At 42.1% G+C, this 144,179-nt stretch overlaps 1 long non-coding RNA gene and 1 other non-coding gene across 2 annotated transcripts; one reads left to right on the forward strand and one right to left on the reverse strand.

Moving 5' to 3' along the window:
* Nucleotides 1-35,992: 35,992 nt before the first annotated feature.
* Nucleotides 35,993-118,579, reverse strand: LOC134758382 (uncharacterized). The gene is made up of 7 exons (XR_010133565.1): nucleotides 116,752-118,579; nucleotides 51,971-52,064; nucleotides 51,444-51,594; nucleotides 45,954-46,804; nucleotides 43,799-43,945; nucleotides 43,442-43,545; nucleotides 35,993-36,281 (listed from the first exon to the last, which is right to left on the reverse strand). It is a non-coding gene; the product is annotated as an uncharacterized lncRNA (long non-coding RNA).
* On the forward strand, nucleotides 117,015-117,121 carry LOC115934409 (U6 spliceosomal RNA). The gene has a single exon (XR_004070216.1). It is a non-coding gene; the product is annotated as a U6 spliceosomal RNA (small nuclear RNA).
* Nucleotides 118,580-144,179: the final 25,600 nt, after the last annotated feature.

Genomic DNA, 144,179 nt, shown 5'->3' on the forward strand with positions numbered 1-144,179 from the left:
ATCTGCCAGCCTCAGCCCCCGAAAGTGCTGGGATTACACGCATGAGCCACCACGCCAAGTCCAATGTTAGCCGTGTCTTAACCAATCATACCAGGAGACACATTGGATCCCGATTGGAACAAATTATTTTTTAAATGACATTTATAAGATGACAGAAAATGTTAATATGGACATGATATTTTATAAGTTAAGGAATTGCTAAATTTTTATATGAGATAGTCATTTGGTGGTTGTTCTATTTAGAGTTCTTAGCTTCTCGAGATATCCTAAAAATTTTCAGGATAAAACTACATAATGTCCACGGCTTGCTTACTATGGGGGCCGGGAACTGGCGGGGTGTAGATGAAGCAGGATCATCTTCAACTGATGATTTTGGAACCTGGGTGATGGAAACACAGGTATTGGTACACTATGAAGTCAAATTTACACATATTCGAAATGATTATTCAATATGAAAATTGAAAATACTATTTTTCATAATAAAAAGCTTATAAGTTCACAATAATAGCAGCAATCTGGAAATCCTCAGGTGATATTTGTCACAGAATAATTGATTCAAGGTAGAACTTGTCGGACCCCATGCTGTGCTGTGTATGAACAAAAGCAGAGTTCATTTTGTAGTTGTCAGATTCTTTTTATAACCTCAGGAAAAAAAAGTGGATAACAGGACTGAAATATAGTGGTGTTACACTGAGAACCATTGAATTTTAAAGGTAGTAAAGAAAATATTAACGACAGTTTTAAGAAATTCTATATACCATATGCTAATAAGTTGTTTTTATGCGTTTTCTAGGGTGGTAATTCAAGCAAAATTTGTTAACATGAATGAAGACTATAATTTTTGCCATGTACGCACAAACATCTTACATATCAAGGAGAAATATAGCAATAAGAAGACATTAAAACAGCAAAATTTGAAAAGCTTTCAAATTTATTGTTTATTGGGTACAAAGAGGTATAATTTAAAATATATTTCCAGATTCCCGAAATACATCACCATAACTGAGTTAACTAATACACTCTCCTTTGGCCAATGATACGTATTACCCGAAAAGATCATAGAAAGGAGACTTTTAGACTGATCATCATGGCGGACGGGAGGCAGGACTAGATTGCAGCTCCTGACGGGGCAGCGTGCGGGGCTCGCACTGTGAATTTTAGCTCCAGATGGACTGCAGGAAGAAACCAGCAGTCCTGAGAGGACCCGCAGACCCTCTGAAGGAAGCGGACTGCTCCTGCGGGACCCGGGAGACCCCCGCAAAAGTGTGAGTGCCCCAACTGCAGAAGTGGGAGAGGGAGACCCTCCTCTCCCAAACACACACCCCCACTGGGGAAGCTGGAGGTCTGTTTGCGGGAGAATTTCCAACTTTACCTGGAGCTGAGTCCGTCTGGAGAGCCCAGTGAAGTACAGGGGTAGAGGAAGCGGCGGAAAGGCCCGCGGAGCTCGCTGGGTCCCCGAGCAGCCCATTCCTGCCTGCTCCATCGGGATCCATCGGGAGAGGAGGCGGGTAAAACTCCACAGGGAGAAGGAAATCTCTAGCTGAGCTTTGTAACAATTTGAACTGGGTGAGAATCCTCCTGGCCAGAACTAGGGCAGGGCACGAATCTGGGGTGCTGACTCCACAGGCGGGGGAAGAACCAAGCCTTTTTCTCTCGCAGCTGGGAGGCGGGTAGCCTGGGGCAGGTTTTCAAGCCCGTATCCCTCTCCGCCTGGAAACGGACTGGGGCTGTTGCGGGGTGCACGGTGGGAGTGAGACCGGCCCTTAGGTTTGGGTGGGAGCTGGGTGAGCCCTGTGACTGCCGGCTTTCCCCTACTTCCCTGACAACCTGCATGACTCAGCAGAGGCAGACATAATCCTCCTAGGTACACAACTCCAGCGACCTGGGAATCTCACCTCCAGCCCCCACAGCAGCCGCAGCAAGGACCGCCCAAGGAGAGCCTGAGCTCAGACGTGCCTACCCCACCCTCACCTGAGGGTCCTTCCCTACCCACCCTGGTAGCAGAAGACAAAGGGCATATCATCTTGGAGTTCTAGGGCCCCGCCCACCGCCGGTTCCTCTTCACACTACCACAGCTGATGCTCTCTGGAAAGCGCCACTTCCCGGCAGGAGGCCAAACAGCACAAAAATAGAGCACTAAACCCTCACAGAGTCCATTGCACTCTCCCTGCCTCCCATCGCCACCTCCACCAGAACAGGTGCTGGCATCCATGGCTGAGAGACCCATAGACGGTTCACATCACAGGACTCTGTGCAGACAACCCCCAGTACCAGCCTAGAGCCGGGTAGACTCGCTGGGCGGCTAGACCCAGAAGAGAGACAACAATCACTGCAGTTTGGCTCACAGGAAGCCAGATCCATAGGAAAAGGGGGAGAGTATTACATCAAAGGAAAACCTCGTGGGACAAAAGAATCTGAACAACAGCCAAATGAGAAGGAACCAGAAAACCAATTCTGGTAATTTGACAAAACATGGCTCTTCGACACTCCCAAAATCACACCAGTTCACCAGCAATAGATCCAAACCAAGAAGAAATCCCTGATTTACCTGAAAAAGCATTCAAAAGGTTAGTTATTAACCGAATCAGGGAGGGACCAGAGACAGGCAAAGCCCAACGCAAGGAAATCGAAAATATGACACAAGAAGTGAAGGGAGAAATATTCAAGGAAATAGATGGCTTAAAGAAAAAACTAAATCAAAAATTCAAGAAACTTTGGACACACTTTTAGAAATGTGAAATGCTCTGGAAAGCCTCAGCAATAGAATTGAACAAGTAGAAGAAAGAAATTCAGAGTTCAAAGACAAGGTCTTCGAATTAGCCCAATCCAACAAAGACAAAGAAAAAAAGAATAAGAAAATATAAACAAAGCCTCCAAGAAGTCTGGGATTATGTTAAACGACCAAACCTAAGAATAATCTGTGTTCCTGAGGAAGAAAATTCTAAAAGCTTGCAAAACATATTTGGAGGAAGAGTCGAGGAAAACTTCCCCAGCCTTGCTATACACCTAGACATCCAAATCCAAGAAGCACAAAGAACACCTGGGTAATTCATTGCAAAAAGATCTTTGCCGAGGCGCATTGTCATCAGGTTATCCAAAATTAAGATGAAGGAAAGATTCGTAGGAGCTGTGAGACAGAAGCACCAGGTAACCTATAAAGGAAAACCTATCAGATTTCTCAGCAGAGACCCTACAAGCTAGAAGGGTCTGGGGCCCTATCTTCGGCCTCCTCGAACAAAGCAATTAACAGCCAAGAATTTTGTATCCAGTGAAACTAAGCATCACATATGAAGGAAAGAAACAGTCTTTTTCAGACAAACAAATGCTGAGAAAATTCACCATTACCAAGCCACCACTACAAGAACTGCTAAAAGGAGCTCTAAGTCTTGAAACAAATCCTGGAAACACATCAAAATGAACCTCTTTAAAGCATACATCACACAGGACCTATAAAACAAAAATAAAAGTTAAAAAACAAAAACAAAAAAACCCTAAGTACACAGGCAACAAAGAGCATGATGAATGCAATGGTACTTCACATTTCAATACCAACATTGCATGTAAATGGCCTAAATGCTCCACTTAAAACATACAGAACTGCAGAATGGATAAGAACTAACCAACCAACTAGCTGCTGCTTTCAGGAGACTCACCTAACACATAAGGACTCACATAAACTTGAACTAAAGGGGTGAGAAAAGGCATTTTATGCAAATGGACACCAAAGACGAGCAGGGGTGGCTATTCTTATATCAGACAAAACAAACATTAAAGCAACAGCAGTTAAAAGAGACAAAGAGGGACATTATATAATGATAAAAGGTCTCGTCCAAAAGAAAAAGATCACAATCCTAAACATATATGCACCTAATGCTGGAGCTCCCAGATTTATAAAATAATTACTACTAGACCTAAAAATGAGATAGACAGCAACACAATAGTAGTGGGGAACTTCAGTACTCCACTGACAGCACTAGACAGGTCATCAAGACAGAATGTTAACAAAGAAACAAGGGATTTAAACTATACCTTGGAACAAATGGACTTGACATATATATACAGAACATTTCATCCAACAACCACAGAATACACATTCTATTTAACAGCACATGGAACTTTCTCCAAGATAGACCATATGATAGGCCACAAAACGAGCCTAAATAAATTTAAGAAAATTGAAATTATATCAAACACTCTCTCAGACCACAGTGGAATAAAACTGGAAATCAACTCTAATAGGAACCTTCAAAACCATGCAAATACATGAAAATTAAATAACCTGCTCCTGAATGAGCATTGGATTAAAAACGAAATTGACATGGAAATTAAAAAATCATTTGAACCAAACAATGACACAACTTATCAAAACCTTTGGGATACAGCAAAGGTGGTGCTAAGAGGAAAGTTCATAGCCCTAAACACCTACATCAAAAAGACTGAAAGAGTACAAACTGACACTCTAAGGTCACACCTCAAGGAACTAGAGAAACAAAAGCAAGCTAAACCCAAACACAGCAGAAGAAAGGAAGTAACCAAGATCAGAGCAGAACTAAATGAAATTGAAACAAACAACAAACAATACAAAAGATAAATGAAACAAGAAGCTGGTTCTTTGAAAAGATAAATAAAATTGATAGACCTTTAGAAAGATTAACCAAGAAAAGAAGAGAGAAAATCTAAATAACTTCACTAAGAAATGAAACAGGAGATATTACAACTGACACCACTGAAATACAAAAGATCATTCAAGGCTACTATGAACACCTTTACATACATAAACTGGAAAACCTAGAAGAGATGGATAAATTCCTGGAAAAGAATACAACCCTCCTAGCTTAAAATCAGGAATATTAGATACCTAAACAGATCAATAACAAACAGTGAGATTGAAATGGTAATTTACAAATTACCAACGAAGAAGGTCCAGGACCAGACAGAGTCACAGCAGAATTCTACCAGACATTCAAAGAAGAATTGATACCAATCCTTTTGACACTATTCCACAAGATAGAGAAAGAAGGAACCCTCCCTAATTCATTCTATGAAACCAGCATCACCCTAATAGCAAAACCAGGAAAGGACATAACCAAAAATGAAAACTACAGACCAATATCTTTGATGAACATAGATGCTAAAATCCTTAACAAAATACTAGCTAACCAAATCCAACAACGTATCAAAAAAAATAATCCACCATGGTCAGGTAGGTTTCATATCAGGGATGCAGGGATGGTTTAACATATACAAGTCAATAAATGTGATACACTACATAAACAGAATTAAAAATAAAAATCACATAATCATCTCAACAGAGGCAGAAAAAAGCATTTGACAAAATCCAACATACATTTATGATAAAAACTCTCAGTAAAATCAGCATACAAGGAACATACCTTAATGTAATAGAAGCCATCTATAACAAACCCACAGCCAACATAATACTGAATGGGGAGAAGTTGAAAGCATTCCCTCTGAGAACTGGAACAAGACAAGGATGCCCACTCTCACCACTTCTCTTCCTCACAGTATTGGAAGTCCTATCTAGAGCAGTCAGACAAGAGAAAGAAATAAAGGGCATCTAAATCGGTAAAGAGGAAGTCAAACTGTCACTGTTTGCTGACGACTTTATCATTGACCTCAAGAACCCTCAAGGCTCCTCCAGAAAGCTCCTAGAACTGATAAAAGAATTCAGCAAAGTTTCCAGATAGGAGATTAATGTACACAAATCAGTAGCTCTTCTATACACCAACAGCGACCAAGTGGAGAATCAAATCAGGAACTCAACCCCTTTTACAATAGCTGCAAAAAAGTTAAAATACTTAGGAATATACCTAACCAAGGAGTTGAAAGACATCTACAAGGAAAACTACAAAACACTGCTGAAAAAAATCATAGATGACACAAACAAATGGAAACACATCCCATGTTCATGGATGGGTAGAATCAATATTGTGAAAATGACCATACTGCCAAAAGCAATCTACAAATTCAATGCAACCCCCATCAAATACCCCCATCATTCTTCACAGAATTAGAAAAAACAATTCCAAAATTCATATGGAACCATAAAAGAGCCCACATAGCCAAAGCAAGACTAAGCAAAAAGAATAAATCTGGAGGCATCACACTACCTGATTTCAAACTATACTATAAGGCCATAGTCAACAAAACAGCATGGTAGTGGTATAAAAATAGGCATATACACTAATGGAACAGAATAGAGAACCCAGAAATAAACTCAAATACTTACAGCCAACTGATCTTTGACAAAGCAAACAAAAACGTAAAGTGGGAAAGGACACCCTTTTCAAAAAATGGTGCTGGCATAATTGGCTAGCCACATGTAGGAGAAAGAAACTGGATCCTCATCTCTCACTTTACACTAAAATCAACTCAAGATGGATTATGGATTAAGGACTTAAACTTAAGACCTGAAACTATAAAAATTCTAGAAGATAACATTGGAAAAACCCTTCTAGACGTTGGCCTAGGCAAGGATTTCATGACCAAGAACCCAAAAGCAAATGCAATAAAAACAAAGATAAATAGCTGGAACCTAATTAAACTAAGGTGCTTTTGTATGGCAAAAGGAACAGTCAGCAGAGTAAACAGACAACCCACAGAGTGGGAGAAAATCTTCACAGTCTATACATCTGACAAAGAACTAATATGCAGAATCTACAATGAACTCAAACAAATCAGTAAGAAACAAACAAACAATCTCATCAAAAAGTGGGCTAAGGACATGAATAGACAATTCTCAAAAGAAGATATACAAATGGCCAACGAACATAGGAAAAAATGCTCAACAACTAATAATCAGGGAAATGTGAATCAAAACCACAATGTGATACCACCTTACTCCTGCAAGAATGGCCATAATCAAAAAATAAAAAAACAGTAGATGTTGATGTGGATGCAGTTAACAGGGAACACTTCTACGCTGCTGGTGGGAATGCAAACAGCCACTATGGAAAACAGTGTGGAGATTCCTTAAAGAACTAAAAGTAGAACTACCATTGGATCCAGCAATCCCACTACTGGGTATCTACCCAAAGGAAAAGAAGTCATTATATGAAAAAGATACTTGCACATGCATGTTTATAGTGGCACAATTCACAATTGCAAAATCGTGAAACCAACCCAAATGCCCATTGATCAATGACTGGATAAAGAAACTGTGAGATAGATATATATATGTATATATATATATGATGGAATACTATGCAGCCATAAAAAGGAATGAATTAACAGCATTTTCAGTGACCTGGATGAGATTGGAGACTATTATTCTAAGTGATGTAACTCAGGAATGGAAAACCAAACATTGTGTGTTCTCACTGATATGTGGGAGCTAAGATATGAGGATGCAAAGGCATAAAAATGATACAGTGGACTTTGGGGACTTGGGGGGAAGAGAGGGAGGGGGGTAAGGGATAAAAGCCTACAAATATGGTGCAGTGTATACTGCTGAGGTGATGGGTGCACCAGGATCTCACAAATCATCACTAAAGAACTTACTCATGTAACCAAATACCACCTGTACCCCAATAACTTATGGAAAAATATAAAAAAAGAAAGGAGATCTTTATATTTAAGTATGTGTAGTGTATATATCTATATCTGCATATATATATATCTGCCTCTTTATCCATATATATTTAGCCATATATATATATAAATAAATAGATCATAAAAGTAAAGGGTATATTTACTTGCACTTTCTATGATTTTAGCAAAATATATAACATTGATATATGATTAGGCTGATGCTATTATTTTAAAAGAATCATGGAGGAAGTAAAAGTAAAACCAAAAACTATATAATCATCTCAATAGATGCAGAAAAAGCTTTTGATAAAATCCAACATCCCTTCATGATAAAAACCCTCAACAGACTAGGCATTGAAGGAATGTACCTCAAAATAATAAGCACCATTTGTGACAAAACCACAGCCAACATCATACTGAGTGGGCAAAAGCTGGAAGCATTTCCCTTGAGAACCAGAACAAGACAAGGATGCCTGCTCTCACCAGTCCTATTCAGCACAGTACTGGAAGTCCTAGCAAGAGCAATCAGGCAAGAGAAAGAAATGAAGGGCATAGGAAAGGAAGAAAGCAAACTATTTCTCTTTGCTGATGATATGATTCTATACCTGGAAAATCCTAAATACTCTGCCAAAAGCCTCCTGGAACAATCAGCAACTTCAGTAAAGTTTCAGGATACAAAATCAGTGTGCAAAAATCAGTAGTATTTCTATTCACCAATAACATTCAAGCTGGGAGCCAAATGAAAAACACAATCCAATTTACAATAGTAGCATAAAAAATTAAATACCTAGGGATACAGCTAACCAAGGAGGTGAAAGAGCTGTACAAGGAGAACTACAAAACACTGCTGAAAAATATCAGAGATGACACAAATAAATGAAAAAATATTCCATGCTCATAGATTGGAATAATTAATATCATTAAAATGGCCATCCTGCCCAAAGCAATGTACAGATTAAACACTATTCCTAACAAACTACCAACATCATTTTTTCACAGAATTAGAAAAAACTATTCTAAAATTCATATGGAACCAAAAAGAGCCCAAATAAACAAGCGATCCTAAGCAGAAAGAACAAAGCCAGAAACATCTTATTACCCGGCTTCAAAATAGACTACAAGCCTACAGCAACCAAAAAAGCGTGATACTAGTACAAAAAAGACATGTAGATCATTGGAACAGAGCAGAGAATCCAGAAATAAAGCCACACACCTACAACCGTCTGATCTTTGACAAACTTGACAAAAATAAGCAATGGGGAAAAGACTCTCTATTCAATAAATAGTGTTGGGGTAGCTGGCTAGCCATATGCAAAAGATTGAAACTGGAGCCCTACCTATCAGCACATAGAAACATTAACTCAAGATGGAATAGAGACTTAAATGTTAGACCTCAAGCTATAAAAATCCTAGAAAAAAATCTAGGAAACACCCTTCTTGAAATCAGCCTTGGCAAATAATTTATGGCTAAGCCTTGAAAACCTATCGCAACAAAAACAAAAATTGATAATCGGGACCTAATTACACTAAAGAGCTTCTGCATAGCAAGAGAAACTATCAAGTGATTAGACAACCTGTGGGAGAAAATATTCGCAAACTATGCATGTGACAAAGGTCAAATATCCCAAATCTATAAGGAACGTAAATCAACAACCAAAAAAACAAATAACCCCATTAAAAAGTGGGCAAAGGACATGAACAGACACTTCTCAAAAGAAGACATACAAGCACCCAACAAACATGAAAAAATGCTCAACATCACTGATCATCAGAAAAATGCAAATCAAAACCACAGTAAGACACCATCTCACACCAGTCAGAATGGCTTTTGTTAAAAAGTCAAAAAATAACAGACGTTGGCAAGGCTGCAGAAAAAAGGAGACATTTATACACTGTTGGCGGGAGTGTAAATTCGTCCAGCCACTGGTGGAGAGCAGTTTGGAGATTTCTCAAAGAACTAACAGTTGAACTACCATTTGACCCGGCCATCTCATTCCTGGGTATATGCAAAGAAAAATCAATCATTCTACCATAAGGACACATGTGTGTTCATCACGGTACTATTCACAATGGCAAAAACACGAAATCAACCTATGTGCCTATCGACAGTGGACTGGATAAGGAAAATGTGGAGCATATCCACCATAGAATGCTGTGCAGCCATAACAATGAGGAAATCATGTCCTTTGCAGCATCATGGATGCAGCTGGAGGCCATTATCCTAAGCAAACTAACTCAGGAACAGAAAGCAAATACTGCATGTTCCCACTTACAGGTGGGAGCTAAACACTGAATCCACACGGACACAAGGATGGTAACAATTGACACTGGAGGCTACTGGGGCTGGAGGCGAGTAAGGGCTAAACTACCTACTGGGGATGATGTCCACTACCTGGGTGATGGATTCAGTCATACCCCAAACCTCAGCATAATGCAAGATACCTTTGTAACAAACCTGCCCATGTTCCTCCTTTTTCTAAAATAAAAGTTTTCAAAAAATAAAATTATGAGGCCAGGCATGGTGGCACATGCCTGTAGTCCCAGCTACTCCAGAGGCTGAAGAAGGATTTGGAGTCCAGCCTGGGCAACATAGCAAAATCCTGTGTCTAAAAACATAATAACAATACTATAAAATAAATAATAAAAATAAAAATAATTTTGGGTAAATCTTCACTCAGATTTAACCCTTGTTTGTTTATGTGGCTAGGCATCTGGAAAGCAGGAAACACAGGCAAGCATTGATGCTGTGTCTGAGATCTGCAGGGTAGGCCAGACCAGCTGCAAACTCAGGCAGGATTTCTATGTTACTATCTTGAGGTAGAATTCCTCCTACTCCCAGAAATTTCAGTTTTTGCTCTTAGGGTCTTCGGCTTATTAGAGTAGGCCTACCCACATTATTGAGGGCAACCTGTTTCACTTTTTACCAAGTCAACTTATTGTAAATGTTAATCCCATTCACAAAATACCTTCACAGCAACATCTATAATGATGTTTGACCAAAGTGGGCACTTGAGCCTTGCCAAGTTATACATAAAATTAAACATCACAGGCATATTTTTTCAACCATAAGATTTTTGATTGACAGATACATTTGGGATCAAAGATTATTTGTGCTATATAATTGAAATAGGTTAATAAACATTTTTCATTTTTTAGCAATAAGGAACCATATTTCTACTATGCTATAGAAACTTTGATTACATGAAATGTAATCTTACATGAAATTACTTACTGAGCACCTACCACATGCCAGAGACTATGGTAAGTGCTGATCACATGGCAGTGATCAAGTTCAATGCTGCTCTGAGAAGCCTGTGAGGGGGGAATTTAACCTGGCTGCAGCTGCTGGCTTGCAGGTCGATGGGTGGCCTTTTGATGAGGTGACATTTCAGCTAAGACTAGAATAAGTAAGACTTTGTCAGGTGAAGATGGAGATGGATAAGAACATTCCAGGCAAAGGAAAGAGCATAAACCAAAAGCTAGGAGTTAAGGAAATCGTGGAGTGTTTAGAGAGCTGAATGGAGTCCTGTTTAGTACATACAGCAAAGAGAAAGAGGTAGAAAATCAAGCTGGAAAGATGAGCTGAGGCCAGACCCTTACAAGCTACACTAAGGACTTTTCATTTTTATCTTAAGGGCAGTAACAAATACATGCACTAATCTATCCTGTTATTTTCTATTATGTCAAAGAATGAAAGAGTGTAACTTATTAGAGAGGGAATGAATGCAGTGTAGAACATTACTTGCTGTCATCCTCATTGTTTCAAAACAGAGCATGTGATTAAACAAATCGATGAAGTATCAATTTATCTTTAAAAAGATGATTCCACTAAAATACAACTTCAGTCTAAAGAAACAGATCCATGTCTAATGTGGTCCCGGTTACGACATTTTTGTTTGTGATTCTGATCACTTCAAGAACCCTGCAGTACGTGCACTTTGTTTTGTGAATCAAAATTATGTGGTTGGCTATTCTAATCTAAAAAACAAAAACTCCTGGAGCACCATGAGCACCATGGGTGGGAGCTGGGGTTCAGCTATGTCTTCCTGCTAAAATGACCTGATCACTCCCATCCTGGTGCTCAAATCCATTTATTTTTATAAGGGTTCAGAAGCCTTCTGAGAAAAGAATTCGTGGTAGGTACAAGATTGGGGTTCAGATATACAAGCAAGTCTTATAAAGAAGGGCTGGGAGTGGAGAAACAAAAGGCCAATTATAAGGAATTCCTGTGTGGCCCAGAAGTGTCTTCAACCCAGTGGAAAAACAAGTGTGACAGTGACTCTGTGGGAGTCGCCAGACTTCAGACAGCAGCGATCGTGGCTGTTGAGGAACTGGACTCAACCCTGCCATGCTGGCATCATGCAAGCTTGGAAATGAGCCTAGCAGAAGTGTGGCCTTTGTGGCGGGATCAAAGCAATGGGCTCAGGGCCCGAACTCAGAAGAGGCTGCAGAAGAAAGGGGAGCCTCTGCAGCCCTGTCCCGCAGCAGCAGCAGCAGCAGCATCTTGGAAGTGACCCGGACAACACAGCTGCAGCTGCGGCATGGAGAGCAGGTCAGCAAGAGCAGGTACTGGCCTCCAAGGGCAATAGGAGGATCGTCCGGAATGTGCAGCGATGCTGTGATTTGCTCGAGAAGGGCCTGTGTGCTTGAAGCAGGCTAGTGGTGTGGGTTATTTGTCTACGCCTGCCTTGCCCTGAGGCTTTTAATCAAAGTGCGGAAAAGAGAGCAGCGAAGCTGTTCTGGGAGAAACGTCATGACTGGCAGTTTGAAACATCTCCTGGGGTGTCACTGTCCCAAGCACAAAGCTCAAGCGTTTGTGGCAAGGCCCTATACTTTATGAGAGCTGGAGCAAATGATAGCAACCCAAACCTTAAAGGAGGCTTCACTCCCCAATATTTTACTCACCTCGGATGCTCCACATCAAAGCAGGCCTGTGCTATCGCCGTGAAGACCTGCCTGCGGAGCCAGGATGGTGAGTTGAGGAGGGATCCAGCCTCGGCCGGCCACTGCGCCAGAAACAGCCTCTCCCCATAACCATCAGCCATGATCTAATCATTGGAACCCCAAAGGAAAACTGGAAGGGAAATCCCAGCGGGTTCCTGGGAGCTCCCCCTTCTCAGCAACTTCTAAACTCCATTTTGCTTACAATCCAGAAACCCAGAGGCTTACCAAGGCAAAAAAATTAAAAAAATAAAAAATAAATAAAAATAATTGTCTATCTATGCTGTTGCCTACAAGAGTGGATGGAACCTTCCTTATATTCACATCACTGCAGTGCCATTCTAGTAATTTGCCGAGGGAACTGGACTTCTATAAAGAATGGCTAAACTACTAATCTAAGAGGGAAACTCTCAGTAGCCCACAATGGTTGCATTCTTATTTAGCTGATAATTGGAATATATGTCCCTTTTCACCAGGCCCCTATGATAGACTATGTGAAGATCTGAATGTTATATACAGTTTCTTACTGTGAGTTTATCATTATGCTCAGCAGAAAAAGAAGAACCCCTAAGGGCTGAGCTGTGGGCACATGACATATTCACAATTGTGGGGAATAAAAAAATTAGTGGATTGAAAATATTAAAATACAGTGGTCAAGAAATTCAACACATTAAAAGAATCAGGAAGAAACTTCAGAAACTTCCCCATTACAATTGTCATATTTAATTTAAAATAAAAACTTCAAATTGACTGCCACTAATTCATCTTTTTGGATAAATTGTGAGGAATTTTTTGGTGGAAAAATTACTTAAACCTGGCCTGATGATTATGAAAAAAAATTAATAGAGAAATTTTCTCTTTCTTATGTTACCCTATTGTAATCATGTTCATTTCAATTGTACTTATTTCTGCTTAAGATCATATTTCATTTGCATAAATGAAAAACAAAATCCAATAACTTTACATGAATTTGCTAATCTTAAGGAAATAACCAGCTCCTTTAAACATGAATTAGACAACGGTTTCACACTATCATATTGCTAGACAGATAAGACTTAGAAAAAGAAAGAAAGCCGGTTGCAAAAGACTGTATTTTCTAAATATCTAATTCCTCATGGCATAGTGTGCTTCTGAAAGCAAGTTTTTAATTATTAAAAAAATCAAACAATATCAGACGTTGACTTTGTAAATTAGACTATTGATGAAGTGCCTTTCCACTTCACTACTGTGAAGAGAATGAGTGTGATAAGGCCCCAGAAGTGTTACTTCTCTTTTGTTAGATTTATTACTTCTAAATCAATTCCCTTGCCTTCTCATGTGTGTTTTCACCTCCCTGAGTGGCCAAAACAAACTTTTTTAAAGTTCTGTTCAGAAAAGCAATTATGAGTAATAAGTTACAGTCATAAGCATCAAGGTACAGATAGTTTAAATCTAGAGAGTATTACTAACAGGGCTATGAAAAGAAAATGTTGGGATGATTTTAAAAATTGAAGATCACAACCTGCTATGAATTTGTAGAAATGATTTCAGTGCCATCCATTATATCCTATAGGGAAGAAAATAGAGCACACACATGAAGCTTAATATTTAAAATGGTATTGTAGCATGCATGTAGAGAAGTACACGTATCTTAATTGAATGGGTCAATAAATTTTTACATATGCACTATACATATATACATTTCCATATTGCTAGCACCCAGGTCAAAATATTGAACACTGTATTAGATCCTAGAGCTGACATGAAGCACCACACGCTAGGGGTGTAAGCAACAGAAACTTATGCCTCACAGTTCTGGAGGCTGGAAGTCCAGGATCAAGATGTTGGCAGGGTTGGTTCCTTCTAAGGCTCAGAGGGAGAATCTGTTCCATGCCTCTCCCAGCTTCCGGTGGTTGTTGAGAGTCTTTGGCTTTCCACAGCTCAGAGATTTGTCACCCCAATCTCGCCCTTCATCATCACGTGGACTTCTCCTGTCTCTCTTCACACAGTCTTCTCTCTTTGCATGTCCGTCTGTGTCCAACTTTCTCATTTTTATCAAAACAGCAGTCACACTAGATCAGGGCCCACCCTAGTGATAACATTTTAACTTGATTAGTTCTGTAAATATAAGGTCCCATTCTGAGGCACTGGGGGTTAGGAATTGACATATCTTTTTAGCAGGACACAATTCAACCCATGACAAATGCCTACAACACCTCATGTGGATCCTTCCTACTTCTCAGCATAGACCAAACCCTCCCCACAGAGAAGACCAGCATTGTGACTTGTATCACATAGATTAATTTTGCCTGTTCTTTAACTTCATGGAATCATACACTGTGTACTCTTTTTTGGGGGCTTCTTTTGCTCAACTTGTCTATGACATTCATCCATGTTTCTGTAACAGCGATCACTTGTTATTTTACAGCTGTGTAGTATTTATTCTCTTGAAAATTTTGGTTGTTTCCAGTTCTTGGCTATTACAAATGATGCTGCCACTGGCTGTGGCACACATTGCCATTTCTCTTGAGCATATAACTGCAGAATAGACGTGCTTTAGTAGATACTGCCATACATTTTTAAAGGATGTTGTACCAAACTATGCTCCCATAGACATTTAAAGCTATACCTAACATTACACTTGTTTTTCTTTTATGGTTGATGTATTTCTTGGTCCTATTTTAAAAATTTTCTGCCTACACTATATCATGAAAAAATTTTATGTATTTTTTCCTAGGAGTGTTATCGTTCTTCTTTTCATATCATTCTTCTTTTCATGTCTTAAATTGTTTTTTGTGAACGGCAAGAGGTAGGGGATTAAAGATTAAGGTTCATTTTTTGCTTTACAAATATTCAATTGCTCCTGCACTATTTAGTGAAAATACCATTTTCCCTTATTAAATTGCATCGGCAACTTTGTTGTAAACTAAATGACTTTACTTATGGAGGGGTGTATTTCTAGACCCCCTGTTCTGTTTCAATTGTTTCTTTATTTTTGCACCAATACCATATTGTTTTAATTACTGAAACTTTATAATAAATCTTGAAATACAGTAATGTAATTCCATCAACTTTGATCTTATTTTTCAAGATTATCATGCCTATTCTAGGTCTTTTATATTTCCATGCAAATTTTAGAATCAGTACTCAATTTACATAAGAATTAGTACTCAATTTACACAACTTAGACAAAACCTTAATGGGATTTTTCTTTGTATTTCATGTAATGCATAGATTGACTTAGAAATAGTTGACATGTTAAAAATATTGAGTCTTCCTATCCATGAACATGGAATTTCTCTGTTTATTTAGGTTTCTGTAACTACTGTTAAAATATAAACCATTAATGCTGTAGCTGCTTTGGCTGAAATAAAACAAGGATTCTTTGTAATGAGGCAGAGAGGGTAAAACATGTGAAATCCATTGATTGCTTCATTCAAAGGCCAATGAATGCATTAAATAGGTTGAAGCCAGAAGATATTAAATTGTTATACTTTATGTAAGATATCATTAACGTGGTTAGCTTTATTAAACATGAATGTATTCAAAATACATGAGAATTATTATATGGAACCATAAAATACTTTAATACAAAAGGCTCCCTATTTATCTTGAGGCAAGTATATTTAAAAGAGAATTTTTCTTGTATAAAAAGACAAGTGTTCCAAATTTGCTGTCTTCTTCTATGAGGACAAGTAGCCAGTAGCATGCTGCCTAGCGTAACATTCTCAAACTCAAAATGTGCATCAGAAGCACCTGGACAGCTTGCAAGATACAGATTGCTGGGCCCTACCCCTGCAGTTTCTGATTGAGTAGGTCTGGAGTGTGGCCAAGGGTTTGCATTTATTACAGTTTCCTATGTGAGGTCTATGCTGCTGATCCACGTAGGGTACTTTGAGAGCCATTAACTTAGAACTTAGGGATATTTACACACACACACACTTAATCTGTACCTTTTAGACAAGTGTAACCCCTTAAGGATAAATGAAAATGTAACTATTTTTTTATTGTGGTGAAATATATGCAAAATTTACAATTGTTAAGCCTACAGTTCAGTGGCACTGAGTGCATTGACACTGCTGTGCCACCATCACTAGCATCCACTGAACACCTTGTATTATCCCATACTAAATTTCTACCCACTAAATAATAACTGTCCACTCCCGTTTCCTGCCTCCCCTGGTAATCACCATTCTTTCTGTCTCTATGTATTTGACTACTCTAGGGACTTCATATAAGCAGAATGATTCAACGTTTGTCATTTTGCCTGACTTATTTCACTTAGTGTAATGTTTTTAAGATTCTTCCATGTTGTAGCATGTATCAGAATTGTACTCCATTTTATGGCTGAATAACATAGAAGTCTTTTTTAAAGCCTGTGTTACATAGAGGATATTTTGAATGAATGTGTTTTTATAATGTAATTTGAGAGCGTTGGAAACAATGTGAGTCACCTATAGATACTCTTTCATCTTCTCCTTAAAAGTTGAAAACATAATTTAGAAACTTGTTTTAAAATCTGTCAAATGAAAGTCTCAAGTAGATTTTAAAATCATTTGTCAAAAATACATCAGCTGCCTTATAGTCTGCAAGGAGAATTATTAACATCAGGCAAAACTGAAAATTTCTAAAATCCTCTCCCAATTATTGAATGGAATTGCAAAATGAATGTCAGGGTTTTTAAAAGGAACCAGTTTTTTTTGTTTTGTTTTGTTTTCAAGTTAATTTTTTTTATTATACTTTAAGTTTTAGGGTACATGTGCACAACGTGCTGGTTTGTTAAATATATATACATGTGCCATGTTGGTGTACTGCACCCATTAACTCGTCATTTAACATTAGGTATATCTCCTAATGCTATCCCTCCCCCTTCCCCCCACCCCACAACAGGCCCCAGTGTGTGGTGTTCCCCACTCTGTGTCCAAGTGTTCTCATTGTTCAATTCCCACCTATGAGTGAGAACATGCAGTGTTTGGTTTTTTGTCTTTGTGATAGTTTGCTGAGAATGATGGTTTCCAGCTTCATCCATGTCCCTACAAAGGACATGAACTCATCATTTTTTATGGCTGCATAGTATTCCATGGGGTATATGTGCCACATTTTCTTAATCCAGTCTATCATTGTTGCACATTTGGGTTGGTTCCAAGTCTTTGCTATTGTGAATGGTGCCATAATAAACATACGTGTGCATGTGTCTTTATAGCAGCATGATTTATAATCCTTTTGGTATATACCCAGTAATGGGATGGCTGGGTCAAATGGTATTTCTAGTTCTAGATCCTTGAGGAATTGCCACACTGTCTTCCACAATGGTTGAACTAGTTTACAGTCCCACCAACAGTGTAAAAGTGTTCCTATTTCTCCACATCCTCTCCAGCACCTGTTGTTTCCTGACTTTTTAATGATCGCCATTCTAACTGCTGTGAGATGGTATCTCATTGTGGTTTTGATTTGCATTTCTCTGATGGCCAGTGATGATGAGCATTTTTTCATGTGTCTGTTGGCTGCATAAATGTCTTCTTTTGAGAAGTGTCTGTTCATATCCTTTGCCCACTTGTTGATGGGGTTGTTTGTTTTTTTCTTGTAAATTTGTTTGAGTTTATTGTAGACTCTGGATATTAGCCCTTTGTCAGATGAGTAGATTGCAAAAATTTTCTCCCATTCTGTAGGTTGCCTGTTCACTCTGATGGTAGTTTCTTTTGCTGTGCAGAAGCTCTTTAGTTTAATTAGATCCCATTTGTCAATTTTGGCTTTTGTTGCCATTGCTTTTGGTGTTTTAGACATGAAGTCCTTGTCCATGCCTATGTCCTGAATGGTATTCCCTAGGTTTTCTTCTAGGGTTTTTATGGTTTTAGGGCTAACATTTAAATCTTTAATCCATCTTGAATTAATTTTAGTATAAGGTGTAAGGAAGGGATCCAGTTTCAGCTTTCTACATATGGCTAGCCAGTTTTCCCAGCACCATTTATTAAATAGGGAATCCTTTCCCCATTTCTTGTTTTTCTCAGGTTTGTCAAAGATCAGATAGTTGTAGGTATGTGGCATTATTTCTGAGGGCTCTGTTCTGTTCCATTTGGTCTATATCTCTGTTTTGGTACCAGTACCATGTTGTTTTGGTTACTGTAGCCTTGTAGTATAGTTTGAAGTCAGGTAGCATGATGCCTCCAGCTTTGTTATTTTGGCTTAGGATTGACTTGGCAATGTGGGCTTTTTTTGGTTCCATATGAACTTTAAAGTAGCTTTTTCCAATTCTGTGAAGAAAGTCATTGGTAGCTTGATGGGGATGGCATTGAATCTGTAAATTACCTTGGGCAGTATGGCCATTTTCATGACATTGATTCTTCCTACCCATGAGCATGGAATGTTCTTCCATTTGTTTGTATCCTGTTATTTCCTTGAGCAGTGGTTTGTAGTTCTCCTTGAGGAGGTCCTTCACGTCCCTTGTAAGTTGGATTCCAAGGTATTTTATTCTCTTTGAAGCAATTGTGAATGGGAGTTCACTCATGATTTGGCTCTCTGTTTGTCTGTTATTGGTGTATAAGAATGCTTGTGATTTTTGCACATTGATTTTGTATCCTGAGACTTTGCTGAAGTTGCTTATCAGCTTAAGGAGATTTAGGGCTGAAACAATAGGGTTTTCTAGATATACAGTCATGTCATCCGCAAACAGGGACAATTTGACTTCCTCTTTTCCTAATTGAATACCCTTTATTTCTTTCTCCTGCCTGATTGCCCTGGTCAGAACTTCCAATACTATGTTGAATAGGAGTGGTGAGAGAGGGCATCCCTGTCTTGTGCCAGTTTTCAAAGGGATTGCTTCCAGTTTTTCCCATTCAGTATGTGGGTTTGTCATAGATAGCTCTTATTATTTTGAGATACATCCCATCAATACCTAATTTATTGAGAGTTTTTAGCAGGAAGGGTTGTTGAATTTTGTCAAAGGCCTTTTCTGCATCTATTGAGATAATCATGTGGTTTTTGTCGTTAAGAAATCAGTTTTGATTTCTTTTTGTTAAAGCTCTTCATAAATGATCTTTCTCAGGTACAAAAACTATTAAAATTGAGTAATGATTTTATCAAATAAAGTGAACGTAGGTCTAATTCTTTACATTGCTGTGTACAGAATATTAAGCCAAGATTTTTTTAAATAAGGTATTTTCTAACATACTGTTCTTTCTAAATTATTGATCATATTTTTGTGAAAGCAAAAAGCATTTGCTATTATTTGATAACATATTTTAAAAATATAATTTCACCTTCATTTCATACTTTTCAAATTTTTATTTTTGCATGTTTTAGATAATAAATAATACATTAATAGAGTAATATTGTAAAATCCCCACAAGTAAATAAATATGTATATATCAAAGATACAGACTCAAACATTCTTATTAATAAATGTGTACAATCAAAAATATATGGACAGAGATGTCTGTGTGTCCCTGCGTGTTTCCCTGCTCTAGTATTTAAGGTGTCAAAAATTGTCTTGGTTTCACTTAAGATGATAACTTTGAGGCACAGAAAATACTTTTCTCCTGAGGGTTAAGGGTAGAGTCTTGAGGCTGTGAGGTCACCTACCTTGAGAGTAGCTTGTATCTTTTGTTCTCTAAAGTGTTCAGAATTCAGATACCACCTCCCTCTCCCAGGAAGCAAGTCAAGGAGAACTGTCAGACTGGGTATGTGAAGTGCTGGAGACAGGAGCCATTTCTGCACCAATATTTGAGGTCACTTTCTCAATGGGAACAATTATCTAGTGACTCGAAAGTTTTCAAGTAACTACTTGAACATGTGAAGAGCTAGCTAACAGCATTTCAGCATGCTGATGCTTCCAGTAAACCCATAAAAATAAGTATACATATTTATTTTATCCTTCTGACCTTATGCAGAGACATTTTCACTAGCTACAATAGTTACAGTGGGACTGGAAATATGAGAACAGGTAATATCTATATGGTACCTGGAGAGGCCTGGCCTCCAGCCTCCTTTTAACGTGAAACCAGTGAGAGGAAGTGTCAGTGAGGAAGCTGGGCTCTGGGACCTGGGCCTGGGGTAAATGAGGAGCACACACAATGGGAGAAGGCCTAAGAGTAGCTTCACAGACTTTGGAAACAGAAGTTATGTACATTTTCACACAGGCTTCCTGAGAGTAGCCAGCCGAGATAAGGACATTCAGAAATCCGGTGGCAGAGGTGAGGCTCTGTGTGAACCAATTCTATGATGTTCTCTCATAGGCCTGGGACTTAGACTATTCTGTCCCCGCCCTCTGGATGTGACTGAATTCTGGCCAAGAAGATAGTGGCAGGAGTGATGGCCATGACTTAATAGCCTGCCACAAAACTTCTGCATCGCTGCCCACAATTTTTCTTCCTTGTCTGCGTGGAAGGCCATGGGATTAGAACAGCAGCTCCGGGAAATGAAAGCAGCCTGGAGTCATCGCTTTCTGGAAAGTTGCCAGGGAAAAACCTAAGGAGGACCTAAATGAGACCATCTTATGAGTTTATTTTGTTAAACTGTTGAGATCTGGAGGATTTTTGAAAATTATTATTACTGAAGTACAGCTTAGTTGTTCTGATTCAAACAACACTCCCCTTAATAAGTGATCAGTGTGGCAGCTCCACAGCACACAAAAGGGAGTGTAAGCAAAAAAAAAAAAAAAAAAAAAAAAAAGAGTTTGCCTTTCCTGTCTCAGAATTCAAAGTGCAGGTGAGAAACTTCAAAGGGACCCTGGACATGAGACATTCCCAGGACTTGCCAGAATAGACTCGACTCAAGCCACTCCACTACTTATCACATGCCAGGACTAACGTCACCCTAGGTGCTGACAATAAGGACACAAGAGGTTTGGAAATGGACAAGTAAAAAGAGTGGGCGGGAAGTTGCCCGAGTTTTGGCATCCTTCTATGACACATCTTAGCCATCGACCATTATGAGAATTGAATGAATAAGGTCTGTCGGATTCAAGTATCGGCATCCACCCCTACTTCTGTTACGTGATTACTGAACTTGAGGAGTAAAGGGAGGAGAGGGCCAGTGGTTGAGGCCTCCGTATGTAACCCGGTATTGCATGCCCCGTATGCATACAAAGTATCCATGTTCTGCCTGCAGAAAATCCTGGAAGATAGTAGCAAAATGGGGACAAATGGCATTACTCTATGGTTCTTTGCCTGGGATAGTTTTATCTGGAGATCCTTACCCAACTCCACCCTCATTTAAATCCTTAGAGCTTTATTTTTATTTTTTCTCATGCAAATTTATAGTATATATGAGAAAACTTGTGACATGTATATAATGCATAGTGATCAATTCAGGGTATTCAGGGTGTCCATCACCCAAAGACAATACATCTTTGTTAACTTATAGTCCCCCTACTCTGCTATCATACGTGGAATTTATTTTCTTCTATCTAATTATATGTTTGTGCCTCTAACCACTTCTCTTTATCCTCCCCCTTCCCCCTGCCCTACTCTCCCAGTCTGTTACCTATTTTTCCACTCTCCACTTTCACGTGTTCCAATTTTTTAGCTCTCACATGTAAGTGTGAACACATGATATTTGTCTTTCTGTGCCTGACTTATTTCACTTAATGACCTTAGGTTTCATGCACATTGCTGCAGAACACATGATTTCATTCTTTTTCTATGGCCAAATAGTATTTCATTGTGTGTATGTACATTTTCTTTCTTTCTTTCTTTCTTTCTTTCTTTTTTTGAGATGGAGTCTCGCCCTGTCACCCAGGCTGGAGTGCAGTGGCACAATCTCGGCTCACTGCAACCTCCACCTCCTGGGTTCAAGCGATTCTCCTGCCCCAGCCTCCCAAGTAGCTGGGATTACAGGCGTCTGCCACCATGCCCAGCTAATTTTGTGTTTTTAGGAGAGACGGGGTTTCTCCATGTTGGTCAGGCTGGTCTCGAACTCCCAGCCTCAGGTGATCTGCCCGCCTTGGCCTCCCAAAGTGCTGGGATTAAGGCGTGAGCCACTGTGCCTGGCCATACCACATTTTCTTAATCCAATCATCCACTGACGGCTACTTAGGTTGATTCCATATCTTTGCTATTGTGAATGGAGTTGCAATAAATATGCAATGCTGGTATCCCTTTGAAATACTGATTTTTTTTTGTATTGTTTTGTTTTGTTTTTTGAGATGGAGTCTCCCTCTGTCACCCAGGCTAGAGTGCAGTGGCGAGATCTCAGCTCACTGCAAGCTCCGCCTCCCGGGTTCACGCCATTCTCCTGCCTCAGCCTCCTGAGCAGCTGGGACTACAGGTGCCTGCCACCATGCCCGGCTAATTTTTTGTATTTTTAGTACAGACGGGGTTTCACTGTGTTAGCCAGGATGGTCTCAATCTCCTGACCTCATGGGCTGCCCACCTCGGCCTCCCAAAGTGCTGGGATTACAGGCGTAAGCCACCGTGCCCGGCCTGAAATACTGATTTCTTTTCCTTTGGGTGGATACCCAGTAGTGGAATTGCTTAATCAAATGGTAGTTCTGTTTTTAGTTTTTTGGGGAAATCTCCATATTGTTTTCCATAGCAGCTGTACTAGTTTACATTCCCACCAACAGTGTGTAAGAATTTCCTTTTCTCCACATCCTCACCAGCATCTGTTATTTTTGTCTTTTTTATCATAGCCATTCGGACTGAAGGAAGATGATATCTCACTGTAGTTTTGATTTGCATTTTTCTGATGATTAGTGTATTAGTCTGTTTTCATGCTACTAATAAAGACATATCTGAGACTGGGCAATTTACAAAAGAAAGAAATTTATTGGACTTATAGTTCCATGTGGCTGGGGAGGCCTCACAATCATGGCAGAAGGCAAGGAGGAACAAGTCACGTCTTACATGGATGGCAGCAGGCAAAGAGAGAGCTTGTGCAGGAAAACTCCCATTTTTTAAAACTATCGGATCTTGCAAGACTTATTCACTATCATGAGAACAGCACAGGAAAGACCCACCCCCATGATTCAATTACCTCCCACCAGGTTCCTCCCATGACACATGGGAATTGTGGGAGTTACAATTCAAGATGAGATTTGGGTGGGGACACAGACAAACCATATCATTCCGCCCTGGCCCCTCCCAAATCTCATGTCCTCACATTTCAAAACCAATCATGCCTTCCCAATAGTCCCTCAAAGTCTTAACTGATTTCAGCATTAACTCAATAGTCCACAGTCCAAGATCTCATCTGATTCAAGGCAAGCCACTTCCACTTATGAGTCTGTAAAATCAAAAGCAAGTCAGTTACTTCCTAGATACAATGGGGGTACATACATTGGGTAAATACAGCCATTCCAAATGGGAGAAATTGGCCAAAACAAAGGGGCTACAGGCCCCATGCAAGTCAGAAATCCAGTGGGGCAGTCAGATCTTAAAGCTCCAAAATGATCTCCTTTGACTCCATGTCTCACATCCAGGTCACGCTGATGCAAGAGGTGGGTTCCCATGGTGTTGGGCAGCTACGCCCCTGTGGCTCTGCAGGGTACAGCCTCTCCCCTGGCTGCCTTCATGGGCTGGCGTTGAGCATCTGCGGCTTTTCCAGGCCCACAGTACAAGTTGTCGGTGGATCTACCATTCTGGGGTCTGGAGGACAGTGGCCCTCTTCTCACAGCTCCACTAGGCAGTGACCCAGTAGGGACTCTTTGTGTCAGCTCCAACCCCACATTTCCTCTCTGCACTGCCCTAGCAGAGGTTCTCCATGAGACATGCTAGCCCAGCCCCTGCAACCAACTTCTGCCTGGATATCCAGGCATTTCCATACAACTCATGACGTAACATTGCTTCCCAATATTTTTGAAAGTTCTTCCAGTAGTAGAGGAGATGAAGCATGTAGTTCTGACAGGGTTAGGGTTAGAGCCAAAGGCAGCCCAATACTTCAAAGATAAAATGTCTAACTTAAGTAACATGATTCAGTTTAAAGATTAATGTGAATTTTTCAATCTATTCCATCTCTTTTTCCTGAGAAAAAAAAATCGCTGTTTTAAGTAATGCTTTAGCCATAAGTAAAATCATGCTCCGGGAGGATGCGTTGCATGTATATGTGGTTTCTTGTACCATTCTAAGTATGAGGAAAGACATGGTCCTGTTAGAGAGGCATGGGCCTAAATGATGAAGCCCAAATGTCTTTGTGTGATGTGTGTGACTTCGTGACTCTGCAGTATGTCTCCAGTCTCTCTGACCAGTCCTAACTTGTGCTGTGTCCTGTGCTCCAGCCTTTGACACTTTGACCCTGTTCTGAATGCCAAGTTCTTTCATTCCTGCATGCCTCTGTACACATTGCTTCCTCGGCCTGGGTTTTCTTTTCTTTGCTTATCCAATTATTCACTTGGTATTTGGTCTTCAAGATTCATTCACATTTCACCTTCTCAACAAAGCCCTTTCCCACCCTAGACACTCCCTCCTTTTCGCATTCTCTCCATTCCTCTCTGTTCTCATGTTACGCACCGTATTTCTTTCTATTTCCCCTCATCATACTGGACTTCTTGAGGACAGGGCAGTATCTCATTCATCTTGTACCCTCAGTGCAGAGGAAGATGCCTGGCATATATTGCCTGATCAATAACCAGCTGAATGAGTGACATTTGTTTCTTTTATGCATATAGTCCCCATGCAGGTGTTTTTATCTTTCACTTTATTCTAGTATTATTTTTCCAATGTTTTTTTACATCATATTTCTCACAAGCCTACTAAGATATTCATTAACTATATGAAAAGTTTGTTCTTGTGGCAGTTATGTAATGATTCAATGCTGCACACGTATAAACAGCCCACGCTGAGACATACGATCTTCTTAAGAATTGTTTTCTGCTGCTGATTTGATCTGTATCTCTCAAGACTGTGTTTTCACTTACTTAAATTGAGTGGTTATCCCAGACAGATGGCCCTTACCAATCACAGAAACCAAGTTATTATAAACAAAATCTAATTGCGAAGACAATTTTTGCTCTTTTATTGCGTTTTTTAATATCTTTGTGTTATCCATCTTTCAAAACGCTGGTGGAAAATCATATGGTTCAACTATTTCAACTATCTCATTGTCTGTGCCCAAGAGATTTAAGGTAGGAAAGAAAACATTTTGTGATTTCCATTTGGAGAAAACTGTTCTGTTTTCATTATGTACTAGTATTGAAAACATAGCTTCAGAATATTTAGTTATAAATTTCCTATTTAATAAGCTCATTTTGCTATCAATTTTTTTTCTAGTTACATAGCATAATATTTCTCACATTTAGATCTAACTGTGTTATCCCCCTGCTGAAATCCTTCCTTGGATGGCCTTGAGAATGACAGTCAAACTCCTGAGCACGGTCTCAAGGTCTTTTCAGCCAGGCCTCATCTGTCCCCCAGCTCTGGGTGCACACAGCACTATCACCACTCAGACCAGACCACTCATGCATCCCCACATATTCTCACGTCTCTCTACCTTTACACGTGTCACTTCCTCCACCTATGTTACACACACACACGTGCACAGTCTCACACACCCATGCTCATTCACACCCACACACACTCATGCCCACACGCACACTCACACCCACACACGCACATACACATGCATTTACACCCACACGTGCACACACACACCCATACTCACACCCACTCACACCCACAGGCACACAGTCATGCCCACATACACACTCACACCCACATGCACACACTCATGCCCACATGCACACACCTACACGCACACACTCATGCTCACACACACTCACACCCACATGCACACACTCACACCCATGTGCACACACGCCCACACACGCTCACACCCAAACTCACGCACACACACTGAAGGGAAGGACACACACGCCCACACTCACACACACACTCATGCCCACAGTCACACACTCACACCCACACTCACACACACACTCTGTTACCCTTGCCCCGTTTATGGCCTATTCCTTCTCAGCTCACCCTAAGGGTGGCCTCTTTCTGGAAGCCTTGTCTTTTTTTGGATTGTCAGTGTAACATACAGAGAAATAGATGTATATGGTCAATCCTGAAATTGGTTATTACTGTCTGTTAGTTAAGTCAGCAAATGAAAATACACATTTAGAAATATGCTTATTTGGCCGGGCACGGTGGCTCGTGCCTGTAATTCCAGCACTTTGGGAGGCCAAGGTGGGCGGATTACCTGAGGTCAGGAGTTCAAGACCAGACTGGCCAACATGGTGAAACCCCGTTTCTACTAAAAATACAGAAATTAGCTGGGCGTGGTGGCAGACGCCTGTAGTTCCAGCTACTCTGAAGGCTGAGGCAGGAGAATTGTTTGAACCCGGGAGGCCGAGGTTGCAGTGAGCCAAGATCACACCACTGCACTCCAGCCTGGGCAACAGAGTGAGATTTCGTCTCTCAAAAAAAAAAAAAAAAAAAAAAAGAAATATGCTTATTTGAATGATTTCCCTTGGCTACACACAAAGCCTAAAGTCATCAGAATCCCATGTGCTCCATTCCTCTCGTTATTCTGTTAGCTAGGGCCTTACACTCACCATCTGTCAGACACCAGGTAAAACTAACCCTAGATCATTTTTTCAATATGAAAGAATTAAAAATAGTGTCGTTTTCACCCACAGCTTAGTTGTTACTATTCCTTCCTGAATAGGGTCATTTGCAAACAGGACTGCTCTCCTGAAGACACTTATGACTTGGTGAGAAAGTAAGTCTCAAACACGTGTAAGGAAAGGCGAGCTATGCACACGTGTGTGCACACATGTAATCACGGCATCAGTGAAGGTGCACCCGCAGCGGGGCTGAGGGATCGTCTGTGCAGCTGTGAGTAGCCATCAATACTAGTGTGAAGGAAGGAACGAGGTGGAGTGGATGAGGCAGTTAGAAACTTTTCAGTGGCATGTCTTGAAAGCCCAGTTAAAGAAGAAAAATACCCAAAGAGATGGGACATCTGTGAAAGGCTTGTTAATTTCCAGATAATAAATCTGCTGTAGTAGATGAAATATGCTGGATAAGGGGAAGGTGGAAAGGGGAATATAAGGTCGGGCCCAGGTGGTCTGTGTGTGGGGGAAAGGGAAGGACACAGGGCTGCCCCCCACAGAGGAAGTGGTGTCAGGCTCTGCACATTCTTTGACCAGCCTGATAAATATGGCAGGGAGAGTAGGCCACGCTTGTGCTCAAAGCCAGCCATTCAGTGACATCCCTTCAAGCACACAATGAGATCAAAATCCATGGTGTGGCATGTAAGGCCCTACAGGCTCTGGCCTTTACCTACCATGTAGCCTACTGCTAAGTCTGCTTCAGCTACAGGGACCTCCGGTTTTTCCTGGATCATGTCGAGCTCTGTCCTGCCACAGGGATTTTGCACTTGCTTTTACCTCCGCCTGGCACTCTTTCTCAGCTACTCATGGCTGGCCCTCTCCACCCTTCATGTGGCCACCCAGTATCACCTTGTCAGCAAGCCCTTCTTGACCATTCTAATTCATCCAGCACTTGCCCATCTCCATCCATTTCTAGCCACGGAGATACATTTATTTTCCTATATAGCACTTGTTGCTACCTGACATTATAACAAACGTGTGTTGGCTTACTTGTTTACTGTCTTTCTCTCTACCTATAATGCAAGCCTTCTGAGGGCAAAGACTCCCTTCTGTTGACTGATGTATGACCAGAACCTAGACAAATGCCAGCCTCTGAGTGGGTGCTCAGCAGATCCATTCTGGAAAATGGCCAGGGCAGCGAATGAGCAGAATGAGCATGGGAGGGGAAGTTGTAAGAATTAAGAAAAGTTAAACCCAGAGGACTGTAAACAAGGCACAGAAATAAGCTTTGGGGGACAGAGGCATCTGGTCTAAGATTAAGACTGAAGAAGTCACCTCTGTAAGTCAAGATGAGACTGAAATCTGTCTGCTTTTATTCTCAGCTTCTAGCTTCTTCACTCAACAGCAATTTATTCATTTTTTTCAACACTGTGTGAAGACAGGACTGTCTCCGCCTTACTTCCATTGAATTGTCCATGTGATAGATATCAGATACCAAAGTGGGTTTGAGGCAGACCTCCATGTGCCAATTCCAAAACGAAATTGTGAAAAACAGGGACCTCTCAGCCAGATTCGAGATATAAAAATGACCAGGATACAGGAGTTCGACACCAGCCTGGCCAACATGGTGAAACCGCATCTCTACTAAAAATACAAAAATTAGCCAGGCGTGGTGGCAGGTGCCTATAATCTCAGCTACTTGGGAGGCCGAGGCAGAATCACTTGAACCAGGGAGGCAGAGGTTGCAGTGAGCCAAGATCGCACCACTGCACTCCAGCCTGGGCGACAAGAGCGAAATTTCATCTCAAAAAAACACAAAAACAAACAAACAAAAAACCCAGGATATGGAGAGAACAGAAATGTTTGGAAATATATTTCTTTGCCAGGAGTCGCCTTCTTCATCTCAAGGCTAGTGAAGAGAATCTTCCATGGGAACACCAGAGAGCTCTGAAATGTGTTCTCCACAGTCGGGAGGTGCAAAAGATTAGTGTCTGACTCCCATATTGGGTACACAGATGGTGAAAAATGTGCCCACTCCACACAGCTCCGTGGACATTTTCCTCTCCCAGGACTTACTGATCCAAGACATATGTCTGGGGATCAAATATGAATGACAACAAAACTAGAGAGATGGAGCATTCTGGGTTTTTCCCAAGGGAATTTCTGCAAAGAGCGAGAAGACCCCAACACTGAGATTCTGTTAAGGGTAGGATGCTGCAGGAGTTGAACTGAGGGTGCTGGAGGTAATGAAAAGAAAGGACTGTCGGCAGTGTCAGAGGAATTGCCATTGGAGGGAACACGTGAGGAATCTTCTAAACATCCCCCAACACATCCATGGGAGAGAAGATTTAACCATCTACCAGCTGCAGGGATGATGAAGACACAGACAGATAAAGAAATGTCTTATCATCTTATCTCTGCCCCACCACCTTGCCTTCCCCACTTCGATGTAGGCAGCCATAAAACCACTAGATAGTGGTGGGGAGGAAATGAGGGAGGAGGGATGGTGTAAGCCAACAGGCTTCCTTTCTCTTCCCTCTCTCTCTTAACCAGAGGCCGGTGACCACCCATTTCCAGCCTGAGCATAGACGAAAGGGAAGTTCTACTTTAAATGGAGATGCAAGGATGTAGAATTCCTCTTTCTCTTCTCATCACTTTCCTTCCTGAACAATTCAGTGCAGGAGGTGAGAGATTGATTATATACAGGAGAATTGATCAAATAAGCAAACCTATTTTTAATGATTCTTAATAAAAGGATTATTGTATTACAATAGAGGGAGTTACAAATATGGAAAAGAAGATGACTCGAATAAACTGATGATGTTGGGTTGGAACTGGAGATATCTGTGTGAACTCAAGCCTCAGATGGACAGATACACATAGATTTAACTGTCTGTATACTTATAGATATTTTCTAGATCCCTGCATTGAGAGCATCTGGAAGCAGTGTCACCCCAACATCAGTGAGCACGCCTAACACCCAGGTCTTGCTTCTAAGTAATATTCTCAACTAACTGAAACCAGACCTTCTTGGAGAAATGACTGATTCCAAGAATGGAGCAAGGAAGTCCAAGATGAGGCTGGAATTCTTTGTGTCAGAAGATAAAGAAGTTCTCAAAAAATGTCAGAGACATGTTAAAAAAAAAAAGACAGAGAAGCCAGCTTTAATGCACTCCTACCTGGCAAATTGGAGATAATTTGATCATTAAAATAAATAATAGTAGTAATAAACTATAATCCATTGAATAAAATAGGAAACTAAGAGTTATTTAAATAAAAAATTATTTTAAATAAAAATAAATTAATATATTGAAAATTTGGTGAGGAATGGGGTATTTATACAATCTTGATGTACTGTACTACAGAATACATATTAATTACAAAGGGCAGTTAATCAAGTGATGAAATGACTCTCGTTAGTTCTGTGCCAACCGACAGGATGCGCACGTGAGAACACAGCATCCAGGCAGAGACCAGAGCCAGAACCTAATCACGCAGAAACATCAGAGAAGACAAACGGAGGGATAGAGTGAAATAACTGTAATCTTCAAACATGAAAGTCAAGAAACAAGACGGGGGAATTACTCCAAACTTAAAGGCTAAAGAGACATGAAGCATGCTGCTGATCTGGATTACTTTGCTAAAGCAGAAACTAAAAGTTCCAGTGTTAATTTCCTGATTTTGATGGTTGTATTGGCATTTTTAGGTACAGAGGAGAATATATGCTTGTTTTTAGGAAATACAGACTGAAGTGTTGAGCGCTGATGGGTCATGAGGTCAGCAATTTGCTCCCAAATGGTTCAGGAAAAATTTTCTCTGTGCTGTATTTGCAATAATTCTGTAAATTTGTTATTGTTCTTTAAGAATGAGAACATCATATAACTTTCCTCAAGTATCAAAGTTTTCTTTAACCCATCCTAACCCCAAATAAAAGATCTAGAACCTCTGGACAGCCAAGTTACTAAACCGAGCCAGTCTATTACATTAAAATAGAGAATTCATGGGGCCTGCCATGAGATTTCATCCAGCAGCAAAGGAGTTGTGTCTCTTTTTAGATAAAGCTTATCAAAGTAAAAGAACAAATGTATAATAAAGCTGAAATTTGATTACAATTCTTGCATTTTCTGCACACCAGTTGCAAAACCATTTATCCCTTCATTTAATATAAATTCTGGTGGATGTTCCATGCCCCAAGTTTGCCAGTTACTGAAGTTAAATAGGCAAATAATAACCTTGAGTTGATCATAGCATGGTGGAGAAGACTCACATGTAAAAAAAGCAACATGGCATATGCGTTGTTGTAGAAATATAAAAATATATGCATTGTATATGGCAGTTGAAAGCCAAGGGAAGGAATAATGAACTCTAAATGGGTAATCAGGAAAGGTTTCACCAAAGAGATGAGATTTTGATCTGGGTCTCCTAATTTGAAAAGAAGTAGGCCAGCAAGGCAAGACAACGGCAGAGGGACGTTGGCGGTGGGAGGGATTCTCAGCAACGTGTGGCCTCTTGAAAGGGCTTTGGATGTCTGGGAAACAGAGAAGAGTTCAGCATGAGCGGAAGGCAGTTTACGACAAATGGAATAGGGTGAGAAAGAGATTAGGGTGGGGAGGTCTGATTTGTAAGGATACCCCATCCCTGATTCCACTTCTTTCCAAGATACGTATTTTCACATCAGAAAAACACACCAGTGAAGAATCCATCTCACAGCCGTGTTTTCCCTAAGGGTTTGGCGGGCTGATAAAGGAAGGTGGTGAGTTGGGGGTGGAGCTTGTCCTCCCTGACTTCAAATGGGACTTCTGGGACTGCGGTTGGAGGTCTTGATGAATTGCCATTTACTCTGCCAAATCACCGCTTGGGTAAAAATTCAGATTGTTTTCCAGAAATTATTAAATGCTGTCTTAAACTCGTAATGCAAATTGTCATAGAGAAAAAAAGAATTATATTCTCCAAACTGGGAATTTATTCAAAAAATTCCATTTTCTCATGTTGTTTGGTTACATATCTCCGAAAGCAGATTTAGCTTTCTCTTTGCTTTTCCTGAACTGTAGCTAGGATTATATTTTATGTAGAAATTTAAAATTTCTATATGATCTGAACCAAACAGCTTCCAACTTTGGGGGTTTTGGGTTTTGTTTTTGTTTTGGTCTGAGAGGGTTGAATCATCTAAGTGTTTCCTTTGTCAAACATGCACATGTAGACAAAGAATAAGAGAAAATGAAAAGTAGAAAGATTTATTACAACCTAGATTTCTTCCATTCTACTTCCTCTAGTTAGCATCACCCACATAGTAACTTACTTATCTACGAGTCCTGAAGATAAGCTGAACATTATAAGCATTATTTAAAATATTAAACATTGTGAAAACATAGATATAGAAGCTTATTGAAGATAATGTTTTCAAACAGTTACATAATAATTTGAATATAGGAATCCTAGGAATTTAATTTTTTCTGACATCAAATACTTTAACAACACCAGGGTTTTGGGGTAATCATAGTCCCTCAGGGCTTTCAAATATGCACATTTAGTGAAGTATAGATTGGAAAAACTACAGTGAACACATTGACATTAATCAGTGTATTTAAATATGTTTCCTATTATTGCTGTAATTTGTGGTGCTTTGCTTTTGAGGTGACATGCTGCTCTTGGATTGGAGCACCTTTAAGTTCTAGAAATAGATCTAATGATTGATACAGCCAACTGAATTGAAATATGATGTCCGTGCTTGCCGGAGCCTCATAAAAGGTGGCTGAGGATTTCCGGAGTGGTTACCCGTTCCGCTTGTGAAGCACCTGCCATGTGACTCTCTAAGATGCTTCTTTATTTGACACAACTGAACGTCAGGCTAAAGTGCTAAAACAAGCTACTCATTTCTCCTTCTTTTCTCTTGTGCATTTCATTCTCCCTTTGAAGGTGACTGTGCACTCACAAATTCTTTTTTTTTTTTTTGACAGAGTCTTGCTCTGTCTCCCAGGCTGGAGCGCAGTGGCGCGATCTCGGCTCACTGCAGCCTCCACCGTCCAGGTTCATGCCATTCTCCTGCCTCAGCCTCCCGAGTAGCTGGTATTACAGGTGCCCGCCACCATGCCTGGCTAATTTTTTTTTTTTTTTTTGTATTTTTTAGTAGAGACGGGGTTTCACCATGTTAGCCACACAAATTTTTAAATAGTAGAAGGGGCACTACTTGAATAGGCAGAAGGGAGTGTCCTGTAAGTGTCTCTCTCCCTGGGCAACTGGTGTGATTGAGGGAAGAAGTCCAGCATCTGATTAACTTCGCAGGGAGGTTTGCTCAGCACAGAAACTCTAAAGGAAACTGGGGAAGAGACGGCAAACGGCTTCATCATTTCCCACATAAAATATCCTGTCATAGTAATAGTGTAATAATGGGGGATTTATGAAAGAATATTGTCATGATTTTCTTCTTTTGGGATCAAAAGGAAAGAAAAAAATTGTGTTATACAACATCGTTCTCAGGAGACGTGAATTGGTTTTTAAACGTTTCAGATTTAGTGCTTTCTTGAGCGCTACGTCAGGATCAACCAGATCTCCAATGGTAAAGCTATGGAGCGAAGAAATCCACTGGGAATGATCACACTTTGTATCGAGGAGCTCTGGGCTCTAGGAAGCCATCTGAAGAGAAACGTGGGAGGATGGGACTGGAAAACAGGGACCCCTGCGGCACCTGGGAGCCACGGCCCTTTGCAGTCTGCATGTTTCTGTCTGGGCACCCAGCGCCATCTCTCCCAACCTACCTGTCTCCCTAATCAGAATATGATGATTAACCCAGGGCCCTAACCAGGGAAGCTGTGTTCAAGGAGAAGCCAGTGCCTCCGCATCCATCCTGGAAGACACACCACTGGGTATAGACAGGGACATGGCTTCCTTCCATTCCAGGACCTTCAGAGCCGGGATGTGTGTTCAGCTGGTTTGTCCCCCGAGGGGAGAGGGAGAAGGGAGAACAAATGAGCGGTTGTAAACACACATACAGTGTGGTCTTTCTGTGAACCTGATAAGTAACATCTAACTTTGTGCATAGGACGTGTTAGGATGGACAAGGCCACAGTCCCTTGAGCCTGACCTGTAGAAAGTAACCATGGAAGGGCATGGTTGACCAGTGCTGATGAGTATGGCTTGTGGGGGAGGGCAGTGGTGTAGATCTTGGTGAGACAAGCATGGAGAGACTCAAAGGTGAGTAAAATTACATATTCGAAAGAAGGATTGCTTTCTCTCATCTCAAGTTAGGAAATTAAAGCTATTGCATCTGCACCCAGCGTTAAGCCTAAATTCACAAGAAGTGACTTTAAATATACAATTTTACAGCAGGCATATAGAATGGGTCTCGATGGTCATTAATGAACCAAAATATAAGTAACTTAATTTAAATGCTTGAAAAGTGACCTGGAGGAAATCTGCTGCCTGCTACAGCTCAGAGCAAGTGCTAATCATCTGAGATACTAAGGTACACACCTTTGTAAAAGGAAGCAGGTGCAATCTGGTGTGCGCTTAACTTAAAATTCCCACTTTGAAGAGGGCAAAGTACAGATCATTCTGGATTTATATAAAGTAGTAAGAGTTTGGTTGGGATGGGGGGGGCAATGACTGAGAAATAAAGTTAGAAAGAGTCCTTGTATAATCTGCTGCTGCTGCTATGCCATAGACCTAGTGCTGTGATTGATTAACTGAGCCCTTTGACCCTAAGGAAAGGAAGGGAGGGAGGTGGGAGGCAGGGAAGGGAGAAGACATGCTTCACCCAATACTAAATTCTGAACCAGCTGAGGGATTCACAAAAGATTCCAGCCAGTGGAGATAAGGTCAGCTTTTATCACTGACAGGGCTGTTGAGACTGTGGCTTGATTCTAGGGCACAGTAACTCCCTATCCCTGAATTCTGGGGTAAGACAGGCTTGCCCACCATTCAGAGGCAATGCTGACCAACCACAGGTCTGCGACCCTAAGTTAGAGAGCTGGGAGAGCAAAGCAGAAAACCAGGGTGCTCTCAGCAGGAAAGAAGGGGCTTTCCCCCGTGACAGGGTTTGGGTTTTTGTCCCCACCCAAATCTCGTCTCTGTAAAATAGAAAACTCTCATGTCTCAGTGTTGGAGGAGGGGCCTGGTGGGGGGTGACTGGTTCATGGGGGTGGATTTTCCCCTCACTGTTGTTGTGACAGTGAGTTCGTTCTCACAAGATCTGGTTGTTTAAAAGTGTAGCACTTCTTCCATCTCTCTTCCCCCTCCTCTCTTCCAGCCATGTGAAGATGTGCTTGCTTCCCCTTCATCTTCCACCACGATCATAAGTTTCCTGAGGCCTCCCCAGCCATGCTTCCTGTACAGCCTGCAGAGCTGTAATCCAGTTAAACCTCCTTTCTTTAAACATTACTCAGTCTCAGGCATTTCTTTATAGCAGTGTGAGAACAGACTAATACATTCCCCAAATCACATATCAAATAAGTTACGCCCTTAACCTGGGCAAAATAAACAGGATGCTTTAGGGGAAAACCCTCCTCCTATAAACTAAAAGATCAGGGAATAAAGGCGCTTCTTCTCCCTTTCCCCAGTACTTCTGTTGGGTTCCTTCAATTAATATTTCTTGATTTAGGCTGGGTGCGGTGGCTCACACCTATAATCCCAGCATTTTGGGAGGCCAAGGCTGGCCAATCTCTTGAGGCCAGGAGTTGGAGACCAGCCTGGCCAACACAGTGAAACCCCCTCTATTAAAAATACAAAAATTAGCTGGTCATGGTGGCATGCCTGTAATCCCAGCTACTTGGGAGTCTGAGGCAGGAGAAACACTTGAAACTGGGAGGCAGAGGTTGCAGCGAGCTGTGGTGGCACCACTGCACTCCAGCCTGGGCAACAGAGTGAGAATCTGTCTAAAAAATAACAATATTTCTAGATTTAGTATTTAGCGGTTTGAGAACCCAAGCAGCCTATAATAATAATATTACAATCACCTGTAGAGGAGAAGTGAGACTTTACCTCTGCCTTCTTAGGTCCTGGCTGGATCTGAGAGTGAAGTTGATATAGGTAGATTATCAGGAGAAAATCATACAAATTTAATAGAGGTTTTACATGGCACAGGAGCCTGAATAAGAAAATGAAGACCCAAAGAAACAGCAATACCTAAATGCTTTGATATTAGGTTGAGCAAAAAGAAGCAGCTGTGGAAAAGTAACTAAATTACGTGGGGATGCTGCAGGAAGATAGGCATTATTTTACCACGGTCTGTTTCTATAGAATTATCTTCGCTATGGCTCCTCGTCGCAGAAGGCTTCTTTTCTCCCGGTGCAGGGAAGGGCATCTTTCACAGGAATGTTTTTATCTCCTGTTTTTTGAGGAGAAAAGGGGAGAATGACATGCACTTCTTCTATCTGCTGTTTTTCAAGTGTTTCTAACTCAAAATAATCCTTATGCCAAAGTGACATATTTTGGGGTGCACATTCTGGCACCCTTTGCCCGTAAATGGATTATTTATTCCAGTGGTTTTCAAATTCTTACAGAACCTTGGCATCAGTGTGAAGTGACTGTAATAGCACTCAGGTGTTGAGTTTCACTCAGTATTACTAAATCAAAATCTGCCAGCAGGAAACCCAGGCACTGAGGGCCAGCCCATAATGCCAAAGGCTTTGCAGAGCCCTTGCTGTGCCCTCGGGATGCAGAATTAAGCTGGAAACAGGCCCTGTCCACAGTCTTGAAGAGGAAACACACAAGTAGGCAAATAAATTCTAGCACAGTGGGAGGCTGTGACAGCAGGAGGATGGGAAATGGGCAGAAGAAGCCAATCGCCACAGTTTCACAGGGGCTGGTTCTGACAGTCATGTCTCAGACCCGGAGGATCCTGGAGGGACTGCATTGATTAATGGGCTCCTTCACTTTCTGGCTTTGAGTTCTGTTCAGCCAGCAGGGCACCCCCACAGGAGACAGAGAAGGAAGCTGGGTGTTCTCCCCCTGGCTCCTGCCACAGGGTGGCGTGCATCAAGGGGGGCCGGGTAGGGAAGCTCCTGACGATGGGACTCTTTCCTGGTGGTGGCACCACCAGGACAGGGGGAGGCCCCAGCTTCCCTGTGGACCCTTCAGGCTAGCAGTGGTAGGGGCTTCCCACCACCTGAGCTAGTGAACTCTATACCCTGTCCATACCTATGCAAATAGCTCCCTTATGAAACTCTCCTAACATTACCCCATCCACATGTGCCAACGATTCGCTGATTTGCACAGGAATCAATGGCTTGGAAGGAGAATCTGAAATCAATCATGGAGGGCTTAGGAAATGCTGCCCTGCCCATGCTCCTGATGGCACAGAGGCCGACATCATGCTGCCCGTGCTCCTGATGGCACAGAGGCTGACATCATGCTGCCCGTGCTCCTGGTGGCACAGAGGCTGACATCATGCTGCCCGTGCTCCTGGTGGCACAGAGGCTGACATCATGCTGCCCGTGCTCCTGATGGCACAGAGGCTGACATCATGCAGAAAATTATGGACATTAATGAATTTGAGTTAACAATAGATTCAAATGAACTGTCACTGGAGAATTTCTGGAAGCCATAAACCAACGTGTTTTACTGATATATTCCTCTTCATGAATGTACAATAGTGATACATCATTTTTAAAAATCTTTGTCTTAATAAGTCTACCTATCTCAGTAAGTATAAAGTAAAAATCCTGGGTGATAAGAAAGCACTTTATCACAATTTAGTTGACCACCTACATTGTTTTAATGAAACAAAGTAATGATAAATCACACAATCAATGAATTTAAATTTAATAAAATTTAATAAAATTTAATAAAAAATGACAATGGCTTTTGGCATGAGTTCTGCCTAGCCTGGTGTTAATACTGTGTTCCCTGCTTTCCTTCTGCAGAGCCTTGCATAGCCTTAGCTATCCTTTCATTTTCAACATTTCTGAATTACTTTATTTTAGACGTCTCTCTTTTACATAGCTCAGGGTTTTGCTTTATGAGTAACATTTGTTTGTCTTATTTCTACCAAGAATATATTTAATGATTTTCACAAATCCTTTTGTCATAGTTCCCTTTGTCGTCTCTTGATTGGCTGAAATTTATTCTCCAATAGTTTCCTAAAGGAAGAGCCCATGAGAACTGTATTTTGTATCTTAATGCATGTTTAATGGTTTACTGGTGTTTTACTGACTTTTTTTTTTTTTTTTTTTGAGACGGAGTTTCACTCTTATTGCCCAGGCTGGAATGCAATGGCGTGATCTCAGCTCACTGCAACCTCCATCTCCCGGGTCAGCGATTCTCCTGCCTCAGCCTTCCTAGTAGCTGGGATTACAGGCACCTGCCACCACGCCCAACTAATTTTTTTTTGTATTTTTAGTAGAGACGGGGTTTCACCATGTTGGTCAGGCTGGTCTTAAACTCCTGACCTCAGGTGATCTAGCCGCCTCAACCTTCCAAAGTGCTGGGATTACAGGTGTGAGCCACCACACCCAGTGTTTTACTGACATTTTTACACAAAAGGACAGTTTGCCTTCAACTTTCCTCTTTTCAGTATTTTGCTGGTGTTGCTTTGCTACCTTTTAGTTAAATTTTGCCAAGAGGAAACTAGAGGCTAATCTTTTACCTGTCTTGCAAGTAATTTTCTTTTCTTTTTTTTTCATTTTTTTATGTTGTTGTTGTTTTGGCAGTGCTGACTTCGAAATTCTTTATCTTCAAAGCACAATGATTTTACTAGAATCCATTTCAGCGTTTACGATTCTAGTTCTGTTTTCCTAGCGCATAGTGTGCCTTTCAGTATGTTGCTTGTTTTTAATTTCAGGAACATTTTTTGAATTAACATGTAAATAATCATTGTTATTTTTTTCTGTAGGATTTTAATTTTTTGTGTATCACAACTCTCATCTGATTTCTGATCTATCTTTTCTCCCTAGTCCTTTTAATTTTTCCTTTGTTCCCATTTCATTGGATTTACTTTTCTCATCTGGCGTCTCTATCCATTTGTGCGTCTTCAATTTCTGTTCTTCCTAGTGCTCCTTTCGATTTCATTTTCTTTTCCTTTTTTCTTAAATAATAATTCTGAGTTCTCTAAGCTCGTGTTTTCTCTACTGTTATTTAGTCATCATTTCCTTAAGTTCTCAAATATCTGATTTGTGATTCTCCTGCATAGAGGTTATTTATTAAGATTTTTTTTTAATCATAGAAAAACAGTCACTTTAAAAATCTGTGCTGTGGCAAGGTGTTTCTGGTGAGTGTTATTCCTCTATTGAAATTTTGTTGCTTTTCTTCAAAATTTTTCATGTAGTGTCTCATATCAGTGATGCCCCAGCTCCTTCCTACCTGCTATTGTTTTTTTTCCCCATCATTGAATGACTTAGAATTTGTGGAAATTTCGTATATAAAGGAGGGGTCAAGGGAACCCTCAGATTTTTACTGTAAAAGATTCTGCCCTCTGCTGCCATAGAAACAGTTAGATTCCTGCAACTGTGGCCAGTTATTGTATTTCCCTCTCTCTCCTTCTTTTTTGATATCTCATTTCCTCTAACTCTTTGAGCTAAGCCAAGTTCAAGAAGCCTTCTCCCTTATACTCTGTTTCTCCATCCATTGTTACTAACAAGGAATTTAGCTGTATGTTTCAGTTCAGCTGTATGTTTCCATCATTTTCGGGAAATGTGTTTTTCCGAACTTTTCCAAAGATCTGCTACAATTTAGCTCACCTTCAGCTCTTCATTATTTTACTCTTCAGTCTTGCTTGCATGCTTCTGCAGGATCTTAGCTGTTTCTAGTATCCTGTGCATGCATTTTGTACTAGAGGCAATACATCTATCTCCTAGTTTTGCTCAAAATGGAGGTTTTCCTTTTACGATTTCCAAGAGGAGGAAGGGAGAGATGATGATTTATGCAGCAATGCTCATAGTGTAAATCCACTTTGAAATGTTTTGATTTATTGGAAATATTTTCTGTGGGAATCAGCTTTTGGTTAATATACTATACAGAGATGCTCCTCGACTTACAACGGGGTTACATCCCAAGAAATCCATTGTAGGTTGAAAATACGATAAGTTGAAAATGCCTTTAAAGGATAAGATGGTCAAGATGGTGAAATGCAGACGTCCTGACTCATGTGCAATGGCCATTACTGTTTGCAGCTTCATGCCGGGAAGTTATCTTGAGTTTCATCTCAAGAATAATTGTCTTCTTCTCATCAGAAGCAGGAAACACAGAGGAGTGTCTGTAGAAATGAAGAGATGGGAAAACACGATATCCAAAAAACTGCAGGCAATACAGTCCACTGTGCAGTATTGGCTGTTACCCCGATGGTCATGGGGCTGCCTGGAAGCTGCGGCTCGCTGCCCCTGCCCAGCAGCAGGAGGGAGTATTGGACAGCACGTCCCCAGCCCTGGAAAAGATCAAAAGTCAAAAGTGGAAGTATGGTTTCTACTGAATGTGTATCACTTTGGCAGCACCCTAAAGTCAAAAAATTAAGTCAAACCACTGTAAGTCAGGGAACATCTGTCTAGCTGTAGGACAATTCTTGAAGAACTAATTGCAGTGCTCCCAGCATGGTGCAAATATTAGGGTAACGTTCAGTTTAATTAAATGTCAATCATAGGATGGAAAATGACAGTATCTGTGTCCAAAAAGCAGATGCAGAAGCAGCATAATCCACAGAAATTTTCTATTTCATTTGCTACCCAGCGGCTCAAATCCATTACATGTTAAGTATTGTTCCAGGGCTTCAGCCTCCCCGGCAGATTTCTCCTATTTTTGCTGTTGCTGCAGGGACTGGCCCCGTCTTTTGAGGACCAGGCCTCCACGGTGGCTGCACACCTCTGCTTTAAATACTTTTACAGTTGCAGAAAAGGACCTTCTTGAAGCAAAAAAGACACTGTCCTCTTCTGCATGGGCCAATGCTCAACATACACATGCATGGAAAAAAATTTCCAGGAAGTGATAAGCTAAGCATGGGGCAAATAAAACAACACATGACCTGATTTCATCTCCAAGTTTGCTCTTGTGTAGGAAAAGATAAGCATTTCTTTCAATGTTAAGTTGGGGTGGTATATAATAAATCAGAATGAAAACTCAGGTTTCGTAAAAGCAGTGATTTCTCTTCCAGAAAGGGCTCTGAATACATTGTTACTTACTTGAACATGCTGTCCTTCAAGGTAGGAGCTGAGGCAGGGCCTACATCTGTAATCCCAGCACTTTGGGAGGCCAAGGTGGGAGGATTGCTTGAGCCCAGGAGTTTGAGGCCAGCCTGGGCAACATAGTGAGACCCAGCCTCTACCAGAAAAAAAAAAAAAAAAAAAGAAAAAGAAAAATTAGCCAGACATGGTGATGCTTGCCTGTAGTCCCAGCTACCCGAGAAGCTGAGGTGGGAGGATCACTGGAGTCCAGAAGGCAGAGGTTGCAGTGAGCCGAGATCACGCCACTGCACTCTAGCCTGGGCAACAGAGCGAGACCCTGTCTCAAACAAATAAAACAAAGTAGAAGATGATATCCAAGCCATTTGTGATTTGTTCTGACCTTCCAATCTATGATTTAGGTATTGATTTAGAATGCATTTTATTCATCCTATAAAAATCTCTGCCAATTATTCTTTTTTTTTTTTTTTTTTGAGATGGAGTCTGGCTTTGTCGTCCAGGCTGGAGGGCAGTGATGTGATCTCGGCTCACTGCAACCTCCGCCTCCTGGGTTCAAGTGATTCTCCTGCCTCAGCCTCCCATGTAGCTAGCTGGGATTACAGGTGCCCACCACTACGCCTGGCTATTTTGTGTATTTTAGTAGAGACACAGTTTCGCCATGTTGGCTAGGCTGGTCTTGAACTCCTGACCTCAAGTGATCCTCCTGCCTTGGCCTCCCAAAGTGCTGGGATTACAGGTGTGAGCTACCACGCCCTCACAGAACAATGTATTCCTTAACTTTTTGTATGCTTTTTTTAGATTGAAAAATTTCAAAATTATAAGCACATTAAATGGTTGAAATTGGACATCAGCATTGAGCTGGAGAAAAATCAATGGTTCCTTCTGATGTGAAAGGAAGCAACAATATATAAATACAGGTCTATGTCTTCATTTCTCCTTGTAACAAAAATGGGGTATTCAGTGTTGAAAATTTCCTTAGGCAATTCCCCAAACAACTACTTAAAAATACCCAGAGTTGGCCACTTGTTCTGTGCCTACATCAGACTCCAAAAAAGGAACAAACACTTTCAGCAATGGTGACTGACCCTCCTATAAGTTTCTCTCATTTTAAAACATGGGAAAATCATCACTTCTCACTCAATAGAAGAGGTTAGGTTTAGGGCCGTGCTATGTTTATTTTATTGCTACTACGTAAGCCAACTTTGATTCTGGCCAGAACGATCAGCTTATGTTTATATCAGCTTTAACAAGATCCATAACTGTTTTCCCTCTTCACTAGCCTGGCTATATGTGGGATACAAACTTCTGTGCTTCTCACAAGGAAAAAAAATCCAATTTCAAAGACTCAGGTCTAACCACTCAGGTGACTTTAAAATCAAATTATTCTATAGAATTTTACAGGGTGACAGCAAATTTGTTGAATGATATGATATTGATGTGTACATGAATTTTTAGTTGGAGGCTAAAATCTGTTTTAGAAATAGATCCAGTGTTTTTTAGAAAATACTTAAATTTTTCCCATTGATCATATAGTTCCCTAAAGTTTTAGCTTTTTAAAAAATCTAAATGGCATTATGCTTTTAAAGAAAGCAAAGTGGAATGTTTGATTATGAAATGTAGGGAATGGTAATGTTTTATAGTTTATGTCTTCAAGAATCAGTTTTTAAGTTTTTTTTTTTTTTTTTTTAAGACACAGTCTCGTTCTGTCGCCCAGGCTGGAGTGCAGTGGCGCAATCTCGGTTCACTGCAAGCTCCGCCTCCCGGGTTCAAGCGATTCTCCTGCCTCAGCCTCCTGAGTAGCTGGGACTACAGGTGTCCACCACTACGTCCAGCTAATTTTTGTATTTTTAGTAGAGACGGGGTTTCACCATATGGACCAGGATGGTCTTGAACTCCTGACCTCGTGATCTGCCCACCTCGGCCTCCCAAAGTGTTGAGATTACAGGCGTGAGCCACCGTGCCTGCCCCAGTTTCTAACATTTTTTTATAACCATCATACAACTGAAACAAGGTGCAACTGGACTCACGAGGTCATGGGTCAGTTTCCTGTGAGTGTGGGCTTAGACCGTCCAGCTTGTTCTCCTGCCACCCACTCTTAGCATGGAAGGACGAAGTGGGTGACAATCAGCCAACATGTGCTCAAATAGCTAGATGTTTGATACTGAGTAGAAAAATCCTTACACATCAGCTGAGTTTTTCCATGTTTACCCATATATTTTGGCATAGAATAAACTAAATCTGTGATTTTTCAGCATGTTATGGTTGTAGAGTTCATGAACTATTATTCCATCTTGGGAATACTTTGAGAAGTAAAAGTAAATTTTATTATTGCAAAAGATGCAGTAATATGTAGTATTTTGTTTTAAAAGTCAAAACTTACTCAGCAAATGCACGGCATACAGATGGTGAAGAGGTGATTCAGTAAAGTTTTGGTTTCAAGAAATCCTGGCCCACCTAAGTAACCTCCAGGATAGCAAGGTTTATCTTAAAGATAAAAAAGGATCAAAAGGCCCTTGAGAATTAGGCAGCTACCCCCTCTGTCTCCCTCTCCCTCGTGCAAGATTATCTGCTCCCCACCTATGACCTCTCTCCCTTTCCTCAGAGTGGATTCTTCCCCACAGCCACTTGTGCTGGCCTCACATGGTCACTTGTGCCCTACTTTATCATGGCTCACTGGCCCCTCATCATTTTCTCAGTCCCAGATTATTGACAGATGAATGGGATTTTCACAGTTTACCTTTTCAATGTGGCTCTGTATCCTTAGCAAACCTATGGATTCGCTGCCAGTGGCAGAATAGGGACAGTTGCAAACTCTTTTCTTCTACCACCGAAAGATGAAGTCTGATTTCCCTCTCCTTAACACTGGCTTTGCCTTTGAGATTTGCTTGATGCATAGAATACAAGAGAAGTAACTCAGAAGAAGAACTTCCAAGGTTAGGTCAGAAGGAGCCTCGCAACTTCTATCTGGGTCTCTGGTAGAACCACACTCTTGCCCTTGGAACCATGAGCTGCCACTTTGCTAGAAAGACCTTGTGAAAAGGCTCTTGGACAACACAGACAGGAGAGGAGTCCAGCCGAGTCTTGCCTTCCGATGCCCCCGCCCAGGTGCCAGCTACAGGAGTGAAGCTATCCTGGACTCTTCAGACCAGATCAGCTATCAGCTGAATACCATCCACCGTCCTGAGTCAATGCCACGTGCAACAGCATCACCCACAGGAGCACTACCCAAATCTCTGACCCACAGAATGATGAAATTTAATACAGTGGTTGTTTTAAGCCACTAAGTTTTAGGGTAGTTGGCGATGCAGCAGCAGATGCAATGCCTCTGTTCACAGCGGCTGAGACTCAAAGGGCTGCAAACCAAGCAACCTACGTCTACCCCAGCAAGGACAGAGGGTGGAAATTTCCTTACAGAAAAGACTGCATGTCATCAGGAATCATAATTGAAATCTCTCAGTTAATTCCTATCCTAAATTTCCCTCGAGGATATAACAAGGAGAAACAGTATTAAGTTACAGCTAGACTCTGGTGGGATTTAGATTAAAAATATAAAAGTACATCTAGATGCTAGATGAGACAAGTGACGTCACAAACCAGACTGAAACTTAATCACATTAAGAAGCAGGTAATCATATTCAAACGAGATTTGTACTTGGTAACTTAAGGATAATTACATCTCAAAGCCAAGGACTATCTTTGTCAATCTCATGTTTTTATGATCAGCTGATGCAGAGAAATTAATACATTTTAATGATGAAACTTAGCCTACTCGTATTTTGTAGATATTCACTTAGAAGTGAAAAATATTATGCAAAATCAGTTATGTGTAGATATTTTTGGAGAAAAAACCTTAAAACTTAGAAACCAGTTACATAGTCATTATTAACTTAAAACAGATCATACTGATATATTTCTCATATTTCATGCCCTTCCTTAAAGACAATGATTTTTTTCTCAAACATCAAACATTTCAGCCTTTACATATTTCTCCAGAAACCACCACAAGCATCCACATAGTGTGTTTACTGTCAGGTTTATTCTGACTTGCCTTCACAACAGTTGACTCTCAGTTTAGCTTGTTGATTCACAGAAAAAAAAACCTGAATACCACCAAGAAATTTCCAAGAATTGTTAAAAAAAATTAAATGTGAAAAGAAGAACCTCTGATCCTTACTCAATGTGTTCTCTATTTTTCCCTCGGACTAATTAAGAAAAGCATGTTAATTATAATGGATTCCAAATGTGCTAACCTCCAGTTAGTATTTTTTAAAGTATTGACTATTTTGGCCAGTCCAAGATTGCCTATTAGATTATAAGCTCCTCTGAGACCCAGAGGCTATGCCTTTGTTGTCATTGACCAGAAAGGGAGAAACAGTAAATCTCTGTTCATTTTGGGGGGTGTGATAACTCACATTTCAGGTGTGCTGAAGGTGACAGTGATGGACATTTGCTATTTCTACCATCTAGCATCTGTTTATTGCTTTTTTCTTTCTTTTTTTTTTTTTTTTTTTTTTTTTTTGAGACAGAGTCTCACTCTGTCGCTCAGGCTGGAGTGCAGTGACCCGATCTCGGCTCACTGCAAGCTCTGCTTCCTGGGTTCACGCCATTCTCCTGCCTCAGCCTCCCGAGAGGCTGGGACTATAGGCACCTGCCACCAAGCCTGGCTAATTTTTTTGTATTTTTTTAGTAGAGATGGGGTTTCACCGTGTTAGCCAGGATGGTCTCGACCTCCTGACCTCGTGATCTGCCTGCCTCGGCCCCACAAAGTGCTGGGATTATAGGCGTGAGCCACTGTGCCTGGCCTGTTTATTGCTTTTTTCAAACTAGCTTCTCCTTGAGGAGAGCAGCCTTCCCTGTTTCATCCATCTGATTTGGGTGGACAGAAGACCCACCTCCACCTGCAAGGATGAGACGTCACGGGCTTCAGTCGATCAACACATCTCAACACCTTTGCAGACAGATTTGCTTAGAAATGTCCAAATAGTCTATAGCCAAGGTGGTATGTTTTAGGGCTTCTGAATAAATAAGAGCTTTTATTCTCCGGCTTGCAGGAGCTCCTGAAAAGCAATCTCCTTCTTCTCCTGAGTGTGATGTTGAAGAGCTGTGACTACAGTCACCAGTTTGCCGCCAGGTGGGAACACCAGGTGGGAACATCACGGGCCTGCAAGGGATGCCGCTGAAAGCAGGAAAGATTAGTGACACAGACAGAAGCTGGACGAAGCCTCACCTCAGGTGCACATCTGGGCTTTGCAATTTTATGAACCTGATTCCAAAGGTGAGTTGTATTTTGGTTTATGTTTTGCAGCTGAAAGATTTCTAACTTCTTTTCCACCACAGAATCTTTGAATGATTTAGATATAAACTTCAAGCTCCATTTAGGTCAGTGATTTTTGTCTGTATTGTTCACTGATGAATCCCACTGCCTTGGACACTGCCTGGCAATATTAGGTGCTCAGTAAATATCTGTTGATAAAATGTGCAAAGTTGGTTCAGCCTTTAAGAAGATGAATATTGTTAATAACACATGCCTAATGAAAGAATCTGAGTACATGTTCCTAGAATACACACATAAAATTTAAAACACCTAAAAATGCTTACATACATTTAAAAAAACAAAAAACAAAACTATAACGATTGGTGAGATTCAGCCAGTAGTGTCTTGGAGCTGGCTTGTCCTGGCTTTGGAGACTGAGCTGTATACATCTCCTCCTGATTCCACATCCAGTGTCTTCATGTTGGCAGCCTGAAATTGACCATAGGGGGCATTTATACCATGGTAATTGGCAAACACTGCAAATGAGGGGTTTATTTCCTCTCCTCTGCCCCACCCTCCCAGAGAGCCAGTTCAGCATTATTTTTCCTAGAAAAACCTTTTAGTGCAGTGAACACTTTCTTTTAAAAAAATAAAATCTTCCCATTTCAGAGCTGGAAGGAAACTTTGAAGTTTTTGACTTCAGTATCCTAAGTTGACAGGCGAGGAATCTCTCCATGAGCTAAGTTACGGAGGTGACAGCACACCCCAGACCCCCAATTTGCAAGATCCAAATCACACAGCCACTCCGCAAGAAAAAGCGTGGGAAATAATCCGAACACATGCGTCTCTAGCGAGATGCCAGGCATTTGTTGGGGAAAATATGTCCCTCCAATTATGTGATGTCAGGGGTCACTCTAGATGGGGTTTGTGTGTGTCAAATGTGGTACCAGGACCCCTAGATCTGGCCAGGCCTATCCCAGGCTCACTGTCCTGCAGGGACTAAATACCCAGCCGCAGCCTAGTGTGCTATCTCTGTAGGTTGTGTGAAATGACTCAACATTTCCTGCTCTTTCTCAAACGTAAACTCACACCAGCCCTTGTGCGGCAGGCCAATTCTCCCTGACGATCACACAGACAGGCCTCCTGACGGTCACACAGACAGGCCTGCATGACGGTCACACAGACAGGCCTCCTGACGGTCACACAGACAGGCCTCCTGACGGTCACACAGACAGACCTCCTGACGATCACACAGACAGGCCTGCATGACAGTCGCACAGACAGGCCTCCTGACAGTCACACAGACAGGCCTCCTGACGATCACACAGACAAGCCTCCTGACGATCACACAGACAAGCCTGCACGACGGTCACACAGACAGGCCTCCTGACGGTCGCACAGACAGGCCTCCTGACGGTCACACAGACAGGCCTCCTGACGGTCACACAGACAGGCCTCCTGACGGTCACACAGACAGGCCTGCACGACGGTCGCACAGACAGGCCTCCTGACGGTCACACAGACAGGCCTCCTGACGGTCGCACAGACAGGCCTCGTGACGATCACACAGACAGGCCTCCTGACGATCACACAGACAGGCCTGCATGACGGTCGCACAGACAGGCCTCCTGACGGTCTCACAGACAGGCCTCCTGATGGTCACACAGACAGGCCTGCATGACGGTCATGCAGACAGGCCTCCTGACGGTCACACAGACAGGCCTGCATGACGGTCACACAGACAGGCCTCCTGATGGTCACACAGACAGGCCTCCTGACGGTCACACAGACAGGCCTCCTGACGATCACACAGACAGGCCTGCATGATGGTCACACAGACAGGCCTCCTGACAGTCGCACAGACAGGCCTCCTGACGGTCACACAGACAGGCCTGCATGACGGTCACACAGACAGGCCTCCTGACGGTCACACAGATAGGCCTCCTGATGGTCACACAGACAGGCCTGCATGATGGTCACACAGACAGGCCTCCTGACGATCACACAGACAGGCCTGCATGACGGTCACACAGACAGGCCTCCTGACGGTCACACAGACAGGCCTGTAGAGCGCTCCAGTTACACAGATAGATTTCCACAGCACGGCCGTCACATGGAGCGAATAGTTAAACCTAGGGAAATCAGTGCCCAGACATCAAAGCTAGAAATGAAACATAAGACGGTCAGTAGGAGCCTTACATGGCCTTCTCCCTAACCTGGAGCAAGCTGAAATAATAGACAGTTTTACATTCCTAGTGCCAGGACCCGTCTCGGGTCGACAAAATCTGAGACGAGTCAAGGTAACAGAGGCAGCTGTTTGAATAGATTCATTGGAGGGTCTAAGGTAGCTCTCTGGGCCAAGCTGTAAAGGAGATGAAGTAGAAATGATCACTCCGGTGCCACAGTAGATGGGCCTTGAAGGTACTGGGGCCTCACAGCTCAATCGGACTTAGCAAGCATTTCTTTGCCTCTGACCTTCTAGTTGAAACAAAATTCGTTACCAATAGACTTAGGCGATGCTATACTGCACGCAGGCACATAACCCCAACCTATATTAGCACTAAGAAAATTGTAACACTTCGAGTTGGTCTGGTGGAATTATCTCTGGCCTTCTCCCTGCATCCGTTACAGCAATAAATTCCCTTCTTTCCTAGTTTGTCTGCTTCTTATTATTCGGCCCTGAGAAAACGCAGCGAGACCCGGCTTGGTTCTGCGAACACTTGTGCACCAGAATCGAAGGTAAGGCAATAAAAGACCTTGATCTTTATTATATCCTGTGAGCCAAGAATAATGACTGTTCTTTTTCTGGGAAATAAAATAAATAAATAAACACACATAAGAAGAGATGGAGAAAATTATCTCAAATTTACAAAAAAAAAAAAAAAAATCTCGTTTTCCCTCACCTGAAGATGATAAAACAAGGCATTAACGTAAGCACAGACTGATGATCCTGGTGTAATGCAGGCTGCGTATCTTGATTTTCCCTGTAAGGTGCCCTGCCAGCTCCTAGCTAGGACTCTAGGCATCCTCCACCCTCCTCCCTGCCCCAGGCACGGTTTCCTTGATGCTGCGAGGAGCACGTGGAAGGCATAAGGGCATTGTGGTTCACTGCCGTCCCAGAAAAGCTGCTGTCCCTGTCGCTGATGTCTAAGAGTAGTCTGGCACTGGCTGGGAGTGGTGGCTCACTCCTGTAATCCTAGCACTTTGGGAGGCCGAGGCGGGTGGATTGCCTGAGCTCAGGAGTTCAATACCAGCCTAGGCAAAACGGTGAAACCCCATCTCTATTAAAATACAAAAAAAAATTAGCTGGGTGTGGTGGCGTGTGCCTGTAATCCCAGTTACTTGGGAGGCTGAGGCAGGAGAATTGCTTGAACCCGGGTGGCAAAGGTTGCAGTGAGTCGAAATCAAGCCATTGCACATTGCACTCCAGCAGCCTGGGCAACAGAGTGAGACTCCATCTCAAAAAAGAAAGAAAGAAAAAAAAAAGAGTAGTCTGGCACAACTGAAAAAGCAGTGTAACCCTGAGTATGTCAACTTTGTGTGGATAAATCAGGTGTTTTTTTCTTTATAGGATTTTTTTTTTTTTGAGGCGGAGTCTCGCTCTGTCGCCCAGGCTGGAGTGCAGTGGCACGATCTCAGCTCACTGCAAGCTCCACCTCCTGGGTTCATGCCATTCTCCTGCCTCAGCCTCCTGAGTGGCTGGGACTACAGGTGCCCACCACAGCGCCCAGCTAATTTTTTTGTATTTTAGTAGAGACGGGGTTTCACCATGTTAGCCAGGATGGTCTTGATCTCCTGACCTCGTGATCCGCCCTTTTACCCATACTTACTTTTTGTTTTCCTTCCAGAGGAAAGAAGAAACAAATGCCAATCTAAAAACATATAGAATTTCTATAGTCAGTCTATTTTTTCTTGGCCGATCGATTGATTAGTAATAACTTTGCACTTAGCATGACCTAAGTAATGACATTATTTCTATCATTATTGCATTTTCCCTATTTGGATAATCAATTAAGTCAACAGTATTTAGAATTTTGCTGCTCAGACTGAGTCACTGGAAAAAAAAAATAAGCCAGTGAAAATATAGACCCCAGATTAGAGGCCCAGTCGGGATCAGGCCGTGGCTGACGGAGTGGAGTGGAAGCCGCAAGAACAGGGAGAGGCTCCTGCGCTGACTCAGGGAAGTGTGCTCCGGCAGGCGCTGCGTCTCTCCTTTGCTCAGACACCCAGTGCTTGAATGCTTGGAACAACTGTCTTCTTCTTTTTCTTTTCTTTTCTTTTTTTTTTTTTAGAAGGAGTTTCACTCTTGTTACCCAGGCTGGAGTGCAATGGCGCGATCTTAGCTCACTGCAACCTCCGCCTCCTGGGTTCAAGTGATTCTCTAGCCTCACTCTCCCCAGTAGCTGGGATTACAGGCATGCGCCACCATGCTCGGCTAATTTTGAATCTTTTTTTTTTTCAGTGGAGATGCCGTTTCTCCATGTTGGTCAGGCTGGTCTCAAACACCTGACCTCAGGTGATCCACCCATCTCGGCCTCCCAAAGTGCTGGGATTACAGGTATGAGCCACCACGCACGGCTTTTTTTTTTTTTTTTTTAGATGGAGTTTTGCTCTTGTCACCCAGGATGGAGTGCAGCGACACAATCTCTGCTCACCGCAACCTCCACCTCCCAGGTTCAAGTGATTCTCCTGCCTCAGCCTCCTGAGTAGCTGGGATTACAGGTGCCACCATGCCCAGCTAATTCATTTACTTAATTATTGTATTTTTAGTAGAGATGGGGTTTCACCATGTTGGCCAGGCTCGAACTCCTGTCCACAGGTTATCCACCTGCCTTGATATTTAAAAAATATCTACTGTAAAAATGTGCTTACTGAGGAACACGTATGCACGCTGGCTAGAGAGAATCGAAATAGGCTCTGCATCAATTACTCAAGTTAGTCCAGAAACTGTTCTACAAATGAGCACTGGACTTGGAGAAGCCCACGCCAGCCCTTGACATCCAGGTTACTACAGGAAAACTGCCTGCCTCCCAGGGCTCTTGTTTTCTAATCTTGAAATGAGGAATTGGAGTAAGAAACTCTAGTACCCATTCGTATTTTAACATTTATTGGTTCTGAATGTTCTTACCTCCTTGTAGTGCTGAGCCAGTTTCTGCAGATAATCTAATATGCATATTTCCATCAGCCCCAAAAGGCAGGTCTGCTGGAAGAGTGGAGGAAGGACAGGCGCTCATTGAGTAATCGCCAAGGAGAGGCCTTTAGATATTCCAGCTACTTAACTTAGAAAATTAATATTAAGTATCATTAGCATTGGCATGGTTGTTCAAATGACATTATCAATTTCTAATAAATAGATCAAAAACTCATGCATGGATTCAGCAGTTATTCAGTAGGTGTCAAATGGTCTGTGTTCAAATATTTGAAGTCTAGCGGTGGGGGTACTATTTAAGACATCATAAGACAGTACTGCATTAACAGCAAATAAGCTGGTTAGTTCAGGGAAGAGGAGAGTTCATCTGGACGTGTGTATTTCATAAGGTCCTGATGGGGACAGCGGCACTGATACTTGGTCTTAGAGAATGTATGTGGCTTGAATAAGTGGGGGAGTGTTCAAAGGACATTCCCTGGGGGCTGAGATAGTGAAGGGGGACAGACCTTCTCGAGGAAGAGTGCCTGCCCATCTGAACACAACAGAAGCTTCCTCTGGGCCAGTGGAATGGCAGTGGGAAGGGAGCCTCGGCACCCACTTCTGGAGACACGACATGTCAAGCTCAACTGTCAGTGATGACCCACGCATAACTATCATACTTCCCAATGCTGTGCACACACGGCATTACCCACTCATAACCATCACACTTCCTAATGCTGCGCACACACGGCATTACCCACCCATAACCATCATACTTCCTAACGCTGCACACACACGGCAATACCCACTCATAACCATCACACTTCCTAACGCCCCACACACGGCACTACCCACCCGTAACCATCATACTTCCTAACACTGCACACAGGGCATTAGCCACCCATAAGTATCATACTTCCTAACGCTGCACACAGGGCATTAACCACTCATAACCATCATACTTCCTAACGCCGCACACACTGCATTACCCACTGATCAGTATCATACTTCCTAACGCTGCACACACACGACATTACCCACTCATAACCATCATACTTCCTAACGCCCCACACACGGCATTACTCACCCATAACCATCATACTTCCTAATGCCGCACACACGACATTACCCACCCATAACCATCATACTTCCTAACGCCCCACACACGGCATTACCGACCCATAACCATCACACTTCCTAACGCCGCACACACGACATTACCCACCCATAACCATCATACTTCCTAACGCCGCACACACGACATTACCCACCCATAACCATCATACTTCCTAACGCCCCACACACGGCATTACCGACCCATAACCATCACACTTCCTAACGCCGCACACACGACATTACCCACCCATAACCATCACACTTCCTAACGCCGCACACACGGCATTACCCACTCATAACCATCACACTTCCTAACGCCCCACACACGGCATTACTCACCCATAACCATCATACTTCCTAACGCTGCACACACGGCATTACCCACCCATAACCATCATACTTCCTAACGCTGCACACACACGACATTACCCACCCATAACCATCATACTTCCTAACACCGCACACGCGGCATTACTCACCCGTAACCATCATACTTCCTAACGCCCCACACACGGCATTACCCACCCGTAACCATCATACTTCCTAACACTGCACACAGGGCATTACCCACCCATAAGTATCATACTTCCTAACGCTGCACACACGGCATTACCGACCCATAACCATCACACTTCCTAACGCCCCACACACGGCATTACCCACCCGTAACCATCATACTTCCTAACACTGCACACAGGGCATTACCCACCCATAAGTATCATACTTCCTAACGCTGCACACACGGCATTACCGACCCATAACCATCACACTTCCTAACGCCCCACACACAGCATTACCCACCCATAACCATCATACTTCCTAACGCTGCACACACGGCATTACCCACCCATAACCATCACACTTCCTAACGCCGCACACACACGACATTACCCACCCATAACCATCACACTTCCTAACGCCGCACACATGACATTACTCACCCATAACCATCATACTTCCTAACACCACACACACGGCATTACCCACCCATAACCATCACACTTCCTAACGCCGCACACACGACATTACCCACCCATAACCATCACACTTCCTAACGCTGCACACACGGCATTACCCACCCGTAACCATCACACTTCCTAACACTGCACACAGGGCATTACCCACCCATAACCATCACACTTCCTAACGCCGCACACACGACATTACCCACCCATAACCATCAATCATACTTCCTAACGCCGCACACACGACATTACCCACTCATAACCATCATACTTCCTAACGCCGCACACACGACATTACCCACCCGTAACCATCACACTTCTTAAAGCCGCACACACAACATTATCCACCCATAACCATCATACTTCCTAACGCCGCACACACGGCATTACCCACCCATAACCATCACACTTCCTAACGCCCCACACACGACATTACCCACCCATAACCATCACACTTCCTAACGCCGCACACACGACATTACCCACCCATAACCATCATACTTCCTAACGCCGTGCACACATGGCATTACCCACCCATAACCATCATACTTCCTAACGCCGTGCACACATGGCATTACCCACCCATAACCATCATACTTCCCAATGCACTGCACACACGGCACAACTGCAAGTGTTCCTACCTAGTTTCAGTATCATTTTAAACATTTTCTAGTTCGACTTGGTCATAAAAATAAAGTTTAGAAATTACTTTGTGCCCTTTTTGTAGAAAAGAAATAAAGCATTTTGAAATGTTAACACAGTGGGCTGGGTCCAATATATTAAACACGGAAACCTTAATGAATAGTAGATACACAGCAATCTTCCCAGCTATGATTCCTGGAGATTTTTTGGACTGAATTCAGACCCAGCATTCTAGACAAAGGAGGGGAAAGAAAGTATGAATGGACAAAAGGCCAAGCTAAGAAGGCAGCAAAGCTTTTTAAATTCAAATTGTAAGAAATAGTTTGTTTCAACAGAATGAAGGAGAAAAACCATATGATCATTTCAATTGATGCTGAAAAAACGTTTGATAAAATTCAACATCACAACAAGATAAAAACCCTCAAAGAACTGGGTATAGAAGGAACATAACTCAACATAATAAAGGCCATATACAACAGACCCACATTAGTATCATACTGAATGGGGAAAAACTGAAAGCCTTTCCTCTAAGATCTGGAACATGACAAGGATGACCACTTTCACCACTGTTATTCAACATAGTACTAGAAGTCCTAGCTAGAGCAATCAGAGTAGAGGAAGATATAAAGGACATCCAAATTGGAAAGTAAGAAGTCAAATTATCCTTGTTTGCTGATACTGTAATTTTATATTTAGAAAAACCTAAAGACCCACAAGACTATTAGAACTGATAAATTCAGTAAAGTTGCAGGATACAGAATCAACATATAAAAATCAGTAGCATTTCTATATACCAACAGTGAATAATGTGAAAAAAGAAATGTAGAAAGTGATCCCATTTACAATAGCCACACATAAAATTAAATACTTAGGAATTAACCAAAGAAGCGAAAGATCTCTGTAATGAAAACAGTAAAACACTGATGAAGGAAATTGAAGAGGACACCAAAAAATAGAAAAATATTCCATGTACACAGATTGGAAGAATTAAAATTGTTAAAAATGTTCATACTATCCAAAGGAATCTACAGATTCAATGCAATCCCTATCAAAATACCAGTGATGTTCTTCACAGAAATAGAAAAAACAATCCTAAAATTTATATGGAACCACAAAAGGTCTAGAATAGCCAAAGCTATCCTAAGCAAAAAGAACAAAACTAGAGAAATCACATTACCTCACTTCAAATCATACTACAGAGCTATAGTAACCAAAACAGCATGGTACTGACATAAAAATGGACACATAGACCAATGGAACAGAAGAGAGAACCCAGAAACAAATCCACACACCTACAGTGAACTCATTTTTTACAAAGGTGCCAAGAACATACACTGGGGAAAAGACAGTCTCTTCAATAAATGGTGCCAGGAAAACTGGATGTCAATATGGGAAAGAATGAAACTAGACCCATATCTCTCACCATACACAAAAATCAAATAAAAAGAAATTAAATAATTAAATATAAGACCTCAAACTATGAAACTATTACAAGAAAACACTGGGGGAAAATCTCCAGGACATTGAATCTCCAGGTCTGAGCAAAGATTTCTTGAGTAATACCCCACAAACACAGTCAACCAAAGCAAAAATGGACAAATGGAATCACATTAAGTTAAAAGACTTCTGCACAGCAAAGGATATAATCAACAAAGTAAAGAGACGATCCACAGAATGGGAGAAAATATTAGCAAACAACCCCTCTGACAAGTGATTAATGACCAGAATATATAAAGAGCTCAAACAACTCTACAGGAAAAAAATCTAATAATCCAATCAAAAAATGGGCAAAAGATTTGAATAGACATTTCTCAAAAGAAGACATACAAATGGCAAACAAGCATATGGAAAGGTGCTCAACATCATTGATCATTAGAGAAGAGCAAATCAAAACTACAATGAGATGTCATCAAATCCCAGTTAAAATGGCTTATATCCGAAAGACAGGTAATAATAAATGCTGATAAGGTTGTGGAGAAAAGGCAACCCTTGTGGGAATGTAAATTAATACAATCACTATGCAGAACAGTTTGGAGTTTCCTCAAAAAACTAAAAGTTGAGCTGTCATATGAGCCTGCAATCCCGCTGCTGGGAATGTGCCCAAAACAAAGGAAATCAGTATTGTAGAGATATCTGTACCCCTATGTTCGTTGCAGCACAGTTTGCAATAGCTAAGATTTGGAAGCAACCTATGTGTCCATCAACAGATGAATGGATAAAGAAAATGTGGTACGTATACACAATGGAGTACTATTCAGCCATAAAAAAGGAATGAGATCCAGTCATTTGCAACAACACAGATGTAACTGGAGATCATTGTGTTAAGTGAAATAAGCCAGGAATAGAAAGATAGACATCACATGTTCTCACTTATTTGTGGGATCTAAAAATCAAATCAATTCAACTTATGGACCTAGAGAATAGAAGGATGGTTACCAGATGCTGGGAAAGGTAATGGGGGATTGAGCAGACATAGGGATGGTTAATGGGTACAAAAAAATAGAAAGAATGAGTAAGACCTACTATTTGATAGCATAATAGGGTGACTATAGTTAATAATAACAATTATATATTTTAAAATAACTTAAAGAATGTAATTAGATTGCTTGTAAATCAAAGGATAAATGCTTAAGAAGATAAATACCCCTTCTCCATGATATGCTGATTTCACATTGCATGCCTGTATCACAAGATCTCATGCACCCCATAAATATATACACCTACTGTGTATCCACAAATTTAAAAAAATAGTTTGTGGATGAAAAACAAAATGGAACCCTAGAAATGTGTAACAGTAGTTGTTTTACAGACAGGAATACTAAAGTAGAATACCTCTGCAGTAGGTAGAATACCCAAAAATGTTGAAGTTAATGAGAAAAGCAATGGGGAAACAGCAGACACTACCACTTCCCCAGCTCCTGGGCTAGAAGTAGAATTCTCCATTGCTTTTATGATCGTGAACTACATTTGTAGAGTGCTTTGTAGCCTAAAACTTACCTATAATGTGAATTAATTCTTGCAACAAGAATATGTGGTCTGATTCTCACTTTATAAGTGAAAAAACTTAATCTGGTCAGAAAGTGGTAGCGGAGGCAAGACTTGAACCAAGCTTTCCAGAAGGGATGGAGCATGCAGCACAGAGCATTGCTGTTTCCCTCTCATTTCGCAAGCTCTTGTGGGCTATTCTGCTCTGTGGAATTCCACTGCAGGACACAGGGAGGGTGAATCTGACGTTCTGGAGTAGTGTGGCTCTCAACTGGTTTTGGTGTAAGGACACCTAAAACCACATGATTTCGAAGACCTTCTAGTTAAAGACAGTGCAGAAAGAGGCTGTTTCCTTTTTAAAAATCTTTGTATCCCCAACCATTAAAGAAAGAATGGATGAAAGGCAAACTCATCAATGAAAAGGGACTAATGCAATCCTGAACCCACCTTTTGAAGGCTACCCTTCATAGGCTCAGAAATCTGAATGCAGGGGGATGCTGAGAGTCAACATAATTTCTTCAGAGCTCAGTAAACACATTTCCCCAAAGCGCATTGCTGAAAGTGATCTCCAAGGGGGAAGCAGGGTGAAATAATGAGGGAATCAGTGATCTTCAGACCTCAGCACTAAGGAGGTGTGGCTAAGAGCTATTATAGCAAAGCACATACACCTCCTGAGTGTTGAAAGGGAGAGGAAGGCTGGACACAGTGGCTCATGACAGTAATCTCAGCACTTTGGGAGGCTGAGGCAGGAGGATCACTTGAGCCCAGGAAGTTGAGGCTGCAGTGAGCTGAGATTACACCACTGTACTCCAACCTGGGCAACAAAGTAAGACCCTGTCTCTAAAAACAAAAACATAAACAAAAACAAACAACAACCAGAAAAAAGAAAGAAAGAAAAGGAGAAATAAGTTACCAATAGAAAAAAAATGACAGATTTACTAAAAGTATTTTGGAGATGGCAAATCCAAACAGAACTGCTTCACATCACTTCCTCTCCCTAACTCCCCTCCCCTCTGTCCCTGCCTTTGTTATTCCCATTTTTGTTTACTTAATAATTTATCCAATACCTGCATGATAAATAATTAAAATGAATAATGAAAATGAACCAACATGGAATCTACTGCAGAGGTTTTAATTGGAAAAAGAATAAAAGCAAAAGGCTGATGAAAAAAAATACCATGCAAGATAAATTAACCAAAGAAACAGAAGAATTCTAACAGCCCTTTCCTTTCAGAGACAACTCTTCCCCTCCAACCCTATGAATTCACAAAGCCAAGGGCTTAAATATATATTAAAATATAGTAGAAGATTATCTAGCAGGCCCTTTGGAAACAAAGATAATAGAAGATTTTAAAAAATAATAGAAGATTAAATGAACTGACAGAACTCCAATAATAAAGGAAAGCAAAATATAAAAACTTTATGAAGATAAAAAGCAACATAAAAACAAAAGAGAATTTAAAAACTAAAATATGAGGAAACAGTTAACAGCTGTAATGAAGTCATATAGAATAAAATGTAAAAGAAAAACTATAAAAATAATTAGTAATAAATATGAAACAAAGAGTTCAAATATATTTTAAGTGACATTCCTGAAAAATAAAGCATTTTTTTTTCAAAAATGGAGTAAAAACAAGGATTACATAAGCTTCCAGATACAGAAAACAAGTCAGGTTCTTGAGGGAAAAGATCTGGGTAGCCTCAAAAACGTGCACCGTAAGACTAAGTGCCAGAAGGCAGGTCAGCAATGTCTAGAGTTTATAACCATGAATTTTATAGTCAGTTTAGCTTCCTTACAGTTACAAAGAGATCAGGCATTTTTAAACATTAAAAGCTGAAGGAAGATAATGATAGTTATTGCTGTACAACTAAACATCCTAAATGTAGTGTCCTTAGAAACCCCAACTTTTCTCTTGCTCATGAATCAGACCTGGCTGGCTGGGATAACTCATTCTGCTTTACTCAGCATCAGCTGAAGAAGCCTAGAGCTAGGGGCTGGGTCATCGGGGGGTTCCCTTACTCATGTGTCCGATGTCTGGGCAGGAAAGTTTCAAACATCTGTGAGCTGGAACTGCTGGGGCTCATCTATTCTCTCTCCATGGTTGCTCCAATATGGTGGCTTCAGAATAGCCTGACTTCCTACATGTCAACCCAGGGCTTCAAGTTGCAGGCCACGAAGGAGAACATCGGGAGGAAGCTGCGTCAGCTCTTGTGGTCTACCACGCCATCTTTCCATTCAGTCACAGAAGACCACCCTGACTCAAGGGAATAGGAAATAGATTCTGCTGGATAGGGTATGCCAAGGTTCTGAAGGAACATGCAGGGCTTCAAATATGGATGCAACTTACCAGAATAATATTGAAAATTCTCAACTGTACAGTGAACTTCAACCAAGAATCAAACTGAGTAGAAAATCCACAGTATAAAAAATGCTAATGTTAATTTTTAATGCATTAGATATTGGATCGATGGTCCAACATCTGGCTCTTCTACCATCCTACTTCGTCTGAGTCTTCTGTCCTTGATTCATCTTTCATCCAATCGGGACTCCAGGGTCAACCACTACATGAATCTCAAAATATCCTCAATTCCTTTTTTCCCTTCTTTTCCAGATGTCACACATAATCTCGACCCTGGGTCAATTTAACTTTCCCCTTCTCCACTCCTCCCCCCAGGATATTAAGAACTGTTGGTAAAAATCATGTATTTTGGGCCAGGCACGGTGGCTCATGCCTGTAATCCCAGAACTTTGGGAGGCTGAGGCGGGCGGATCACTTGAGGCCAGGAGTTCAAGACCAGCCTGGCCAACATGGCGAAACCCCATCTCTACTAAAAACACAAAAATTAGCTGGGCATGGTGGCACGTGCCTGTAATTCCAGGTGCTCAGGAAGCTGAGGTGGAAGAATTGCTTAAATCTGGGAGGCAGAGGTTGCAGTGAGCCGAGATCGCACCACTGCACTCCAGCCTGGGCAGCAGAGCGAGACTCTGTCTCAAAAAAAATAAAATAATGAATTTTATAGCCAGTTTAGTTTCCTTACATTGTTTTATGTTTACCATAAAACAATGCAGATTATAGTCACTATAAATTCATAGTCTTCGACCTTGAATAAGACTTCAAAGCTGCCTACAATTCCTATTTATTCTCTTTCTCCATGACAATTATATCAATGCTTTTTTTTTTAAATTTTTGAGACGGAGTTTCACTCTTGCTGCCCAGGCTGGAGTGCAATGGTGCGATCTCGGCTCACTGCAACCTATGCTTCCTGGGTTCAAATGATTCTCCCACCTCAGCCTCCCAAGTAGCTGGGATTTACAGGTGCACACCACCACGCCCAGCTAATTTTGTATTTTTAGTAGAGATGGGGTTTCTCCATGTTGGTCGGGCTGGTCTTGAACTCCTGACCTCAGGTGATCCACCCACCTCGGCCTCCCAAAGTGCTGGGATTACAGGCATGAGCCACCGCACCTGGCCTATCAAGCCTTTTATACTATACTTACACCTTCCAGCCCACACCCACTCTCTGTGGACATCACACTCAAATGCACAGAGAAAATAGAGACCCTCAAATAGATGCACCCTCAACGCTCCTCCATTATATTTACAATCTTGGCTGAAAGTGGCAATGATGAGGGTGAGGAACAAAGGTCCATGCCTCCTCCAGACTGTGCTGTAAACCACCTCTGCTGCTTCTCAGAGTGGGTGCTATTGGCATTTTGGATACAGCGATTTTCTTGTTAGATTTTCCCACATATTGTAATACTTTTAGCATCTCTATCCCTAGAACAACATAAACCATTAGCAAGTCAAGTCACTGAAATATGCAATACATATCCTGAGATATTCATAAAAGCCCCTCAAGGATTGGGACTTGGTTGAGATTTTCAGACCGGTAAACCCTTTGTGTTACAGATAAAGAAACCGAGGTCCAGAGCACCCAAATCAGTTTCCTAAGAGCATGGTTTAATAGCACTGGGACCAGCAGCCAGGTGTACTGGCGTTATGCCCCAGGCTCCTTCTACTAGGAGACAGGGTCTGCTCAACTCCACAACTGAAACTGTTTATGTTAAAAATTACACTTAAGCTGTAATGGATGTCAAAATAATACCTGATCCAATGAAAATGAGCAAACCTTTATAATAATAAGCAAATAAATAAATATGTCTGCAAGGAGAGGTGTGCATGAGTTAAATATTAATTTCAAACAAATATTAATTCTAAAAATGTCTATATTAATGTTTTCTCCTCAAATAGAAAAACTTATACCAGTTAATAAGCACACTATATCCACTCTGATGCTTTTAAGTGTTAAAAAATATCATATTCAGTAAAAAATGTTTTCTTTAAAGAATTCCTTATTCTCTTTCTGCACCACTTATCAAATATCTTATTTTTTTGTATTTCATTTTAAGATATAGTCGAGCTATTTATTTGACTAGATAAAGTAATATTGAATCTTCTACTCTCATTAGTAACCTAATTCTTCAATTTCTCTGATTTTTCTTGAACGGTATGTCATCAAAGTGACTATCATTTTAGCTAAATACATCGTCATATATGAGCAAAATTGCATATTGATAGAATTTCTGAAATTTCTTTTACTTTATTTGACATATTTTACACTAAAAAAAAATCAATGTAACTGATAGGACTTCTTAAATTGCCTATTTTAAAAAATGTATTACCCCTACAATTGTAAGTAATTTGGAAGCCCTGGTACAACCTATACAGTGTTTTTGAATTTGATTCTGAGTGGACAGCTGTAGGAGGGAGAATTACTGAGTCACAAAATGAAAGAGATCATAGCACTGATTGGGCCCTACTTCTTATCAAAAGAGGCTCTTCATACACTTAACTCAGCAAGTCACTGTTGAGCACTGGAAATCGTGGAGCTAGGTCCATCCTCACTCCCCTCCCTGTCCCAAATGAGAGGAGGAAATGCCCAAACTATTGTCTTTCCAAACCTGAGCCGTCTTTTTGTCGCCTCCATCACATGATCAGATTTTTTGTGTGCTCACTGTACTCATTCTTCCCCCTTTATCTATCATGGATACATCCCAGCCTTTTACATCAGAAATGTGCTCAGTTTTTTTCCCTCCCCAATCTTCTACTACCCTTTGCTTTCATTTATTCCTTAAACGACTATCCCTTTTCTTTTCCCTCATTCATCAACAACGTTTTGAGAAAGTCCAACATGAACTTCAAAGCCCAACTGGTTATAAACGCTTCCCTCTCTCAGTGCTTCCCTGGCCACCATTCAGAATCGGTGCGCCACCTAGAAAACTATCTTTTAGACAGTCGTTACTGAGGGATTGTTTTTGAAGTTAGTAAAATAAAATACACTCCCTGGTTCTCCTGATAATCACGGAAATCGTTTGCTATAAAGCTATTTCAATAAAGCAATAATAGAAAAACAAACATCAGGAAGGAACAATGAGCTCTGAGAGGACCTAGGAACATTAGGGGTAGGAAGACGAATTTAAACTATGCCTCGAGGACAAATAAGGATGTTGCTGACGATACCAAAGGTGGGGAGAAAAGGACAATAAGACAAACAGCATGAGCAAAGGCATTAAAATACGACATCCATGACTCACTCAGTGTATTTAAAGATAAAATGTTTAAATGTATTTTCCAGGTGTTACATGGTCCTTAATGATTTTTCAAATCCTTCAGTATATAACATGCAGGCTCATTTGGTTTTCATTTACACGCTGTCTCTGTAATTCTGTCATACTTGCCTCAAGTGACTTTACCGTGGAAGAGGACCTGCAGGGAAGCACATAGCACAGGTTGCAGGACAGCTTCGTGGCTCTTGGCTAATTCAAGAATGTATGAGTGGCAGAATTCCATATAGTTATTCTCATCCTGACATACTACATGGAAGCAAGATTGTAAAGAAGGAATGCTTGCCTACCTTTAAATACAAAAGGTGACCAATATTTACCAAAAAGAATCTTGCAGTTGTTGTGAACAACCAAATTCATGTAGAACAGTTTGCAATAACAGCTATTAAGAAAACAAATGGTCTGTTATTCAGACCAGAACTCCTGTTGCTCTTTAGATGATAAATGCATGACGCTTTAAATGTATGTATGAAAAATAAATCTTTTAGAAGACTTTCAAAAATACTTCTAATTTAGAGTTTCTGACTCAGCCTCTCAACTTTCATTCCTTCATATTCACTCATCCATAATAATATTGATTAGAATCTACCTCTGTATAAGGCCCTTTCTAGGAGTCAGGGATGAAGTGGGGAATAAGGTAGACCAGGTCCCTGCCCTCATAGCAACCATATTCTAGGGAAGCAAAAAAGATTTGCTTTTCAAGCACTCCAAGATTGCTAATTATTTTCCTGGTTTCCCACATGGTTGTTGAGAAACCAAACAAAACTTGTCTTTGGCGTATATTCTTTCTATTCTTTAAAAATTTTGTACATTAGCAAAACACATTCACTAAAGCAAATAATTTTTCTTGGTTAAGTAATTTGGTTATTCTTACCAAAGATATAGAGACCTTCCTTCAATAAACTATAAACATTTTCAGCAAATAACTAATCAGAGTTTATGTGAGTTTTTTCCAAATATGCACAACTTGTAGTAGCAAAATATTTGCAAACTCAGTAATTATAAGTTAAACCATAATGATGATGACATATTTTGAAACATTTCTTTGTTTAGTACCTTGAATATGCCACACACTATCCTAAAAGAAAAAAAGTGAAGATTCAAAAGCAGTGAGAGAAAATTTCCCTGTACAGTACACAAAGTTGTACTTCAGTGGGGTTGGTGTTTTTCTCCAGGAGCGTCTACCAGCACAGCTTTGATCCCTTCATCAACAATATCCTAAAATTCAACGCTTTTATGGTTACAATACTGCCTTTCCAAAGGCATGTCAGCTGGATCTAGCATACAGTTTTTGGCACAATTTATTTCCTTCCTTCCTTCCTTCCTTCCACCTGCCCTCCCTCCCTCCCTCTCTCTCCCTTTCTTTCTTTCCTTTTCTTTCTTTCTTTCTCTTTCTCTCTCTCTCTCTCTTTCTTTCTTTTCTAGGATGGAGTTTTGCTCTTGTTGCCCAGGCTGGAGTGCAATAGTGTGATCTTGGCTCACCGAAACCTCCACCTCCCAGGTTCAAGCGATTCTCCTGCCTCAGCCTCCTGAGTAGCTGGGATTACAGGCATGCATCACCACGCCCAGCTAATTTTGTATTTTTAGTAAAGGCGGGGTTGCTCCACCTTGGCCAGGCTGGTCTTGAACTTCCGACCTCAGGTGATCTGCCCGCCTTGGCCTCCCAAAGTGCTGGGATTACAGGTGTGAGCTACTGCACCTGGCCTCTCTATTTTTAACTGTGCAACAAAAGATATTCCACAAGAAGGTAACTTCAGTTCCAATTGTTTGTTCTGTGAGAACTTGGTTCAGAGATAGGGTTGGTAAATTGTAAAAAGTGTGTGGTATTTTTAGTCATTTCCCAATTTGCTAAATTACAAAGGACTAGCTTTTTGATAGATTACTGGGTGGCCAATCTGACTGATAAGAAGCTCAAAGACAAGTCTGATCCTCAATTACACATTTTTAATCCTCGAAGCCAGAGGGTTAGTCTTTTCTTTAACTTCCTTTTTAATTAATTTTATTAATCTGTTGCACATGTTCTTCTGATATATCCATGTTGGTCAAGGAAGATGGACATGAAAGCTAATGTCTTGGGACAAGATTATGTCTAAAGCCCACAACTTAAAATGAGATGGGCTAAACTTCACATAAACTGCATACACCTTGGTATCACTCCTCCTCAAAACTACCATCTCACTACTTACAGACATTCCAACTTCAGAATCCACGCCTTATATAAGGTGACTGCCACCTCCTGCTCTCTCAAAATACTTCCCTACTTTTAGGCATCAAAGGAGCAGTAAAGGGACTAATCCTATAAAAATTCATTTCTGCTAATATGCTAGCCCCTCAGGAAACAGTCTTAAATCATTATACAATTTGCATTTCTTAACACTTTAGGTGCCATTTAGGTCAGTGGGGGGAAATCTCTTTGGGCCAGCCTTTCGATTTTGGTGTCACAGATTGTTTAACAAAGATGACAGCAGTTCCAACCACCAGCGCCAAGGGGCTACTTCCCTCAACACGTCAGAATGCACAGGATTAAAAGAAGAGTTTCCCAAAAACATTGTATCTGGTGAACTTAGATTAGGTCGAATCTTCTAACCCAAGCAAAAAGGCATTATCTTGCTTCCATCCTTATTAAAATCTTGGTGTTTGTTTTATAGTTTTAGTCTTTAAGCTCACAAAACCCAAAGGATTTTCGAATAATTCCCAGTAGTTTTACAATGTATAAAAACTGCCTTCAATTTTATAAGCTTCTTTGATCTCTGCTAGGCCAACATGCTGGGGGGATAAATATCAAAATTTAAAAAGAAATTCTCAGCCAGTAAGAAAAGATAAAGATTAATTCACTATGTTACTGTACATTCGACAATTCACACAGCTCTATGATCACTTTAAGATACCATCCGCTGACCATCATTCTTCCTTCTAGAGAGGCTTTAGTGGTAAGAAATTAACTAAAAGAGAAAAGGAACTTTTAACTTGTCCTCACAGAGATGATGGGTGGGAAAGAAGATAAAGAAATTTATTACTGAAAAATATACATTGGATCAACATTAGTCACACTAAACAGATTAATGCTTGTTTTCCCAAAGTATTTTTTGGTATTTTGAGTTGCATCCCTGTTCTCTGCTCACCCTGAGGTAGGCCCAGCCTCTGGGGTTGTGGTTTGAGCAGGATCAGCGCTCCACTAGCCACCTAGTTTCTTTGAGTCTTGAGCATCCTGTTTTTCCCAGGCAGCCAGAGTCCCCTGATTTCTTTTCTGCTTTTTTTGTTGTTGTTGTTTTCTAATTTAGAAACAGGGTTGCACTGTGTCACCCAGGCTGGAGCACGGTGGCACAATCGTGGCTCACTGCAGCCTGGACTTCCTGTGCTCAAACAGTCCTCCTGCCTCAGCCTTCTGAGGAGCTAGGACTACAGGTGCACACCACCACGCCTGGCTAATTTACTAATTTTTTGTGGAGACGGGGTCTTGCTTTGTTGCCCAGGCTGGTCTCAAGCTCCTGGCACAAGTGATCCACCTGCCTCAGCCTCCCAAAGCTCTAGGATTACAGGTGTGAGCCACCACACCGGGCCCAGAGTCCCTGATTTCTGGGGCTTCTTTTCAAGTCACAATAACAGATGACTGTGACAAGATGGATATGTAATCACCTGATTTATCCCTTAACCCTGCTCCCTGGAGCAGAGTCAGCTGGAGAATTCAGAGCCGCAGCGCCCAGGTTTCTTAGGTAGGCAGGCTCAGCTTCCCCCTTTGTATGTGGTTATTCTTTTCCCTCATGGCATGATTCCTTGCTTCTGGTAAGCTCCTAAACTAATATAAGGTTTTAGAAATCATTTCACCAAAGTGGTTGCTTTGGTAAAGGAGAGAGAGGGATATATCTGGAAGAGACACGAGAGTGCTGAAAATGTGCAATTTCTTAGCCTTCTTAGGCCAAGAGTTACACTGTAACATTGTAGTTACAATGATGTGCCTACTTTGTGACAGATTCATAGAAATGTGCAGTTATGATTTGTACGCTTCTGTGTTTTATTTCCATTTTAAAATCTTAACAGTAAAAGAGTGGCATGCCCCTGTAATCCCAGCTACTAGGGAGGCTGAGGCAGGAAAATCACTTGAACCTGGGAGGTGGAGGTTGCAATGAGCCGAGATCATGCCGCTACACTCCAGCCTGGGCAACAGAGTGAGACTTCACCTCAAAAATAAATAAATAAATAAAAATAAATAAGAGAAAGCTACAGAATGGTATCTCTGTGTTATCCTCTGTGATTTACAAAATGTTTTCTCTGTATACTTTTAAACATACAGAATATTTCCGGAAAAACATACAAGAACTTAGTATTAATGGTCATCAATAGTGGGAGGTCAGGGAATAATCACGGGATCTTAGTAGAAACCTAACATTTTTTGTGTAAACTTTAATGTACTCTTTAAATTTCTCAACATTTGTATGCGTATATTTTCAAATAAATCAACATTTACAAAATAAATAAACTAGAACCGAACTGAACTGAAAAAAGTGGGCACTGTATTAAGGGACAGTTTGTTTGGTGTGGACGAAATGTTCAGAAATGTAGTGATGGACGTATGCAGCAAAGCAAGGAGCAGATTGCAGGAGGTCCAGCACGCCCAACAAAGGACTAGACTGTATATTTCCCAAACTGACACTGAGCCTGTCTTTCCCAGCCCGACTCCTTCTTCAGTCTTCCCCTTCTCAGTATTTTTCATCACAAACCACCCAGCTGTACAGACTGCACGTGGATTACGCAACCACAACCTCTCCTTCTTCCCCGCCATCATAGTCGTCACTAAATCCTTTGCAGTCTAACTCGAATATCTATTTTTAATACTAATTTTTCTATTTTTTTTTTACTAATTTACTACCTTCCTTGATGTCCACAGATCCTACCCTCGGCCAAATCACCACCTCCTCTCCCTGACATATTATAGTATTCTTCTGACTTGCTTTCTACTTGCCCCGTTCTGTGCCTAAAGAAAGCACTTCAGTGGGTTTACACTGCGCGTTGATACCCCCTGAACCTAAAATAAAAGTTGAAAAAAAAATGAAGCCGTGATTGTCGTGGTCAACAACACCCTAGGGGATGTAGTCCTGCCTCCCTCTTAGCCTCACTTGGAAGCAGTCCTTCTCTCTTCCGTGTTCCAGCCGCTCTGCTCTTCTCACTACCTTGAACTTAACTCACTCTTTCCTGACTTGGAACCTTTGAGATGTTCCGTCTGCCTGGAACCCAATTCCAAACCATCCTTGTGTGGTTGGCTCCTTCTGTTTCTTTAAGTCTTGATTTAAAAGTTCCTTCCAAAAAAGAGACTTGCTCTGATTACATTCAGTGTTCCTGCCTCCCAGTCGTCTGTACCACGGCTCCATGGTCACGGCATTCCTCTTCCTTCTGTCTCACATATTACAGGCTGCCGCGGGGGTGCAGCGGGGAAGCTACTGCAAAATCCATGGGATCAGCTGGGCGCGGTGGCGGTGGCTCATGCCTGTAATCCCAGCACTTTGGGAGGCCGAGGAGGGTGGACCACGAGGTCAGGAGATCGAGACCATCCTGGCCAACACGGTGAAACCCCGTCTCTACTAAAAATACAAAAAATTAGCCAGGCGTGGTGGCGGGCACCTGTAGTCCCAGCTACTCGGGAGGCTGAGGCAGGAGAATGGCATGAACTTGGGCGGCGGTACTTCTAGTTAAATCTGGTAAATTTAACACGTATCTTCCTCTGCATTCTCTGCTCACTAAAATAATGAAAAAACAATTTTTAAAGGCATAGTGAAAGACATCAACAACATTTTTGAAGTTGGAAAGTGAATGGACTTATCAAGGCAGAGACATAACTCTGCAAGAAGAAAAGTAACAAGAAGTAAGCCAACATGCAACAGAACCCTAAAAAGTTAAAACATTTGGGGCACAATGAATTTCTGGAGGATGGTGTGTGGAGTGGGGCTGGGACAAAGTTTATAAACTAAGTGCAGGCACCTTATATCCCAAACACAAGCCAAAAAAGAGTGGCTTAATTTCTGAAGAGGCTCAACCATAGTAGGTCTGGCCTTGGAGGGATACCAGTCCCCGCTGAGGGTCTGTTAAAATGATGTCCTGAAAACAGGGATGTTAGGTAGACATTTGCATACCAAATGGAGACGTCTTCCACCCCCAGCTCACTTCTCCTACTTGGCTCTTAGAATACTGGTCTTAGGCTTCTAACATACCTCCACCCACCCCACCTCTGCAACAGCAACAGGAAACTGGGAGACTCCTCTTGAGAAAACTGAGGAGCTCAAGAAAAAAAGACATTTAGATGCTCCCAATGGAAAAGTCAGCATGCCAGATTTCCAATGTTCCCCTAAATTCATTCTCTCTTCTGCACCCTCTTCTCTGCCCTAGGAATCTGAGCTGTAAAGGCTACATAAGTGATCCTCATTGCCCTCTGGCTTTTTACTGGGTTCAACTACTAGGGAGCCCAGCAATAGATGTAAGGGTAGAAGGAGAATATGTCATGAGCACTTATGCACTGGTTCCCCTACATACAGGATTGCTTTCTGCTGACTGAGCTGTTGATCAGGCATCTTGGTTTCTCTTCCAAGACTCTCATTTTCTAAGCTCTGGTAATCACTTCTTCCCTCCATCCCTTTGAGCCCAGGAGTGGCAATAAACTCAGAGTAATTCCCAATTCCTTGCATGTTTTCAAGACTCTATAAATGCCCAACAGCTTCTTTTTGCCTGCTGCACAGATAAAGCCAATTCACTGAGACAACAGTATTGCAGTAGAGAAAGAGCTTAATGCTCACAGGGCTAGACAAGTGGTATGATTGGAGTTAACTACCCAAGTCAGCCTCCCTGAGAACTCAGAGGCTAGGATTTTTATGGATACTTTGGCAGGCAGGGAGCTAGGGAATGGGTGCTGCTGATTGGTTGGGGAGGAAACCATAGGGGTGTAGAAAATGCTCCTCATGGGCAGAGTCAGCCTCCAGGTGGGGGTCATAGGACCAGCTGAATCATGAGTCATGGGTCTGGTTGGGGTCAGTCTGTTACCAGAATGCAAAAGTCTAAAAAACATCTCAAAACACCAATTGTAGGTTCTACAATAGTGATGTTATTTACAGGAGTAACTGGAGAAGTCACAAATCTTGTGACCTCTGGCCACATGACTACTGAGCAGCAAGATATCATAGGAAAGAAATCTAGGGGACAATGGCTGGATATCATTTAACTACACCTACATCTTAGCAGAGTTCAGGCCCCTCCCATCATCCTAATTTTGTGGCCATTCCTTTATCTTACAATGGTGGCTTCAGTTCTCAGACAGTGGCCTTTCATTAGTCTTACAAAGGCAGTTTCAGTCCCCAAATAAGGAGGAAGTCAGTTTTAGGGGGGAACTGTTATCATCCTTGCTTTAAAGTTAAACCAGAAACTAAATTCCTCCCATAGTTATTGTATTAGTCCATTTTCATGCTGCTGATAAAGACATACCCAAGACCGGGCAATTTACAAAAGAAAGAGGTTTAACTGGACTCACAGTTCCACAGGGCTGGGGAGGCCTCACAATCATGGCAGAAGGTAAGGAGGGACAAGTCACATCTTATGTGGATGGCGGCAGGCAAAGAGAGCTTGCGCAGGGAAACTCCCCCTTAAAATACTGTCAGATCTCGTGAGATTTTATTTGCTATCACAAGAACAGCAGGGGAAAGATCTGCCCCCATGATTCAATCATCTCACAACAGACCCTCCCACAACACATGGGAATTATGGGAGCTACAAGATGAGATTTGAGTAGGGACACAGAGCTAAACCATATCAGTTATCTTGGCCCATGCCTAGGAATGAGTGAGGACAGCCAGCCTGTGAGGCTAGAAGCAAGATGGAATCAGCCATGCTAGACTTACCTTGCTGTCATAATCCTTGCAAAGGTAGTTTCAATTCTGTCTACATCATTGTAAGTTGTCATTTCACTCAATTTTCCTAAAAATTGTCCTAATTTAAACACTGCCTTTTTTTTCCCCAGGACTCTGACACTACCAGTTCACTATATTGTGGCCTTCTCAATGAAATCCTCAAGCCCTCAAATTCAGCTCTTACCTACAGAGCATCCAATCAGCTTTTTAGTGGTTCATTTTCAACCATGAATGGACAGCCAAGGATCAATCACCAGACACGTGAAAAATCTTCCAGCATGAAAGACAGACCAAAACGAAGAGGAAAAATATACAATGAGATCACATGAGAAGAAAAGAAGAAGACAGCCAATATCTCTCCAACAGGAAATTTAAAAATAAGAAAAGGGAGAAAAAATAATCAAAGAAAAAGTTCAAGAAAAAGTTCCCAGAGTGAAGGACCTCATTGTAAAAACAGTAAAAATAGAGAGATGCTGCTAAAAACTTCCATAAAGAAAAACAAGTCACATCACAAATCAGGAGGATGGCCACTTTCTCAACAACTTTGGAGAAATTACTTACGTTTATGAAGAAAAATGACTTGCAACCTAGAATTTTATAATTAACCCAACTATTAATCCAATGTGAGAATGGGATTATAACATTCATAGACAGGTAAATACTCAAAAACCTACTGCAGTAGACAGCTTCTAAGATGACCCCAAATGTCCCGACCTCCTAGCACTGATGCCCTTATAGCATCTCCTCCCATTGAGTATGAGTTGGACCTAGTGACTTACGTCTAATGAATGGAGTATTGGAGGCGTTATGGGACACTGCTCTAATGTTAGGCTATAAGAAGACTGTGGCCTCCATCGCGGGCACTCTCTGATGTTCTCTTTTGGTCTCCTTCCTGTGGGGGAGGTCGGCAGCCACGCCATGAGGCAGTTTCTCTGAAGAGACCCACACAGAAAGGGCTCAATGCTTGCCAACAACCGTGTGAGTATGCTTGGAGGAGTCCTAGTATATATTTTTAACATGACACAGTTTCTCAGTTTATTATAACACTTGTAACCATAATAGGTCTGTTGCCCAACTCACACAGCAAGTCAACATACTGAGATATGGGAATGCAGCAGAGAAAGGGGTTTCATCAAAGGGCTGCTGAATGAGGAGATGAGAGGAAACCCCAAATTCATCTCCCTGGGGAGTATGAGGGTGGGGTTTTTAAAGAATTTTGGAGTAGGCTGAAGTGTGAAGATCACGGATTGGTCAAAGAGTGCAGGGTGAAATACTGGGACAAGAAGATGAAGAAACAGTATTCCCACGTTGATTTGGCTCCTCTGTGGGGTCTTCAAACTGGTGGGTGGCATCAACTATTCTCCTGGAATTCAGAATCTGCTTAAGCACTTCTTAAACACAAGCCTTATGATTCTAAGGTCAGAAATCCTCCCTATAGGAACAGTGCGGATGTGAGTGCTCAGTGCCGGGTGCAACAGCCCTTTCAGTTACAAGGAAGTGGGTCAAAGCGCAGCCTGATTATTGCTTAATTACAACAACATTTCTGTCCAGAATTCTTGTTAACACTGTCAGGACAGCCTTATTGTATTAAGTAAAATAATCACATTGAAAATTATTTAGGCTTTCCTCAAAAAGACAAACCACAGATCAGCAGACCATTTACAAAGCATATAATTAATAGACGGATAATGTTCAGGATTTGTCAGAGTTTGAAAAATATATTATAAAGATAACTGAACAGAAAAATTCTCAAAGAAAACAAATAGGCAAATCACAGAAAAAAAACACAAGTGGCCAGTGAAGAGATACCAAAACTTCACTAATAACCCGGGAAATAAAAATTTAAACTAAAGCTGACACCATTTTCACCCATCCATTTTGTACACATTATGAAACCTTTTTTCACCAACCTGATGCTAAAAAAGAAAAAAATTATAAAGTCTAACATTATCAAGTATTGTGAAAATTTTGAAAAATGGAAATACTCATCCGTCATTAGTGTGGGTATAAACTGGAAAAACCATCCTGAAAGTATTTTTATTATGTCTATGAAAGCTACCCCCCAAAAGTACAAGTTCTACAAAAGAGCAATTTTACTTTTTACGTACGTTATATTAATACCTTACACATCTACACAGTGAGACATGTAAAATAATATTTTAAGGACAAATAAAGATTAAAAATGGGCCTGGCACAGTGGTTCACGCCTGTAATCCCAGCACTGTGGGACGCCAAGGCGGGCAGATCACGAGGTCAGTAGTTTGAGACCAGCCTGGCCAACATGGTGAAACTCTGTCTCTACTAAAAATACAAAAATTAGCCAGGCGTGGTGGTGGGTGCCTGTAATTCCAGCTACTTGGGAGGCTGAGGCAGGAGAATTGTTTGAACCTGGGAGGCGGAGGTTGCAGTGAGCCGAGACCACGCCACTGCACTCCAGCCTGGATGACAGAGCAAGACTCCGTCTCAAAAAAATAAAATAAAATAAAATAAAAAATAAAAATAAAAATAAAAGATTAAAAATGATAGCCTAATTCTTCCTTTTGAAAATAAGGTAAGAAACTTCTCCCTCTCTCTGTTCTTAGAACATTTACTTTAGAAGATTTGTAATTGTAAGTTCCTTTTCTGTCTCTAAATCTTTTTCCAAGCCCAATAAGCCTCTTGCCAGCTTTACGACCCAGGAATGGCTTTCTCAAGCACCTGGAAATCACCTCTTTGTAAACATCGAGTGAGACAGTGCCTCTGTGGCCCAGTTTCTGGGGGAGGGTAAGAGCCTGTCTTTGGGGGATGCCTTGCTCCTAGTTGCAAAACTACCTCTTGTCATAAAAATAAATGTTTATTTTTCCCTCATTTAAAAGTGAGTACCAGGTGAATTTAGGATGAACTGTGTGTAATAAATGGTGCTATCACATTCTCTCACTTGAGGACTAGTTATTATATACCTTGAGAGCATGTATGTAATGAATTGTATCTGCTTGGTTATACGAAGGGGTGAGATTTCTTTCTGTCTTTGCAATCTCTTTGTGGGTTGTCTGTGATATATAGCACATTCTGATTTAATGCCTATTCAATTTTTAAAAACTGTTTTCTTTCTCTGCTACCTTTGTGAAGAGGTTTTCTAGGTTGGGAGAAGATTTTGGTTTAAATTAAATTTCCCCAGCAATGTTCATTATAGCATTCTTTGTAATAGTGAAAAATATAAGTACTTTAAATATCCATTTGTAGAAGAATGAATTATCATAAAATACAATGCACTAATATACAGCAGTTAAATAAATAAATTAGCACACTATGTGTCAAAATGAGTAATCTCAAAAACATAATATTCAATGAAAACATAGTTGCAGATAATAGAAGTATGATTTCGTTTTCATAAAATTGAAGATACTAAATATATTATGTATGGTTATATGTAAAAATAGTAAAGATATAAAAATAACAATAGGGCCAGCATGATGGCTCATGTCTGTAATCCCAGTGCTTTAGGACACTAAGGTGGGAGGATCACTTGAGTCCAGGAGTTCGAGACCAGCCTGAGCAACACAGGGAGACCCTGTCCCTAAAAAAAAAAAAAAAAAAAAAAAAAATAGCTGATTGTGTGTGCCTGATGTCTCAGCTACTCAGGAAGCTGAGGTGGGAAGATCCCAGGAGTTCAAGACTGCAGTGAGCTGTGATTGCCCCACTGCACTCCAGCTGGAGCAACAGAGTGACACTCCATCTCTAAAAAAAAAATAAAAATAAAAACAAATAACAATAGGAAGCATATCCACCAGTCTGCAATTACCATTACCTGTGGCACAGAAGGGAAGGTAATCATTTTGGGAATAAGAAAAAGGACAGTTTGACTGTATCTGTAATATTTTATTTATATGAAGCAACATATAGCTAGATTGCAACATATAGGTAGTAACCTGGCTTTTAGATACAGAAAATAATATGACTTAGATTGGTGGGTGTTCATCATATTATTCTCTGTATGTTTTAAAATTTTCATGACAATAATATTCTCATAAACAAAAACAGAGTTCCTGGATCAAAGAAAAACCATTTTAGAAGACGTTTTCTTCCAAAAGTTCGACCAGTGAGTGGAAAGTATTTCAAACATATTCTCTACACACAAAATCTGCAGACCTAACTCTCTTTACCGAGGAAGAAAGCTATCTCTCATTCTCAGTTTGGCAGGGCAATCTCGTGATGGGAAACATTTCCTGTGGGTTTTCAGGGGCCAATGAAGAAGTAGAACAAAGTACTTCCTACCTGCGTTACCTGTTAAGACCACAGATCCTGCCAGAGCATATCCTGGTCCCTGTGACGCCATGGAACCCAGTAGTCAGCCTGGGGCACCATTCCTGTCACCGGAAGGGGGTCCCGATCCAGACTCCAAGAGAGGGTTCTTAGACCTTGCCCAGGAAAGAATTGGGAGTGAGTCCATAGAGGAAAGTGAATGCAAGTTTATTAGGAAAGTAAAGGAATAAAGAGACCAAGGTGGGCAGATCGTCAGGTCAGGAGTTCGAGACCAGCCTGACCAACATAGTGAAACCCCATCCCTACTAAAAATACAAAAATTAGCTGGGCGTGGCAGCGCACGCCTGTAATCCCAGCTACTCGAGAGGCTGAGGCACGAGAATGGCTTGAACCTGGGAGGCGGAGGTTGTAGTGAGCTGAGATCGTACCACTGCACTCCAGCCTGGGTGACAGAGCGAGACTCCGTCTCAAAAAAAAAAAAAGAATGAAGAACGTCTCCTCCATAGGCAGAGCAGCAGCATGCGCAGCTCCACTGGGTATACTTACAGTTATTTCTTGACCATATGCTAAACAAGAGGTGGATTATTCATGAGTTTTCCTGGAAATAGGTGGGGATTTGCCCCAGAACTGAGGGTCCCTCCCCTTTTTGACCTTATAAGGTAACTTCCAGACATTGCCATGGCATTTGTAAACAGTCTGGCGCTGGTGGCAATGTCTTTTAGCATGCTAACTCATTACAATTAGCATATACTGAGGATGACTGAGATGACTTTCTTGGTTTTTAGTTTTCATTTTAGGTTTGGGGGTACATGTGAAGGTTTGTTACATAGATAAACACGTGACATGGGGGTCTGTTGTACATAATATTACATCACTCAGGTATTAAGCTGAGTACCCAGTAGTTACCTTTTCCGCTCCCCTCCGTCGTCCCTCCCTCCCCTCTCAAGTAGACCCTGGTGTCTGTTGTTTCCTTCTGTGTGTTCATAAGTTCTTATCACTTAGCTCCATTTACAAGTGACAACATGCAGTGTTTGGTTTCTGTTCCTGTGTTAGTTTGCTAAGAATGATAGCCTCCAGTTCCAAAGACATCATTTCAATCCGGAGGTCACTTTCATTGCCATCTTGGTTTTGGTGGGTTTTGGCTGGCTTCTTTACTGTGTGCTGTTTTATCAGCTGGATCTTTGTAACCTGTATCTTGTGTCGACCTCCCCTCTCATCCTGTGACTATTCCTCCTGGGAATGCAGCCCAGAAGATCTCAGCCTTATTTTACCCAGCTCCTGTTCAAGATGGAGTCGCGCTGGTTCCAATGCCTCTGACATTCCTATCTTTGTTATTATTGTGAATACTTTTTTCAAAGTATAATATATTTATGATATCAGTTATTAAGTAGCCCTGACACTGAGATAAACCTTGTTAGCATCTGCTGCTCACTCTGGATGCCTGCCCTAGTGGGAGAGCCCTTATGACTCCCATCCTACTCTGCTTTTCTATTGTTCTGCAACACATTGAGGAATCCAAAGAGATCCTAGAGATAACCCATCCTCAGTCAACACATTTTCCTCTCCCCTTTTCTTCTCTTCTCTTCTTTCTTTCTCTCTCTCTCTCTCTCTTTCTTTCTTTCTGACAGGGTCTCACTCCATCACCCTGGCTAAAGTGCAGTGGTACAATCTCAGCTCACTGCAGCCTCAACCTCTTGGGCTCAAGTGCTCCTCCCACCTCTGCCTCCCAGGTAGCTGGGACTACAGGTGTGCACCACCACGTCTGGCTAATTTTTTTGTATTTGCAGAGACAAGGTTTTGCCATGTTGCCCAGGCTGGTCTTGAACTCCTGGGCTCAAGCGATCCACATACCTCAGATTCCCAAAGTGCTGGGACTACAGGCATGAGCCACTACAACCAGACTCCTCTTTTCAAAGGTTGTCCTAAAATGTTCTCAAAAATAAAATAGCTATCAATAGCTGCAGTCTTAACCCCTATTTCTTGCAGCTGGAAGGTACCAGAATATGCCATCCCAAAATATGCCTCATTGGCATGTGGATTATATTGAGCCAAAGGCAACTGAGAACCAACAGAGGAAGGAAAGGCCCTTTACCTTCTCCCAACTGCCTGAAAACAGAGTATACATTTCCCCCTTTTGTAACAGAAATTTCCATTTATAAAGGACATTTTTGTCTCTAAAAGTGTCACTGTATCAGGAAGAGAGTTTCTTCCTATTACCTGGAAACAACACTTATCTGCACAGCAAGACCGCACTAATTTACCATGAATTTCCTGTCCTTACCTTCCAGAATTCCTCCTCCCACCCCTCCAAAGCCCCATATTCTTTTTTTAAGCCTAAAATGGTATAGAAAACTCAGTCATCTGACCACTTCCTTAAGTGTCAATTTTTTGTGAAACTCCCACGCCCACATATATAATTAAACCTTTTTTCTCTTGTTGATATGTCATTTTTCAGTTTAATTTCCTGGGCCCCAGCCAGAGAACCTAGGAGAGCAGAGGGAAATGGCTTGCTCCTCCCCTACACTGCCCCAAGATATTAACAGGACGTAAAAGCATATTCTCAAGCCCTCATGATATAGGATTTTTCTTCTCGGTCACTTTGCAAGCCGAGGATCCCCAGCAGGCAACGCTCCAGCTCACCTGTGTTATAGCTTGTACCTGCGTTTGGCAGTTCCCAAGCTCTTGTATTGCGCTCAAGAAAAATGAGGCTTTGCTGGACATTGAAGTGTAAGGAGGGTGGAGAAGAATTTTATTGAGTGATGGAGCAGCTCTCAGCAGAGAGGGGACGCGGGAGTCGTCCCCGACCCCCACAGTCGGGTAGTTCTTCTGTGGCTGGGTCCAGAGCTTTGTATGGACTCAGAATAGGGGAGTGCATGCTGATTGGTTTGTGAGTATGCAAAAAAGGTTAAAGCAAAGACATCACTCAAAGGTGGGCGTGACAGTGCAGAAAACCAATTAGGAAAGGGTAGGTATATGTAAAATAGGTAAAGGGTGGGGATTAATCAGAGGAAAGTATGCCAAATGGGAAGACAAGTTCTCAGTCCGGTTTGAAGATTGAACTTGTGCTTGGCTTTTAGGCTTTAAACTGTCTTCAGCTTGGAGGTGAGCTTTCACCGGGACCTGCCCGTATTGGCTAGGCATGTGACTGCCTCCTGCTGCTATCACTCATATGGAATTATTTTCTTCAATGTTTAAATGTTTTTCATTTCTACTTGGCAGCTTTTCCTTTATCTGGTGTTTATTGTTTTAGTAGTTCTTTCAAAACAAATTGATTGTGACCAACTTTTAGAAACATTAAGGGAAGAGTGGGCCATATCTTTGTCTATGGTCTTTAATATAATACTGTTTGTGTAAGGGCTTCATGGAAACTGAAAAACGAAGATATTTATCATGAATTTAGATATAAAAGTTCATCAAAACTTTGTCCTAATGAGTACAGTACTTCTGAAAAACATTCTCCATTCTTCAAGCAAGCTTGTACTGGGCATGCACTGTTCTCAGGGCTGCCAGTATAAAGTGTAGGGGAGAAAAACATTCTCTGACTTTCTACCCATCTTAGTTTCATGGGCTAGGGACTGCCAATTAGACAGACAAAAGATAGATTAGCAAGAGAAAAACAAACAGAAATTCATTAATGAGTGCATTGCCCATACACACAGGAGTACTCAGTAACGAATAGGTCAAACAGGTGGCTAGAACCTGGGTTTATATTTTACCATCTTAACAAAAGAACAAGAATTTTGTAGAGAAGTAGCAACACAAGGGAAAGGGGCCTTCAGTTCTAGGGCCAGCAAATTGTGGAAAGGTAAATCGATGAAGGAAAATAAGGGAAGACAAGGGCTATTAGTATGGTTCATTCTGTAGATTCCTCTCTTACACAGATTCTCTGGGCTGGGAAGGGTCTCTAGAGAGTTACCTCTGGCCATTAAGAGTTATCCTGCCCTTCCTGGTAGAGAGGGGGAGGTCAGAGAGTTTTTCTTGCATCTGTTCTTTTTAATTGCTTTCAGCTCAAAATAATCCTACTTCAAAGTGGCATATTTTGGGGTGGCACATTCTGAACTCCTTCAAAGCAAGGGAGAAAAACATAATCCCTGACTCAGAGTGTAAAGTACAATGAAATAATTCATATTCAAAAGGAATTTGATCCCTTTGATAATCAGACTTGGGTTTCCACCAGAAACTGATACAGCTATTAGTCAAGAACTGGTTGCCTGGACTTATAGGAAATGACTCTTGAATACTCAGGCAAGAAATTTCAGATTCTCTGAAAAGGTGACTACCACAATGTTCCATTTAGAGTTCAACCATTTGGAGATGTACATGACTGACTTCTGTGCACTCTCAATTTTTGCAAATATATGAAGAACCACCCCCCACTGAGTTTGTCCTCTGCAGAGTGTGAAGGTAAACCCTCACCCCAAAATATGTCTCCCTGATATCACAAGTATTTTGAATTAAAGGCCCTTAGAGATCAACAGACACTGGAAGAGGCTTTTCTCCCATCTATATCAAGACCAGATGAACCTATCAAGAAGAGCATTTTTTTTAACTTCTCCTCCTGCTATCTCATTATCTATCGCAGAAAAGATTAAGAATGAAACCACACCTGAACTGACTCCATAAGCTATTATCTGCCTCTTGGGTTTATTCAGGTTCCAAAGGGAACCATTTACAGGTTAATCTCCATTGCCCAATCCATTCATTCTTCCAGGTAATCATTTATTGCCCCTCAACAGTCACGTATATTCCCTATCCACCCGTCCCCTGAAATGAGGCCATACAGGTATCTGGACTCCAGTGGGATATTGGGCAGTCATCCTGTGAATCTCCCCTGTGCACATGTTAATAAACTGGTATGCCATTTTTCCAATTAATCTTCCCTTTGTCAATTGATTTTCCAGGGAACCTTAAGAGGACAAAGGGGAAATTTTATCTTATCCCCTGCAAGTGGGAAGGGTGAATATTCACAGCCAGCTAACTTAATGAAAAATCTCACAGAAAACATGACTGGCTGAAGCCTAAAGCAAAATAAAATCTTCAAGGGGTCTCAGAGCTACAGAAAGTAGTAGGAACATGGTGATCTCTCTCCTGACAAGCACACGGCCTCATCATTTTTCTATGAGGATGTCACAAAAGGCTCCCTGAGGATTTGATCAGCACTGTTGTCGGGCACCAGGTTCAACTGAGTGTTCCTGATGAATTAACATTTTAATAAAGTTAATATAAGGGTGGCATTAATAAAAGGGTGCTTGCCAGGCGCGGTGGCTCACGCCCATAATCCCAGGCGGGTGGATCATCTGAGGTCAGAAGTTGGAGACCAGCCTGGCCAACGTGGTGAAACCCTGTCTCTACTAAAAATACAAAAATTAGCCAAGCATGGTGGCGGGCACCTGTAATCCCAGCTTGGGAGGCTGAGGTAGGATAATTGCTTGAACCCGGGAGGCGGAGGTTGCAGTGAGCTGAGATTGCGCCATTGCACTCCAGCCCGGGTGACAAGAGTGAAACTCTGTCTCAAAAAATAAATTTAAAAAATTAAAAAAAAATTAAAAGGGTGCTTTTACCTAAAGGCAACTCTCATTAGCATAGACAGACACCAAAAATAGTTCTATATGGTCAAGAGATGTTTATATTTGCCTGTTATCTATATAATTGTTGGTCTACTTAGACATAAATTTCCCCTTCATTTAGGTGCATTAAAATTATAAAGAAAAATTTATCTTGGAGATTTCCATTGAAAGGGAGAAAAAAACCTTTATTCCTCTACTCCCCTAAATTCTCTGGCTGGACCTGCAAATCAAACTGACAGATTAATAAAAGAAAAACAAAGTTTTAGTTACACACATATGTATGGATGTTTCACAAAGAAATGAACTCAAGGAGGTGGTCAGATAATTGAGGCTTACGTACACTTTAGGCCAAACAAAGCAAAAGAGGTTTGGGGCTTCTGAGTGAGGGAAGGCAAGTTATGGAAAAGAGAATGAGGAAATGCAGGTAAATGCGGCCTGTCTTGCTATGCAGGTGAGAGTCTGAGGTGGAAAAAGTTGTCTCTGTGGCCAGGTGCAGTGGCCATGCCAGTAATCCAGCCTTTGGGAGGCCAAGGCGGGAGGACTGCTTGAGCCTAGGAGTGCAAGACCAGCCTGGATAACAGTGACAAACTGTCGCTACAAGAAAGAAAAAAATTAGCCAGATGTGGTGGTGTGTGCCTGTAGTCCCAGCTACTCAGGAGGCTAAGGCAGGAAGACCACCAGAGACCAGGAATTGGAGGTTACAGTGAGCTAGGAGGGTGCCATTCCTCTCCATTCTTTAGTAACAGAGGAAGATCTTCTCACTAAAAATAAAAATATAAATAAATAAAAATTATTTGTAATTCCAGCACTTTAGGAGGCTGAAGCAGGAAGATTACTTGAGCCTAGGAATTTGAGACCAGCCTGGGCAACATAAGCAGATTCTGTCTCTACAAAAATTAAAATTAAAAAATTAGCCAGGCATGGTGACGTGCTCCTGTAGTCTCAGCTACTCCAGAGGCTGAGGTGGGAGGATCACTTGATCCCAGGAGGCCAAAGCTGCAGTGAGCTGAGATTGCACCACTACACTCCAGACTGGGCAACAGAGCAAGACCCTGTCTTTAAGAAAAAGGAAGGGGGTTTTCTCCAGGAGTAGCTGTCTTCCAGGTACAGAGGCCCCTCTCCCAATGGAAATTACCTTCATAAGTGTAAATTTCCTTTATAAAAGGGGAGGTTGATTTTTCACGCAGACAGGGAAGGTAAAGAGCTTTTCCTTCATCTGCTGGCTCTCAATTACTTAGTCAAAAGAATCCCTATGCCTAAGAAGTGTATTTTGGGGTGGCATATTCTGGTACCTTTCTCCACCCTCCCTTTCAGAGCCCCATATCCCTTTGGGCAACAGCTCTTGACCATTAGGATCTGCTCTTGGTTCCTTACTTGAGACCAGTCAATCATTCGCTATTATGAATGTTTCATGGGGAACCTCTTCTCTAATGATGGAATGAAGGACAAGTTATAGAATTCTAAATGTTAACAGGCAGCGTTGTCTTGGTACCACGGAGATGCTACACAATCCAGTGTGTGGCTTACTGATATCCAATTCATTCATTTGGTAAAAATCAATTATCTTAATTAACACTCCATAAGTATTGCCAGTATCTACTAAATCTAACTTAGGTTTTATTTATGAGTTTGAATGGAAGTGATTCACCTCAACATGTCCTAGAATTTTAATTTTTCTGCATGACATCAGAGAGAGTATGATAGAATTTATTCTTTATTGCATTAAGTCTGGCAGAATATCATTGGAAAGTCATTCCTCCAGAAATATTTATTGAAGATTCTCGATATGCCAAAATTTTTATGCATGAAGATAGGAGAAAAGCTGCATGAGGGTCTATAAAATCTTTTGAAAGTTAGTTATTTCACTGGGAAATGAACCATGGGACCATGTTAATTAGCTCAGATGACATTCTTTAATGGTAGAGTCAGTGCTGATAAAAAGCAAAAGACTGGAAAATGTAAATACAGCATTTAAAATCTAATTCCATGTCAGTGCTTTGGGACTCCTTTTCGTTAGGCTCTCTCTCTAGGGGAAGTCTTTAATAAGTCTTTATCAAGTGCATTCTGAGGGGCCACATTTTCTACATTTGCATTAGGAGATTGAAAGTAGGTTTATAACTTTTAAAGATCAAATTACTTCTATGCATTTTATGTGCCCCAATTTCAAGTGTAAAGGGCACATACAAAACTATGAAGAGGGACAGATGGCAACTGGACTTTACGTAATGCTTGAAATAGACACACCGATGATCCTAAACACATTTTTAGATATCTAAAGACAAAAATCATCATTGAAATAGAATTTAAGTGAAACAAGAAAATTTTAAATTATATATTATATATATTTAGTACACATATATTTAAAATCAGAAACAAGAAAATTTTAAATTAAATATATATTATATATATTTAGTACACATATATTTAAAATCATCTTGTTTCACTTAAATTCTATTTCAATGATGATTTTTGTCTTTAGATATCTAAAAATGTGTTTAGGATCATCGGTGTGTCTATTTCCAGCATTATATAAAGTCCAGTTGCCATCTGTCCCTCTTCATAGTTTTGTATGTGCCCTTTACACTTGAAATTGGGGCACATAAAATGCATAGAAGTAATTTGATCTTTAAAAGTTATAAACCTACTTTCAATCTCCTAATGCAAATGTAGAAAATGTGGCCCCTCAGAATGTACTTGATAAAGACTTATTAAAGACTTCCCCTAGAGAGAGAGGAATATATATATGTAGGTGTTTTGGTAGAGACAGGGCCTTGTTTTGTTGCCCAGGCTGGTCTTGAACTCCTGGGCTCAGGCGATCCTCTTGCCTCAGCCTCCAAAAGTGCTGGGATTATAGGTATGAGCCACTGTGCCTAGCCAGACAGTTTTTTTAAAAGAAATTCATCTTCACATTGTGACTATCAATGTATCATACTAATATCTGAAAAGCTCATACGGATTCAGAGTTCAACCACCTCACTCCCCTAATCGCACCCCCTCCCCACACCGCCAAAAAAAAGAATAAAAAAAGAACAGTGGTCTCTTCTGTTAAAGAAAAGAAAAACAAACCTAGGAGAAACCAAGTTTGGAGACAACAGATGATCTGTTGCTACTGGAGGCCATCTCTTCATAAGGAAAGAGAGCATCGCCACTGCCTCGGGCTCCAGTCATGCAGGTGGCCCTATCTATAAGTCACTCAGTCTACCTGAAGCAAACTGCTCCTCCCAGAACAGTGAGAAGAGTGCCTGGTAACCAAATTACACCTTGCTGCTTTTTCTGCTCTCACTCTTTTCTTCTGGTTCACATGAGAAGAGGGGATTCTGAATCATAAACTAGATCTAGAAGATGAACTGGCTATAGTTTTTGGTTAGTGAAACATAAACAGAAATCTATTTTGATTTGTATTCTCATTCTTAAATCAACTTTCTCAGACATATCAACACTTTTTTTTGGCCAAAGTACAATATGGCAAATATAATTTACTATTTCTTATCAAATTAAGATTGTGATCTATCTCAAGGTCACAATTAAACATGACGTGTGCTTTTTAAAGAATAATTTTAGTTACAAATATATAAATAAGGCCACCTGTAATCCCAGAACTTTGGGAGGCCAAGGCTGGCAGATCACTTGAGGTCAGGAGTTCGAAACTAGCCTGGGCAACATGGCAAAACCCCATCTCTATTAAAAATACAAAAATTAGCCAGGCACGGTGGCACGTGCCTGTAATTCCAGCTACTCAGGAGGCTGAGGCAGGCGGATCACTTGAACCTGGGAGGTGGAAGTTGCAGTGAACCAAGATGGTGCCACTGCACTCCAGCCTGAGTGACAGAGTAAGCCTCCATCTCAAACACAAACAAACAAAAAAAGAAATTACAAATATATAAATAAAAGAAACAGAACTAGTGAAGCTCAGCTCGTTTCCTAAAAAGTAACAGTGAAACTGGAAAAGGGAATCCCAGATTCACCCCAAGCACTCATTCCCACAGCTGCTGGGAGGGTCAACGGGTTCAGTTCTGCTTCCTCCAGCCTCTCTCAGGTGCAAGAGAGGAAAAATATCTTCCATCTACCCTTCTAAGTTCTCAGCTGGGAACCCCTTCACAAAAGACAGATTAATAAGAGAAAAAGCATAGAAATTTCATTAATATAAGTTTTACATGACATGGAGATGTCCATGAGAAAATGAAGACACAAAGAAAGGGTTAAACTGGGGTGTGTTTCTGCTGTTTGACGAAGAGTGGAAAGTCCTGGGGAAATGTGACAGGACAGAATATGGGCTAAGAGCACGGGCGAAGAGCACGGGCTAAGAGTATGGGCTAAGAACACGGGCTAAGAGTATGGGCTAAGAGGGGTACACTGGGGGACACTTGGCAGGGCTCATTTGTTCTAATTACTCTCAATACCCCTCTGTCTTTGGAGATAAGAATGTTGTCCTCCAGGTCTAGGAAGGCACCTCTCACATGAGGGTCTTATCGCCTGCTTCAGGAAAGAAGGACAGAGACAGGTTGGAGAGACCTTCTTGCCGTTTCTCGAATTCCTTCAGCTTAACATATTCACTATGCCAAGGTGCCATATTTTGGGGTTGTCCTGAACCCCATCAAAGGCATTGATTTCTAGCACACTCTCCCATAAACTTTCTGCACCCAAATCTCAGTCTCCAAGACTGCTTTCTAAGAAAACTGTTTTGTGTCTGTGTACATGTAAGTCAGTAAATATAAAAATCAGTGAAGAGCAACGCATCACAATGCTGAAACATCTTTCAAAGAAGTAAGATTAAGGCGATGAACTTGAAAATGATTTTGTAATTGTCTTACAAAATACACATCCATGTTATCCTTGCAATTTTGTTTTCCATGTAAAACATGTCACATGACTGAAAAGGTTCTCATTAACCTATTAAGAACTAAAAACCACCATTGAGCTCAACCAGATGTTCTTATTCTCATGGTCTGACATGTCTTCCTCTCCTTCACCACTCTCCTTCTTCCCCAATAGTCTCCAGACATTCAGTTAACTATGGTATGTGCTCTTTTTCTCAAGGCCAAGTATTTCCAAGTCTCCTCTTATATGATGTCTTATATAAATAAATGTTTAAAGTATATCAATATAAAATTGAGATAATGGAAATATTTACTGTTCCTATCACTTCATCTTTTCAAAGCCAACTTTAACAGCAAACACTACTGGCCTCGCAAGGCAGGAGATCTGAAGACGGATATATTAAATAAATAATTTTGATATGTACCATGAGCCAAGATAATAATATAAGATTGTGAACACTCGCTGGGAAAAATAACGATCTAGTGTAGAAAATGACAGGATATTTGAGAAAATATAGGTATTTTTCTGGACAAAAGTAAACATTAATGTATTTATGAGATGTTTCTCACTGAGGAGTAAACTCTGACCTTTTTTCTCTCTTGCCCAAATTCCTATCTAAGGGGCCTGCGGAGTCACGACTACAAACCAAAACATCTCATCAGGTGGGCTTTATTTCACCCTATATAATGTGGCTCACTTTCCAACCCAACACTGGCATAACATCACATGAAAGATAAAGAAAGAAATCAAAATATTTTACCCCAAAAAATATGTAGGGTTTTTTGCCATATTTTAAAATGGCCCTGCAAAGTCTTTTGTGGGCGAAATTTTGAGTCTGTGAAGAATCTCTGTTAACATAACTAAATCTTGCCCTTCCAGGCCCTCCCAATCCTGAAGAGATTAATTGAGAATCTATTTCTATTTCTATTTTTTATTTTTATTTTTATGTTTGTGTTTTTTGAGACAGGATCTCACTCTGTCACTCCACAGGCTGGAGTCCAGTGGAGGGATCTCAGCTCACCGCAACCTGTGCATCCTGGGCTCAAGCAATCAAGAGTCCAGCACCTTTTAAAGGTTTGAATAGGAGACATTCACCATCTATTGTATCTAAGGGCAGCCACCTATAAGATTTCATAAGAACCTCAGTGTCCACAGCCCCTTATCTTAACCCAGACACTCCTTTCTATTGCCTCTATTATTCTATTTAGATAATAACTCTTTTAACCAATTGCCAATCAGAAAATCTTTGACTCCGTCTACAACCTGGAAGCTCCCTCTTGGAGTTGTTCTGCCTTTTCGGACTAAACCTCATGTGTATTGTATATGTCTCCCCAAAACATATAAAACCAAGAGGCAGCCCAACCACCTTGGACACACGTTCTCAGGATCTCTTGAGGCCATGCCTCGGGCCATGGTCACTCATATTTGGCTCAAAATAAAACTCTTCAAATACAGAGTTTGGCTGTTTTTGTTGACACTGTAGGGATAAAAAAGCTATTACATAATATTTGACTGTACTGACTGAGTTATAATTTACAAAGGACAGAATTCAGATAAATAAGAAGGAAATTCTAGAGAGGCAGCCTTGTTGACTGACCATCTTGCTATCTGAAATGTTCGATTGTGGGAAGTGGAAATGGACTGTTTTCCTACACCATAGATGAGGCTAAAAGTAGGCAACAACCGGCCATGTACTACACGCAGATGGACAGCAGAGACAGCCAGGACGTGGATAACCTTGGTACCCTAGAAAGAGACACACTACCTGTGAAGTATATGTACCCAAAAGACAAAAATTATCTGAATCTAATCAAGGACTTGGATCTAATAACTGGTTTCAAAAAATACCAATGAGAGCTGGGTGCAGTAGCCCATGTCTGTAGTCTCAGCTACTCTGGAAGCTGAGGTGGGAAGATGGCTACAATCACGCCTGTGTACAGTCACTGCACCCCAGCCTGGGCAACACAGTGAGAGCTCGTCTGGTAAAAAATACACATGTAGGTGATGAAGGAAAATGATGCCATGGGGACATAATCAACAAAATCTAGAATTGGAAATTTCTAGATATAAATTATTAGGTTTCTTCAACAAATAGCAAGGAAAAAAAGAAGACAGAGGGAAATCACAGATTAAAGCAAGGTGATACATATGAAGCAAATGTGATATGTGGTCCTTGTTTAGATCCCAATGCAAACAAACCAAATATAAAACAAACATTTCTGAGAATTGAGAAAATTTGCACACTCACCAGATACTGGATTATATTAACATTATTGTTGATTTTAGGGCTATTAATAATATTGTATTTATGTTAAAGAAAGAATCCTTATGTTTTAGAAATATATGTTGGAGTGTTTCTGGATGAAATGATATGATGTCTGGAATTTCCTTTAAATAATTTGGGAGGTGGGAGGATGGGTGGAAAAGAAACAGATGAAATAAAAGTAGACAAATGGCAGTGATTGTTGAAGGTGGGTGATGGCTGTGCAGGGTGGGTGAACTGAAGGAAATGATGGAGGTGATTTTTTTTTTTTTTTTTTTTGAGACGGAGTCTCTCTCTGTTGCCCAGGCTGGAGTATAGTGGCCTGATCTTGGCTTACTGCAACCTCTGCCTCTGGGTTCAAGTGATTCTCCTGCCTTGGCCTCCTGAGTAGTTGGGACTACAGGCGTGTGCCACCATGTCCAGCAAATTTTTGTATTTTTAGTAGAGACAGGGCTTCACCATGTTGGCCAAGATGAATCTCTTGACCTCATGATCTGCCCACCTCAGCCTCCCAAAGTGCTGGGATTACAGGCGTGAGCCACCGCGCCTGGCCCGACGGAGGTGATTTTAATCCATTTAGAGGTTTATTTTGCCAAGGTTGAGGAAGCACCTGGCAAACAGAGACACAAGCCACTGTAGGATCTGTGGCACCCCCTTTTTCTGAAGAGGATTTTGAGGGCTTCAATATGAAAAGGGGAAAAGGAGGCAGGAGGGGAAAAGAGGGAAAAGGAGAGGGAGGGCTGGTCACATTCTTTAGAATCCACATGAAAAGGAGGGGGTAGATGAACCGTCGATTCTGTATTCATCTCCTGCTCAGTACATCTGTACTTTACATAAGATAAGGTGAACTTCAGTAGAGGAAGCAATTGAATATGCATTCATCTCAGGGTGCACGGCAGGACAATTTCTAGGCTCCTCTTGTCCCGTACTCTTGAAGATAAACTGTTAATTTACATGGTCAGAGTGAGGGAGGTCCCTGTGGAAACATGTGGCCTTCTATCTGTAGCTATTAGTTTAGGAGCAAAAGGAAAGGCAGGGTTTTTTTGTTTTTTCATGACTCAGTTTTCAAGCTTAACTTTTCCATTTTGGCATAGCGAATTTGGGCTCCCAAGATTTTGTCTTCCTTTCATAGGAGAAAAAATAATTTCTTTTCTCAATCCTTGTAAGTTCATTAGTGGGACAGATTCCTGTTAGCAGAAGACAGATTAACAAGAGAGAGAGAAAAAAAAGCATTTTTATTTACGTGTGTGCCTATCCCATGGAGAGAAAGCTGAGTTCACAAGTAAGGTGGCTTAGGGTCCTGGCTTACATAGCACATCTAGCAAAGAACAATATATTCAGAAGTGACAGGACAAAGGACCAAGCAGCTCCAGGCTCCCAAAAGTGGGACAACTATGGAAAGGTAATAAAGCCTGCTCCCAGATTCCTCTGGCCCTGCTGGCGCCAGCCCCTGCACTGATAAGTGAACCACTATTTACATCTCTGTCTTCAGGCAGATAGGGGAGGCAGAAGCTTCTCTGCATTTTTTCACAGCAATTTTTATGGCCTGCCTTAGGTAAGAAATGGCAGCTCAGACAGCCCTTTCCTGTAACTTTACTTTCCACTTGCCAAAGAAGCATATTTCGGGGTGAAATATTCTGGTGTTCTTCAGATGTATGGGGGTTCATAAGATTATTTTCTCTCCTGTCTAAAATTCCACAATGAAGAAGTTAAAAAATCTCTACTGTAATTAAAAGTAAACTGAAAAATATTATAGTTATAGTGAATTAAATAATTGAAGTTTTCATATAAAAAATGCAAGTTTTTAGAATCTATGCATCTGAAGGATTTTTTTAAAATCCAAAAATTGAATATAAAATATTTAAATTATGTTCTTTTCTAACCTAGGATGATACTTATTAAAAACCTAAATTATTGCTATAAAGAAAATAATAGAGATTTTTTAGTTCATCTTAATTATATATTTTATAGTTTGGTTTTTTGTTTTGGGGTGTTTTGGTTTTTATTCATTTTATTTATTTATTTATTTTTTTTGAGACAGGGTCTTGCTCTGTCTAGAGTGCAGTGGTGCAGTCATGGCTCTCTGCAGCCTCAACCTCCTGGGCTCAAGTGATCCTCCCACCTCGGCCCTCAAGTAGCTAGAACTACAGGTGCTCGCCACCACACCTGGCTAGTTTTTGTGTGTTTGTTTTTTTTGTTTTTTTGGTAGAGATGTGGTTTTGCCATGTTGCCCAGGCTTTAATTATATATTACATAGGGACTATCAAAGACACTGTCAGTGTAAACATGCTAGAAGCCAATATAAGCCACTCCAAACAAACAGTGTACCTACATGAGAGCTTTTCAATCTAAGTCGTGAGGCTTGGTCAGAGTTGTGCCTGAAATTATTGAATTTTATTTCATTTCTTATGCACTGTTATAGCATTAGTAAATGTATTATGCACTATTACAGCATTATAATTCTTATGAAATAAAACATACTCTGTATGATAAAACAGATGCTGAGTTCTACAGAAACTCTTCAATTTATATTACCCCAGCAAAATATCAGCAATAATGGCTAACGAGTATGGAGTACTTTCCGTAGTGTCTAATATATTACTGCATTACATCAGTGGAGTGCTATTATTAGTGCTTCTCTTTCTTCTCAGGCTGAGGAACCAGCAGATGAGAGGGTTCATGAAGGAACCACTAGTTCCAGAAGTGCTGGATCCTGCCTTAATCATCATTCCAAAGACTCTCCTTATGATGATAACAATTAGTTGAACTCACTTTCTAGAATCCAAAATTGCAATGGTTCTCCAAATTAATACATTGTATCATGAAGTAAATTCACCTTATTTATTACTGTTTTGCTTTCATCCACCAGTAGAGGGAGTACAAATTCACCTATAACTGAGTCCAAATCCCAAAAACAGATTTAGGGAATGATAGGATCAGGCAGGAGTTTAAATCTTGTATTTTTATGCGTTAAGGAATCCAAGGTGACAGAGGTTGGGTGAGTTAATGCAGTTACATGGTTGGCCAATGGTGGGGCCAGATGAACAATTCGCACCCCCTGGCTTCCAGAACAGGCTGGTTTTACCACCGGTGAGGCTGATCCTTTCAGTGGATATCAGGTTTCCTTCCTAGCCCACTGGGTGGTCATGTGGAATATTTCAGAAAGCCAAGCTCAGTTTCCCTCAAGAAACGTTAGTGACCACTAGTTTAAGATAAATTTTTATTTGGCTATGGTGAAACAGCTGATCATATATTCCCCAAAATGAACATTAATTTGGCAAATTAATATACTGCACAAATAAGTATACAAAAGCAAAATTGAGAGCTAAATGAAGACAAAATTCCTCTCTGGGTCTTTCAAAAACACAATTTATCAGTTGAGAACTAATTGACTGTTTACAACTGGAGGTGAAAAGGGTGTATTCACAGATGTCTGCCTGAGACCACTGGATAAAGGGGATGAGTTCCAGTTAAATTTTGAAAAAAAAAAGGGGGAAATAGCAGGGCACGGTGGCTCACATCTGTAATCCCAGCCCTCTGGGAGGCCGGGACGGGCAGATCGCTTGAGGTCAGGAGTTTGAGACCAGCCTGGCCAACATGGCAAAACCCCTTCTCTACTAAAAATACAAAAATTAGCCAGGCATGGGCAGCTGTAGTCCCAGCTACTCAGGAGGCTAAGGCAGGAGAATTGCTTGAACCTGGGAGGCGGAGTTTGCAGTGAGCGGAGATCGTGCCACTGCACCCCAGCCTGGGCGACAGAGTGAGACCCCGTCTCAAAAAAAAAAAAAAAAAAAAAAGGTGTGTGTCGGGGAGGAGGGGAACAAAACAAAAAGCTGGCCCTGAAAGTCTCCTTACTACTCAGTTTGAGAGACAAAAACTCCAGCTCGCCTGTTGTTTATGCTCATGCCTGGCTCTCCTTCCACTGCCTGCCGTACACTTTGCTGGGGCGGGGCTGACTCTGTCTCCTCAGGGGCAGGACTGTCTATAACACTGTCTTAAGTTCCACCTCTTCTATGCCTGGGAGGACACACCTGTTTCGTGTTCATTTGCATTCCCAACTTATCTTTCTTCTTCTCCTGGTGGCCACAGGAGGTGCTTTGTCGGCTGGCAGGTCCATTTTGGGTATTCTAATCCAGGCTTCTGACTAGGTTTGGTAGCTATTCTCATTCTCATTTTACTTCTTATTCATTCTAACTCTCATTCTACTATTTTTTACTTAGACGTAGTAAGTAAGTAAGAAAGGTAAGAAAGGCCATAGTAAGCAGACGTGGTGTGCATAGGAAATATGCAGCCCTTCTGAGTTCCTGGACCCCAGTAGCACCATAGTCACCCGTAATAGCCACATAATAGCCACGCCTAGTTCTAAGAGTGAGTAGAGTTGGACCAAGTTGTGAAACTTCAAGTTTGCTTTTGTTTTTAGTTGAGGCCTAACCTAGGCTTGGCTGGGGACTTTTTTCAGGGTGCTAGTGTTGTAGAACCTCTGAGAGCAGCGAAAGGTTTATAAGATTTGGCCAAGGCCAGAGGGCGGGAGAGAAAATCTCACAATTCTGACCTGACTTTGGACATAATTGAGGCTTTATGAGGAAGGTGGGGATGCGGGAGTGGCGATCCCATGACCAAAGCTGCTTGCCTCCCTCAGTCCCTTGGCCAGATGAAACTTCTGGATGCCTTCAAGGACGTCTACCTGACCAAAGGATCTTGTTCTTTAAAGATAAACAAAGCCGGGCGTGGTGGTTCATGCCTGTAATCCCAACATTTCGGGAGGCCAAGGCAGGCGGATCACTTGAAGTCAGGAGATTGAGACCAGCCTGGCTAACATAGAGAAACCCCATCTCTACTAAAAATACAAAAATTAGCCAAGTGCGGTGGCACGCGCCTGTAATTTCAGCTACTTGGGAGGCTGCAGCAGGAGAATCACTTGAACCCGGGAGGCAGAGGTTGCAGTGAGCTGGGATTGCGCCACTGCACTCCAGCCTTGGCCACAGAGTGAGACTCCAAAAAAAAGAAAGAAAGAAAGAAGGAAGGAAGGAAGGAAGGAAGGAAGGAAAAGAAAGAGAGAGAAAGAAAAGAAAGAAAGGAAGAAAGAAAGGAGGGAAGGAAGGAAAAGAAAGAACAAGAGAGAGAAAGCAAGCAAGCAAGCAAGAAAGAAAGAAAAAAGAAAGAAAGAGAAAGAAAGAAAGGAAGGAAGGAAGGAAAACAAGTTCATCAATCTCACAGGCAGACGCTGGAGGGTTAGGATATGAAGGTAATCAATTATTAGCAACTCCCCTCCACCAAAATGACTTCATGCCAGCAAGTGTGCACGGGGAGAGGAGAGGACAAAGAGAGAAGAAAATAAGCAAAACAGAGAGAGGAAAATAAGCAAAGCAAACACCTTAGGGTTTTTGTTTGTTTGTTTGTTTTTGTTTTTTTGAGACGGAGCTTCACTCTTGTTGCCCAGGCTGGAGTGCAGTGGTGCGATCTTGGCTCACTGCAACCTCCGCCCGCGCCCTCCCCACCCCACCCCCAGGTTCAAGTGATTCTCCTGTCTCAGCCTCCTGAGTAGCTGGGATTACAGGCATGCACCACCACGCCCAGCTAATTTTGTATTTTTGGTAGAGACAGGGTTTCTCCATGTTGGTCAGGCTGGTCTTGAACTCCCAACCTCAGGTGATCCATCCGCCTTGGCCTCCCAAAGTGCTGGGATTACAGGCTTGAGCCACCGCGCCCGGCCTAGGGTTTTTATACTATAGGCTCAGTTGCACTAGCCTGGTCTCCTTTTGCCTTTCAAGGCCAAAGACGTGTGCCTCCAGGAAGCCGTGTTGCACCACCTACATGCTGTAAAGATCAAAGAATGCACTTATCTAGGCCACTGCTGTCATGTCTTCATTTCTTTTTTGTTTTTTGTTTTTTCTTTTTTTTTTTCGAGATGGAGTCTCGCTGGAGTGCAGTGGTGCAATCTCGGCTCACTGCAACCTCTGCCTCCCAGGTTCAAGCAATTCTCTTGTCTCAGCCTCTCGAGTAGCTGGGACTACAGGCGCGTGCCACCACACCCAGCTAATTTTTTGTATTTTTAGTAGAGACGGGGTTTTACCTCATTAGCCAGGAAGGTCTCAATCTCCTGACCTCGTGATCTGCCTGCCTCGGCCTCCCAAAGTGCTGGGATTACAGGTGTGAGCCACAGCGCCCTGTCCCATGTCTTCATTTCTGCAACCAACACCTCCATGCTCAGGTCTTCCAGTCTTCCAGCTGTCATCTTTCTCAAAACTGAAACTGGGAGTGAAGCAAGCCTTGGAAGGAGTGACAAATACACCCATCCCCTGAAGCCCCCGCAGGCCCCATTCATTGATCACAGCTCTCCTTCCCCCATTCATTGATCACAGCTCTCCTTCCCCCATTCATTGATCACAGCTCTCCTTCCACTGTTCATCGATCACAGCTCCCCTTCCACCATTCATTGATCACAGCTCTCCTTCCACCATTCATCGATCACAGCTCCCCTTCCACCATTCAGTGATCACAGCTCTCCTTCCCCCATTCATTGATCACAGCTCTCCTTCCACCATTCAGTGATCACAGCTCCCCTTCCACCATTCATTGATCACAGCTCTCCTTCCACCATTCATCGATTACAGCTCTCCTTCCCCCATTCAGTGATCACAGCTCTCCTTCCCCCATTCATTGATCACAGCTCTCCTTCCACCATTCATTGATCACAGCTCTCCTTCCACCATTCATTGATCACAGCTCTCCTTCCACCATTCAGTGATCACAGCTCCCCTTCCACCATTCATTGATCACAGCTCTCCTTCCACCATTCAGTGATCACAGCTCCCCTTCCACCATTCATTGATCACAGCTCTCCTTCCACCATTCATCGATTACAGCTCTCCTTCCACCATTCAGTGATCACAGCTCTCCTTCCCCCATTCATTGATCACAGCTCCCCTTCCACCATTCAGTGATCACAGCTCCCCTTCCACCATTCATTGATCACAGCTCTCCTTCCACCATTCATCAATTACAGCTCTCCTTCCCCCATTCAGTGATCACAGCTCTCCTTCCCCCATTCATTGATCACAGCTCCCCTTCCACCATTCAGTGATCACAGCTCTCCTTCCCCCATTCATTGATCACAGCTCTCCTTCCCCCATTCAGTGATCACAGCTCTCCTTCCCCCATTCATTGATCACAGCTCTCCTTCCCCCATTCAGTGATCACAGCTCTCCTTCCCCCATTCAGTGATCACAGCTCTCCTTCCCCCATTCATCGATTACAGCTCTCCTTCCACCATTCAGTGATCACAGCTCTCCTTCCACTGTTCATCGATTACAGCTCTCCTTCCACCATTCAGTGATCACAGCTCTCCTTCCACCATTCATTGATCACAGCTCTCCTTCCTGCTGAGCTTGGGTGTAGTCTCAGAGTCCTTCTCAACATAGCATTCCAGACAACCACCACCAAATGCGGCTTGACACTCAAGTAACACACATTTACCATTCCTGCCTGTCAATGAGAATCAGAACTGGACACCAGTTAAAGTGGCAGAGCTGAATTTTAGGGAGAAACTAAACTGCTGTAATAGGGGGAAAGAGACTTCAGCACAGAACTGAGCTCAATTTGAATACAAGGATAAATGGGAATTTATCACTGAACAGCAGGATGGGGGCATCAGTGGATGGACAGTCACTAAGAGGAAACATCAAGGGTAGTAGGTTCTTGAGAAACTGACTCAACAGGGTCCTTGCTGAGAGCAGGCCGGCAGGATGGGATATCAAGAGTTGGGAATTCTTTTGTAGGGGAGGAAAAATATCTTTTCTCCTACCCTTCAGAGTTTGTGGCTGGGGACCCCATAATAAAAGACAGATTAACAAGAGAAAAGCATAGAAATGTATTTAATATAAGTTTCACAAGACATAGGAGCCTTCATAAGAAAACAAAGATCCAAAGAAATGGTTAAACCTTAGTGTTTTTATGCTAGATTGGATGAAGAGTGGAGAGTTCTGAAAAAATGTTTGAGGACAGAGCAGGAGCTCCATATAGTCAACTGGGGAAAATTTAGCAAGTCTCATTCACTCAGATTCCTCTCAGCATCCCTCCATCTCTTTTTTTGAGATGGAGTTTCACTCATGTTGCCCAGGCTGGAGTGCAATGGCACGATCTCGGCTCACTGCAACCTCCGCCTACTGGGTTCAAGCGCTTCTCCTGCCCCAGCTACTAATCCCAAGTAGCTGGGATTACAGGCATGCACCACCACGGCCGGCTAATTTTGTATTTTTAGTAGAGACGGGGTTTTTCCATGTTGGTCAGGCTGGTCTCCAACTCCTGACCTCAGGTGGTCTACCCGCCTCGGCCTCCCAAAGTGTTGGGATTGCAAGTGCGAGGTACTGCACCTGAACCCCTCCATCTTTAAAGTCAAGGACACTCCTTCCCTCCGGGTATAAAGAGATCACCCCTTACATAAGGGTTGGATAATCCGCTTCAGGGGAAGGTCAGAAAATCATTTCACCAATTCCTTCAGCTAAACTATTCAATATACCAAGGCAGTGCATCCTGAACTCCGCCACTCTCTAAACTGACATAGCAGAATTTGTGATAAAACTGAACTCAGCAAAGATGAACACAGAAGACCACGGAGGACACCTGATGGAGAAGAGGGCTCGGAGGAGCATGGCCACAGTCCAGTTAAGGAGAAAGTCTTTGCCACGCCCCAGAGTTAGAGTACACAGCCCTCCCTAGCTAAGAAACTGTAAATAACTCTACAGCAATCCATCTGCAGCTCCAGGTAGACAACGTCACCTGCACCATCAGCCGCTTTTGACACCAGGCAATTCTAGGCACCTCGGCATGCTGAGTGTTTTGAGCAGGAGGTTGAGAGGGTCACAGAAGCAAGAAGGTCTCTCCAATCTTCTCCTGCCCTCCTTTCTCCTAATCCCCTTTGCCCTCTAAAGCAGTTCGTAGAATCTAGAATTCACCTCCCCTGAAGCAAGCCATCAAACTCAGGAACATCACTCTCTGAGCTCCTCACTACTCCACTGAAGACCCTCATGTGACAGGTATTGTGTCCTATACCTGGGGCAGGGGAAGAAATTCATAGACACAAAAAGAATCGGAACAAACAGGCCTAAAGGAGTTCCCCCAAGTTTATTATCATTAGATCACACTCCCTTTCATCCAGTCATGATTCTCTGCAACTATCTACTTTTTTTCATCAGACTTAGCATAAAAATACACAGTTTTCCCTGGTTCTTGGGCCTTCATTCCTGAAGGCTCCTGTGACATGTGACGCTTTCATTAAATATATTTGTTCAGGTTTTCTCCTGTTCATCTGTCCTATGTTACGGAAGTGTCAGCCACGAACTGAATGGGTGAAAAAAAGAGATTACTTTTTCTCCTCTACAGGGCTCAAGGCTCAGAAAGGTATTTTTCAAAAAAGAACTTGAGTCGTATAGCTCTATTTCATTTTTTCCTCAGAGACTATATACACAAAATTGAACAAGCATTTTATAACTTGTTCAAGAAGGCAAAAATATAGGTCACTGAAAACATAGTCTTCTTGAATTACTTTTCTTTCCAAACTTTAATTTAATCCTTGTAATAGTCACATCAAGAAAAGCTTTTTCTACCCATTTTCTTACCAGTTGAACACTCTTGAAAGTGGACTGTCAGTCACACAGCTCTGTGTTTCAGCTAATAACCTATTCTGCAGCTGACATACAGGAATACGACGGCTATACAAGAAAGAAATGTTATTTTTCTTTTCTATGGAATTGGGTCCAGAAAAATGCCTGTGAGAAAGGCTTTTTGCATGGACATTTGTCCTGGCACTTTTTTCTTATTAAAAATTTAATGGCGTGGGCCACATATTCATATTCAGATCAACTCTGGGTACTTATCCCAGTAGCTATGATAATTAAGATTTTACTTTTATGACAGTCTAGCAGAGCACAGGTTTTATATTCAATATTCTGCCACTTGACAATTCTTTAGCCAGCTTTTCCCAACTTCCCTTCTCATAAGACCCCACTCCATATACTGATTCAGCACGGCTGACATGCAGGCTGGAGTCCTGGTATTTACAAAGAACCAAAGAACCGCAAGTGATGTTTATAACCAGAAAGGTTTGGAAAGCACCACACCAGGCAAATAGTCAGTTTTAGGGGTTTTAAAAGATTTTCAAAACAAAGCTAAAGATTTTAGTTCATTTTTATTTTTATTTTTTCAAGACAGGGTCTGGCTCTGTCACCCAGGCTGGAGGGCGGTAGCATGATCATAGCTCACTGCAACCTCAAACTCCTGGGCTCAAGCCATCCTCTCTCCTCAGCCTCCCAAGTAGATGGGACTATAGGCGCATACCACTACGCCCAGCTAGTTTTGTTTTCAAATTTTTTTGTAGAGATGGGGTCTTGCTGTGTTGCCCAGCCTGGTCTTGAACTCCTGCTCTCAAAGGATCTTCCCGCCTCAGCCTCCCAAAGTACTGGGATTGCAGGTGTGAGCCTCTGTGCCTCACCAAAACTCAAGACTTTTCAATACAGCACACACACCACAAAGGACAGCCATGACAGTCACCCTGGTGAAGAGGTGAAAGCACCTGCCAGCTGCCGCTGCCTCAGCCTGCCCCAACCCCGTGCAGCCCTGCTCCTTCTCTCATTAGAAGCGGCAAGGGAAGCGGGGAGAGGGGTAGGGACGCTGTGAGCATCCCCAGAAACCATCGCAGCGCCTCCTGCCCAGCTGCAGAGGAGCCACTGCACTCCACCAAGGCAGCCGAGGGCTCTGAGGACCAGAACAGAATACACTTCCATATGCATTTCTTCCACAATTCTTTGAGTGAAGCACCACCCTCTGTACAGAATCATTATAATTATTCTTGGATCACTCTTTTGTCTCTCTACAGTGGCTTTGGTAACAGCAGGGATTCCAGAAACAAGGACACAAGCATCTGGCTTGAGCAAGGAGGCTGCTGGCAAGACTGAGGGTGGCAGCGCTAGGAGGATGAATGTGTGAGGAGTGGACAGGCGACAGGAAGAGAAGGGAAGAGAGAAGGAACAGACCGGGGAGAGCCCCTCAGTGGCCAGTAGTGAACTTTCCCCAAACCTGTCCTCCTGGCAGAACCCTCTCTCCCAGCTCCCGGAGGCAGAGCCAACCCCAGGCGGGAGGCTACAGCAAGCAGATGTCCTGGTCACTGCCTGCACCTCCCATGGTGGCTTTCACAGCTTCCCTGCCAGCACCAAGCCTACCCTAAACCTCCGAAAAGCATCTGAGGAGGCAGCTTACATTTGGGATTAAAACACCAGTGTTACCCCTGTCAGAAAAATTTGCATTCTTCGTGTGGTGAACGAAAAATAAAATCTTAAGCCCCCCACTGATCAGACCCCCTCTTGGCCAAGGGAACTCCAGAGAAAGCCTAAAACTGAGTTCCAGGCCATCACTGGAAGGGAGGTCAGGCACGTCTCCTCATATCCGCTTTCTTTTGGAGCTTAGACACGACAACTGACCAGCATTCCTGTAAAAACAGAGATCAGGAGGCTGACAAAACAGACTCTCTGTCGTAATAGGAAGCCAAATTCTAGGCCAGGAGCGGTGGCTCATGCCTGTAATCCCAGCACTTTGGGAAGCTGAGGTGGGTGGATCACAAAGTCAGGAGATCGAGACCATCCTGGCCAACATGGTGAAACCCCATCTCTACTAAAAATACAAAAAATTAGCTGGGCGTGGTGGTGGGCGCTTGTAGTCCCAGCTACTTGGAAAGCTGAGGCAGGAGAATTGCTTGAACCTGGGAGGCGGAGGTTGCAGTGAGCCGAGATCACACCATTGCACTCCAGCCTGGGCAACAGAGCGAGACTCCATCTCAAAAAAAAAAAAAAAAGAAAGAAAGAAAAGACAGATCTTAAACAGGATGTAAAGCCGGCAGTCTTGCTGAACAGGTCGTATTGTGGCTGACTCTGACACAGCATCCTTATCTTTTTTTCCTTTTTTTATTCTCCACAGGGCAAGTCCTAAGCATCCCTATCTTAACTTCAACAGTCCATTCTGCTAACTCCAAATTTTTAGACAAAGTTTTGTTCCTTTCACCAACTACACATTAAAGAATCTCGGAATTCACCTGTGACCTGTAAGCCCCCATTTCAAGATGTCCTGCGCTTCCTGGCCGGGCCAATGCACACCTTCCAGGTATGGATTTGTGTTTTGCCTCCTCAAAATGTGTAAGACCACACCGTGACCCGGCCACCTCAGCAGCACTAAGACCACACCGTGACCCGGCCACCTCAGCAGCACTAAGACCACACCGTGACCCGGCCACCTCAGCAGCACTAAGACCACACCGTGACCCGGCCACCTCAGGAGCACTAAGACCACCCCGTAACCCGGCCACCTCAGGAGCACTAAGACCACCCCGTAACATGGCCACCTCAGCAGCACTAAGACCACCCCATAACCCGGCCACCTCAGGAGCACTTGCTCAGGACCCCTTGAGACTGTTTCCTTGGGCTGTGGTCATTCATATTGGCCCAGAATAAACTCTTTAAAATATTTTCCAGAGTTTGGTTTTTCCCACTAGCAATGTCAACCTAAAAGGAAGAAGCTGAAACAAAATTAATGTAGTAGAGAGTTTATTTGGGCTAAGCTTGAGGACTGCAATCTGGGAGCATAGATTCAAGTTGCCCTGAATATACATCCCAAGTAGCAGACGTTGTAAGTGGATTTTTTTTTTTTTTGACAGAATCTCGCTCTGTTGCCAGGGTGGAGTGCAATGGCACAATCTCAGCTCACTGCAACCTCCGCCTCCCGGGTTCAAACGATTCTCCTGCCTCAGCCTCCCAAGTAGCTGGGATTACAGGCACGTGCCACCACACTTGGCTAATTTTTGTAATTTTAGTAGAGATGGGGTTTCACCATGTTGGCCAGGATGGTCTAGATCTCCTGACCTCATGATCCACCTGCCTTGGCCTCCCAAAGTGCAAGGATTACAGATGTGAGCCACCGCGCCCAGTTGATTTTTTTTTTTTTTTTTTACAGGGTCTGGCTCTGTCCCCCAGGCTGGAGTGCAGCCTCAAACTCCTAAGCTTAAGTGATCCTCCTGCCTCAGCCTCACGGGTAGCTAGGACCACAGACACATGCCACCATGCCTAGCTGATTTTTTGTATTTTTTTATGTTTTTGTAGAGACAGGGTATCACTCTTTTGCCCAGGGTGGTCTCAAACGCCTGGCCTTAAGTGATACTCCTCAGCCTCCCAAAGTGTCGGGATTATAAGCATGAACCACTGTGCCCCGCATAGGTGGATTTTTTTTTTTTTGGAAGTCTCGTTCTGCTGCCAGGCTGGAGTGTAGTGGTGCCATCTTGGCTCACTGCAACCTCCGACTTCCTGGTTCAAGTGATTCTCCTGCCTCAGCCTCCCAAGTAGCTGGGATTATAGGCACACACCACCATGCCCAGCTAATTTTTGTATTTTTAGTAGAGAAGGGGTTTCACCATGTTGGCCAGGATGGTCTCGATCTCCTGACTTTGTGATCCACCCACTTCAGCTTCCCAAAGTGCTGGGATTACAGGCATGAGCCACTGTGCCCGGCCAGGTGGATTTTTAAAGGTGATAAAGGGGGACGGAGAGCGTGCTGACACAAAGTGGCTCCTCAGGAATTCTCACTGGTCTACAGAAATAACATTGATTATGGTGGGTCATAGTGTCCGGGCATGGCATCCTTAGGTACACGTATAGCTTCTGTGGCAACAGCAAGCAGTTTCGAGAGATGAATTGCGAGATCAAAAGGGGCAGCAGGCTGCGGTTGCCATCTCATTTTAACATCTCTCTGAGTCTGACAATTCAAAGGACTTGCATTCCTCAGACAAAAGTTCACCTCCCCTCCCCTCCCTTCCCCCCGTTCCCTCCCCCTCCCCTTTTCTTTTCTCCCTTCCCCTCCATTCCTCTCCCCTCCCGGCTGTCTTCTCCCCTCCCCTCCCCTCCTCTCCCTTCTCCTTCCCTTCCGCTTCCTTTCCTTTCTTCCCCTTTCCCCTTTCCCCTTTCCTTTCTTTTCTTTTCTTGAGGAGACTCCAGGAAAGAGAAAGACAGAACTGTGGCAACTTTCTGGAGCAGAAAGTTCTGAGGCAAGGAAAAGCCCTTATGTGCGACGCGAGGGAGGCTGCACAGACCTGGGTGGCTGCCCGCAGCTTCTGGAGCCTGGCCGCAGCGCCTCTGAAGGCAATGTCACATAGGGAACGAGTCACCAGGAAGCCAGACAGGCACAAGCACATGGACGCTTTCCACCTTGAAGATCCAGGGCCACCTTCCTGCCCCCTGGGGGCGCAGCGGTCTCCAGTCCCTGGAGAAGCTCCAGCTGGGGATACTGTCAACCCGGTAACCAGCACGGCACTCCTGCGCAGCCCGGGACCAGCTGTAAAGTGGTGATGGCAGGAGAAACCCTACAGGGACTGGCTCACACACACAAAGGGGCTGCCTCACACACACACACACACAGGGACTGGCTCACACACACGGGGACTGCCTCACACACACAAAGGGGCTGCCTCACACACACACACAGGGACTGGCTCACACACACACAGGGACTGGCTCACACACACAGGGACTGCCTCACACACACGGGGACTGCCTCACACACACAAAGGGGCTGCCTCACACACACAAAGGGACTGGCTCACACACACACAGGGACTGGCTCACACACACACAGGGACTGCCTCACACACACACAGGGACTGGCTCACACACACACAGGGACTGGCTCACAAGTTTTAAGTGAAAGGAAGAAATCAGGAGTTCTTTCCTTTTTTAGCAATTTGGAACTCTAAGAAAAAGGCTACAGTGTTATATTAATGTCTCACCACTCCCACCCCCTTTTCAAGTGAAATAAAGAATACAAGGGAAGCCAGAAAAATGCTGAAGATTTTGGCAATGAAGGGTCTGACCACAAAGAAAGCCAATGTGCCACTTGTGTGGATTTTTGCAGAAAGAGTAAACAGCCTTCCTGCAAGACGCAGGCTGGAGAGGGTTCCGTTTTCATGGCTGGCTGCCACAGAATTGGCTTAGGCTGGATGGACTGAGCAGAGCATGGGGTCTGAACCGAGTGGCGTGAGCCAGGGGTCCAGAGCAGACACGGGGGGCGTGCACGCCATCTCCAGAGTCGCACAGGGCTGTGCGTAGGTGGCCACTAGGGTAGGTCACGCATAAAAGTTGCTTTGTATCTGCAGCACGAACAAGACTTAAAGAAAGATCTGTTTTATAAAGACGAAGCAGTGCTAAGTATGTCATTTAGGATGAAGAAGAAGGCAGGGAAAGCGTTCATTTTAGAAGTGCTGTGAGGATGGTGCAGGACGCAGTGGGGCGGGGGGAGGGTGCATTCCGCCCAGATCTTCCCTCCCCTCACTACTGTGCTGCCCTGCCTGCATGCCCTCACGCCCAGGCTAGTTTCCACTCTGCCACAGGCAGTGAAGATTGGATCCGCTGATGGCAGCATCTTGGAAACAGGAAACTGACAGGCCTCTGAATATGCCATCCTAAAATATGACTGTCTGAGACCAGACTATACCACCCCAAAATACGACTGTCAGAGACCAGATTATACCACCCCAAAATATGACTGTCAGAGACCAGACTATACTACCCCAAAATATGACTCAGAAACCAGACTATATCACCCCAAAATATGACTGTCAGAGACCAGACTATAACACCCCAAAATACGACTCAGAGACCAGACTATATCACCCCAAAATACGACTGTCAGAGACCAGATTATACCACCCCAAAATATGACTGTCAGAGACCAGACTATAACACCCCAAAATACGACTCAGAGACCAGACTATATCACCCCAAAATATGACTGTCAGAGACCAGATTATACCACCCCAAAATATGACTGTCAGAGACCAGACTATACCACCTCAAAATACGACTCAGAGACCAGACTATATCACCCCAAAATATGACTGTCAGAGACTAACCAGACCATGCCTCCCACACATGCCTCTTTGTCTTAAGGATCATTTGGAGCTGGTTATTTTGAGAAACTGCAGACGCAGGAGAACCTTTAAAAACAGAAACTTACCATTTTGTAAAGGAAATGTCCGTCCATAAAGGAACTGTCCATTTGTAAGGGTGCCTTCCTCTCTGCACCAGAGAGAGAAGAACAACTGGATCTCTAGACTCCTGAACCATGGAGAAGGTTTCTAAGCCTGAAGTTTAAACTACCTGTTTGAGATCAACTCCAGAGACATACTCAGTTCTCTGGGTGCCTCCCAAGTGCACACGAGCTACACATACTAATAAACTTCTGTTTGTTTTTCTCTTCTTACTCGGTCTTTGTTACAGGGAGTCTCAGCTAAGAAGGTTGGAGGGCAGAGAGAAAACTCGTGTTCTGCCCCTACCGGAGCAAGTGTGTGTTCCTCTGCACTGATGAATGTGCCTGTCTCCAGAAAGGGCAGCCCGTAGGTACTGAGAGCAGAGGTGGAGCTTCCAAGAGAGCAGTGACAGCCTCACTCCTCCTCCCTGGCCCACCCTCACCCCGTCCCCTGCACCTGGAGCCACTGGAAGACGGAGGAGCCATCCTTTAAGAATCTCTTGGAGGACTCATCGACCCCATGGGGACATGGTACAAGGCTGGAGAGCAGCTCTGTGTTGAAGGGGAGGAGAGAAGATAATCCCATTTCCTCCCAGTCTAAAGAATGAGCATTCCCAGTGGAAGGAGAAAGCAGATCCTTGGCCACACACAATCCTCGGAGAAGAGTCAACAGGATTGTGACTAGAAGTGGCTTCTATATCAGCCCAAAGTTGACTTTCAGCAAAAGGTAGGTTTTTGCAATTTAAAGCAGTGACAATTGATTTAGACAAGGTTAGCCTTAAGTGATTTAAAAAATGCTTTTATGTAGGATCTCATTTAATCTTCATTGCGGTTCTTGTAGAAAGGAATCAGAATTTAAGGCACCAGCGCGAGGTTGGAGAGCTATTATATTATGGAGCTAGGATTCTGACCTAGTTGGCTTAACAAGGAGGGGCTTAATAAAGACAAGTGATCTCCAAGCCCAAATACAAGCAAAGCCAGCTCATAAAAGATCTGCTTTCAGATTTTAATCTTTGATGAAGGGAAATGTTTAAAAATTTCCTAAAAGCAAAATTGACAAGACAAATCCAAAGAAAACCCTGTCTTATCCAGTGTGGCCTTGAGGTCCAACTGCATCCCCTGAACCTGGTACATTTGCCTTTGGGTACATTCAGTAAAGAAGCCACGGTCTCAGAATATATGGGGTGGTATTTTTGTTGGGAGCAGGGGTGGAGAAGTTGCCTCGAAATATATACAGATTAAAAATGTATATATTTCAAATGTATTTAACAAAATTTATAGCTAAGCAAATATTCCCTACGATCTACCAAAAAAAATGTAGAAATTATCCACAAAGAATTTAGGGCTTCATCTATTTTTAGAGGAAGAAGCTGTTAGCATGCTGCGTTCAGAATAAATACATTCAATTAAGTTAATAAATTAATCATGTAATCTTTGATTAAGATTATCACCAATGAAATATAGCTACACAAACAGTAATGATTCAACTATAGCTTTGCTTATTGCAATGAAAAGGATGATCTGGACATCTAGATACCCTCCCGAAAACCTTGTGAAACCTGTGACTACCTCTTCATGTAAGTCCCTCTCCCCACCCCCGACTGGGGAAGTCAATGATTTACCAAACACAGCACGCAGCTGGTCCATGGCACAGGCAGCAGGAACCCAGCACTATCTGCCTAAAGATGGTGACCTGCTTATGGGTGGCCGTGGTCCGCAAGTCATCAGTAGCTTTGGCACACGGGTCTATCTTCTGGAATGACCAGGCCTCCCTACGTAGGCCAGAGTCTTCCTGCACAGGCCCTGGGCCCTAAGGCTGCACAGGTGCCCGAGGTCCAGTCTGCAGATATGTTGGGATCAAGGCATCGCGTGTCCTTCTGCTAAGGCAGTGCTTCCCATACCGCTGGCAGGCATCAAGATCACTTAGAGAGCTTGTAATTCCTCAGGAAATGACCTTCAGGCCTCTGACAAAAAGTGTCAAACAACTGAAACTAGATCACCACACCAGATGCCCGACCCCTCATTCACCATGATCGCTTCCTTGCCCCAGGCTGGAGTGCAGTGGCGCGATCTCAGCTCACTGCGACCTCCGCCTCCCGGGTTCAAGTGATTCTTCTGTCTCAGCCTCGTGAGTAGCTGGGACTACAGGTGCACGCCACCACGCCCAGCTAATTTTTGTATTTTTAGTAGAGATGGGATTTCTTAGCCAGACTGGTCTCAAACTCCTGACCTCGTGATCTGCCCACCTCTGTCTCCCAAAATGCTGAGATTACAGGTGTAAGCCACCGCAACCAGCCTGAGCCACCGCGCCTGGCCCTGTTTTCTTATACATTGTTATATTTCTTGCCTGCTATATAAACTCCTGGTTTTGATCAGTCAGGGAGATGGATTTGAGACTCAGCTGGCATCTCCTCAGCTGCAGCACCCTATTAAAGCCTCCTTCCTTGGCAATACTCATCATCTCAGTGATTGGCTTTCTGTGCGGTGAGCAGCAGGACTGAGATCAAACCCCTGGTGTTTCAGTAACAATTTTCCTACTGTTTTTCTTTTTTTTTTTTCTGTAGAGCCAATGTCGTGCCATGTTGCCCAGGCTGGTTTCAAACTCCTGGGATCAGGTGATCCCCCTACCTCAGCCTCCCAAAGTGCTGGGATTACAGGTATGAACCACCACGCCTGACCCCCTAGTGAAATCTAAAATTGCAACACTGTTTTTTCTCACAGTTTTCTCATGCCATTAATTCTCTCTTCTACTTCTCTAAAATCTTTAATCTACTCCACTGTTCCTAACATTTTAGTTTTTGTCTGACTACACTGTCTTGCCTACCCCATATTTGAACCACTTTTTCGCTACTGCCCCCAGCCCCTATTGCCCTAACAGACCTCCCAGGCTTCTCAGACCCGCGCAGTGGAGATGAAGCCTGGAGTTACTGACTGTGCTGCGCAAAGCAGGCCAGGAGCCCACAGTTGTCCTGAAAGCCCTTGTGTTTGTGGTGTTCACCTTGGACAGGCCTTTGCCCCTGACTTCATTTATCTGTTCTTGCTCAGCTTATATCTTCTCTTAACCCACCGCAACATTCATGGCTGAGACCCCCTAACAAAAGACTGATTAGCAAAAGAAAATCATGCAAATTTATCTAACCAAAGTTTTACATGACCCAGGAGCCTTCAGAAATGAAGGCCCAAAGAAACAGGGAACACTGTATTTTTATGCTTAGGATGGATAAAGAGTGGACAGTCCTGTAGGATGGTTGGACAAAGGGAAGATGACCTAATGAGAATAGCCTGGGGAGAACTTAGCAAGGCCAATTTGTTCAGATTCCGCTTGGCATCGCTGGGTCTTCATTCCTCTTCCCTAGGTATAGGGAGGAGGAACCTCTGGAATGAGGGTCTAATGACCTATTTTAGAGGGAGGCCAAATAATTATTTTAGGACCTGCTTTGGAGGAGAACAGTGGGAGAAGGTCAGAGAGATCTTCCTGCTGCTGCCCCATGCTCTCCTTCCCCTCCTTTGTCTCCACAGTCCTGCCCTTGTTTACCCTCCCGTGCTCTTACCACCCTCCAGGATCATACTCAACCCATTAACCCTTTTCCTCCTCTCTTCTGGCTTGTTTGCCCCAGGCCTCCCCATAAACCTTTCTTAATAAATCCTTCTTTCTCCATCCTGCGGCTACGTCTACTTCCAACCATTTTTTCTCCTTAAATATTTAATTCACCATCTTTACCTACATGCTTATTTTATGCATTAATTATCACAAAATTATATTTTCAGCCCCCATATTTTCCTGAAGCTCTTTTGCAACTGTTGTAAATAATCTTCTGGCAGCCAAACCCCTTTTTTGTTCCCTCATTAAGGAGGGTTTATACTTAGGAAGCAGCCACCACTTCCACCACTGAGCTGGCACTGGCGATACGACAATGAACAAGATACAAATGGCCTTTACCCTTATGGAGCACGCAGTCTGTGGTAAAGAAAGCAAGAAGATAATCAATTACAGACCAACCTGGATAACATAGGGAGATCTCATCGCTGCAAAATAAAAAAAATTAGCCAGGCGTGGTGGCGCATGCCTGTGGTCCAGCTATTCGGGAGGCTTAAACAGGAGGATCATTTGAGCTGGGGAGTTTGAGGTTGCAGTGAGCCATGATCACGCTACTGCACTCCTGCCTGGGCGACAGAGTGAGACCTTGTCTATAAAATAATAATAATAATAATAACCAATTGAATTACAGCATAACAAATGCCAGGATGGAGAAATAATGGGAAACTGGGTGCAGAGGAGGGAGGTCTTTAAGGCAGACCAACTCTCCTTGGCATTTAGTTCTAAATACTGTCCTCCCATGTGGCTTGTAGGACCCACACTCCCCTGAGACTCCTCCTGCCACTCCTACTTGGTTTTATTTTTTGTCACTCCTCCATTTCCCCAACTATCTTTGAAATATTCGTGTTCCACAGGACTTTGTCATTTACACACTCTTCCCTTCTCTTTCTAGAGGCTTCCTTGAGCATGCTCACTACTTGAAAACCTGATGAAACTGACATCCGTCTCTAGCCTGGAGACATTCTCTTGCACACTCAGCTATATGACGGGCTCCTCAAACTCAAAAGGCTCGGGAACTGAGCTCATTATGTTTCCTCCCAGTCCTTCTCCTATTATCTGTCCTACTCTAGTTAATGAAATTTTCACCTCCCTATTTGGAGCAAGTCCAAAAACTGAGAGTCAACCTATATTTCTCCATTTTACTTATTCTCTGCCTTCACTGGAGGCTGTACCACTTACAAGCACATACTCTAAAGCCAGATGGTGTGGACTGAATCACAATTCTACTATTTGCTAGAAGAGTGCCTTAGGTAAATTACTGCATAGCTCTATGACTCCATTTCCTCATCTGGGAAGTGTATTATTAAGAATGTGGCTGGCCTTTGTCCCCAGGTTTTGGGAAGTAACCTCTAAACCCCTGCCATTTCCCATGCTCTAGGAGTATCTTTATTATTCATGGGGGGCTCCTTGGACCACACTTGATAGTTTATGTGAACATATGACTTGGAATGGAGGCTGGTCAAGACGGAAAGACCCACCATGTGATTAGGGAGTCGAGGGCTTTGAACCGTATTTTAGTGGCCTGACTCTGAGGAGGAGAGGGGCCAAAGACTGAGACACATGGGCAATGATTCGATGAATCATGCCTATGTAATGAAACCCCAATAAAACTCACAAGGACTCAGGGGAGCTTCCCTGGTTGGCAATTTCCTCTGTGTGTTGCTATACACTGAAGTGCCGGAAGGGTAGCAAGTCCTGAGGACAAGGGCAGCTTCGCAGCTAGAACCCTCATAGATCCCCTTCTGTGCATCTCTCCCTTTCGCTGCTTCTGAATTACATCCTTTTACTGCAATAAAACTGCCATCATAAGTATAGTGCCTTCCTGAGTTCTGTGAGCTGGTCTAGAAAATTGTTGAACCTCAGGGAGTCTGTAGGGACCCCTGAATTGGTAGCCAGCTGGTTAGAAGTTAGGGTGGCTCCAGAGGCCTCCAAACTTGCAGCTGGTGTCTGCCGTGAAGGAAGTCTTGTAAAGAACTGTGCCCTTAACCTGTGGTTTGGCCTAACTCCAGACAGGGAATTGAAGACAATAACGCCTAATCCATATGGTTACTGTGAGAATTAAATGAGCTAATACAGATAAAGCCTTTGAATAGTAACTATCATAAATACAAAATGAATATCAACTATTTTTATTTTTATTTATTTATTTTTATAGACAGGGTCTTGCTCTGTTGCCCAGGCTGGAATGCAGTGGCACCATCGATCACTGCTCATTGCAGCCTGAACCTCCTGGGCTCAAGTGATCCTCCCACTTCAGCCTCCGAAGTAGCTAGGACTACAGGTGCACACCATCATGCCCAACTAACCTGTTTAATTTTGTAGAGACGAGGTCTCACTCTGTTGCAGGCTGGCCTCAAGCTCCTGACGTCAAACAATCCTCTTCAGCTTCCCAAAGTGCTGGGGTTGATGTTACCCACCTTTAGAATTGTTGCCTTGCATTAGTGTGAACAGAGCCCATATACATGAGGAGTCTGCATTCCCAGGGTCTTCCCAATGGGCCTCCACTGGATGCCCATAGAGAAGAATGGTACACAGCAGAAAAGCAGAGAGAGAGAGCTTCATGTGGCAGCACACAGACATAGATCCCCACCTCCTTTCTGGGCCTTTCCTTCACACAACACAAAAGCATGAGGCCACTGTGGATGGGCAGGTAATCCTTTTGTCCCCCAAGGCTTGTGGAAAGATCTTCTGTTGTTTGTTTGTTTGTTAGTGGTAGGGTGGTTAAAAGCAAAAGCCATGTGCCCCTGGATCATGCCCCATATAAAACTGAGGTCTGCCACTAGTGAGCCAGGAGCAGGAAGCTTTCTCCAAAGAACCCCACAGATACAAGCAGAGTTTGACTATGAGACAAAGGCAGAAATACTGAGAAAACCCCATACATGAGGTCCAGGCTAACAGGGATAGCCTAAGATTGAGGCTGGACCAGGAGAATTAAAAAATGCCCCTTCCACACCTTAAGTCTTTCATGGGAAAATAAGCAACAACAGTTGTTTACTCTTGGGAGGGAGGAATCGAATGAAAAGAGAGACATCTTTTGTGTACAGGCATTCAGGGTCTGCCAAAAGATGAAGGTGAAACAGTAGCATTGACAAAATCTCTCCAGCACACCAGGTCCTTCACTAATACAAGGTATCAGAGCCCACGACTGGAAGAACTTAAAGTTTGAACTAACTGTGATTATAGCAGCAACAAAACCCAAACTCAGCTCAAACCAGACTTCCACACAAGTGGCCTGGCAGAAGAAGTATGCCCGTTTCTGGACATAAAACATTTTAAAAGTCCCTTTATTACTATTGTTCTTCTACACACAATGTCTGATGGTCAATTTTTAAAAATACATATATGTACAATGTGTAAAGCAAGAAAACATCCAACTTACTATCAAGGGATAAAGCAATCAACAGAATAAGGCCCAGAGATGAACAAGATGCTAAAACAATCAAACAGGAATTTTAAAATAACCATGATTAGCACAGGACAAAAAGATCAACTTTCATCACTTCTATGTAAAATGTATTTAAAATGTTAAACAGTGAAATAAGGCAAGAGCCAGAAAAAAAAGGCACACAGACTTAAAAAAACAAAACTGCATTCATTACCTGACTGCATAAAAATTCCAAATAATCTTTTTTAAATGCTATTGGAGTAAGTGAATCTAACAAGGCTGTGGAAGTTAAGGCCAATATATAAAAATCAAATGTCTTTTTATATACTAGCAATGAACAATTGGAAATTCAAATTTTAGGAAACATCATTTACCCTAGTATCAAAAGCATGAAATATTTGGAGATAAATCTAACAAAAATGTGTAAGAAATATTGTGAAAATTACAGAATATTGATGATGGAAATTAAAGCACACATAAAAAATAAAGCAAACTACCATGTCATGAACAGGAAGACTCAATATGGTTAAACTTTTAATTCTTCCCAAAGTGAGCTATAGGTTCAATGAAAATCCAAGTAAGGCTTTTTTTGGTAGAAAATAGCAACGATGATTCCAAAATTTACACAGACTTTACCTGCACTGTATCCAAAATTTAGCTCAAAATAGACGCCAGGCATAATATCACACCTAAAACTATAAAATCTTCCAGAATGAAAAAAGAAAAATCTTTGTTAAGCAAAACGAGGTGTAAAATGATGTAATAATTTGGGGGAGCAAAATAAGCAGTTTATTATTAGGTTAAAAATACTCTTATCACACAAGCCAGATAGATACTCCTTTTCTAAGTATTCCCCCCCCCCAAAATGAAAACATATCCATAAAACTAAACTGCAAATGAATGACACAAGATTTACCTGCACAGTGTCATGGCACTATGGGGCTGGCAAGGTAGTAGCATAGCCATGGTGCCAAGGCAAACTTCTCAAATCTCTCTGTGCTTCAGTCCCTAGAGGGAACTCAGCTACAGGCGATGCCCGATCAGGTTGAGGTTTGGAATGGGCCCTGGATACTGGCATTTTTAAAACTCTTCCCAGGTGGCCGGGCATGGTGGCTCTTGTAATCCCAGCACTTTGGGAGGCTGAAGTGGGAGGATGGCTGGAAGCCAGGAGTTTGAGACCAGCCTGAGCAACACAGCAATATGTCATCTCAATAAATAAATAAATATTCTTCCAAGGCAATTTTGCTGTGCTGCTGGGTTTAAAGCACTAGCAGGACAAGACAGTCATTGTTTCTAGTATATATGTGAACACATTGCAGGAGGGAATAACATATACAAATTAGCGCTTAAAAACATTCAGGAAGAAACATACAAAGGAGCAAAGAATTATATATTCAACACATGTTTTGTGCTCTAGAAGAAATTAAACAGAACATGGAATCAAACAAAAATTAAAGATAAAATAGGTCAAAAGAGAAATTGGAGAGTAAATAAAGCAAAGGAAGGACAAAACACCATTAGAAACACCCAGGAACAGAATGATAAGCTGCCAGCAAGTCAGTGTCAGCAAGGGAAGATCTGAAATACTAGCAAAGAGGAAGAAGAAAAAGATTAAAGACATTGAAAGGAAAAGCTATGGAGGACAGACAAGATACAAAATAAAGCAAAACATAACATTGCTCTCAAATTTGAAACATGTGACAGAAAAGTGTTAATTTAGAGAGGTAAAATTCAACAGAAAATTAAAAGGCATGAAAATGGCTAATTAATATGTGGAAGGATTCTGTGTAAATTTAGAAAAATGAAAACAATGTATTCAGTTGGTGCAAAAGTAATTGTGGTTTTTGCCATTAAAACTTCATTGCAGATCACATCATCAAAAACTGAAAAGACTGATGTGTGGGCAAAGGTGTAAAACTAGAAACTTGAATATAATGTTGAATAAAACTATCATTTTCAATTCAAATACCACTTCAGCACATTTATCTTACATATACACTCACAACTAGGAAAGGAATATGTACAAGCAAAGTCAGTGTGTCATTTTTAGTCATTGTAAAAACCAGAAAAAATCTAAAGTTTTGTTTGTAGAGGATTGGTTTAAAATCATGGAATATCCATATAATGAAAAAAGTAGGTGTTCACTGGGAAATACAGTAACTGTCTATGTTGATAGGGAAAGATCTTCAAGATTGCTCAAGTGACACAACAGATATTTAACAATACGTATGAATGCATACCCTCCTGTTAGGGAAACAGGAGCCTAGGACAGTCAGGGTGACACCACTTTAAAATCAACTCCATCTTAAACCTAATGAGGCACATTCCTTGCCAGTTACCACCTGTATTAGCCTCTTCTCATGCTGTTAATAAAGACATACTCTAGACTGGATAATTCATAAAAGAAAGAGGTTTGACTCCCAGTTCCGCAGGGATGGGGAGGGCTCAGAAAATGTAGAATCATGGCAGAAGGGGAAGCAAACACGTCCTTCTGCACATGGTGGCAGCAAGGAGAAGTACAGCAAGGAGAAGTGTGAAGTGGGGGAAAACCCCTTATAAAGCCATCAGATCTCGTGAGAACTCACGCATTATCACAAGGACAGCATGGAGGTTACCGCCCCCACGATTTGATTACCTCCCACTGGGTCTCTCCCATGACACATGGTGATTATGGGAACTACAGTTCAAGATGAGATTTGGGTGGGGGATACATGGGTGGGACACAGCCAAACCATGTCACCACCCATGGTCATAGGATGTTAATAGCTGAGAAAAATGCCTAATGCCTGCAAGGACAAACTCTTATGACAGCAAAATGTCCCACTGTCCCAATATCACATAGCAATATATGCTTTTAAAGATAATTATAGTCATGCTGTGGTGTGCTTGTGCACTGAAGTGCCAAGGACAGCTTTCTTTAAACCAATGAGGAATAAATTTTGTCACACAGTCAGCCCACTGGCATGTAGACATAATGTAGCTTAGCTTTTACATAGATAAGACCCCCATATAAGAAAAACTTAAGACAAAGATGAAGGGTTTCTCCTCTTGCTTTCTGAGGATGCCCTACTTTGTATCTGGGTAGGTTTCAGTAAACTCTCTCTCCTCACTGCACTCTGCAACTCACCTTGAATTCTTTCCTGCACAAGATCCAAGAACCCTTACTTGGGGTCTGGATTGGAACACCTTTTCCTGGCAACACTCCTATTACACTTGAAATTTCAATCGTATGCCTGTATTTCTTCTTTTTCAAATGTTAAAAATTTATGTTTTCCATGAAAAAAGAGTTGGAATTTTTTTTAAGTTTTAGCTTTTTATGGAGAAAAATTATTAACTAGAAAATTAGACTATCAGAGAGACTTATAGGTTCACCTCGCTAAGATTTCATTCTCAAACATGGGCCATTACTTTTACTGGAATTAAGAAATTATATAATTATATTGGAACTAGTGTTGAATAATTTTATTTTTGTTCACATAAAGAAACATGAGTAAAATACACAATAACTATAATTTAAATCTGAAATAAGCACTAAAATTATGTGCACAGCATTCATTTTGCTATTCTGCTGCAAACAGAATATTTTCTTTTCATAGCACCTGCAGTGAAGGTCTCAAAGGAGTCTTGCATGGAAGGGCATTGAAGGGGACATGAAATTTTAACTAATACCACGAGCTCACATGCTTCAAACCCAAACTTGCTTATAACCAACCAATGTCACTTCTTAGAGAACAATATTACAGGTTTTTAGTATTGTGCTATTGTTTTTCCTTAAATTACGTTTTGTTATCTGAAATCCCAATTAATGGTTTTAGTTTTTTTTAATTTTTCTAAGACAGGGTCTTGAACTCCTGGGCTCAAGTGATCCTCCCGCCTCAGCCTCCCAAAGTGCTGGGATTACGGGTGTGAGCCACCGCACCTGGCTAATATTTGCTCTGGACACCATAAGACTTGTTAGCATAATCGTAAGGAGACCCTAAAAATACATATTTTAGCTGCTCCCAGAGTCTCTCTGTGTTTCTACAGGACAGTGGGAAACTGATGTAAATAATTAAGAAGCAAATTAATTATTTGTCAGTTACGTACCCATCCTGACTTCTAGCATGGAGACTTAAATGAAAAGCAGAGGCAGCCAGGTGCCAATTACTTTTACAAGTTTCATTCTTAAGTTGAATTAGGAAAGACTAAGATGTAACCAGATGTATGTATTATCAAGTGATGAAAGTTACCTACTTTTTAAAACACTTTTTGATTTAGTCCTCCTAATTTTCCTATGATTGCAACTCCCAAAAAGAATCATAACATAAAACCTACACCTAAGAAAATTCTGTTCTGATGCAGGGGAAATTCATCTACTTGCAAAAGCACACTGCAGGATTGCAATTCAGATGTCAAGTTAACCTGATGAGTGATTTGAACACACACACACACACACACACACACACACACACTTGCTTTGTAAATTAAAAATCTGGAGCAAGCCACAGAACATGGTCCCTTTCAGAAGGGAGTGTCTTTGTTCTGCATAGCTCCTGTCCTGATGGTGTGGGCACCTCTGAGTGGTCTCTCCATTGTGCTGGACCTGGTTGCTGTAACTAACAATGGGTGGCTCTCCTGGTCTGAAATCTAAAGAGCATGTTAGTCACCTGCAAGCCTGCTCTTATTTAAAAGAGCTGGTTCACCTCCTTTTTTACATCGTCAAATTAGATCCCCTCAGAGAAATGCCAGAATGTTCAGTTGGCACATTAACGCTGAATTAAAACTAGCTACAATTTCCAACTTGCAGATGGTGGTGAGGACCAAAGGTAATAACAATGAATTTGTCATTCAGCTACAAGGGATTGATGCAGCCAATTAAGGCTACTCTCTGCCCATGAGATTCTGCTCAGGTTTTCTACTCCATCGTGACTAGGGGAGATCACCGGAAGGGATGATTTCTTCCACTTACATCACACAGAACTCCTGCAAAGGGGTTTTCACTCCACAAACACTTGTGATGGCTCTTATTATGTTCCAGACACTGCTTGAAGGCCTCTACAACTATTAACTCATCTAATCCTCCCAACAACACTTAATGGTGAGTTCTATTACTCCGATCACTTAAACAAGAGAAAACCTGAATGCTCAGTAACTTGTCCAAGGTCACACAGCTAGTGAATGGCACAGCTGGGATGTGAACACAAGCGCTGTGACTTCAGAATCCAGGCTTGCCCTGACTTTGCTACACCACTCCTGTGCCCGAGATAAAGCTGGGTTTCCAATCTCCGCATTGTTCACATTTAGGGCCAAGTAATGATTTGTTGTTGGAGGCTATTCTATACATTGTAGTGTCCCTGGCCTCTACCCACTGGGTCCCTGGAGCAACCCTCCCTCCCCTGAGCTGTGAAAACCAAAAATGTCTTCAGATACTGCCAAATATCTCTTTGGGGACAAAATCATCTCGTTGAGATATCATTCTCTATGTCTATCATAGAAATAGAATGACTAAAAAGAAGAAATAATGAAAAATGTGGGATTACTGAAAACAATCGTAGTATGTCCGTCTCTGTACATTTTGAGATAGAATTATTAGGAAATATCTCAAAACAGTCCTCTCTTTTTTTGAGACAGAGTCTCTCTCTGCTGCCCAGACTGGAGTGCAATGGCACCATCTCGCCTCACTGCAACCTCCCCCTCCTGGGTTCAAGCGATTCTCGTGCCTCAGCCTCCCGAGTCGCTGGTATTACAGGCACCCACCACCACGCCCGGCTAATTTTTTGTATTTTTTAGTAGAGATGGGGTTTCGCCAAGTTGGCCAGGCTGGTCTTGAACTCCTGACCTCAGGTGATCCACCTGCCTTGGCCTCCCAAAGTGCTGGGATTACAGGCGTGAGCCACTGCGCCCAGGCTCAAAATAGTCCTTCTTTTAGCTTTTATGTTATCTCTCCTTCCTAGCTTTTTTTTCTTTTTTTTTTTTTTTTTTTGGCTTAGGCAGCTAGGAAGCCCAGAGCTCTATCTTCACCTGAAGCCACAAGCATTTGAGGAATTATGTGCTCAATATTGTTAGATGCCGCATGTGCACAGAAACAGAGGAAGTTACGCGGGTTTCAGCCTCGTTGAAGAAAAGCATCGACAGGCAAATTAGAATCAGTCAAGCAGCCAGAACATATGTAAATGTTACCTTATGCGGCCTGTGGGAACGAAGCACAACAGGACACGTGGGCGCGGTAGTGAGCAGGGCCGGCTCTACTGAGGAGGTCGGTGAGCAGAGTCCGCAGCGGAAAAGGCAAAGGCGACGCGACGTCCAGCAAGCTCGCCATGTTGAGAAGGTAACACAGGAAGCCCCGCCCAGCTGGGATGGAAGGCGCCATTGGAAGGAACGTGAGGCACAACTGGAAGCAGGCAACGGTGAGCGTTGAAGGCTCGTGAACAAGAACGGGAAGCGTGCTCGCTTCGGCAGCGCATGTACTAACATTGGAACGGTACAGGGAAGATCAGCAGGGCCCCTGTGCAAGGACGGCACGCGAATTCCTGAACTGTTCCAAATAAATAAATGAGTAAGAACAGGAAGTGGTACTGGGCGTTTCAGGAATAATAACGAGCAGCGGGGAACGAGGGCTCTGCGGGGCTCATGGCGAGTTATGGAAGCTGTTACGAATCTGCCTTATGGTGAGGAAGACAGAGATCGAGGTGTTGGCAGTGAAATGGAAAGTAAGGGGTGATTAAGGGAAAATATTTGAAATTGAAGAATTGACAGGGATCCATGGTTTGTTAGACATTGAAAATAATAACAAATGTGGTAGGCTGCTTCTCAGTGAGCTCCCACTGTCCCCTTTCTCCTGGGAGCCACGCTGCTGTGGAAGCTCTTCCCCCAGTGTGGGCTAGACCTAGTGACTCATTTCTGATGAACAGAATATGGCAGAGCAAGGGGTCACTCTTACAAAAGAATGTGGCTTCCATCTTGGGTGTGAGTGGCCTCCGGGGAGACCCGCATGACAATGAAATGATGTCGCTGGACCAGCCAGAGAGGACCAGAGGACTGTCAGCAGTCCCATGAGTGAGCTTGGACGTGAATGCGTCCCCTGATCCCCCACGTTCAGCTGTGAGATGGCCGCAGCACTGGCCACAGCCTTGACTGCAGCCTTGTAGAGAACCTGGGCCAGAGGATTCTGCTAAGCCACGCCTGGACTCCTAAGCCACAGGGACTGTGAATGGATCAAAGTGTGCCGTTTGAAGCCACTAAATCCAGGGGGCATTAGTTACACAGCAATGGAGAAAAAGTACAACAAGCTTACAAGACGAAAAATAACTTTTATCTCAAACATAGGACACCAGTTTATTCATAGGACACCAGTTATTTGGAGATATGGTTTTTCTGAAAATTAACCAAAGGGGGAATGAATAAAGAAAAAGAAACATCAAAGCAAGGAAAGGAAGAGAGCCCACATCTAATAGAGGAAATGTCGTCACCCTTTAAGTACAGAAGACAGAGACCTCTCTTCCATGGGTAATGGCTCTCCTGTGTTAGCCATCTACTTGCTGTCCCCAGCATTATGCAGCGACATGTAACTGGACTATGTTCAGAAAATTAAAATGACATATTCAAGGTAAATATCTAGGAGCATTTCAGCCCTTAGGAAGTAGAAGAAATACCTCCTGTTACAACCTCCATATTTTCTAATAGATAATGCAACTCATTCTGCTACACATCAGCTAGTTAACTAGCAACACTTTTTCCAATGCTGACCAGTGCAGGAGTTCTTTGAAAGAATTACTTGTTTCAAAGAGGTCGAAGTGCAGAGTACAATGGTGGTTGCCAGGAGCTGGAGGCGTGGGGCATGGGGAGAGGTTGGTCAAAGGGAGCATAGTCTCAGTCAGATAAGATGAGTGTGTTCTGAAGATCTATGTATGAGACGGTGCTGTCGATAATAATGTATTATTGTATACTTGAAATTGTTAACAGACAAATGTTCTCACCACAAAAAAAACCAATAACTATGTAGGTGATGGATGTTAATTACTTTGACTGTGGTAACCGTTTCACAGTGCGTGCATATATCAAAACTTCCCATTGTGCACTGTAAATATACACAATCTTTATTTATATCTCGATAAAGCTAGGACGGGAGAAGGAAACACTATTATAAATCACAGCATACTTGAAGGAAAGAGGAACAGACACATATTTCAACATGTAAGATCACAACAGAAAGAAGAATGTGAGTTCCATGAAGGCAGGCATTTGCCTTGTTCTCGTCATAGTCCCAGGCCCTGGCACATGTTAGATGGTCCCTAGTGATGAGGTGAGTATAATTAATAATGGAGACTAATACCCGGGGTCCTTAACCATATGCACAAAGCAAACACACTTTATCCTCTATGTAATTCTATATTAATTAGCACTCTTAGTTTATAAGCTTACTAACCATGTCTTGATGAGTGATTCTGTTATCCAAACTTTCAAGCCCATTGCCAGAAACCAAAGCTATTGGTCAGTGTGTTAGTGGTCTCCAGGGAAACAGGAGCAATGGGATGCATGTGGTGGATAATTTCACATGTCAGCTTGGCTGGACCAGGCTGCTCAGATATTTGGTCAAATGTTATTCTGGATATTCCTGTGAGGGTGTTTTTGGATGAGACTGACGTTTCAACGGGTGAACATTGAGTAAAGCAGACTTCTCTCCATAATGTGGGTGGGGGGTGGGGGGTACTCATCCAAGCAGCTGAAGGCCTGAATGAAACAAAGGCTGATATCCCCCAAACAAGACGTGCTTCTGTAGCAGATGGCTGCCAGCGTTAACTGCGGCAGTGCCTCTTTCTTGGTCTCCAGCCTGCTGGCCCATTCTACAGATACTGGACTTGCTAGTCTCCACAATCTTGTGAGCAAATTCCTCAAAATAGATCTCTCTCTCTCTCTGCACATCGTATTTGTTCTGTTTCTCTGGAAAGCCTTAACACAATGTGTGTGTGTGTGTGTGCACGTGCACATGCACATATAGAGAGTTTTTAAAATAAGTTTTAATTATTTTTTAATAATTTTTTTTAGAGATGAGGTCTCACTGTGTTGCCCACACTGGTCTCGGATGGGCTCAAGCAATCCTCCCACCATGGCTTCCCAAAGTGCTGGGATTACAGGCATGAGCCACTGTGCCCAGCCTAAAGAGATGTATTTTAAGGGAAGATCTGATTCTGCAGTGCAAGTCTGAAGGCCACCTGCTGACAGAATCCCCTTTTCTCAGAGGGCAGTCGGTTTTCTCTTAAGCCCTTCTTCAACTGACTGGATGAAGGCTGCCCACATCATGGAGGGGAATTGGCTTCCTCAAAGCCTACTGATTTAAATGTTAGTCTCATTTTAAATATATCCTTACAGAAACATCTGGAATAATGTCTGACCAAATATCTGGGTACACTGACCCAGCCAAGTTGAGACATAAAATTAACCACCATGGCCTACATTTTTATCTTTTTGGCTGCAATTCTGTCAAAGGCTTCTGCTCTTCATAACATCTCACTCACTAGCTCCATGAAGCCATATGATACAAACCTTGCCTGTGTAGCCTTCACTTTTTTCCAAACGAAGTCTATTAAATGCCAATCAAGTATCTTCTCCTCCAAGCTCAGTAGCTCGGGCCTTCAACAGCTGCTCCCCATTCCTATCCATCTCCCTGAGCTACCCTGGCATTCTTATCAGGACACTGGAGGAATCTATCTATGTGCCTCTAAAGACTCAGCACCCAAACATGATAGAAATCACTGTGTTCACACTGTATCTATATATCTGCCCATCCCTTTAAATCAGTCCAATAAACCAGATTAGAATCCGTAATAGGACTCAGCTGCTTTCTTTATACCATTGATGGTTCTGGTTTAAGGACCATCAATGGTATAAAGAAGGCAGCTGAGTCCTATTACTCAGCTGCTGGGTATAAAGAAGGGAAAATGGTTTGGGGATGCTAGACATCCAGCTAACATCCTCAAACCATTTTCCTTTAACTTCTAACCAAAATGCCAAGAAAATCAGGGGGGCAAGGTTAACATTAACAACGTAAGACAGACCACCTAATGTCAGACTGTGCATGATGTTAGCGATAATAATAACAAAGATGAAGCTTGCCTGAGAAAAATCTTGGCCAGGATTCAGCACATCCTACCTAAGGACAGTCCATCAGAAACAGACCACTTGGAAAAGCTGAAAGTGTTTGTTTTCTGAAACTGAAGTACCTGTAGCAACCGACCCAAGCTTCTGGAGAATAGAATTAATAGAAGGAATCAAACTTACGCTATTTTAGAAGGTTTCTTTAAGAACCCCATAGTGTGGCGGGGCGCAGTGGCTCACACCTGTAATCCCAGCATTTTGGGAAACCGAGGTGAGCGGATCACAAGGTCAGGAGTTCAAGACCAGCTTGGCCAATACGGTGAAATCCCATCTCTACTAAAACTACAAAAATTAGCCGGGCATGGTGGCATGTGCCTGTAGTCCCAGTTACTTGGGAGGCTGAGGCAAGAGAACTGCTTGAACCCGGGAGGTGGAGGTTGCAGTGAGCCAAGATTGTGCCTCTGCACTCCAGCCTGGGAGACAGAGGGAGACTCTGTCCCCACCCCCTCAAAGAAAGAACCCCATAGTGCAATTCTATGTATCCAGGACCCTACCCAGAAATCAGAGGAGGAGGGGCCTGCCCACTGGGAGTGTCAGCAGAGGGCTTTGCTTCATTCTACTCTCCAAGACCCTCACATCTAACCTGCTCCCCCTGACATCCAGGCCTCTTCATCCGAAGCCAAAGTGCTATTGCCATGCAGCTTAGGCTTGCACACAATAATGACTTACTTATACATTTTTGTAAATGTGCACTTAGGTCTAATTAATGATTTTCCTGTGGACAGGTGATAGACCTGTGCAGATTTTTTTTTTTTTTTTTTTTAAGATGGAGTCTCACTCTAATCTCGGCTACTGCAAGCTCCGCCTCCCAGGTTCATGCCATTCTCCTGCCTCAGCCTCCTGAGTAGCTGGGACTACAGGCACCCGCCACCACGTCCAGCTAATTTTTTGTATTTTTAGTAGAGACAGGGTTTCACCATGTCAGCCAGGATGGGCTCGATCTCCTGACCTCGTGATCTGCCCGCCTCAGCCTCCCAAAGTGCTGGGATTACAGGGGTGAGCCACCGCACCCGGCCCCTGTGCAGATTCTTTGGGTCATTTTTGTTTGGTCCATGGTTCATTCTGTAACATTCTAAACTCTTGTCAAGCTGCAGTGAGCAGGTTCTCTATTTGCCTTCTATCTGCTAATCATCTTTCAGTGCTGTCTATCTCTTGTAGGATGGCACAGAATAACTTCCCTCAGCCACAGCTGAAGCACCTCTACACTTATGGATAAATCAGCTATATATTAGCCAGGTGTGGTGGTGTGTACCAGTAGTCCTAGCTATTTGGAAGGCTGAGACAGGAGGATTGCTTCAGCCCAGGAGGTCAAGTCTGCAATGAGCTATGATTATGCCACTGCATTCTAGCCTGGGCAACAGAATGAGACCCCATCTCTTAAAAAAAAAAAAAAGTCAGCTGTATGTCTGTGTCCCCTTCCTCAATCCATGCCCCTATTATTGCCCTTTCCACACCAATTCTATTCATGCCCTCCCTCCCATCAGCCTCAAATTTTTACAGCTTGCACAGACTAAATAGTAGAGTTATCTCTACTGTATTGCTATGTGAAAATGACAGATGGTGGTTTCTTTCTCCCATTTCCAGTCCCATCTTTTCAACACCTAGACAGCACCTACAAATCCTAGGATAGAAAAGTGGAGAGTAACCTGCATGGAATCCATGGAAAAGCTAGTATTTCAGAAAAAAATAAATAGGGGATCATCTAGGAATCTCTAAAAAAGAACATAACTCTGAAAGTTATCTCTGTCAAGATCCAGAAGAATATATCAACAATTTCTTGGTATCCTAAAGATATTTTATCCTCTATTAATGTATTGGGTATCCATTGCTCCATAACAAATTGCTCCCAGCTTCACGGCTTAAAGCAACACCCATCTACTCCCTTGCATTTTGCAAGCATCAGGAATCAGGCTTAGCTGGATCCTCTGCTTCAGCTCTCACAAGACAGCAATCATGATGTCAGCCGGCGGCATTCTCACTTGAGGCGCAAATGGGGAAGCATTTGCTCCGACACTCAGGTTGTTAGTGGCATTCGTTTTCCTGTGGTTGCAGAATGGAGGTCCCTGCGTTCATCAAACTGTGTGCCTGAGGCCACTTTCAGCTCCTAGAGGCTGCCTGTGGCTCTTGAGGATGCCTACAGTTCCTAGATGCTGCCCACAGCTGTTCGCCACACGGGGCACCTACTTCATCAAGCCAGCAAGAAGAGTTTCTAGAGTGAGTCGGCTAGCCAGCCAGAGTCTTCTAGAACATAGCATATCATGGAGCAAAACCCCAGCCCCTTCGCCATACTCTGTTGGCTATACAAAAGACATAGGTCCCACCCACACTCAAGGAGAGGGAATCATACAAGAATGTGAATATCAGAGGGTGGGGATTGGGACTCCACCCTAGAGCAGGCCATTACCATGAAAGAAGAGAAGAAAAATCATAAGGAGAGGAGCAACTTAAATGAAAATTTGGCAATATTAGATTAAAAAAAGTACGCTGCAAAAAATCAAATCAGTCATGTGAAAAATAAAGTTTCCCAAGAATGCATATGAAATGACTGAAAAGATGAAAACAAGTGAGAAAATGACAGATGATGTACAGAAAAGAGAGCCAATGTTTGGAAAAAACTGGTGTTCCTTCAGAAAGCCAAGAACAAATGCGACAGAAGCAATAAGCAAAAATGATGTATATAATGTGTATGAAATTATATATGGATGTAAATCAAGATATCCAGATATTAGAACACTTTCCACATAGGAAGCTACACCTCTATGTCTCAGTTAAAATGGTGCACCATATGCAAAGGAAAAATTGTGTAAAGATAGACATCCATCCTGGAAGAGTCTGAATGAGAATGACAAGGATTGCACCCTGAGAAAGTAAGGCAGAAAACAAGCAGTTTCCTTTAGAGGATTAAGCTGGCCTCAGATTCCTCCTCCTGTAGCAATAAATGCTAAGGCACAGAGAATGTTTTCTATAGACTTTTAGAGAGGAAAAGATTGATAGGCCATGAATTTCATAACTAACTGCCTTCTGTGCAAATGTTGGAGACAAAGTTAAACAACAATTATGAAACAATGCTTACATCTCCCTTAAAAACTGTCTTGAGAACCAAACTGAACAATTAGCAGCAGGAAACATATGAAAGAAGAATGGCAAGCTCTGGAATGAAAAATGTATACACTAATATATAATTATTGTAACTAGTTCTAAAATAAAAGGTAAATATTAAATCTTTAAAGAAGGTACACAATTTTTAAAATAATTTGGACCTAAAACTACAGATTAAATTACAAAACCCAAAACATCATATTCAAGTATTGACATATTACAAACCCATAATATTAGCCAGTTTGTGGGTAGCCCAAAACACAGTGGAACGGAATAGAAAACCATCAACAGATTCGTGTTTTCCATAAGACAAAGGAACCAAGCATTTATGTGGAGAAATCTAAGTAAACAGGTTACCAAAATTGTCTCAAGTATAGAAAATTTCAGTAGATCAAAGGCCTTGAAAAAATTTAAAAATAACATATCAAAAATCTCCAGGAAGAGATGAGCAAATTCTACCAAAACCTCATGGGCTAGACATTTTTTGTTAAGATAAAATTCACATAACATAAAATTCACTGTCTTAACCCTTTGAAAGTGTACAACTCAGTGTTCTCACATATATCCACAATGTTCTACAACCATCACCATCAATTTCGGAACATTTTCATCACCCCAGAAACAATTAAGCATTAAACAGTCACTCCCCATTCCCTGTCCCACTAATCTACTTTCTGTCTCTATGTGTTTGCCCATTCTGAACATTTCACAGAAATACAATCATATGCAGCTGACCCTTGAACAACACGGGGTTAGGGAAGCCAACCTTTCACACAGTTGAAAATCTTCATATAACTTTGGACTCTCCAAAGACTTAACTACTAATAGCCTACTGTTGACTGGAAGCCTTACAGATAACATAAACAGTTGATTAACATGTATTTGGAATGTTGTATGTATTAGATACTGTATTATACAATAAACTAGAGAAAAGAAAATGCTATTAAGAAACTCATCAGGAAGAGAAAATACATTTACCATTCATAAGTGAAAGTGAGTAGGCTGAGGAGGAGGAGGAAGAGGAGGGGCTGGTCTTGCTGTCTCAGGGGTGGCAAAGGCGGGAGAGTGGAGGAGGGGAGGCAGGAGAGGCAGCACACTCAGTGCAACTCGTATAGAAAAAAAATCCACTTATCAGTGGACATGCACATTTCAAACCCTTGTTGTTCAAGGCTCAGCTGTAATATGTGGTCTTTTGTGTCTGGCTTCTTTCACTGATCATATTTAGTATCCATCTGTAAATTGGCATGATAAGGCCCAAGAACTATGGGCAGGCATCGATGTCCTCTGCTACACCTCTGGCATCACTTCAGTCCATTCACACACTCTCCAGTATGTGAACCACTCCAGTGAGTTCATTTTGCCTCATCCTTAGTTTTTCAAAGTGATTTCTTGGAAGGAAGAAGGAAGGGAGGGAGGGAGGGAGGAAGGAAGGGAGGGAGGGAGGAGGGAGGGAGAAAGGAAGGAGGAGAAAGGAAGGAAGGAGGGAGGGAGGGAAGGAGAGAGGGAAGGAGAGAGGGAGGGAAGGAAGGAAAGAGGGAAGGAGAGAGGGAGGGAAGGAAGGGAAGGAAGGAAGAAGGGAAGGAAGGAGGGAGGGAAGGAGAGAAGGATGGAAAGAAGGAAGAAAGGAAGGGAGGGTGGGTGGGTGGGTTAGTGGGACTAGCTATAGTCCCTACTGTGGCAATTGGTCTTGAAGCCAGAGGTGATACTCATCATTTCCGCCCTCCACCACTCATCCTAAATCCCCTCACCTTTGGTCAGCATTGGTGCTGATTTACGTTGCTTACTTGGCAGAAAAACCCAATATTCACTCCTGATTACCAGGTCCTTGTGAGACTAAGGTTGCTGCAGTTGCACATTTATGGTTATTAATGAACATTCAGCAATAACAGTTTCCCTGGTGAATATCCTAACTTCCCGATATACTCCTTCCAGCCCAGTTTTGTACCGGTGACTTTTTTTTCCATATGATAATCAGAGTCAATAAGACCCTACATGTATAGGAAGTCATTTTGTTGCCTAATGGTCTACTGGTATAAGGAGCTCCAAATGACCAGAGAGCAGCCATAGCTTCAAGTTTGGCAGAACCTCTACCTCTTTCCGGGGCAAGCATCTCCCTCCTGGGCTATAGTGCAGCTGAGCCTGAAGTTTCAGCATGGGGAGCACCAATTCCCCGAGTGGGTCTCTGGATCTAACCGTGAGAAGGAACATCCCTGCTTCCACTGCTGGGTCCTGTGCCTTGCCTGCTACCTACTGAACATCCAACCCCAAATCCTGACTATTGGTTCTACGTACAGTGCCCACCTCGAAGGTCAGAGTCCCAGCTCCACTGGATATCATTCCAAGCTTGTGTGTCAGCAGCACTTTTTAGAGGCTGTATTAGTGTGCTAGGGCTGTCATAACAAAATACCACAGACTGGATGGCTTAAACAATGGAAGTTAATTTTCTCACCGTATGGAGGCTGGAGTCCAACCTCAGGGTGTCAGCAGGGTTCGTTTCTTCTGGCGCCTCTCTCCTTGGCTTGCAGGTGGCTGCCTTCTCACTGTGTCCTCACACGGTCACCTTCCATCTAGGAGTGTTATCTGTACCCTAATTTCCTCCTTATAAGAACACCAATCATTTGGGATTAGGGCCCACCCAAATGACCTCATTTTACTTTAATTACCTCTTTAAAGGCCCTATCTCCAAATATAGTCACATTTTGAGTTACCGGAGATTAGGACTTCAACATATTACTCTTGGGAGGACACAATTCACCCATAGCAGAGGTCATTCCAACATTCTGTCTTGGCAGCAGGGTCCGGGTGATGTGACTATGTTATTCCCCCTGTCACACATCCTTGGGCATAAGGAGAATTCCTTGATGCAAAGAGATCTCACTCAGTGTCCCATGATGATAACTCTGGCACTCGATGAAAACTGGGTAGTGCTGGCAAAGGCACCACAGTAGGGAAGGCATGTCTGGAATACGTGTCAATACCCCCTCTCAGTTAAAAGTGTCCAATGTAATCAGCTCGACATGGCATGGTGGTTTGGTCTTCTTGGGGGCTGGTACACAGTGAAGATTCAGTATCCATCTCTGCTGCTGACGAGGCAAGCATTCTGCAGTGGCAGTCGCTAGATCAGCCTGGAGGGCAGGGAACCCATGCTGTAAGGCCCACGCAGAGACCCTCTTCCCACCGCTACAGATACTCACGCCATACGCTCCCTGTGCAACCACGAGGGTCGGCTGGAGGAGAAGCGGGATGCCTCCTCTGAACAAGTCATCCAATCCACCAGATAGTTTGGGTCTTCCTTGCTTTTTGTGTTCCTACTCTCATGGGTCCATCCATATGTCTGCTTCCTGGACATCCTTGCCTTTTTTTTTCCAATTTTAATTCTTCCAGGCCCTTAACTAACCAGCTAAACTATTTGAAATTGCCCAATACCCTGTTTATCCTTGTTTCAGGCCCCTTTTCCTTTCCCATGTTGTCAGTGATCAGGGGCACTGTTTGAATTCTGCTTACCAGGAGCGTTTCTCTTCATCGTTGCCCTTCAGTGTGCCCTGAGTGGGGCTGTGACGCAGCAGTAATCTGCTCCTGCCAGCTTCCTTCTCCCAAACATCCGGGAACCACGCCCAAGTTTTCACCTCCTTGTTCATACAACATGAGTGAAAGAAACAAGACACAAAAGGGTGCGTACTGCATGGCTCCGTGTCAATCTAGCCAATAACAGGTGAAACCAATCCCTGCTGATGGAAGTAATGAGACTGATTACATGTGTGGGAAATGGTAGGGATGACTGCAGAGACACACGAAGGCTTCTGGATGTTAAGGAATGTTCTGTTTCTTGATGTGCATGCCAATTACACAGCAGGGTCACTCTGGGAAAGTCACCAAACACTACACTTATGAGTGGTACATGTTCCTATATGATTGTTAAACTTTAATAAATTTTACAAAACCAAGCAAACAAAAACAACCACAGAATTCAGTCCACTTACTGGATGCAAAATTAACATACAGAGATCAATTTTAATTTCCTGATGAGGCCAACAGTAAAAAAATTAAATGTTAAATAGACACACTCAAGAGCAGCAAAAACAAAGGCATGTAATTAGAAATAATCAAATAGAAGATAGGGAGGAAATTATACTTTATTGAGTGACATTAAAGAAAAGTTCATAAATCAAGAGATATGCTTCTTCATGGACTTAGAGACTCAATATTGCAAAGATGTAAATTGTGTACAGATTCAATTAAAATTTAATTAAAATTGTTACAGTTTTTTGAGGGGGGAGGGGACTTGACAAGTTTATTCTATGCAAAGAACCAAGACTTACCAAGACACTCTTGAAGGTAGAGAAATTATTTCTTGCAGCCATCAAGACTTATTAACTACAATAATTAAGATAGAGTGGAATTAGCACAAGACTAAAACAGAATTGAAATCCCAGTCACAGCCTCACACTTGACATCAGAACATCTGATCTCTGATAAGGTGGTGCTGGGATAAAGGGGGAAGGACAGTCCTGTGAATAATTGGCACTATGACGGGTAGGTATCCACACCAAAAAAGACAGTGGGTCTTTACTTTATACAAAAAGCGACCTCAGAAGTACATACATAAATGCAACAGGCAAATAATAAAGCTGTTAAATGAAAATAACATAGGAAATTATAATCTCATTGTAGGGAAATTTTTTTTCTTTAACAAGGTGCCAAAGTCACTAACCATAAAGAAAAAAATTAATATGTTTGACCATATTAAATTGAGAACATCTGTTCACAGCATAAAGAGAGTACAAAGATAAGGAACAGACCCATCACAGTAGGTCATATCTATAATCCCAGCCCTTTGGGAGGCCAAGGCAGGAGGATCACTTGCACCCAAGAGTTTGAGACTGGCCTGGGCAAGACGGCAAGACCCCATCTCTTAAAAAATAAAAATAACATAAATAAAATAAAGACAAGGCACAAAATAGAGAAGCTATTTGCAACAAATACAACTGACAAATGACTCATGTAGAAACAACTCCAACAAATCAATAAGAAAAGGCAAGTGACCCATTAGAAAAATGGGACAAACCCCTGGGCAGGCATTTCACAAATGAGGAAATCCCAATTACCGGTAAATATTTGAAAAGCATACTGTTAATCGGACTAGATGAGCAAGAAGTGGCAAGTACATTGGATGATTTGATCGTACACATGCATGCCAGAGCACCAGGTCAGTGAAGATTTCAGCGGTCCAGCGGCCTGAGACACGCTGGGCCATCTGTGCCACAGAGGACACATTTATACCTTGCAACTCTCCCCTCTAGGAAGGAAACACAATTCCTGGCAGATCTCTTCAGATTCTGGAGGCAGCTTATCTTATACTAATGCTACTCTAACTCATACATTGGTTGATTAAAAACCAACCAACCAACCTGCCACCTTTGTGTGGTTTCTAGAGCAGAAATGGGCTGGTGGCAGCTGCAGACTTTAGTGTAAGTGGTTCTGCTTCCAGGGCCATACAACCCTGCATGCACCACTATGGCAATATCTCTGGTGTGATGGGAAGTATGTAGAGTTTCTGGCAAGTCCCAGTAGGAGAATCACACATAGACCCCAAGGGTTTAGGGCACACCCATGCTGTCTGCAGTGTAGAGCTATATGCTTTTTTCAAAAGAACTCCTAACATGTTAGTCGCCCCTGACAAACACGGAGAGTTGGCCATGAGATAATGACAGTGCTCCTAGAATTGCTCGTAGAAGCTGGCTTCTGCCAGATTCACTGAGTCATAGGTCAGGTGGGCCTAGGAGCATTCCACCAAGACATGGAAGTGATACCTCCAGGATCGGGCATCAACGGGTCACAAGGCACAAGGAAACTCTCAGAGCAGATAGCCCAGAGCTCTGTGTTATTCACGACTGTTGCAATCAGGGTGCCACCCTTTCAGCTCATACCTATGGCTGCTTGAGGCCACCAGCTCATGGAGGAGAACAAAGACTGATCTTGGTTCATACATGATTGGCTTGATATGTGGGTGCAAGCAGAAAATGGATTGCAGCTGCACTATAGCCCGCCCATCACAGGTAGTCCTGAACAGTAACTGATCCAGGTTGTCAGTATTAGGAGGTTTATTGAAGGAAATGACAGACAGAAGTGTAATCTTGGGTGGCCACAAGACAGGTACATCTTCACACCTCAAGCCCCCAGATCCAGGGCTTATATCTTGGGGAAAACTGTATGCGCCATAGAAGGAATATGTAGGCGGCTATGGCATCATGGCACTTACAACGAAGAGGTGTTCCTACCTAAAGAGTCACACATTGACTAGACATTCTGGAGGCATTCCCAGACTCAGGGTTAGTCACGTGGATTACCATTTAAAATAAAGTCATTCTTGTCTCCACTGTAGCAATAAAGAGAAATCTTCCCAATATAAGTCATCCACTTTGTGTGGATAGAGAAGGGACTGGAATTTGGAATATACGTAGGCTCATGGGCTATCTGTGTGGCAAATGGTTTGGTTGGTTGATTGGGCTGGAAGAAAATAAGCACCAGATTGAGAATAAGGAGATCTGGGAAAGAGACAAATGGATGGCCCTCAGAGTGGGCACAAAGTGTGCAGATCTTTGCACCACATATTAATCACCAGCAGAGAGCCAACCTGGGAAGAGGTTCCAAACTACCAATGAGAATCACTTGGCCGGTTGACACCAGGCAGCCTCTGCCATCTGCCATTCATGTTCAGGAGTAACAGGCACATGAATGGGCAGCCGTGGTGGCAAGGTGGGAGGCTATGCCTGGACCTGCTGGCATGAGCTCCCGTGCACCAAGGCTAATCTAGCTACTGCTGCTGCTGAACATCCAGCCTGCCTTCAAGAGAGACAGATACTGAGACCCTGATATGGCGCCATCCCTTGAGGACTCTAACCTGCCACTTGATGGTCTTTTGAGCTTGGAAGGCACAATTAATCTTGACTAAAATTGGTACATGCTCAAGATACACCCTTTCTTGCCTAAGGGCAGTTAGCTGGCACTAACATCTGAGGACTTTCCGGAATGCTTGATCCCACTGACACAGGGTCTGGAATAATATTGCTCCACTTTACAGCAAAAAACCCTACTTTACAGTAAAAAGGTGCCAGTATATGACCATGAAATCCACTGGTCCTGTTGCATACCTGCCACCCAGAAACCCCTAGCCGGAGAGAGTAATGAAATGGCTTATTGAAGATGCCACTGATTCACCAGTGTAGAGATCAGTGACCTGAATGGATACGGTATCATTCCCTGACATACGGTATCCTCTTCAACAATTGATTATTTATTAGATTTGGGTTAGTAAATTACATACAGGGGTCCAGAAACCAAAGGGTGGAAGTAGAATGACAACACTTACCATTATGTCTGAAAACTTGAGGAATACGTAGTTTCTGTACCTGCAACTCTAGGATCTGCAGATGTACTAGTTCCCAAATGGGAAACTTCTGCCAGAGGACACAGACAGGGTCCCACCTGTGTCCCTTTAGACTCCAGGGTCAAGAGCCCACCAAGAAAATACAAATGCTGTATGATTCCACTTACATAAAATACATAGAGTAGTCAAACTCACAGAGATGGAAAGCAGGATGGAGATTTCCAAGGGTGGTGGGGCACCAGGAAGGCGTGGTAAGTGTTTAATGGGTACAGAGTTTCAGCTGGGGAAGACAAAAATGTTCTGGAGATGGATGGTGGTGATGGTCCCACAATACTGGAATGTTCTTAATGCTACAGAGCTGTGCCTTATAAATGGTTAAAATGGTCAATACTAGGTTGTGTTTACCTTACCCCAATAATACAACTATACATACACATACAGACATACATCTAGATGAGACGACCAGGGAAGGAGAGGGGTTTGCAGGGGAAATTGTTTCTGATCAACAGGTAGACATAGGGCCACTGTTACACTGCAGGCAGGGAAAATAGAGTTGACACAGAGATGATCCGCCTGGGCATATTTTTATACATCCTCGTTCAATTTTTACAGTAAATGAACAAGTGCAGCAGCTATGGTTCAAGAAGGCCATGGTGACCAGAGGCTCAGACCCTTGAGGGAGGAAGCTCAGGGTCACCTTATCAAGTAATTACTGCAACAAAAAGAAGTGCCAGCTGAGGGTAAGGAGGGTCTGAAATGGCTCTTGGAAGAGGGAGTTGGTGAATTATTGCCTGAAAACCAGCTCCAGTGGTTGTCAATGCACTTCATCCCGCTATCCTGGAGTTCTCCTCAGAAAGGAAGCCCAGCAGAATTCTGTAGGAGCTGTTTCCAGAGCCTGTCGGTGGCAGACAGATCTGCATGGAGCAAGGGGTGGACTGCAGGGGGTATTCTGTTACGCCCTGGAGACAGGCCCTCCTCTAAGACCAAGGCACTCATCCCCTAGCTTCTGGGAGTATCCACAGCTCACAATTCCTAGCTGAGTCCTTTTCTAGGCCATGCCCTAGCTTAAGGAGAGCTGCACCACCTGAGATCATGCCTTCTTCCCGAGAGAGCACCCCATGTCCCATGACTGCTGGGGTGTAAAGGCCTGGACCCCTTGGCACAATTTGAGACAACTCTAAATATCTGTTTCTGCTCCAGAACTCCCTGTGGGGTCAATGAAGGCCTTTGTGTGATGTCATTGCAACTGAATTCAATGCACAGTCCCCTGATGTGTTTAGCCTGAGCGCACTTCTAGGAAGATTTCTTGCACACTAGACTTTCTCTCTTGGGGAACTCAATCTGCAGCATAGATCGCGCTCCAGTGTAGCTCCAAGGTGCTGTTTCCTGACTCCTTCATCTGTGCAAGAATCTTTGAATTCGTGTATAATTTTGGCTGTGGGTTTGTCGTGGATGGCTTTTATTACCTTAAGATATGTCCCCTCTATGTTGATTTTGCTGAGGGTTTTAATCATAAAGAGATGCTCGATTTTGTCAAATGCTTATTCTGCATCTACTGAGATGATCATGTGATTTTTGTTTTTAATTCTATTATGTGGTGTATCACATTTATCGACTTACGCTGTGTTAAGCCATCCCTGCATCCCTGGCATGAAACCCATTTGATCATGGTGGGTTGTCTTTTTGATATGCCGTTGGATTTGATTTACTAGTATTTTGCTGAGGATTTTTGCTTCTATGTTCATCAGGAATATTTGTCTGTAGTTTTCTTTTTTTGTCACGTCCTTCCCTGGTTTCAGTATTAGGGTGATACTGGCTTCACAGAATGATTTAGGGAGGACTCCCTCTTTCTCTATCTTTTGGAATAGTGTCAATAAGATTGGTACCAATTCTTCTTTAAATGTCTGATAAAATTCAATTGTGAATCCATCTGGTCCTGGACTTTTTTTGGTGGTAATTTTTTTATTACCATTTCAATCTTGCTGCTTGTTAGTGGTCTGTTCAGAGTTTCTATTTATTCCTGGTTTAATCTGGGAGGGTTGCATATTTCCAGGAATTTATCTATCTCTTGTAGGTTTTCTAGTTTATGTGCATAAAGGTGTTCATGGTAGCATTGAATGATCTTTTGTATTTCTGTGGTATCGGTTGTAATATTTCCTGTTTTATTTCTAATTTAACTTATATGGATCTTCCCTCTTCTTTTCTTGGTTAATCTCACTAATGGTCTATCAATTTTATTTATCTTTTCAAGGAACCAGCTTTTTATTTCATTTATCTTTTGTATTTTTTTGTTTCAATTTTGTTTTGTTCTGCTCTGATCTTGCTTATTTCTTTTCTACTGCTGAATTTTGGTTTGGATTGTTCTTGTTTCTCCAGTTCCAAGAGGTATGACCTTAGATTGTCTATTTATGCTCTTTCAGCCCTTTTGATGTAGGCATTTAATGTTATGAACTTTCCTCTTAGCACCGCTTTTGCTGTATCCCAGAGGTTTTGATAGGTTGTGTCACTATTATCGTTTGGTTCAAAGAAGTTTTCAATTTCCATCTTGATTTCATTGTTGACCCAACAATCATTTAGGAGCAGGTCATTTAATTTCCATGTATTTGCATGCTTTTGAGCACTCTTTTTGGAGTTCATTTCCAGTTTTATTCCACTGTGGTCTGAGAGAGTACTTGACATAATTTTGATTTTCTTAAATTTACTCAGCCTTGTTTTGTGGCCTGTCATATGGTCTATCTTGGAGAATGTTCCATGTACTGATGAATAGAATGTCTATCTGCGGTTGTTGGGTAGAATGTTCTCTAAATATCTGTGAAGTCCATTTTCTCTAGGGTACAGTTTAAGTCCATTGTTTCTTTGTTGACTTTCTGTCTTGATGACCTGTCTAGTGCTGTCAGTGGAGTACTGAAGTCCCCCACTATTATTGTGTTGCTGTCTATCTCATTTCTTAGGTCTAGTAGTAAATGTTTTATAAAGTTGGGAGCTCCAGTGTTAGGTAAATATATATTTGGGATTGTGATATTTTCCTGTTGGACCAATCCTTTTATTATATAATGTCCCTCTTTGTCTTTTTTAACTGCTGTTGCTTTAAAGTTTGTTTTGTCTGATATAAGAATAGCTATTCCTGCTTGCTTTTGGTGTCCATTTGCGTGGAATATCTTTTTCCACCCCATTCACCTTAAGTTTATGTGAGTCCTTATGTGTTAGATGAGTCTACTGAAGGCAGCAGAAACTTGGTTGGTGAATTCTTATCCATTCTGCCATTCTGCATCTTTTAAGTGGAGCATTTAGGCCATTCACATTCAATGTTTGTATTGAGGTGTGAGGTACTATTCTATTCATTGTGCTATTTGTTGCCTAAATACCTTGTTTTTTTTTTATTGTGTTATCATTATATATGTTCTGTGAGATTTATGCTTTAAGGAGGTTCTATTTTGGTTTATTTTGAGGATTTGTTTTGAGATTTAGAGCTCCTTTTAGCATTCCTGTAGTGCTGGCTTGGTAGTGGCAAATCCTCTCAGCATTTATTTGTCTGAAAAAGGCCATTATCTTTCCTTCATTTATGAAGCTCAGTTTCACTGGATACAAAATTCTTGGCTGATAATTGTTTTGTTTAAGGAGGCTGAAAATAGGACCCCAATCCTTTCTAGCTTGTAGAGTTTCTGCTGAGAAATCTGCTGTTAATCTGATAAGATTTCCTTTACAGGTTACCTGATGCTTTTGCCTCTCAGCTCTTAAGATTCTTTCCTTTGTCTTGACTTTAGATAACCTGACGACAATGTGCCTAGGCAATGATCTTTTTGCGATGAATTTTGCCAGGTGTTCTTTGAGCTTCTTGTATTGAGATGTCTAGATCTCTAGCAAGGCCAGGGAAGTTTTCCTTGATTATTCCCCAAAATAAGTTTTCCAAACTTTTAGACTTCTCTTTTTCCTTGGGAACATCAATTATTCTTAGGTTTGGACAGTTAACGTAGTCTTAAACTTCTTGAAGGCTTTGTTCATTTTTTATTCTTTTTTCATTGTCTTTGACAAATTGGATTAATTCGAAAGCCTTGTCTTTGAGCTCTTAAGTTCTTTCTTCTGCTTGTTTAATTCTATTACTGGGACTCTCCAGTGCGTTTTGCATTTCTCTAAGTGTGTCCTTGAATTCCAGAAGTTGTGATTTTTTTTTTTTTTTAAAGACAGAGTCTCACTCTGTCACCCAGGCTGGAGTGCAGTGGCACGATCTTGGCTCACTGCAACCTCTGCTTCCCAGGCTCAAGCGATTCTCCTGCCTCAGCCTCCCAAGTAGCTGGAACTACAGGTGTGTGCCACCACATCCAGCTAATTTTTGTATTTTCAGTAGAGATGGGGTTTCATCATGTTGGTCAGGCTGGTCTCGAACTCCTGACCTCCTGATCTGCCTGCCTTGGCCTCACAAAGTGCTGAGATTACAGGTGTGAGCCAACGTGCTCAGCCGTGATTGTTTTTTATGTGTGCTATCTCTCTCACTGAAGAATTGTCCTTTCATATCCTTTATAGTGTTTTTGATTTCTTTAAGTTGGACTTCACCTTTCTCTGGTGCCTCCTTGATTAGCTTAATAATCGACCTTCTGAATTATCTTTCTGGCAATTCAGAGGTTTTGTCTTGTTTCGGTCCATCACTGGTGAGCCGATGTGATCTTTTGGGGGTGTTAAAGAACCTCGTTTTGTCATATTACCAGAATTGTTTTTCTGGTTCCTTCTCATTTGGATAGACTATGTCAGAGGGAAGATCTGGGATTCAAGGGCTGCTGTTGAGATTCGTTTGTCCCTTGGGGTACTCCCTTGATGTGGTGTTCTCCCCCTTCCCCTAGGAATGGGGCTTCCTGAGAGCTGAACTGTAGTGACTGTGCTTGCTCTTCTGGGTCTAGCCACGCAGCAGAGCTACCAGGCTCCAGTCTGGTACTTGGGAGTGTCTGCAAAGAGCCCCATGACTCTTCCATCCATCTTGTCATCCATCTTCAGGTCTTGCAGCCGCAGATACCAGCACCTGCTCCGGTGGAGGTAGCAAAGGAGTGAAGAGGACTCCGTGAGGCTCCTTGGTTGTGTTTCTGTTGAGTGCGCTGGTTTTGTGTTGGTTGTGTTTCTGTTGAGTGCACTGGTTTTGTGTTGGTTGTGTTTCTGTTGAGTGCGCTGGTTTTGTGTTGGTTGTGTTTCTGTTGAGTGCGCTGGTTTTGTGTTGGTTGTGTTTCTGTTGAGTGCGCTGGTTTTGTGTTGGTTGTGTTTCTGTTGAGTGCGCTGGTTTTGTGTTGGTTGGCCTTCAGCCAGGAGGTGGTGCTTTCAAGAGCACATCAGCTGCAGTCATAGGGAGGATGCGGACCTGCCCTAGGGGGACCTGGCTAAGTATTCAGGTTTCCCATGCAGTGGGCAGGGCCATAGACCTCCTAAGAGAGGATGACCTTTCTCTTAGTAACCAGGGCGGGTAGAGAAACACCACCAGGTGAGGGCAGGGATAGGCGTGTCTGAGCTCAGCCTCTCCTTGGGTGGGGCTTGCTGCCGCTACTGTGGGGGTTGAGAGTGTGGTTCCCAGTCCAATGGAGTTATAGTCCCAGGGGGATTATGGCTACCTTTGCTGAGTCATACAAGTCGCCCGGGAAGTTGGGGAAAGCCAGCAGTCACGGGCCTCACCCCACACCCACGCAGCCGGCAGTCCTAAAGGCTGGTCTCACTCCCATCGTGAACCCCCAACAGCACCACGTCTACTTCCGGGCAGCTGGTAGCCAGGACTGAGAACCTGTCCCAGACCATCAGCCTCCCCTCTTGGAAAGCAAGCGGACTCACAGTTTTTCAGTGTCTCAGGGAGCCTGTAGTGGAGATCCACCTTCTTCAAATAGTCTGTGGATGATCTTGGCTTTCCTGGTATATTCCTGTGCTAGTTCTGGGGGTGGTGGCACGTGTCTATAGTCCCACCTACTTGGGGGGCTGAGGCAGGAGGATCACTTTAGCCCAGAAGGTTGACGCTGCAGTTAGCCATGATTGTGCCACTGCACTCCCCTGGGTGACCTACTCTAGTAGGTTTGGAGAGAGCTCACCTGAGTGTTGGTTGTTAAAAAAGAGTCTAGCACCTCCCCGCATACCCCACCCCACACCCCGCTTCTCTGCCCATGTGATCTGCACACACCAGCTCCCCCTCCACCATGAATGGAGGAGGCCTGAGGCCCTCACCAGATGCACGTGGTGGCGCCATGCTGCTTTTACAGCCTGCAGAATCATGAGCCGCCTAAGCCTCTTTTCTTTATAAATTACCCAATCTCAGATATTTCTTTATAGTAACACAACAACAAACGAAGACAATGAATGACTCTAATTTTAAAAATGCTCTCTGAAATGGACCTATGTCAACAATTAAAAAGAACTCAGTATTTCTAAATTTAAGTTTAAACCAGGATAAGTGCATCACTTTAAGGAGGTAAAATGTATATATCCTTAATCTTCATTTTATAGGGTCCCATCGTCTCCAGGCGATCCCTAAACTAGACTTGTGTCCACAGTTCTTTTTCCAATAAACCTTGTTAAGCTGAAATAAAATAAAGAGCTAACATAAAGGATAATCACAATAAAGGCATCATTCCTCAGAAGGTCACCAGATCGCTCCTGCTTGGAGTCTTGGCTTACATGTTACCCTTTCTGAAAACTTCCTTTTCATGTTCGCCTACATACTTCATACTGTGAACAAAATGCAATTTCAGTCAAATGAATTCCTTATTCTATTTCTGTCATCTCACTAAACTATAAACTCCTGGAACATGGAGAAAATGTCTTCTTTGCTTCTATGTCTCTAGCACCTAGCTCAGCCTGGTTATAAATCGTTCATATTTCTTAAAATTTTGCTAAATGTGTAGATTTAAACCCAATACAGTTCTTATGTTTATTTTTCAAAGTCTGATTAAAAACGTTAAATGATATCATAGATTCAAGTACACTTATCTCTGAAAAGATTCAAAACACGATGCTAAATGAGTAGCAAAAATGAAGAGGTTTTCAAGGAATAAAATAATTTTTCTAAATCAAATTATGCACTTTTTTGCATTTCTTTACTCAAAAGTGAAGATGCCTTTAAATGTTTATTATCAATAATTCTCAGAAAGAAAATTTTTTCTTGTCTTGCATTCTTATTAGCTTATTCATCAATGTTTATTCCACCAATATGAGCACACGTGGTTTTTAAATTTCTTTATCATCAGAAAAGGTTATATTGAGAAAATGAGTCTTGGTAGGAAAGAGTCCTCCTGAAATGCCAGCAGCCCATTAGGATTTCTTACTTAATAACCTTAGCAACCACCAATACTTTCAACAATCCTTCATGACCTTTCAGTTTCTATGGACAGTTTTGGAGTAGGGCAGATGCTTATGATATGGTTATCACAAGAAAATTTGTGTATTTTTAAGATGCTGGGAGAAAATTTTCTGACAGAAGACATTTCTTTCAAGAGCCTCTGAAGAGCACCTATTTTTGTGTGAGCCATTATGGTACTTAATAATTGAGTTCCCAGATTCTCACCTTTAAAGGAAGTAATACCTTTGTTGAAATTATTATTTATTTTGCTCCGTTTTTTTTTTCTCTCATTTGTAATCAGGAAAAAGACTGGGCAGGTAGATTAAAAGTTACAGCAGTCTACACACATTTCTGAAAACTTCATCAACTCATAGCCAAATATTTTTTCCAGTTTTCAGGGATGGCATTTCTCCTTAGAATCCAAATAACAATAAAACGCCGATTCTGTAGGCAACAGGCAGGCCATTTTACAGCCCAGGAAACTTCCAAACATAACTCCTGTGAATTTTGAAGGCTGCCTATGTCATGTACAAATCCATCCTCTTGACTATCTTTCCTACGGTGCGGGTTTCTTAAAACTCAGTTCGGGAGCTTGGTCGGCCCCTTCGTGTCTGATTGGTGAGCACCTGTGGCTTGACCAAAAGTGCTCAAAGCAGAACAAGAATTTCTGTTTTCATTTCCCCCTACTTTTTTTCCTACTGATTTGGATTGAATGAATTTCCGTTATTTCTTTGGCTGTTATTGCTGTTGTTTTATTATGCTATTTTTTTTTGTCTAGTAGTTACCATCAAATTTTCTAACATACATTTTATATTTTCTATTGGTTTATAGAATTCAGGTCCAAAAAATTAAGAGGAAAACTTTAACATGTTTACATTAAAATAATCTGAAATTTTCATTGATGATTATTAATTTTAAAAGTATGCATCAGCAATTATTTAGACATTATTATGTTTATTGGTCTTTTTACGTTACAAAGAGTCTAGCGCTTCCCTGCATCCCCCCACCCCACACCCCCATTCTCTCCCCATGTGATCTGCCCACACCAGCTCCCCTTCCATCATGAATGGAGGAGGCTTGAGGCCCTCACCAGATGCACATGCTGGCACCATGCCGCTTTTACAGCCTGCAGAATCATGAGCCGCGTAAGCCTCTTTTCTTTAAAATTACCCAGTCTCAGATTTTTTTGTTTTAATTATACTTGAAGTTCTAGGGTACATGTGTACAACGTGCAGGTTTGTTATATATGTATACATGTGCCATGTTGGTGTGCTGCACCCGTTATCTCATCATTTACATTAGGTATATCTCCTAATGCTATCCCTCCCCCCTCCCCCCACCCCACAACAGGCCCTGGTGTGTGATGTTCCCCTTCCTGCGTCCAAGTGTTCTCATTGTTCAATTCCTATCTATGAATGAGAACATGCGGTGTTTGGTTTTTTGTCTTTGTGATAGTTTGCTGAGAATGATGGTCTCCAGCTTCATCCATGTCCCTACAAAGGACATGAACTCATCATTTTTCATGGCTGCATAGTATTCCATGGTGTATATGTGCCACATTTTCTTAATCCAGTCTATCATTGTTGGACATTTGAGTTGGTTCCAAGTCTTTACTATTGTGAGTAGTGCTGCAATAAACATACGTGTGCACGTGTCTTTGTAGCAGCATGATTTATAATCCTTTGGGCAAAACACCAAAAGCAATGGCAACAAAAGCCAACGTTGACAAATGGGGTCTAATTAAACTAAAGAGTCTCAGATATTTCTTTATAGTAACACAACAACAGACGAAGACAATGAATGACTCTAATCTGATTCAGTCTTGGTAGGTCATATGTTTCCAGAAATGTGAACACTTCATCTAGGCCATTCAATTTGTTGATGCACAATTTTTCACAGTACTCTCCTATAAGCCCTTTTAATTTTGTTAAATTGGTTATAATATCCCCTCTTTCACTTTCAATTTTAGTTACTTGAGTCTTCTCTCTTTGTATCTTAGTCATTCTAGCTAAAAGTTTTCAATTTTGTTGATCTTTTTGAAAAATCAACTCAGTTTCATTGACTTTTCTCTATTGCTTTCTGTTCCCTAGTTTATTTCTGATCTAATCTTTATTATTTCCCTCTTCTGCTAGCTTTGAGTTTAGTTTGTTCGTTTTCTATTCCTTCGAGGTGTGAGTTTAGGTTGTTGATTTGAGATCTTTCTTCTTTTTTACTGTAGGTATGTACAGCTACAAATTTCCTTCTCAGCACCGTTTTCACAGCATCCCAGAAGTTTTGGTATGTTGTTTTCATTTTTATTTTGTCTCAAACTATTTTCTAATTTTCCTGTGATTTCTTCTTTGACCTACTGTTTAACAGTGTGCTAATTTCCACATATTTGCGTATTTTCCAGTGTTCCTTTGCCACTGATTTCTAGTTTCATTCCACTGTGGTTGGAAAGGATACTTTGTATTATTATTTTAACCTTTTTAAATTTATTAAGACTTGTTTTATGGCCGAATGTGTGGTTTATCCTGGAGAATGTTCCATGTGGACTTGAGAAAACTGTTTATCTGCTGTTGCTGAGTTCCATGTGTTTCTTAAATAGAGGAGACTGTCCTATCAATGTCGTTAATATATCTTCACAGATTTATGTCTTTAATCCATCTCTACTTTGTATGTGGTCAGAAGAAGGAATCCAACTTAATTTTTTAGAGTTAGTCAGTTTTTCCCACATTATCCAAAAAAATAAATGACACTTATCTTCAATCATTAAAATGAAGTCCCACCCGTAACCTACACCGAGTTCCTTTTCATACATGTATTTGCATTTTTCCTCTGTATTATATAATTTCTAAAAGCATAGTTTGTCTTAAACAAACCCATTCATTACAAAGTAATTGATATGTCTCTTAATCTTTGCTCCCCCCTCTATCTTTTTTTCTTTCAAATACGTGTTAGAGAGGTTTCTTTGTACTAAAGATTTGGGTAGAGTTTGGATTTTGCTGACTGTCTCCTGCGATGTTGTCTAGTATGCTTTCTTGCTCCCTGCATTTCCTGAAAATTTCTAGTTAAATCAGATTCAGGTTTGAGTTTCAGGAAGGGGAGACTGCTTCCTAGATGGTGGTGTGTATTTGCATCTAGTTGTCTCTCTTGCTGATGTTAGCAGCTGCACTACATTCTCATTAGGTGTGTTCTGTCCCCTTCCTGCTACACGGGAAGCACTTGGGATAATACATGCTGTGCTCATCACTTTCTCCCCATCACCGAGCACCATTTCTGGAAAACCAAGGGATCCAATATTATCTAAATTTTTAGTGAATACAGGAGCTCATGGTTCAGACTTATCTCTTCTACTAACTCTAATAGATCATGGACAAGATGCTTAATTTTTGTGAATCTTATTTTCACAGTCTGTAAAACGAAGGGATTGGCATTACCATGGCCCCTAATGTCCCTTGAATGATTCTACAACATGGCCATGCAAAGGTCAAGAAGATAGGCTATCTTTTTCCTCCAGAAGTTGCAAGAAATAAAGAATTCCATCCCATGCATATATACTGACCAAGAAATGTTTTCTGGGGGGACTTTTTTGTTTTTGCAGAAACACATTTGATTTGTGCAATAAATTTGTACTTAGAATAGAGTAGCGTTTGTTGGTTACATATATCAAAATGAAGCAATGTTCAATTATGTTCAGTTCCATTCCATGACGGACTAGAATATAACAATATAATATATATATTATAATGTAGGTATGCACATGAACACGTATGAATAACTAATTTAAATTCTGCTGAGAAAAATGCCAAAACCAAAGAGACAGGCCTATTGTCTATAAACAAATGCATATATTAAGTAATTATAAAACCACCCTCCATCTTTCTTGTTGTTGCCATTGTTTTAGAAACACGGTCTTGCTCTCCCGTCCAGGCTGGAGTGCCGTGGCTCAATCATAGCTCACTGCAGCTCAAACTCCTGGGCTCAAGCAATCCTCCGAACTTAGCCTCCTGAGTAGCCAGGACTGTAGGTACATCTCATCTTTACTGGCCAATTTTCTGCTTTTTAAGAGACAGGGTCTCATTGTCATCCAGGCTGGTCTCAAATTCCTGGCCTCAAGAGATCCTTCCACCTGAGCCTCCTGGGTCATTGGGATTACAGGTATGAGCCACCACACCCAGCAACCTTCCATTCTTAACCAACTTTTGTTTAATTTCCAACAAATAACAGGAAAAACAAACTGTCCACCTTGAAAATAATGACATAAAATCATATTCATCTTTTTCCATATATACACATGTGTACACATATAACTTTTATTAAAACAAATATACACAAGCAAAGATCCCATTAAAGTTCATCCTTGGCAGTAACAAGGTACAGATATGAGTAAAAAGTAGTAAAAACATGCAAGTTTACTACATCATGGGCTATGTTTTCAAAAATACAAAATCAAATCACCTTTTGGAAAAACAAGCTTCCTCAACTTTTATTAAAATTTATATCCAGACTGCAAGAAAATAGTTACCAGTATAAAACCATATCAGAACTCAAGTTAACATCTTATATTTAACTACTTTGAGTTTCCTAAACACTGTCTAAGCAAACACTTATTCTCTAGCACAATGGTCAGAGAGTTAATGAAGATACAATTTTTCTAGGCAGAAATCAGTTATGTTCTACTATGCAAACGAAACAGTTGAATTGATTCTTATCCTTGTATCGTAAGCATTGGGGCTCATCCAGTATTTATTAGAATGGTGCTTGGTGGATAATCACTAGTCCCTTTGTGCACCAAAACTCAAGAGTTCTTAGAGGCTTGTTCAACATCATCATAGAAAGAGAAGGTACCACTCATTTTTTTATTCTAAGCAATTTTCTCTACTTCTCCTTAGCAAACTACACACATCTGCTTCACACACTGCAACATAACAGTTCTATCAGAAATTAGAGCACCAGATTATCACAATAAAAGGACAAAGACAAGTGTCTCCTTTCTAAAAGCAATGGTAATCAATTGGTTTTAAAACAGCCACGTTCATCATATTCTCCTGTAATCGGAACACAGAAATGTGTCCTCATAATCAAGGTACTCTTTTCTAGGAACATAGCATTACTTCATTATTACTAACAACACAGCACAGCACCTAAATAATCTTTTATCTCTTCAAAGCTGTAGAGGCTGTTCATATTCCCTAAGATCAACAACATTACAATTGAAAAAAAAAAGCAGCTAGCTGGCTAAAACACACACTGTGCGCACACACGCACACAGACACACAACCATACACAAACTTGGTCTCTCACATTAAACTCTGTAACAGTAAAAAACACTCCTAAATAGTTGTTTCTATTAAACTGTTTCTGTTCCAGAGAAGAAAAATACAATAATATATATGATTAGGGGTCATGATTCTAAAATCATTAACTTTATATTTTTTTTATGATTGTGGTCCCATCAATTTAAATTTTCCTTTACACTTTCAAACAAGGTGGCCACACACTTGACTCCATTGTTCTTCTGGGGGTAGACAAGCGTGAGGTGACCCCAGTTAGGGATACCCCAACAGGCATTAAGTTGACAGCACAAGAGCTTCCATCGCAACCCTCTAGACACTGCAAACACCACAACAGTCTCTTGGTACTCATTTAGTGTCTTACTAAATGTTTACCTTGTCAATGATCATTACA

This window comes from Gorilla gorilla, chromosome 3, assembly GCF_029281585.2.
Source record: "Gorilla gorilla gorilla isolate KB3781 chromosome 3, NHGRI_mGorGor1-v2.1_pri, whole genome shotgun sequence".
Classification (NCBI taxonomy): domain Eukaryota; kingdom Metazoa; phylum Chordata; class Mammalia; order Primates; family Hominidae; genus Gorilla; species Gorilla gorilla.